This window comes from Salmo trutta, chromosome 12 (assembly GCF_901001165.1).
Source record: "Salmo trutta chromosome 12, fSalTru1.1, whole genome shotgun sequence".
Taxonomy (NCBI): Eukaryota; Metazoa; Chordata; class Actinopteri; order Salmoniformes; family Salmonidae; genus Salmo; species Salmo trutta.
The window spans coordinates 51,649,216-51,793,394 of NC_042968.1; the positions used below are offsets into that span (position 1 = coordinate 51,649,216).

The following is a 144,179-nucleotide window of genomic DNA, read 5'->3' on the forward strand; positions in this document are numbered from 1 at the left end:
AGGTGCAACAGGTCAGCACCTCAAGAGTACATGTCAGTTGGCGGAGCAGCAGATGCTTCTGGGCTGAATCTTCTAATGGGTTTAGGGCAGCTATCTATATATTTCGTACACCTATCTGGTTCCTTGTTATCTGAAAAGAGGTGTAGGTTAACGGGTTTGAGACTGGGCTATTGTCCCCACTGTCAACTACCCACCCCCAGCTCCATTTTTTTTTTCTTGAAATATACAATCTCAGACCTCCCCCTTCCCTTGAAAGTATTTGATGTTGCCTAATGTGTTTTTATTAGCATTTATTTTTTACAGATAACATTGCTGCATTGTATGAATTGAGTCAAAAGTCCTGTTGGCCCCTCATTTCAATTGAAGCCCCATCTTCATACATTACTACGTGCCAATGCGCCTGCTTTAATTTCTAATCCCTCAAATTCCATTCGATGGTAGTAAATGGGACATGCTTTTCCAATAAAATTGAATTGTAGCCAACAATGTATTTGTATGAATACTCAATGTTCTGCAGCTTTGTGCACATTCAAGTCATTCATCTGCTCTGCTACTTTATAGGGTTATCATGATGTCTCGGATTGAATTCCTTTGATTGCACTGTCATAGAATTCCATGTTAACTATTGAATGGAGTTCAGTGGTGCGTTTGAGTGTTATCGTTCCAACTGGGTCGATATTGCAATTATGCTAAAAGCATGTCACCTGATAATATGGTCTTTCTCAGATGTAATCTATAGAAGAAAACTTATAATTTCCACCAAAGACAGCAATTGAAGTATCCTGTTGTTGATTTTTAAACCAGATCACAGTCGATGGGGATGGGGACTGAGTGGGTTATGATGCTTTTGTACATTCAAATAATTGTATTGATTATTGTTCCTATTTTTTTCTGCTCTGATTTGTTGTATTTTATTATTGTAGACTGCAACCCATATACCAATTGAAAATAAAAGGCCTTTCCTAACTTAATCTCTTCTTATGGTGGTTGATGCATTAGCCTAACTCCATTCAAGGGAGTAAACTCTAAACTTGCCTTGGCTTGAAGTCAGGGTTTGAGCCCTGCAGTGGTTGCACTGATTTCCATTTTGGTTGCATAATTTAGGGGTTCACAGCAAAGCTGAAACATTGTTATTCTCTCAATTGTTATTTTTTCCTTCACATGGTTAAATAACTCAAGCATAGATTGGCAACTTTCTAATTTGACACACTGAAACTAGAGCCCATAAGTAACTTTGTCAAAAAGGAATGGCAGATTCGCCTATAAGTGGCGCTGTTATAAGTGGTCTCACTTAAAAACCCTCATATCCGTCGCCCCGGTTTGACCTAGAGACTTGACACTTTGTATAGAGATTTCTTTCCTTATGGTGAACAAGGTCTGTCAGGATAGATTTTCCATCTTGTACATTTTGGAAAAACTTCTCATGAACCATAAATCCAAATGACACCATTCAGTATGTAAGCCCATGGTACATCTCTTAACTTAGTTTGTGAAAATCTAAGGGATCGGTTAAGAGCTGGCCCAGTTATTGATAAATCAGATTTTACATGTCTATTTAAATCCTTTGTAAATCGCCTCCACAATGGCCTACCCACTTGAAACTTAGGATCATCAAAGACATTACCATGATGAACCAGATTGTTTGGCATTGATATCTTTAAAAAAAAAATAAGTAAACTATTAACAATTCACTTGTTTGACTATGTAACACTAATGCTTAAAATAATTAGGACTAAAAGTCATTCATTCCAAATGTGGTCTTTGGATTCATCACAATAGTCCCTAAAGAGTTTGAGAAAATAACATTGATGCGTTCGAAGATTAACACGCATGACCAAAAGTAAGTGGGCACCTGCTTGTCGAACATCTCATTCCAAAATCATGGGCATTAATACGGAGTTGGTCCCCCCCTTTGCTGCTATAACAACCTCCACTCTTCTGGGAAGGCTTTCCACTAGATGTTGGAACATTGCTGCAGGGACTTGCTTCCATTCAGCCACGAGCATTAGTGAGGTCGGGCACTGATTAGGCCTGGCAGTTGGCGTTCCAGGAAAGGGCCTTCCCCAAACTGTTGCCACAAAGTATGAAGCACCGAATCGTATTGTATGCTGTAGAGTCAAGATTACCCTTCACTGGAATTAAGGGGCCTAGCCCAAACCATGAAAAATAGCCACAGACCATTATTCCTCTTTCACCAAACTTTATAGTTGACACTATGCATTCGGGCAAGTAGCGTTCTCCTGATATCCGCCAAACCCAGATTCGTCCGTCGGACTGCCAGATGGTGAAACGTGATTCATTTCTCCAGAGAATGTTTCCACTGCTCCAGAGTCAAATGGCGGCGAGCTTTACACCACTCTTGTTGGAAACGTGGCATCCTATGATGGTGCCACGTTGAAACTCATTGAGCTCATCAGTAAGGCCATTCTACTGCCAATGTTTGTCGATGGAGATTGCATGGCTGTGTGCTCGATTTTATACACCTTTTGGCAACGGGTGTGGCTGAAATAGCCAAATCCACTAATTTGAACGGGTGCTCACATACTTTTGTATACAGTACCAGTCAAAAGACACCTACTCATTCAAGGGTTTTTCTTTATTGTTACTATTTTCTACATTTAAGAATAATAGTGAAGACATCAAAACTATGAAATAACACATATGGAATCATGTAGTAGCCAAAAGAGTTTTAAACAAATCCAAATATATTTTAGATTTGAGATTCTTCAAAGTAGCCACCCTTTGAGTTGATGACAGCTTTGCACACTCTTGGCATTCTCTCAGCCAGCTTCATGAGGTAGTCACCTGGAATGCATTTCAATTAACAGGTGTGCCTTGTTAAAAGTTAATTTGTGGAATTTCTTTCCTTCTTAATGTGTTTGTGCCAATCAGTTGTGTTGTGACAAGGTAGAGGTGGTATACAGAAGATAGCCCTATTTGGTAAAAGACCAAGTCCATATTAGGGCAAGAACAGCTCAAATAAGCAAAGAGAAACAACAGTCCATCATTACTTTAAGACATGGTCAGTCAATGCGGAAAATGTGCAGTTGAATTTGCACAAAAACCATCAAGCGCTATGATGAAACTGCCTCTCATGCAGGAAAGGAAGACCCAGAGTTACCTCTGCTGCAGAGGATATGTACCAGCCTCAGAAAATGCAGTCCAAATAAATGCTTCACAGAGTTCAAGTAACAGACACATCTCAACATCAACTGTTCAGAGGAGACTGCGTGAATCAGGCCTTCATGATCGAGTTGCTGCAAAGAAAACACTACTAAAGTGCACCAAAAGAAAAAGTACACATAAGAAAAAGACACTTACTTGGGCCAAGAAACACGAGCAATTGACATTAGGCCGGTGGAAATCTGTCCTTTGGGCCAAATTAGAGATTTTTGGTTCCAACCGCCGTGTCTTTGTGAGATGCAGAGTAGGTGAACTGATGACCTCCGCATGTGTGGTTCCCACAGTGAAGCATGGAGGAGGAGGTGTGATGGTGTTGAGGTGCTTTGCTGGTGACACTGTCAGTGATTTATTTACAATTCAAGACACACTTAACCAGCATGGCTACCATAGCATTCTGCAGCGATATGCCATCCCATCTGGTTTGCGCTTCGTGGGAATATCATTTGTTTTTCAGCAGGACAATGACCCAACACACCTCCAGGCTGTGTAAGGGCTATTTGACCAAGAAGGAGAGTGATGGAGTGCTGTAATAGATGACCTGGCCTCCACAATCACCTGGCCTCAACCCAATTGAGATGGTTTGGGATGAGTTGGACCGCAGAGAGAAGAAAAAGCAGCCAACAAGTGCTCAGCATATGTCGGAACTCCTTCAAGACTGTTGGAAAAGCATTCCAGGTGAAGCTGGTTGAGAGAATGCCAAGAGTGTGCAAAGCTGTCATCAAGGCAAAGGGTGGCTACTTTGAATAATCTCAAATATATTTTGATTTGTTTAACACTTTTTTGGTTACTACATGATTCCATATGTGTTAATTCATAGTTTTGATGTCTTCATTATTATTCTACAATGTAGAAAATAGTCAAAATACAGAAAAACCCTTGAATGAGGTGTTCTAAAACTTTTGACTGGTATTGTGTATATATATTCTCCGGACTCTGCCATTGCTCGTCCTAATATTTATATATTTATATATTCCATTCTTTTACTTTTAGATTTGTGTGTATTGCTGTGAATTGTTATTACTGCACTGTTGGAGCTAGGAACACAAGCATTTGGCTACACCCGCAATAACATCTGCTAAATATGTGTATGTGACCAACACAATTTAATTTCATATAGTGTAACCTACCAATCAGTGCATATCAAGTGCTGTCGAGGGCACAATCTTATAATGTTTCAGTCCAGAAATTAAAGCTTTACCATCAATGCCCAAAGCCTGGGCTTCTGATGGATCCTGTATAGCTGTCATCAACGCATGCTTAATTATTCCCCCTCCGCACAAGGAGCATTTGTGTTCCCAGGCCTCATTGACATATGGAAAGGATCCCACCACGTTCACCAATGTAGCTGACCGATGTAGAGAGAGACAAGTGCCTTAACAGAATGCAATCTAAAGCTTGCGTGGTCCAGAGATGAGAACTCTACCATCTATGACAAAAACGTGGGCTCCCCACTGCATGTTACAATAGTAAAATACTCTGTCACCTGTTAAAGTGATTCTACATTGAATGTAGTCTTTGAGATTCTCAAACAAGCACGTGTATCTGTAGTTGGTGTTCTTCAAATCTAAATTACAGTAGACCGTGTAAGACAAAACCACAAAGAAAAGATAACTGGCAAATGCATATGCTGTCCCAATGTCTAAATAGTGATGGGAGGGCTAGTTCAAACTGCAGTAGGATGGTTCTTACAGGTGAGTGAATCAGTCCATGCTTGGTGAGTAGCACTTGGTTGATCTCTGGGAACAGGACACAGGTGAGCTGAATAGATCATGAGAGACAAGAATTAATAAAATAAATAATCACAGCAAAGGAATGTAGTTTGTAAACTAGAAAATGAACGTCCTGACAGTCTGAGGCAGGGTGCTCTGCAACCATCCTACTCCAACTATTGACAGGGATAATGTTGCTTTTCTTATTTGTCCGTATGAATGAAATTACTGGGTCCTGTCTTGATGATTGTATTAGTTTTATTTACACTACTTGTCCTATTGATTTTTGTAGTCTTAAGTTATTACTCTGAATAAACTGCTTGCTAAAATGATCCTTGTCCCCGAATGACATGCTAGCTAGTGATAAAGCTATCTGCTCCTGATGATTAACAACAGATCTACCTGTCGTAACTAGCTAGCTACATTACTAAGGTTGCTGTGTTCTAAGTTGGGAGTCATTTTACAGCGTGCATTGATGGTATCATGTTTCTATAACTAAAAAGTTAGATTACAAGTAAAAATACTTGACTTGATAGCAGTCTGTCAGACGGAGGTCTCTGTCGAGATGTCACCAGCTGTCTAATACCTTAGAAATGGATAACGTGATTGGCAGATGTGATCAGTAGAGATAGTACCATGGATAGTACACAAGTTTTGATTGGTTTACAGTTTAGTACTTGGCGGCTTTTGCCTGTCCAGCTAGCGAACATAAAAGTATTTACATGTGTAAAAATTGACATTGCCAAAAAACGGAAATGTGTTCAGAAGAAATAGATATCCACAATATGTTAAAACCAGCCCCTCCCTCGACAGATATCAATCATCTCGAAAACTAAAGCAGATAGCTTGCTACGGCCCACCACCTACATGGATGTCCTTAAGATGAACCACACTGAATTTGGTATTGATATCTCAAAAAACAAGGCAACTATTAATAACGAATTATTTTCATGTGTAACGCTAATGCTCAAAATCATCTGCAATCAAACCCCCACTGTCTTCCGTTCTACTAGCTAACGTGCAATCATTGGAAAATAAAATCGACGACCTACGAGGAAGATTAAACTACCGCGGGACATTAAAAACTGTAATATCTTATGCTTCACGAAGTCGTGGCTGAACGACAACATTATCAACATACAGCTAGCTGGTTATACGCTGTAACGGCAGGATAGAACAGCGGCGTCTGGTAAGACAAAGGGGGGCTGTCTACATACCACCACAGACCGATGCTGGCACTAAGACCGCATTCAATGAGCTGTATTCCGCCATAAGCAAACAAGAAAACGCTCATCCAGAGGCGGCACTCCTAGTGGACAGGGACATTTATGCAGGGAAACTTAAATCCGTTTTACCAAATTTCTATCAGCATGTTAAATGTGCAACCAGAGGGAAAAAACCCTAGACTGGCCTTTACTCCACACACAGAGAGGCGTACAAAGCTCTCCCTCGCCCTCCATTTGGCAAATCTGACCATAATTCTATCCTCCTGATTCCTGCTTACAAACAAAAATGAAAGCAGGAGGCGCTAGTGACTCGGTCAACAAAAAGTGGTCAGGTGAAGCAGATGCTAAGCTCCAGAACTGTTTTGCTAGCACAGACTGGAATATGTTCCGGGAAACTTTAGATGGCATTGAGGAGTACACCACATCAGTCATTTGCTTCATCAATAAGTGCATCGATGACATTGTCCCCACAGTGACTGTAAGTACATACCCCAACCAGAACCCATGGATTACAGGCAACATCCACACTGAGCTAAAGGCTAGAGCTCCTGCTTTCAAGGAGCGGGACTCTAACCCGAAGCTTATAAGAAATCCTGCTATGCCCTCCGACGAACCATTAAACAGGCAAAGCGTCAATACAGGACTGAGATCGAATCGTACTACACCGGCCCCAACGCTCATCAGATGTGGCAGGACTTGCAAACCATTACAGACTACAAAGGGAAGCACAGCCGAGAGCTGCCCAGTGTCACGAGCCTACCAGACGAGCTAAACTACTTATATGCTCACTTCAAGGAAAATAACACTGAAACATGCATGAGAGCACCAGCTGTTCCGGACGACTGTGTGATCACGCTCTCTGCAGCCGATGTGAGTAAGACCTTTAAACAGGTCAACAATCACAAATCCGCAGAGGCAGACAGATTACCTGGACGTGTACTCCGAGCATGCGCTGACAAACTGGCAAGTGTCTTCACTGACATTTCAACCTGTCCCTGTCCGAGTCTGTAATACCAACATGTTTTATTTATTTATTTTAACCCCTTTTTTCTCCCCAATTTCGTTGTATCCAATTGGTAGTTACAGTCTTGTCTCGTCGCTGCAACTCCTGTAGAGGCCAAGGTCGAGAGCCGCGCATCCTCCAAAACACAACCCAACCAAGCCGCACTGCTACTTGACACATTGCGCACTTAACCCGGAAGCCAGCCACACCAATGAGTTGGAAGAAACACCGTACACCTGGCGACCGTGTCAGCGTGCACTGCGCCCGGCCTGCCACAGGAGTTGCTAGTGCACGATGGGACAAGGACTTTGCTGCCAGGCAAACCCTCCCCTAAACCGGACGATGCTGGGCCAATTGTGTGCCGCCCCATGGGTCTCCCAGTCGCGGCTGGCTGCGACAGAGCCTGGAATCGAACCCAGAATCTCTAGTGGCACTGCACCACTCGGGAGGCCTATCCAAACATGTTCTCAGCAGACCACCATAGTCCCTGTGCCCAAGAACAGTAAGGTAACCTGCCGAAATGACTACCGATCCGTAGCACTCACGTCTGTAGCCATGAAGTGCTTTGAAAGGCTGGTCGTGGTTGACATCAACACCATTATCCCAGAAACCCTAGACCCACTCCAATTTGCACACAGCCCTAATAGACCCACAGAGGATGCAATCTCTATTGCACTCCACACTGCCCTTTCCCTGGACAAAATGAAAACTTATGGGATAAAGCTATTCATTGACTACAGCTCAGCATTCAACCCCATAGAGCCCTCAAAGCTCATCAATATGGAAAGGACCCTGGGACAAAACACCTCTCTCTGCAACTGGATCCTGGACTTCCTGACTGGCCGCCCCCAGTTGGTAAGGGTAGGTAACAACACATCCGCCGCTCTGATCCTCAACACAGGGGCCCCTCAGGGGTGCGTCCTCAGTCCCCTCCTGTACTCCCTGTTAATTCATGACTGCACAGCCAGGCACGACTCCAATACCATCATTAAGTTTGCCGATGACACAACGGTGGTAGGCCTGATCACAGACAATGACGAGACAGCCTGTAGGGAGGAGGTCAGAGACCTGGCCATGTGGTGCCAGGACAACAACCTCTCCCTCAACGTGATCAAGACAAAGGAGATGATTGTGGACTACAGGAAAAGGGGGACTGAGCACGCCCTCATTCTCATCGACGGGGCTGTAGTGGAGCAAGTTGAGAGCTTCAAGTTCCTTGGTGTCCACATCACCAACAAACTAACATGGTCCAAGCACACCAAGACAGTCGTGAAGAGGGCATGACAAAACCTATTCCCCCTCAGGAGACTGAAAAGATTTGGCATGTGTCCTCAGATCCTCAAAAGGTTCTACAGCTGCACCATCAAGAGTATCCTGACTGGTTGCATCACTGCCTGGTATGGCAACTGCTCAGCCTCCGACCGCAAAGCACTACATCAGGTAGTGCGTACAGCCCAGTATATCACAGGGGCCAAGCTTCCTGCCATCCCGGACCTCTATACCAGGTGGTGTCAGAGGAAGGCCCTAAAGTTTGCCAAAGACTCTAGCCACCCTAGTCATAGACTGTTCTCTCTGCTACCGCATGGCAAGCGGTACCAGAGCACCAAGTCTAGGTCCAAGAGGCTTCTAAACAGCTTCTACCGCCAGCCATAAGACTCCTGAACATCTAATCAAATGGCTACCCAGACAATTTGCATTGCCCCCTCCCCACACCCCCTATTTTTCACCTCTGCTACTCTCTGTTATTATCTATGCATAGTCACTTTAATAACTCTACCTAAATGTACATATTACCTCAATTACTTCAACTAACCGGTGCCCCCGCACATTGACTCTGTATCGGTACCTCCTGTATATAGTCTTGCTATTGTTATTTTACTGCTGCTCTTTAATTAGTTGTTCCTTTTATTTCTTATTGTTATTTGTATTTTTTTAAACTGCATTGGTGGTTAGAGGCTTGTAAGTAAGCATTTCACTGTAAGATCTACACCTGTTGTATTCGGTGCATGTGAGTAATAAAAAAGCACATGACAGATCACTTGGAGTTTGCCAAAAGGCACCTAAAGGACTCTCAGAATTTCTGGTCTGATGAAACAAAAATTGAACTCTTTGGCCTGAATGCCAACCGTCATGTCTGGAGAAAACCTGGTACCAATAATGCTGCCATTGTGGTGGCAGCATTATTCTGTGGGGATGTTTTTCACCTGCAGGGACTGGGAGTCTCGTCAGGTTCGAAGGAAAGATGAACGGAGCAAAGTACAGAGAGATCCTTGATGAAAACCTGCTCCAGAGCGCTCAGGACCTCAGACTTGGGCGAAGGTTCACCTTCCAACAGGACAATGACCCTAAGCACACAGCCAAGACAATGCAGGAGTGGCTTTGTGACAAGTCTCTGAATGTCCTTGAGTGGCCAAGCCAGAGCCCGGACTTGAACCCGATTGAACATCTCTGGAGAGACCTGTAAATTGCTGTGCAGTGACGCTCCCCATCTAACCTGACAGAGGTTGAGTGGATCTGCAGAGAATAATGTGAGAAACTCTCCAAATACAGTTGTGCCAAGCTTGTAGCGTCATACCCAAGAAGACTGGAGGCTGTAATCACTGCCAAAGGTGCTTCAACAAAGTACTGAGTAAAGGGTCTGAATACTTATGTGAATGTATATTTCACAATTTCTAAAAACCTGTTTTTGCTTTTTTAATAATGGGGTATTGTGAGTAGATTGATGAGGGAAAAAACTGTCAAGGGTTCTGAATACTTTCTGAATGCACTGTATAAACTCAATATATTAAGTAATGACATTAAGAATGATTACCTGCTGCATTCAAAGGTAACCAACCTACACTGCTAGACTAAACTTTACTTGCGTCATCAATAAACATGGTAATGCTTTCACTGATTGCATATGAAGGAGGATAGTTACTACATGATAGAATGCTCTCTTTGTTATCCAACTGATCTTGTGCACATTCTGTCATCCTTTGAACCCCGTTCATTGCTGCTCACAGCAATATTTTACTTTACTTTCATACTTACATGATTTAAAGCTTTCATCAAGTGTCAAAGAAATATACTTAAATTTTGGGTTATTATAAATTGAGGCAGTTTACAAATTAAAGTATCTAATGAAAGTATAAGTTAATTCTTCCATATCAAGTTTTTTATATTTATTGAAACGACAGAAAGTCTTACAGACTGTGCCTTTAACCAGTTTGCAAAGAGGACTGACTGAAAACGCGAACTTGATTGATCATAAATCCCCTAGTGCAGAACGTTAACGCTCTTTCTCTACTGGCCCATCCTCCTCTACCACAGCCAGAGCACACACCTTCATATACACATTGGCACGCGCATGCAACCACCCGCAGCTAGTTGAGACTGGCAACCGTTAGGTGCAACACTGGTCGGTTAACTGTGGAACAGCTGTACGTGACGGCGCAGCACTGCATTGGATGCTCTGATTTATAACGGTTTATACATTTAGCTACATACATTTTACACCTGGATACGGTTGACCAGAGGACGACTGATGGAGACAACAACAGTAGGAATGAGTCAGTTCGTTAACGTTAGCTAGGTAGTATATTTGGAGTAGTCAATAAATGGCTAGTTTAATTTTCTTTAGCTAGCTAACGTTACCGTTAGTTGCTACGTCTCCCACTGCCCAGCTGTTCTAGCAGCTAACGTTACTTAGCGGTAGTAGCCAGATTAAATTAGTTGCACATCATACTAGCTACAGTAGCTAGATATTGTCAGTTAGATACCTGATGTATCACAGAGTATCTAAACCTTTGCCTGAATCATGCTGCTTAAATTGATACACTGTTAATAGCTAGCTAGGTAACGTTACCTAGCTAAATGCATTGCTGCTAATTGATTGGATAGACAAGAGCAACAACGGTTTTGCATTGCCAAGCAGTGGCAAGGCTATTTTTGCATGAACGATTCAAAATCTAACGTTACAACGTTAACAACTAACGACGTTAGTTAGGCGAACTAGCTAGCTTGCTAGTTACTAAATGCGTTGTTGATTTGATGAGTCCAGACATTACCGTTTGCTGGCTAGCTATGTAAGTAGATATTTGCACAACGTTAAATCACCAACATAACATCGTTTACGCTGAATGTAACACTAGCTCATAGTTAGGTTAACGTTTTAGCGAGCTAGTTATGTAGTAGTGCAACTAGCTGTGCCTTGCTTGTGTCACTGCAAAGACTCGCGTGTGTCCCGTTACAAATTACTGCACTAATTGTCGTTTTTCTCAATACCCCTTCATTTTTGTCAAAACGATTTGTCTAATTTTAAGACATATAGGCAACTGCTTTCAAGTGGACTCGGACTTGACACAAGCCGGCCTGTTCTTTAAGGTGAGTAAATGTCATATTCTGTAACCTAGGTCGCTTTTGCTCTGGGGATTTGAGATGCTTTCTCACAACATCTTGAGTTGAAAGTGCTTTAAAAAATGTCCACTGAAAAGAAATGACAATGAAGCAAATTGTCCATTTTTTTTCTCGACTTCCAGCTCCAGTCTGGTGAGGGAGCTATTCATTTGAATGGAACCTAGTTGACTAGAAGGGATACACCCCCTTGCATAGTTGTCACATTTTGGTGTCCTGATTGCAATGTCAGTGCAGTCAACTTTCCCCTTGATCCTGACATGTCCTAATTCATTGCTGATGACAATCGAACCAAATACAGTTATTCACTTGGGATGGAAGAGGTGCAGGAGCTGTCTTTTTCCAAGTCGGTGCATGAGACTATGTTCACCGAAGTTCACAAATGACATTATGCTATAGAGACCTTTTGATTATTCACTGTAAATAAGTCTTATTCCATTGAGGTCTAGTAGCCTATCAGACAACAATAATATACACTTAAAATGTACTATACAATACTGACTTATTTATTTATTGGGCCAAGTTCAAGAGTTTGTTAATGTAATTCAATATTACATTTTTATAAGCTCTCAAATTCATCAACATATTAATAAACAAAACCCTTTGTACCAGGACTAAATAAAACACTGATAAACATATGGAATACCACCATGAAATGCCACTTAAGAATTGAGTTCTACAATTCTTAAAATGTAAAGTCATCAGTGCTATCAAGAAGATATACAGTATAGGATAAAATAATAGTTTTAACAATAGTACATCTGGTCTTCATAAGGAATGATTTTAAATGGAACAGTTGGTTCAAGAACAGATCAACACATTATAAGCAGAGGTAATGCATAAAGGCAGCATTCAAGTATACACACATCTTCACATAATCAAGCAATAAGGCCCAGGGGGGGTTAATATACCACGGCTAAGGGCTGTTCTCAAGCGCGACACAACGTGGAGTGCCTGGATACAGCCCTTAGACATGGTATATTGGCCATATACCACAAACCCCTGAGGTCCCTTATTGCTATTATTAAGGCTTTGTGACCTTTTTCGTAGGGTTACAAACACAAGCATATCAGTACCACTGTACACTAGCGCCTACAAACAAGTTTCATAAACAGATGAGGTCTAGTTAACAGAAGGACGCTGCGTGCCAGGACTGACATAACATTAATGATGTTAAACAAGTCACTGTCTAGGTGCTGAAGCTCCAAGCACTTTAACTGCTTCTGTGGAGGAGCTGGCCATGGTGCTGAAATGCAGTGAGGAGAGGGAGGACTGGTGTGTAAAGTAGGTTGAACAAACAGTTGTTTAAAATGTATGCCTATTAGCATATCATTTTCAAATCATTAAGATAAAAAAAAAAATCTGCACACTTTTGCCTTACCATATCAAAACAAGCTCCACATTGCTTTGTGTGTTCTTTGGCAAGGCAGTCGTTGTGTTGGCGTGTCTCCTTCCTTTACTCAGCCATGTCTTTACATATGGCAAGGGGTGGAACACTGAGCTGCTGAATGCACGCTCACATTCACTGGTGGATATGGCGATGGTTTCTACTGCTTTCATCAGAGGTGACAAGGAGACAACAAAGCCTCCTTCACACATGCCGCCTAACATACCCTCGTAAAACTGACTATCCTACCGTTCCTTGACTTCGGCGATGTCATTTATAAAATAGCCCTCAACACTACTCAGTAAATTGGATGCATTCTATCACAGTGCCATCCGTTTTATCACCAAAGCCCCATATACTACCCACCACTGCGACCTGTATGCTGTCGTTGGCTGGCCCTCACTACATATTCGTCGCCAAATCCACTGGCTTCAGGTCATCTATAAGTCTTTGCTAGGAATTATCTCAGCTCACTGGTCACCATAGCAGCACCCACCCGTAGCACACGCTCCAGCAGGTATATTGCACTGGTCATCCCCAAAGCCAACACTTACCTTGGCCGCCTTTCCTTCCAGTTCTCTGCTGCCAATGACTGGAACGAATTGCAAAAATCTCTGAAGCTGGAGTCTTGTATCTCCCACTCTAACTTTAAGCATCAGCTGTCTGAGCAGCTTACCGATCACTGTACCTGTACACAGCCAATCTGTAAATAGCACACCTGACTACCTTATCCCCATATTATTACTTACCCTCTTGCTCTTTTGCACCCCAGTATCTCTACTTGCACATCTATCACTCCAGTATTAATGCTAAATTGTAATTATTTTCGCCTCTAGGGCCTATTTATTGCCTATCTCCCTACTCTTCTACATTTGCACACACTGTACATAGATTTTTCTATTTTTCTTTTCTTTTGTGTTATTGACTGTACGTTTGTTTAGGTGTAACTCTGTTGTTGTTTTTGTCGCACCGCTTTGCTTTATCTTGGCCAGGTCGCAGTTGTAAATGAGAACTTGTTCTCAACTGGCCTAACTGGTTAAGTAAAGGTGAAATGAAAATAAAATAAAAAATATCTAGCTGGCAAACATCTAGTTGTTAATTCCATACTGTAATTGGATCACCTGGCGCATGCTGCCTAACAGTAGCGCCGGTCTCTCGTCGTTGTGTGCTTGTAAACAAACACCACGTGACTGAGGACTACCATAAGCTTCATAATAATGTGACGGGTGAAATAAGAATGCAATGTTCTTTCTTTATCTCTTAACATATTGCACAAGTTGACTGCAAGTATTTACTTAAAAAGTAGCTACAAATATAAAAATGTATTAAAAAACCATCCCTTGGATTTTTCCAAAAACCCTGGTGTAAGGAATACTGCCCAAGCATAAAGGACCTTCACATCTTCAATTATCTCTGTCTCTTTGCCTGCTCTCATTGTCCATTGCGCTGACATAGGAGGAGGTGGTTGGTATGAGCCTGCTCATGAAGAATTGGGATGCGTTTATCCTCATCACCCGTTTGTTCTCATGAAGCTCCACACCCTTGTAGGCGGTCCCCTCCATTACAGGTCCCCATGGGTCACCATTGACCCGAACACCTGTATTGCTCGATTTTGCTACTTGTCAGCTACAGGGAGAGTCGTCCTGCTGCTGGAACTGGCGGGAGAGGTCACTCGACTCCACCAAAGCATTGTACATCACTCCGAAGTTGTTTTCGAAGGTGAGGGATGTGAGGATGTCATTAAGGCCCTTGTACTTCGTCCTCTCCTTGCCATCCCTCTTGGCGTCGGTGGAGGCCTTACTGAAGTGCTCATGGAGTGCAGCGTAGTTTGCCCAGACAGCGGGTGGAGAGAGCATGCTGTAATGGAAATTCACCACCAGGGACTCCAAGTCAAACTTTTAAATTAATAATTATTTTAACTGGAGAAGTTCCAGCAAACTTAATGCACCATAGTACACGTCGGCCGGGAGCTCTCCTTGGGCAGTCCCGTTAGTTCTCTTATATACTGCTTACACAGACAAGAACTTCTCCAGCATTTTCATTTGATTTTCATTATTCATCATTAATTCATCATTAACATTTGGTTCCTGCATGAGACCTTGAAACTGAGATCTCTTTTGGTTCTAATGTACTTGTCCTCTTGCTCAGTTGTGCACCGGGGCCTCCCACTCTTTCTATTCTGATTAGAGCCAGTTTGCGCTGTTCTGTGAAAGGAGTAGTATACAGCGTTGTACGAGATCTTCAGTTTCTTGGCAATTTCACGAATGGAATAGCCTTCATTTCTCAGAACAAGAATAGACTGACGAGTTTCAGAAGAAAGTGGTTTGTTTCTGGACATTTTGAGCCTGTAATAGAACCCACAAGTGCTGATGCTCCAGATACTTAACTAGTCTAAAGAAGGCCAGTTTTATTGCTTTTTTAATCAGAACAACAGTTTTCAGCTGTGCTAACATAATTGCAAAAGGGTTTTCTAATGATCAGTTGGGCTTTTAAAATGATGAACTTGGATTAGCTAACACAATGTGCCATTGGAACACAAGAGTGATGGTTGCTGATAATGGGCCTCCGTACACCAATATAGATATTCCATAAAAAAATCTGTTTCCAGCTACAATAGTCATTTACAACATTAACATGTCTACACTGTATTTCTGATCAATTTGATGTTATTTTAATGGACAAGTTTTTTATTTTCTTTCAAAAACAAGGACATTTCTAAGTGACCAAAAACTTTTGAACGGTAGTGTATATGTATTTAGACCCTTTGCGATGAGACTCGAAATTGAGCTCAGATGTATCCTGTTTCCATTGATCATCCTTGAGATGATTCTACAACTTGATTATTTTCTAAATTCTTCAAGCTCTGTCAAATTGGTTGTTGATCATTGTTAGATGGCCATTTTCAAGTCTTGTCATAGATTTTCAAGTACAAAACTGTGACTCGGCCACTCAGGAGCATTCACTGTCTTCTTACAAGCAACTCAAGTGTAGATTTGGCCTTGTGTTTTAGGTTATTGTACTTCTAAAAGGTGAATTCATCTGGCAGTGTCTGGTGGAAAGCAAACTGAACCAGGTTTTCCTCTAGGAAATATTACTTGTACCCTTGATTAGCTCCATTCCGTGTATTTTCTATCCTGAAACACTCCCCAGTCTCTCCCCTGAAACACTCCCCACTCCCCAGTCCTTAACGATTACAAGCATACCCATAACATGATGCAGCCACCACTATGCTTGTAATGTGTTGTATTGGATTTGCCCCAAACATAACACTTTGTGTTCAGGACATAAAGTTAATTGCTTTGACGCACTTTCTTTTTGCAGTATTACTTTAGTGCCTTTTCAGTACAGGCTTCCTTCTTTTCAATGTCAATTATTGACAGTAAAAAAAGGAAGCCTGTACAGGATCAAAATATATATGCAGTTCTAGTAAGATATATATATAAGACGTGTTAGACAGGATTACCTACACATAGTAACCAGCTCAAATAGACAGAAGCGTTCTATATGGCAGACCAATCCGAACTCATCTCTCGGCATGTCCAGCCCACTCATTCTCAGTCAATCATGGCTAGCGGGAAGGTTGCTGGCATTTGCTGTGGCTAAACCCAGGGATGCAAAGTACTCACCTTTCGGCAAAATTTGCCGTTTTGAATCCAAAATAGGTGACCTACGTGATTTGTGTAGATCCGATGAGAAAAGTTTGGGCGAGGGGGCTTTGGCTCACTATTGGCTGTAAGCAGGGGGCTTTGGATCACTACTGGCTGTAAGCGGGGGGGGGGGGGGGGGGCTCACTACTGGCTGTAAGCAGAGGGCTTTGGATCACTACTGGCTACTGGCTGTAAGCGAACGAGTGATGCGCTTTTGGAGCAATACTGGGTGTATCCAAGGCTCAGCCAATCGTTCACATAACAACAGAATGCAGCACACAACTGAAGAGAGAAGAGACAACCAATGTGCTAGTTATAACATCAGCTCGCGCTCTGGAAAGCTGGATGGCACCATAGACGTGAAAGGAACACCACACACTTTCCCTCTCTCACTTTTTCAGTACAGTGGATAAAAAGGGGTATGTCAGGTGTACTCTCTGCCTGCAAGAGATCAATTATGCCAACAAAGGGTCTCATGCTCTGCTGGCACATTGTAGAACAGATGTCCACAGGCAGAAAGGGTACAAGTAATAATGTGTAGCCCAAAGATATTGCTTTGGTTGTGTTGAATTTGATAGTAATACTTGTGTGAGTGAGGGGGGATTATTACATTTTTTACTCAGTGAATGTTATTTTTGCACACGTAGTCTTGTGCACTTGATCAATGTCTACTTTAATAGAGCAAAAATAGAATGCATGTTTGTTTCGTTATATTTCTACTTAAATCTGTTTTTTTCCCCAAGTTCAATATTTAGATGTGTGTGGTCACAAGCGTTCTATTATAAAGGCTGTCATGGCTAACTGCAATATTAGCATATTGTTATTTTCTCAAGACTTGAGTGTCATTTGCTGTAAAGTCCAGGCAACAAATAACATTGGATTGCTTTCTTTAGGTTCACATGAACCACTTTTTATTTTACACACAGAGACTGACCATGTAGATCATATTATTTGTTGTTTAATTAGTTAACCTGCATTTCCCCCTAGCAGGGATTTTTTTGCATGTTTCAGTGCAAAAACGGTCACCTTTTTGTGCAAAGCTGTCATCAAGGCAAAGGGTGGCTACTTTGAAGAATTTCAAATCTCAAATAGACCTTAGCGTGAAATGCTTAAGAAAATATTTACCTTATAAACTAAAGTAAAAAAATACCATTTTAAAAAAGTAACACAAATAACAATAACGAGGCTATATACAGGGGGTACCGGGATCGAGTCAATGTGCGGGGGTACAAGTTAGTTGAGATAATTTGTACATGTAGGTAGGGGTAAAGTGACTATGCATAGATAATAAACAGCGAGTGGCAGCAGTGTAAAAACAAAAGGGGGGGTCAATGTAAATAGTCCGGGTGGCCATTTGATTAATTGTTCAGCAGTCTTATGGCTTGGGAGTAGAAGCTGTAGAGGAGTCCCGGTACCGCTTGCCATGCGGTAGCAGAGAGAACAGTCTGACCTAAATAATTCATTTCTGTTCCTTCTTAGGCTAGCTGGCTTGCTCCTGACTTGTTTAGAGTTAGTATGTTGTTTAATAGCCTGTTGCAATGTTGAACGTCAGTTGATAGTGACAGAATCACACATTACTTTCCAAGCAAAGTCAATTTCTTTATCTCCTCCGCTATAGAAGATTGTAGCGCAGCCTCTGACTGTCATAGATTCCAGCCAAAGATGTCCCATATGCGTCGGAGTCACGTCTTTACCCGGCATTTTACAGCTTGTTTCTAGCACAAAGCATTGCGGACTAAAGATGGATCGCTTTGTATAATAAGGTAGTAGGTGCCAGGCGCACTGGGTTGAGTGTGTCAAGAACTGCAACGCTGCTGGGTTTTTCATGCTCAACAGTTTACCGTGTGTATCAAGAATGTTCCACCACCCAACTTGACACAACTGTGGGAAGCATTGGAGTCAACATGGGCCAGCATCCCTGTGGAACGCTTTCGACACCTTGTAGTCCATGCCCCGACGAATTGAGGATGTTCTGAGGGCAAACGGGGGTGCAACTCAAATATTAAAAGGTGTTCTTAATGTTTTGTACTCTGTGTAGGCTCCCACACAAAGTCCTTTTGTTAGTAGCATAAAGTGAAGACTTTTTAAAATTAATTAGGCCTTGTCGAATTGGCTTACTTTCAGCACCAATTCACTGTTAATCTTCTTGGCTACTGCTTCATAGTAATGTAAGTTATGTGAATTACTCTAAATGTGGCTTTTTGTGAGTGTAACGGCCGTCGTTGAAGAGAGTAGACCAAGGCGCAGCGTGATTAGTGCTCATCATGAATTTATTAAAGATAGAACACTTTAAACAAAAAAACGACAGCCAAACAGTTCTGTCAGGTGCAAAACACTAAACAGAAATGAACTACCCACAAACCCAAAAGGAAAACAGGCTGCCTAAGTATGACTCCCAATCAGTGACAACGGTGTACAGCTGTCCCTGATTGAGAGCCATACCAGGCCAAAACAAAGAAATACAAAGCATAGAAAAACGGACATAGAATGCCCACCCAAATCACACCCTGACCAAACCTAAATAGAGACATAAAAAAGGCTCTCTCAGGTCAGGGCGTGACAGTGAGGTCAATTACTCTGATAAATAGCTTCATTATGGGCAAAGAAACATTTGTTTTTATTAAATCAATTATAGCAGTAGCAAGCTTACCGCTGTCTCTCTCAAACTGAACAGAACATCAGTAGGCCTAGTCCATGCTCACAGATATTGCATTTTCTGGACAAATGAATAACTATTTTCGGAAGAAGCCTTTGACTCGTTTCCTGAAGTGCCACTGTACACAGCACAGCCATTAGTTAGGCAGCACAAAATGGTTTACATCATCAAGAGCAGTCTAGGGCTCATGATTGGGAGAGCATATCCATTGCAGTGTGTAATGCAGAGTTTTATATACACCATCCCAGCAGCTCAAAACCTCGAAGGAAGTACATTTTCTTAGAAATCTAGCTTTGCCCTGTGCTTCTCCAAGCATGCTCTTCGTATAGCCTAGGCCTATAGCATAGGCTATGGATCATGTGATTGAGACCACATCGGACACACATCGGTATATAATAAGCAACTATTTCGCAAACATTGAGCAATATGACATTTAATCGATTACAAATGACATGACCATCTCCTGGAGTAAAATACTAAACCCATCCCCTGACTGAAATTGAAAAAGCATGACCATCCCCCATTTTCCTCCGGGTAACAATTGTGTACATTTTGATCTCTCCCTAAGGTCGAAGTCTTTCTGCTTGGCTCTGATGTGATTTGACAACTTGGAACAGTGCATCCTGCACATTCTCAATCTTGGAACAGTCTACTGGCACACATACGCCAGATTCACAGAGTAGTGGCAAAAATAACCGGTATGCAGTTCCCCAACAATTAGAGGTGCCGGTTGTGAGAGCAAAATTGCTAGATTATGTTGAAATACTTTTATTGCATCAAATGGTTGTTTTATGCAACAGAATAGAGGGTTCTTTTAACTCTATTGTGTCTGTGTGAACTGAAAGTGGGCCTCTGTGAAAACACTGACAGGAGATTTACGATGTCTTTTGGGTTATAAAACCTAAAGAGACCGCATTCCATAGCATGAGTTAATGTTTCTGTTCTCTATGGTACCAGGGAGAGATGACCCCAGGGCCAGACCCTGATAACACAAAGATAACTGTTTTTACAGCAGATACTGTCTGCTGTGAATAATAAGTATCTTTCATACAAATCCTAACCTTGTGACCCATTCCATCCATCTGTTGTTCATCATGTAGAATGAAAGGGGTGTATCTTGGCTATAAAAGACCTTTGCACTTTTGTCTGGGGGCTCTCTCATGCTTATAGCCAGAGCCTGCTCACCAGAGCTTGACAGTGAATTGTTGGACAGTGTAGAGCACTTTGGTTGTTTGATGATGCAGAAAAGACACAACTTTTTTGTAGTCTTTTGTTATCTTCCAAACAATATGTATTCCAGAGACATGGTGTTTGCAGTCTTCAATTGAAAAAACTCATTTTTGAGCATACATCCATTATTGTCAGATGCATATTATCTACAAAAAATAATAATAAATGACAAAATGCCCTTTTAGTTTTAATGTTTGTATTATATGGCCTCTGTCAAGTCAAAGATAGCTTTAAGCACCAGCTGTCAGAGCAGCTCACAGATCACTGCACCTGTACATAGCCCATCTATAATTTAGCCCAAGCTACTACCTCTTCCCCTACTGTATTTATTTATTTTATTTATTTTGCTCCTTTGCACCATATTATTTATATTTAACTTTGAACTTTCTTCAAACTACAAATCTACCATTCCAGTGTTTTTCCTGCTATACTTTATTTACTTTGCCACCATGGCATTTTTTCTGCCTTTACCTCCCTTATCTCACATCATTTGCTCACATTGTATATAGTCTTATTTCTTTCTACTACATCATTGATTGTATGTTGTTTTACTCCATCTGTAACTCTGTGTTGTTGTATGTTGTCGAACTGCTTTGCTTTATCTTGGCCAGGTCGCAATTGTAAATGAGAACTTGTTCTCAACTTGCCTACCTGGTTAAATAAAGGTGAAATAAAATAAAATAAAAAATATGCTCTCTTGTTTTTCAGGGGTAAGAGTCAGGTGCCATGACTGGGGCTGAGGATGACATCCCATTGGGTGAAAGGAAGACAGTCACAGACTTCTGCTACCTACTGGACAAATCCAAACAACTCTTCAATGGCCTAAGGTCTGTCTGTCTGTCTGTCTGTCTGTCTGTCTGTCTGTCTGTCTGTCTGTCTGTCTGTCTGTCGAGGCCTCTGTATTGGTGTTTTTGACTGTTGATAAGTCGTTTCGAATTGTTTAATTGGCCTACTTTTAAATTATCTGACATTCATTGCAGTAAGCTATAAAAAAGGAACTTCACACTTAGTTATTTAATAAATGGCTCGTAGACCTAAATGATCAGTTAGTTATTTACCCTCTCTAGGGTAGGGGGCAGTATTTTCACATCCGGATAAAAAACGTACCCGATTTATTCTGGTTATTACTACTGCCCAGAAACTAGAATATGCATATACTTGTTTGATTTGGATAGAAAACACCCTAAAGTTTCTAAAACTGTTTGAATGGTGTCTGTGAGTATAACAGAACTCATATGGCAGGCAAAAACCTGAGAAGATTCTGTACAGGAAGTGCCCTCTCTGACCATTTCTTGGCCTTCTACACTCTCTTTATTGAAAACAAAGGATCTCTGCTGTAACGTGACACTTCCTGAGGCTCCCATAGGCTCTCAGAAGGCGCCAGAACGTTGAATGATGACTTTGCAGCCCATGGCTGAAAAACAGTAGCGCATTTGGATAGTGGTCGATCTGAGAACAATGAGACAGGCGTGCGCGTGTACGAGAAGAGTCCATTTTAGATTTTGAGTCTTTGAACGAAAACAGGGTTTCCCGGTCGGAATATTATCGCTTTTTTTACGAGAAAAATCGCATAAAAATTGATTTTAAACAGCGTTTGACATGCTTCGAAGTACGGTAATGGAATATTTAGAAATGTTTTGTCATGATACGCGTCCGCGCGTCACCGTTCGGATAGTGTCTTGAACGCAAGAACAAAACAGAGGATATTTGGGTGGGTGTCAAAATAGCTAGCCCGTGATGGCGAGCTATCTACTCAGAATATTGCAAAATGTGCTTTTGCCGAAAAGCTATTTTAAAATCGGACACCGCGATTGCATAAAGGAGTTCTGTATCTAAAATTCTTAAAATAATTGTTATGTTTTTTGTGAACGTTTATCGTGAGTAATTTAGTAAATTCACCGGAAGTTTGCGGTGGGTATGCTAGTTCTGAACGTCACATGCTAATGTAAAAAGCTGTTTTTTGATAGAAATATGAACTTGATTGAACAAAACATGCATGTATTGTATAACATAATGTCCTAGGAGTGTCATCTGATGAAGATCATCAAAGGTTAGTGCTGCATTTAGCTGTGGTTTTGGTTTTTGTGACATTATATGCTAGCTTGAAAAATGGGTGTCTGATTATTTCTGGCTGGGTACTCTCCTGACATAATCTAATGTTTTGCTTTCGTTGTAAAGCCTTTTTGAAATTGGACAGTGTGGTTAGATTAACGAGAGTATTGTCTTTAAAATGGTGTAAAATAGTCATATGTTTGAGAAATTGAAGTAATAGCATTTCTAAGGTATTTGAATATCGCGCCACGGGATTCCACTGGCTGTTGAGTAGGTGGGACGATTTCGTCCCACATACCCTAGAGAGGTTAATAAATGGCTCGTAAACCTAAATGATCAGTTAGTTATTTAATAAATGGCTCGTAGACCTAAATGATCAGTTAGTTATTTAATAAATGGCTCGTAAACCTAAATGATCAGTTAGTTTTTTAATAAATGGCTCGTAAACCTAAATGATCAGTTAGTTATTTAATAAATGGCTCGTAGACCTAAATGATCAGTTAGTTATTTAATAAATGGCTCGTAAACCTAAATGATCAGTTAGTTTTTTAATAAATGGCTCGTAAACCTAAATGATCAGTTAGTTATTTAATAAATGGCTCGTAGACCTAAATGATCAGTTAGTTATTTAATAAATGGCTCGTAAACCTAAATGATCAGTTAGTTATTTAATAAATGGCTCGTAGACCTAAATGATCAACGGTAAAAAGAAGGTCCACACTCTCAGAATTAAGATGAATGAAAATATACCATTTCTGTAATACCACATTTCTTAGTATCAACCCCAATTTGAAGAGTACAACCTTTTCAGTTTGACATGGCACTTTGTCTTATTTGTCAACCTTTAAGGGCCATCCACACCAAGGACAATAACTATAATGATAAATTATACATAACTAAAGGTTGGCGAGCATCCACACCAGCGGACCATTTATCGTTCTGCAGTACACCTGTCAATCTTACTGCACTCTGTAGTTCTATTAATAAGGTGGTAACACAAGACCATTCAGTGCTTCAGGGTGTTTTCATTGTCATAGTGACGACTGCAAATAATACTTAATGACAAATAATATAGAAAATCATATTTAAATGTTGCATTTCAACAACAAATGCTGTTTAGATTGAGCATCTTTTATGTCATGCCATTCATTGCTTGCCTTGATGCTCAAGTGGTTTGGAAGTTTCCATTTTACTAATGATTGTTCATTCATTCATTCATCTTTTTCGCTGTGCGACAGTTCATTTGGCCTAGGCCTATTTTACGTTTAGCAATTAGCAAGAGCTAGTCTGCTTTTCTCCACGGAAAGGCTATTAGGCCTAGTATAAAAAATTCTACAAGTTAAAATATTTTTTAGGCTTGGTATGTCAGTAGCTGCAGGCTGTATCTTCTCCCTTGTTCGCTTGCACTCTCACTCCCCCTCTGTCCCTTACGAGTGTGTACAGTAGTAACAACACGTGCCTTTGAATTGGTTGCTTCATTACTTCTCTTAGTAATGAACCCCCATTCTGCTCATCCCTGTGATGTATGGATAGAAACTGGAGCGGCGTCCCAATCTGAAACAAGAAGAGACAGGAAACACTATGAGCTCACTGCAACAGTGTTGTCAGACACAAGTTGTAATTAAGCCTCCTCCGTTTTTAGAGAATTTGAATTTGAGAACTTTTTTTTAATACCAGCCACTTACTAGCCAATATCATTTTTTGGGCCATAATTACCCAAAGAATGACAAAAGAAATGACGAGCATGCTTAGTAGTGTTTTATTTATTCCCCTCTCCCCCACTCTCTCTTTTCTCCCCAATTTCAATCGGGCTCGGAAGAGGTGAAGGTGGAGTCATGCGTACTCCGAAACGACATGACCCGCCTAACCGCTCTCCTTAACACCTGCCAGCTTAACCCGGAAGCAAGCCAATGTGTTGAACGAAACACAGTTCAACTGACGACCAGGTCAGCCTGCAGGCACCCGGCCCGCCACAAGGAGTCGCTAGAGTGTGATGAGTCAAGTAAAACCCCTCTGGCTAAACCCTCTCCCTAACCCAGACGATGCTGGGCCAATTGTGCGCCGTCCTATGGGACTCCCTGCCATGACCGGTTGTGGCGCAGCCCAGGAATGAACCCGGGTCTATAGTAACACCTCTAGCACTGCAATGCAGTGCCTTAGACCGCTGCGCCACTCTGGAGCCCCAGAAACGTTTCTAAAACAAGAAATGTATTACTAGGAAGAAGTAATGTGATATATTGCTCTATTTAATTTTATATTCTGTGACCAGAGTATTTTAACAAAAATCTAGACTCTGTTCCACATGGAGTATGATGCCCGTAGGCCTATACCTGGAACCTTGTTGTAATTGGTAGGATTCTTATCATCCTGAGCGGTCCAAGCAGCGTAGCTTTTTTGGACAAGGTCTGCTTGTAAAATTGCAAGAGCTCTAGTGGACATTCCTGCAGTCAGCATGCCAATTGCACACTCTCTCAAAACTTGAGACATCTGTAGCATTGTGTTGTGTGACCAAAAGTGCACATTTTAGAGTGGCCTTTGATTGCCCCCAGCACAAGATGCACCTGTGTAATGATCATGCGGTTTAATCAGCTTCTTGATATGCCACACCTGTCAGGTGGATGGATTATCTTGGCAAAGGTGAAATGCTCACTAACAGGGATGTAAACAAATTTGTGCACAACATTTTTGAGAAAAGCTTTTTTGTGCGTATGAAAAATTGTTGGGATTTTGTATTTCAGCTCATGAAACATGAGAACAACACTTTACATGTTGCGTTTATATTTTTGTTCAGTGTAACTACATGATATTGGACCAGCTAATGTCAAATGAGGGAGAAAATGTGTGGATGATTAAATAACTAACATTTATGCATATTAAGTGTCATATACTAACTGAGAGACCGCTTGTATGATGCAGTCCGACCGGTAACAACAGAGCAGGAATTTCCTTATCTAGCCCTCTCTTCCCTCTGTTTGGTAATATGTCTTGTGGGTGTTAATCTTGTTCATAGGGATACAAAATTAATGGCGCATGGAATTTGGCTAAATTGAATTCTGCTTGATTATCTGACCCATCATCCTGATATGACAGTCAAGACATCGTTTGCCACAGCCAGCAAGGTCATTAGGGTAAGAAACAAATCACTAAGCCTTAGCGTTACCAATGTATGGGAGCACACGTTTTTTGTGTAATATTTACAAGTTAATCTTCTTCCCATTCTTCATCCTTTCATTATCTGAGTAAGGCAGTCTGTTCAATCTTTTGACATTGGGCCCAGCACCCTGCAGTTTCACAAAGAAGTGCACCTCAAGTCTCTCCTTAATTTAAGTGAGTGGTGTATTTACATCAACCAAGGGCTTTGTAGGTTTGTGTATTTGTGTAAAAAGACTAGAGATTGATATTTGTCTGTCTGTCGTGTGTGTGTGTGTACTGTATTTGTTCCATATTCTGTATGCTAGTGTGGCACACATAAAAGTACCTAATTGACAAACTTGAGTAAAAGTAAAGATACCTTAATAGAAAAAGACTCAAGTAAAAGTCACCCAGTAAAATATTACTTGATTGAAAGTCTAAAAGTATTTGGCTTTAAATATACTTAAGTATCAAAAGTGAAAGTATAAATCATTTTATATTCCTTATTAAGCAAACCAGATGGCACCATTTTCAGATGTACATTTTTATTAATGGATAGCCAGGGGCACACTCCAACACTCCGGCATCATTTACAAATTAAGCATGTCTTTAGCAGTGATGCCAACTTAGCAATTTTGTTGATAGATTTAGCAACTTTTCAGACTACCCTGGAAACGTTTTGTTCAAACAGCACCTAGCAACAAATTTAGCTACTTTAAAAAAATGTATTTGGAACTTTTAGCAACTTTTGAAAAGTGACTCAAACGCTAAAATGCACGCATTTTCCCTCTAAATGACACAAAAACGATTTTCTCACACTCAGTCACAACACACATGCCTGGCTGCAAAAGTTGTGAGTGACATCAGCAGCAGGCTCGTGCACAGGCAGCAGCAGGCCAGCAGCAATTTCAGTAAATTGCAAATCATTGTTGGCTGACTCCAGCAGCAGTAGTACGGGTTCGACAAGCCAAAACCAATGAATATAGTTGGTCACGAATGTTTGATCTTGAACAGAACTTACAACATCAATCAACATGTCTCAAACAAAATTGTACAGCCAGAAGTACAGAAAAGAGTGGGAGTCTGTACCTGAACAAATGTCAAATAATATTTTTTGCCGAGATGGCCAGTCAATTGTGAGTACGTTATTGTGTATTCTACGTAATGATGCAGTTTTACGTTATCACGCAATGACATCACAACGTCATTTAGCAACTTTTAGCAACAAATCAACCTGCCTCTAGCAACTTACCCTGAAAATTAGTTGGCAATACTGGTCTTTCGTGAGTCTGCCAGATCAGAGGCAGTAGGGATGACCAGGGATATTCTCTTGATAAGTACGTGAATTGGATCATTTTCCTGTCCTGCTAAGCATTCTAAATATAACAAGTACTTTTGGGTGTCTGAGAAAATGTATGGAGTAAAAAGTACATTATTTTCTTAAAGTAAAAGTTGTCAAAAATATAAATAGTTGTCACGCCCTGACCTTGGAGATCCTTTATTCTCTATTTTGGTTAGGTCGGGGTGTAACTAGGGTGGGCATTCTAGTTTCTTTATTTCTAGGTTGGCTTGGTATGGTTTCCAATCAGAGGCAGCTGTCTATCGTTGTCTCTGATTGGGGATCATATTTGGGCAGCTTTTTCCCACCTGTTGGTTGTGGGATCTTGTTTGTGTATTGTTGCCTTGAGCACTGCATAGCTTCACGTTCATTTTGTTCTTTATTGTTTTTTTTTGCCGGTTCACGTAATAAAGATGATGAACAGAAACCACGCTGCATCTTGGTCCGACCATTCTTACAACGACGGCCGTGAAAGAAGATCCCACCAGCCACGGACCAAGCAGCGTGCCCAGGAGGAGCAGGGATCCTGGGCCTGGGAGGAAAGCCAGGAGTGGAAGACATCCTGGACTTGGGCCGAAATAATGGCAGGAGACAAAGTCTGCCATGGAAGCAGGCAGAAGCAGCGAAGGAGGAGAAGCGACAACATCGCGGCTCGCGGCCACGACGTAGGCCCAAGAAGCAACCTCAAACATTTTTTTGGGGGGGTGGGGGGTGGGCACACGGGGTGGTCGGCGACGCTGAGGGGTGAGTTAGAGACCATGGAGGAAGCGTTGGATAGATTGAGAGAGAGTGAACGGAGGGGTGAGATAGATACCTTCGAGGAGTGGTTGGCGAAATGTGAAGAGAGTGAAGCGGAAGAGCTGTTTGGCTGGGGAGGCAAGACATTCGCCCTGAGGAGCGTGTTAGCCGTCCGATGCCACCTGTGCCAGCTCTCCGCATTCGCTTTGAGGAGCGTGTCATCGTTCCGGTACAATGTGTGCCAGTTCTACGCACCTTGTCTCCAGTGCGCCTCCACAGCCCGGTGCGTCCTGTGCCAGCTCCCAGCTCTTGCCGTGCGAAGGTTGTCATCTGTCCAGGACACATTATGCCAACTCTACGCTCCAGACCACCAGTGCGCCTCCACGGCCCAGTACGTCCTGTTCCGGTTCTACGCACCTTGTCTCCAGTGCGCCTCCACAGCCTGGTACGTCCTGTGCCAGCTCCACGCACCAGGCCTCCTGCGGCGGTCTGCAGTCCAGAGCCTCCAGCGACGGTCTGCAGTCCGGAGCCTCCAGCGACGGGACCCAGTCCAGAGCCTCCTGCGAGGGTTCCTAGTCCGGAGCCTCCTGCGAGGGTTCCCAGTCCGGAGCCTCCTGCGACGGTTCCCAGTCCTGAGCATCCGGCGACGGGACCCAGTCCAGAGCCTCCTGCGAGGGTTCCCAGTCCGGAGCCTCCTGCGACGGTTCCCAGTCCAGAGCTTCCGGCGACGGCCCCCAGTCCAGAGCTTCCGGCGACGGCCCCCAGTCCAGAGCTTCCGGCGACGGTTCACAGTCCGGAACCTCCTGCGACGGTCCACAGTCCGGAACCTCCTGCGATGCATAGCATGCATAGCCTAAAAACACAACACTATACTGATAAACATAACACTCAAAATCCTTCTGTGCAATGTCATGTTTGGCACTACTTTGCAGTGGTGAAAAGTACTAAAGTAAAAACACTTTAAAATAATACTTAAGTTGTTTTTGGGGGTATCTGTACTTTACTAAGTGCTGCTGCACTTTTGCTACTACAGCCACCGTTGCCTGCTCCTCTCCTCTAGTCTCCAGATATGTTGTCATGGCAATGCTTGAATGATAAAGGCCCGGCGCTTCAGCGTATACTGTAAATCGGAGGGGGGATTACAGGCAAAGTGGCCGACTTGCACTCCAGCTGACAGGCAGACCTCATCAGATTCAATCACATCACCACCCCTCCGACTCACCACTTCACGCATCCTAGCCCTCCCAACTCCTGTCTTCGAGTACCCCCAACAGCACACATTTTATTGTAGCCCGGACAAGCACACTTGATTAAATTTGGTGCTTGATGACTGGAGTTGGGAAACACTGCTCTCCATCACACATGTGCGCACACTACTCTTCAGGCACAATGTTGACTAATAGGAAAGCAAAATATAGCCCTCATGTCCAGAGAATGACTTTGAGGTAGACCATCAAAGGGTCTCCACATAGCCTTTCTGATCTGCTGTTGTGTGAATGAGTTGATATGACAGCTCAGAGGTGACCTGGATGTATGTTTTACAAATGTATACTTTGCTATTATGTAATACTGTTACTAAACAGTTACTTAAGATATATATTCCCTAGACAGCACTGATGTTTCCTCTGTTGCATAGCCAGCTCATATTTTAGTGCTCCCAAATCCCTCTTTGCTTCCCCTATTTTGTTGTACTTTTTTAAACTTATTTTTTATTCAGTTGCATCCTAATATACCCTGGGATAGCGCTGTCTGGGACACAACTCAGTGTGTGCTATATCGTCACTTCCTGTTGTACGAGGAAGAGCTCGGTTTGGTTTTTTTGGAAAGTTTGTTGTTTAAAAGTATATTTGAAAGTTCTTGGTAGCTACCTAGCTTCTTATGTTGGATCCCACGACGCAGTTGGCATTAGTTGCTGGGACTGCTTGTATCTTTCCAGTGATCCTGCCGACCAAGGCCGGGTCTGAGGAGCTATTTAGCGTCGCAGTTAGCCTAGCTGCTAGCTAGCTGGACATCAAGCTAGCGAGGTGTTCTTGAACGCAGCCCGCGACACGGTTAGCCGTTGTGGCTGTCTAGATCCCTGCTGTTTGTTGTTTTCAATTTTCCCTGTGACCTGCCCTGTCTGGAAATGCAAGAAGTAACAGCCTAACATACATTGCTAGCTACCATGACAAAGACCAAAGTCGGCGGGAGTATCATTGAGGACAGTGCCAGTGGTGTCTATCACATGTGAAGGACCTTTTAAACAAACAAAAAGAGACCTATAAGCAGTTGTTACAACAACAAGAAAATCATTTCAAGTGTTTTGTCCAAATACTCGTGGATTCTACTAATAAAAGAATGGACGACCTGACCAGAGAGGTCCAGGACCTGAAGAACAGTTGGCAGTTTTCCCAGGTTCTGCTTGACGAGTTGAACAGAAGAAAGGCAAGATGACAGCAATCTGTAAGCCATTAAGAGAGGACATCAGTTCTGTGTGTGAATCCATGATAACAATGACAGATAAATCAGACTATCTCGGGGGACAATCAAGGCGAAACAACATGGTTGTAGACGGAATTGCAGAATCTCCACATGAGACCTGGATGGAGTCTGAGGACAAAGTGAGGGAAATGATCTCCGAGAAATTGAAGATGGACCACAGGAAGATTGAGGTGGAGCGCGCCCACAGGACTGGAAAACCCACCACCGGCCCAGGTGATAGGCCCGATAGTGGTCAAGTTCCTGAGGTTCAAGGACAAGGTAGCTGTTCTGGAAAGAGCCAAAAACTTGAGAGGAACGTATATCATCCTCAACAAGGACTATCCTAAAGCTGTGCGCCAGAAGAGGAACGAACTGATTCCAGCCATGAAAGCTGCCAGAGTGCATGGGGACCTTGCGTACATCTGCTACGACAGGCTCATTGTTCACCCTCCCTTCCAGAAGCCTGGAAGGGATGAGAGAGCCAAGCCTATGGGTTCATAGTCTCAACCCCGCAGCACACACACACACACACACCAATTGATTAATGGACAGCTGAATGTATTTTTTTTCTCTTGCTTTGTCTGCTCTTTTCAATATGATGTCTGTCCCTGAAAAGCTACCCAGGAAAGGGCTGAAAATAGCCCATATTAATATACAGTTGAAATCGGAAGTTTACATACACTTAGATTGGAGTCATTAAAACTCGTTGTTCAACCACTCCACAAATTTCTTGTTAACAAACTATAGTTTTGGCATGTCTGTTAGGACATCTTCACCCTGTGAAGATGCTGGAGGAAACAAGTACAAAAGTATCTATATCCACAGTAAAACGAGTCCTATATTGACATAACCTTAAAGGCCGCTCAGCAAGGTAGAAGCCACTGCTCCAAAACCGCCATAAAAAACCCAGACTATGGTTTGCAACTGCACATGATGACAAAGATCGTACTTTTTGGAGAAATGTCCTCTGGTTTGATGAAACAAAAATAGAACTGTTTGGCCATAATGACCATCGTTATGTTTCGAGGAAAAAGGGGGAGGCTTGCAAGCTGAAGAACACCATCCCAACCATGAAGCACGGGGGTGGCAGCATCATGTTTTGAGGGTGCTTTGCTGCAGGAGGGACTGGTGCAATTCACAAAATAGATGGCATCATGAGGATGGAAAATTAATTGGATATATTGAAGCAACATCTCAAGACATCAGTCAGGAAGTTAAAGCTTGGTCGCAAATGGGTCTTCCAAATGGACAATTACCCCAAGCATACTTCCAAAGTTGTGGCAAAATGGCTTAAGGACAACAAAGTCAGGGTATTTGAGTGGCCATCACAAAGCCCTGACCTCAATCCTATAGAACATTTGTGAGCAGAACTGAACGAGCGTGTGCGAGCAAGGAGGCCTAAAAACCTGACTCAGTTACACCAGCTCTGTCAGGAGGAATGGGCCAAAATTCACCCAACGTGTTGTGGGAAGCTTGTGGAAGGCAACCCAAAACATTTGACCCAAGTTAAACAATTTAAGGGCAATGCTACCAAATACTAATTGAGTGTATGTAAACTTCTGACCCACTGGGAATGTGATGAAAGAAATAAAAGCTGAAATAAATCATTCTCTCTACTATTATTCTGACATTTCACATTCTTAAAATAAAGTGGTGATCCTAACTGACCTAAGACAGCGAATTTTTACTAGGATTAAATGTCAGGAAATGTGAAAAACTGAGTTTTTAAATGTATTTGGCTAAGGTGTATGTAAACTTCCGACTTTAACTGTATGTAGCCTTAGAAATAAGGTTCATGAAATCATAACATCAGATAACATTCATATATTAGCCATTTCTGAGACTCCCTTAGATAATTCATTTGATGATACTTCAGTAGCAAAAAAAGGATATAACATTTATAGAGACAGAAATGCTTATGGGGGAGGAGTTGCTGTATATATTCAGAGCAATATCCCTGTAATGCTTAGAGAAGATCTTATGTCAAGTGTTATTGAAGGGTTGTGGTTGCAGGTTCACTTGGCACATCTAAAGCCTTTTATTTTGGGGTGTTGCTATAGGCCACCAAGTGCTAACAGTCAGTATCTAAATAATAGGTGTGAAATGCTTGATAGTGTATGTCATGTAAACAGAGAGGTCTACTTTCTTGAGCATCTGAATATTGACTGGTTTTCATCAAGCTGTCCGCTCAAGAGGAAGCTACATACTGTAACCAGTGCCTGTCATCTGGTCCAGGTTATTAATCAACCTACCAGGGTGTTTACAAACACTACAGGAACAAGATCATCCACATGTATTGATCACATTTTTACGAATGCTGTTGAAATTTGCTCTAAAGCTATATCTGTACCCATTGGATGCAGTGATCACAATATAGTGGCTATATCCAGGAAAGCCAAAGTTCCAACAGCTGGGCCTAAAATAGTGTATCATACAAAAGATTTTGCTGTGACTCTTGTGTGGATGATGTTACAAATATTTTGGTCTGATGTGATTAATGAGTAGCATCCAGACGCTGCACTTGATGAATTTATGAAATTGCTTCTTCCAATTATTGATAAACATGCACCTGATAGGAAACAGACTGTTAGAACTGTTAAGGCTCCATGGATTAATGAGGAATTGAAAAACTGTATGGTTGAAAGAGATGGGGCAAAAGGAGTGGCTAATAAGTCTGGCTGTACATCTGACTGGCTTGCTTACTGCAAATTGAGAAATTATGTGACTGAACTCAACAAAAAGAAGAAGAAACTTTATTATGAAGCCAAGATCAATGATATGAAGAATGATGGAAAAAAACTTTGGAGTACTTTAAATTAAATTATTGGTAGAAAGACATTCCACTCCATCTTTCATCGAATCAGATGGCTTATTCATCACAAAACCATTTGATGTTGCTAATTATTTTAATGATTATTTCATTGGCAAAGTGGGCAAACTTCGGCAGGAAATGCCCATTACAAAGAGTGAGCAATTATATTCATGCATAAAAAAAAACAAATAATGAAAGAAAAGCAGTGCAAGTTTGAATTTTGTTAAGTTAGTGTGGGAGAGGTGGAAAAATTATTGTTAACGATCAATAATGACAAACCTCCTGGCATTGACAACTTAGATGGAAAGCTACTGAGGATGGTAGCTGACTCCATAGCCACTCCTATCTGTCATATTTTTAATCTGAGCCTTTAGGAAAGTCTTTGTCCTCAGGCCTGGAGGGAAGCCAAAGTAATTCCGCTACCCAAGAGTGGTAAAGCAGCCTTTACTGGTTCTAACAGCAGATCTATAAGCTTGTTGCCAGCTCTTAGCAAACTGTTGGAACAAATTGTGTTTGACCAAATACAATGCTATTTCTCTGTAAACAAATTAACAACAGACTTTCAGCATGCTTATAGAGAAGGGTACTCAACATGTACTGCACTGACACAAATGACTGATGATCCGTTGAAAGAAATTGATAATAAGAAGATTGTGGGAGCTGTACTGTTAGATTTAAGTGCAGCCTTTTGATATTATTGATCATAACCTGTTGTTGAAAAAACTTAAGTGCTATGGCTTTTTAACCTCTGCCAGCTTCCCTGTGGCTCAGTTGGTAGAGCATGGTGTTTGCAACGCCAGCATGGTGTGTGCAACGCCAGGGTTGTGGGTTCGATTCCCACGGGGGGCCAGTACAAACAAAATTAAATAAAATAAAAAGCTGTTTGAAATGTATGCATTCACTACTGTAAGTCGCTCTGGATAAGAGCATCTGCTAAATGTAAAATGTAAATATCGTGGATTCAGAGCTATCTATCTAATAAAACTCAAAGGGTTTTCTTTAATGGAAGCATCTCTAATGTCAAACATGTAAAGTGTAGTGTACCGCAGGGCAGCTCTCTAGGCCCTCTACTCTTTTATATTTTTACCAATGACCTGCCACTGGCATTAAATAAAGAATGTGTGTCTATGTATGCTGATGATTCAACCATATACGCATCAGCAACCACAGCCAATGAAGTCACTGAAACCATTAACATAGAATTGCGGTCTGTTTTGGAATGGTTGGCCAGAAATAAACTGGTCCTGAACATCTCTAAAACTAAGAGCATTGTAATTGGTACAAATCATTCCTTAAGTGGTAGACCTCAGCTGAATCTGGTAATGAATGGTGTGGCTGTTGAACAAGTTGAGGAGACTAAATTACTTGGTGTTACCTTAGATTGTAAACTGTCATGGTCAAAACATTCAATGGATTCAATGATTGCAAAGATAGGGAGAGGTCTAGCCGTAATAAAGAGATGCTCTGCTTTTTTGACACCACACTCCAAAAAGCAAGTTCTGCAGGCTCTAGTTTTGTCTAATCTTGATTATTGTCCAGCCGTGTGGTCCAGTGCTGCAAGGAAAGACCTAGTTAAGCTGCAGCTGGCCCAGAACAGAGTGGCACGTTTTGCTCTTAATTGTAATCAGAGGGCTAATATTAATACTATGCATGCCAGTCTCTCTTGGCTAAGAGTTGAGGAGAGAATGACTGTATCACTTCTTATTTTTATAAGAAACATTAATTTGTTGAAAATCCCAAGTTGTTTGCATAGTCAACTTACACACAGCTCTGACACACACACTTATCCCACCAGACATGCCACCAGCGGTCTTTTTATATTCCCCAAAATCAGAACAAATTCAAGAAAACGTACAGTATTATATAGAGCCCTTATTGCATGGAACTTCCTCCCATCTCATATTGCTCAAACAAACAGCAAACCTGGTTTAGAAAAACAAACTTAACACCTTGCGGCACAACGCCTCTCCCCTATTTGACCTAGATAGTTTGTGTGTATGCATTGTAGGTAGCCTAGTAGTTAGAGCTTTAGACTAGTAACCGAAAGGTTGCAAGATTGAATCCCCGAGCTGACAAGTTTAAAATCTGTCGTCCTGCCACAGAACAAGGCAGTTAACCCACTGTTCCTAGGCCGTCATCGAAAATAAGAATTTGTTCTTAACTGACTTGCCTAGTTAAATAAAGGTAAAATAAACATTTATATGTAGGCTACGTGTGCCTTTTTAAAAATGTTTGTAGTTCTGTCCTTGAGCTGTTCTTGTTTAATGATGTTCTGTATTATGTTTTGTGTGGACACCAGGAAGAGTAGCTGCTGCTTTTGCAACAGCTAATGGGGGTCCTAATAAAATACCAAAAATTCATAGGTAGCAACAAAAATGTTGAATAGAATTCACAAAAATAATAAACTGTTTTAAAGGTGATACATGTAGTATTTACACCTGCAAATAGAGTTAAATGTCAATTATATATTTGTAGCAGTAAAGGCCTCCCCTAATCCTGCCAAGACAAGGCACTAAGCTCTAATGAAGAGGTGTCATCACATTACGATGTCTTCATTTGTTATGGTGTTGGAAGGCTCGAAGGTTGCCCTTTCTCGCATCCGGAGAGAAAGTTTTAGACTGTGCTACTTAGCTGCATTTTCCTTCCTCTCACCCCCTCTTAACCCCTTCCCCTCTTGTCTCTCGCAGAGATCTTCCTCAGTACAGGCACAAGCAGTGGCAGTCCTACTTCGGGCGCACCTTTGACGTCTACACCAAGCTGTGGAAGTTTCAGCAGCAGCACAGGTCAGCTGACCACTGACAGCTCCTTTCTCTCACACACATTTCCCCAAATGGATAGATCAAGAACGTTTGAGCCTAGATGATGAGATGTAGAGATGCAGTGCTCAGAGATATTCAATCCCTGCTCACAGAGAATATATTTAAGCAATAAGGCGAGAGGGGGTGTGGTATATGGCCAGTATACCACGACTTAGGGCTGTTATTAAACTCGACGCAATGCAGAGTGCCTGGACACAGCCCTTAGCCGTGGTATATTAGCCATATATCACAAACCCCCGAGGTGCCTTATTGCTATTATGAACTGGATACCAACGAAGTTAGAGCAGTACAAATAAATGTTTTTGTCGTACCCGTGGTATACGGTCTGATTTGCCATGGCTGTCGGCCAATCACCACCCAGTTTATAATTTAGTCTTTAATAGCTCAAAAAGGACAGAGTTCAGTTGACTCTCAGGAAGGAGGAAAAACAGTTATTGGTATCTCCTAAAATGTCAGCATTTAAAATATGGGCAGAGTCTGTTTGTGTGAAGTATACTAGCCTCTATCTTTGGATTGTTATGTTTGACAGTTTAAAGGCCTATACATCTTCAATGTGTTGGCCTAAATGTTCGTTTTAAACACGGCATTGCTTATTTTTTTCTATTTTTGCTTGTGAGCAGGCAGGTCCTGGAAAATCGGCATGGCCTGAAGAGATGGCAGATAGGGGAGGTGGCATCCAAAATAGGCCAGCTCTACTATCACTACTAGTAAGTGTCCTCCAACTGCACCACATCACCACACACGCGCACACCACCTCCATTTTAGGATGTTGTGTCCAGGGGTTGGAATCAAAATTATTTTCCAATTGTTTTGTTTTGAACAGTACCATTATTATATTTTTGATATTCCGACCAGCAAAATAAAGTTCTGAACCGGTTCGAACCACAAAAAAGTAATAGTTTATATCATTCCTTTTTAAACCTCAATCTGTTTTTATTTTACATTTATCTCGACATTAAATGACTTCACCAATTGATAGAGCAGCTTGCTATGGAGAGGGCAAGCTACATACATGCATTGGACAGACAAGTGTGGTGTAGGATGCGACTGAAATTTTGCAGGTGAGGAGAGAGCTGTGCATGAAGCGCTGGGCATCTTGTTGTTGACATGACATGCATTATCTGAATTAGGCCCACAGAATTATACCTATGGAGGAGTGGCTTCTATGAAGTCTTGTGTGTGCAGAGTGGCACCAGAATTAAAATCAAAACACATCCTACCTTTTTGTAGTTAATACATCCAACGTGATAACTACAGTATTCTCAACTAGCATTGAAAAAGTTAATCCATTGTTCTCTAATTAAAAAATATCTCTCCTGAATCACGCCTGTAATGTCAGTAGCTACAAAAGACGATGCATGCTTCAGAGGGAGGGAGAGGGGCAGATAGCCTACACACACACACACACACACACACACACACACACACACACACACACACACACACACACACACACACACAGGCAAATATTTTCAGCTGGCAGGGAGACACTGGAATAAGTTTGAGTGACAGTGGTGGCTTTGCATAGGTGCTTTGTTGCATTTGTTTGTGGGTCAAAAAAAAATGCCTGGAATTTAAAATAACGTTATTAACCGGTTCCCATGCTTCTAAAATAACGTTTGCGTTCTGGTTCTGTTCCTCAGTGTTTATTTTCCAGTTTACAGTTTACAGTTCCCTGAACTGGTTCCAACCCTTGGTTGTGTCACATATCTGTCCCATTCATATCCTGGAACATATTGTAGGTCTGATCCATGCTGTAACTTGTGTGATAATGAATCCTGGTTCATACAAATTCTGGTACTTGATAGGGAGGTTGGTCTAGGATCTAGGACCTAGGGGTAGGCCAGAATCTGAATTCGTTATTCGGATGTGCACAAATGGTGAAATTGAAAAAGTACAGTAAAAAAAAATCTGAATATTAACTGCAATTTGTGTAGCCCTGTTTGCATGCACCTGTGAATTAAGCAATACAAATATACAATGGCTAAAAATAAGAAAACAATATTGTCAACTAAAATGACTTACTTTTTCGGCATTCAAATTAATATGAATAACATAATAATATGCATACCTGAATTATGAAAGACTGAGACACAATCAAAAATTGGTGGCAAAATAAACACTCTCTGGGACCTGAGTCCCATGTCCAATTTTTACAGTATAAAAACAAGCTACCAAGCTGACATGCAGAATTTGTATTTTAAAAAGCGTTCGCTAAAGATTTGTAGTTTTAAGTTGATGAAATCTGTTTCGTTCATACACTTATTCGGGAACTACCTGGTACTAGTGTCACAGTCAATACAGAGGTCTTAGCACACATTTTCTCTTTTTGTGTCGTAGCCTTCGTACCTCAGAAACAAGTTACCTGAATGAGGCGTTCTCGTTCTACTCGGCCATACGCCAGCGGTCCTACTACTATCAGGTCAACAAAGAGGATAGGTGAGTGCCAACTCATGGCATTTTATTGATTAAGAAATGTGTTATAGCACTCTGAACATGCCCGATTGGCATCCATTCAGTGTTGGTCTCAGGAGGTTCATGTTAGCCAGAGGCTGTTGTAATGTAACATAACAAAACAACTGAACTAAGCACTTAATAGCGGCCTGGGTCAATTGATACAGACAAGGTAGGGATAAAAACACATACATTTGTAGTTTGAGGGAAGTATCCCTGAAAGTCGGACAACTCAACAACAATGCAACATGCAATAATAGATTATATGACTAGCAGGGATAATTGATATACTCACAACAATTTCAGTGATGAAATAACATTTTAGTATTAACCTCTTTTTAACCCGTAGAACTTACATTTTAGCTAGCTTGCTAATGTTGGAAATGTGGTCAAACTAGCTACATTGTCCACATTATTAGGGCTGTAAATGGCTCTGATCCATCATCTTTTGGTTGAAAAGGTGAAAGGTCAGTGATGAAACTTGTCAACTCGTAGACTCGGGTATCAAATTCTGAGTTTCCACCTTGAATCTCCGACAGCATTTGAATGCCCCAATTTACTGGTTCAGCAGTAATTGTCTGTTTACTGATGAACCCGGTGAACGCAGTGATGGATTAGCTGGCTTGCTAACAACATCATGGTAGCAACACAACATGACAGAATTGTTTTCAGGACCCAGCTAAACCACTGAGATGTGAAAGGTGGTGACAATCACATTTAAACAGTGCCTTCAGAAAGTATACCCCTTGACTTATTCCACATTTTGTTGTTAGAGCCTGAATTGAAAATGGATTAAACATTGAAGTGAAAACATGTTTTTGCTAATTTATTGAAAATTATGCTAATTTATTGAAAATTATGCTAATTTATTGAAAATTAAATACAATAATATTTCAGAAGTATTCACACCCCTGAGTCAAAACATTAGAACCACCGTTGGCAGTGATTACAGCTGTGAGTCTTTCTGGGTAAGAGTAAGTGCTTTGCACACCAGGATTGTACTATATTTGCCCATTTTATTATTTTCAAAATTCTTCAAGCTCTCAAATTGATTGTTGATCATTGCTGGACAGCCAATTTCAAGTCTTGCCATAGATTTTCAAGCAGATTTAATTAAAAACTGTAACTCGGCCACTCAGGAACATTCACTGTCTTCTTGTTAAGCAACTACAGTGTAGGTGTGGCCTTGTGTTTTAGGCTATTGTCCTGCTGAAAGGTGAATTCATCTCGCAGTGTCTGGTGCAAAGCAACCAGATTTTCCTCAAGGATTTTGCCTGTATTTACCTCCATTCCATAAATGTTCTTATCCTGAAAAACTCCACAGTCCTTAATGATTACAAGCACACCCATAACATGATGCTGCTACCACTATGCTTGAAAATATGGAAAGTGGTACTCAGTTATGTTTGGGTCAAATCCAATACAACACACACCACTTTGTATTCAGGACAAAAAGTTAATTGCTGTGCCACATTTCTTGCAGTTTTACTTTAGTTCCTTTTTGCAAACAGGATGCATGTTTTTGAATATTTTTATTCTGTACAGACTTCCTTCTTTTCACTCTGTCAATTAGGTTAGTATTATGGAGTAACTACAATGTTGTTGATCCATCCTCAATTTTTTCTTATCACAGCCATTCAACTCTGTAACATTTTAAAGTCACCACTGGCCTCATGATGAAATCCCTGAGCGGTTTCCTTCCTCTCCGGCAAACGAGATAGGAAGGAAGCTCATCTTTGTATTGGCTGGGTATATTGATACCAGAGTATGTGAGCGGAGCTGGAGCAGAGCGTGACCAATTTGACTGGAGCGTGTAGCGAGATTCCCAAATGCTGGAGCATCCAGCCTTCTTGCCCGCTCCAATTTTGCTCTAGTAGCGTTCACTTCATGAGGTCTGGGCATGCCCGGCCCAGCATGCATTTGTAGTCAACTTGTGTCCTGCTAAAGCCCCTTGCTTTAGCTACTGTCATGGAGTTCGCTAAATATTTTCATAAAGAAACTGATAGAACACACAGGTGCTAAATTAAGGTGACGTACAAAGATGAGTAGGAAGAAAAACATCAGATATCTTAAACGTTTCATTCATTTTTGTTCTATTACCTATACAATAGGTCATAATTAATTTTGGCCCAATAGGCCTGGCATATTCCCATGTTCAAGGAGCTTTCCGTTTTGATTGGGTTATTTTGCCTAAAAACCTTTAGGCCTACCTATAGAAAAACTTAAAACAGCCTGGCAAGAGTGGGCAAAAAGGTGTTTAGCATCCCCAGTGGCTTTGCAAGTGGGTAGAGATTATTCACTGCTGCTGGCCTGTTCTCTAGGCACCATCGCATGAGCCAAAAGCCCCGGACTGTCCAAACTCGTGTATCTAAAAATGAAATCAAAAAATGAATTCCAAGGCACTAAGTCATTTTTCATTTAATTTGTATTTAATTCTAAGTCACAGCCTATATGCACAATTGATAGACTATAATAATTTAATACAATGCTTCAACTGTTCTGCCTGCGGCTATGGAACCCTGACCTGTTCACTGGACGTGCTACCTTGTCCTTGGACCTGCTCTCTCTACCGCACCTGCTGTCTCTAACTGAATAATCGGCTATGAAAAGCCAACTGACATTTACTCCTGAGGTGCTGTTGCACCCTCTACAACCACTGTGATTATTATTATCTGACCCTGCTGGTCATCTATGAACGTTTGAACATCTTGGCCATGTTCTGTTATAATCTCCACCCGGCACAGCCAGAAGAGGACTGGCCACCCCTCCGAGCCTGGTTCCTCTCTAGGTCTCTTCCTAGGTTCTGGCCTTTCTAGGGAGTTTTTCCTAGCCACCGTGCTTCTACATTTGCATTGCTTGCTGTTTGGGGTTTTAGGCTGGGTTTCTGTACAGCACTTTGTGACATCGGCTGATTTAGAAAGGGCTTTATAAATACATTTGATTGAATGATGTCCTACCAGCCTATTGTGTCCCACTCACAAATGCTTCACAATGTATTTCTTTGTAGCCTTGAAATAATTGAAATAATATATTATAATAATAATAATAATAAAGAATTCATTTTCATTCCTCCTTAGGCTCCCTGTCTGGCTCCTGACCTATTTAGAGTGTCTATATGCTGTTTAATATGACATGTAGCCTATTCGAAATGATGTGCACTTCTTACATTCACCTTTTCATGTTTATTCAAGTACCTTTCATTCAAATCTATGGTTTGGTTTCAATACTTCAAAACCAAATGGTAGGTCCAGGTAGTCACAAAAATAGATGGGTGTTGGTTAAATTGGGATTTTTAATGAATGGAGAAAATTTGGAGCTGCAGTTTTTTTCCTTTTGAGCGCTGAGCGCCTTTTAGCGGAGCGGTTGGAATGGACATGGAGCAGTGCGCGGGATTTCCAACCGCTCAACTCCGCTCACGTGCTCTGATACACCATCCAAAGTGTAATTAATAACTTCACCATGCTCGAAGGGATATTCAATGTCTGCCTTTTTTTCCCCCATCTACCAATTGGTGCCTTTCTTTGCGAGGCATTGGAAAACCTTCAGGGTCTGTGTGGATGAATCTGTGTTTGAAATTCACTGCTGGTCTGAAGGACCTGACAGATAATTGTGTGGGGTACAGAAATGAGCTAGTCATTCAAAAATCATGTTGAACACTATTTTTGCACACAGTGAGTCCATGCAACTTATTATGTGACTTGTTAAGCACAGTTTTACTCCTGAACATATTTATTTTTTTATTTATTTTTATTTATTTCACCTTTATTTAACCAGGTCGGCAAGTTGGGAACAAGTTCTCATTTACAATTGCGACCTGGCCAAGATAAAGCAAAGCAGTTCGACAACATACAAAAACACAGAGTTACACATGGAGTAAAACAACATACAATCAATGATGCAGTAGAAAAAAGACTATATACAATGTGAGCAAATGATGTGAGATAAGGGAGGTAAAGGCAAAAAAAGGCCATGGTGGCAAAGTAAATAAAGTATAGCAAGTAAAACACTGGAATGGTAGATTTGTAGTTTGAAGAAAGTTCAAAGTTAAAATATAAAAAATATGGTGCAAAGGAGCAAAATAAATAAATACAGTAGGGGAAGAGGTAGTAGTTTGGGCTAAATAATAGATGGGCTATGTACAGGTGCAGTGATCTGGGAGCTGCTCTGATAGCTGGTGCTTAAAGCTAGTGAGGGAGATAAGTGTTTCCAGTTTCAGAGATTTTTGTAGTTCGTTCCAGTCATTGGCAGCAGAGAACTGGAAGGAGAGACGACCAAAGGAGGAGTTGGCTTTAGGGGTGACCAGAGAGGTATACCTGCTGGAGCGCGTGCTACAGGTGGGTGCTGCTATGGTGACCAGTGAGCGGAGATAAGGGGGGACTTTACCTAGCAGGGTCTTGTAGATGACCTGGAGCCAATGTGTTTGGCGACGATTATGAAGCGAGGGCCAGCCAACGAGAGCGTACAGGTCGCAGTGGTGGGTAGTATATGGGGCTTTGGTGACAAACGGATGGCACTGTGATAGACTGCATCCAGCTTGTTGAGTAGGGTATTGAAGGCTATTTTGTAAATGACATCGCCGAAATCAAGGATTGGTAGGATGGTCAGTTTTACGAGGGTATGTTTGGCAGCATGAGTGAAGGATGCTTTGTTGCGAAATAGGAAGCCAATTCTAGATTTAACTTTGGATTGGAGATGATTGATGTGAGTCTGGAAGGACAGTATACAGTCTAACCAGACACCTAGGTATTTGTAGTTGTCCACAAATTCTACGTTAGAACCGTCCAGAGAAGTGATGCTGGACAGGCGGGCAGGTGCAGGCAGCGATCGGTTGAAGAGCATGCATTTAGTTTTACTTGTGTTTAGGAGCAGTTGGAGACCACGGAAGGAGAGTTGAATGGCATTGAAGCTCGTCTGGAGGGTTGTTAACACAGTGTCCAAAGAAGGGCCAGAAGTATACAGAATGGTGTCGTCTGCGTAGAGGTGGATCAGAGATTCACCAGCAGCAAGAGCGACATCATTGATGTATACAGAGAAAAGAGTTGGCCCAAGAATTGAACCCTGTGGTACCCCCATAGAGATGCTTATGCTTATGATGTTATGCTTCCCATAACAAAGGGGTTGAATACTTATTGACTCAAGACATTTCAGCTTTTCATTTTCTATTTGTAAAAATTTTGAAAAACATAATTCCACTTTGACATTATGGGGTATTGTGTGTGTGTGTGTAGGCAAGTGACAAACAAAAATCCCAATTTCATCTATTTTAAATTCAGGCTGTAACACAACAAAATATGTAAATGATCAAGGGGTGTGAATACCTTCTGAAGGCACTGTATATATTCTGTTGAATGAGCTTTCTAAAAGTAATGGAATCAATAGAAAGATAGTGTATTTGGAAGTATTCAGACCCCTTCCCCTTTTCCACATTTTGTTAAGTTACAGCCTTATTCTAAAATTGATTATAAACTCAGCAAAAAAAGAAATGTCCTCTCACTGTCAACTGCCTTTATTTTCAGCAAACTTAACATGTGTAAATATTTGCATGAACATAACAAGATTCAACAACTGAGACATAAACTGAACAAGTTCCACAGACATGTGACTAACAGAAATGGAATAATGTGTCCCTGAACAAAGGGGGGTCAAAATCAAAAGTAACAGTCAGTATCTGGTGTGGCCACCAGCTGCATTAAGTACTGCAGTGCATCTCCTCCTCATGGACTGCACCAGATTTGCCAGTTCTTGTTGTGAGAATCTGACCATCACCCCTGGTGAGACAAAACCGCGACTCGTCAGTGAAGAGCACTTTTTGCCAGTCCTGTCTGGTCCAGCGACGATGGGTTTGTGCCCATAGGCGACGTTGTTGCCGGTGATGTCTGGTGAGGACTTGCCTTATAACAGGCCTACAAGCCCTTAGTTTAGCTTCTCTCAGCCGATTGCAGACAGTCTGAGCACTGATGGAGAGATTGTGCGTTCCTGGTGTAACTTGGGCAGTTGTTGTTGCCATCCTGTACCTGTCCCGCAGGTGTGATATTCGGATGTACCGATCCTGTGCAAGTGTTGTTACACGTGGTCTGCCACTGCGAGGATGATCAGTTGTCCGTCCTGTCTCCCTGTAGCGCTGTCTTAGGCGTCTCACAGTACGGACATGGCAATTTATTGCCCTGGCCACATCTGCAGTCCTCATGCCTCCTTGCAGCATGCCTAAGGCACGTTCACGCAGATGAGCAGGGACCCTGGGCATCTTTCTTTTGGTGTTTTTCAGAGTCAGTAGAAAGGCCTCTTTAGTGACCTAAGTTTTCATAACTGTAACCTTAATTGCCTACCGTCTGTAAGCTGTTAGTGTCTTAACAACCATTCCACAGGTGCATGTTCATTAATTGTTTATGGTTCATTGAACAAGCATGGGAAACAGTGTTTAAACCCTTTACAATGAAGATCTGTGAAGTTATTTGGATTTTTTACGAATTATTTTTGAAAGACAGGGTCCTGAAAAAGGGACGTTGTCACGGCTGTTCGAAGGAGCGGACCAAAATGCAGCGTGTTCGTAGTTCCACATATTTATTAGACGTGAAACTGAATGCAATACATAAATAACTTGAAAACACAAAAACAACAAACTGTGACGCAGAGAGGAAAACACACTACTCAAAAGATAATAACCCACAAACAACAATGAGAAAAACCCCTACTTAAAAATGATCTCTAATCAGAGGCAATGAGGATCAGCTGCCTCCAATTAGAGATCAACTCCAAACAATCCCAACATAGAAATAGACAAACTAGAACCTAAACATAGAAATAGAAAACATAGATTAACCAAAAACACCCCCTGTCACGCCCTGCCCTACACTACTATAGAAAATGACATCTTTCTAGGGTCAGGACGGGACAGGCATTTCTTTTTTTTGCTGAGTTTTTAATTTTTTTCCCTCAATCTACACACATTATCCCATAATGACAAAGCAAAAACAGGTTTTTAGAAATGTTTGCAAATTTATTAAAACAAAAAAACAGATACCTTATGTAAATAAGTATTCAGACCCTTTGCTATGAGACTCGAAATTGAGCTCAGGTTCATCCTGTTTCCATTGATCATCCTTGATGTTTCTACAACTTGATTGGAGTCCACCTGTGGTAAATTCAATTGATTGGACATGATTTGGAAAGGCACACATCTGTCTATATAAGGTCCCATAGTTGATAGTGCATGTCAGAGCAAAAACTAAGCCATGAGGTCGAAGGAATTATCTGTAGAGCTCCGAGACAGGATTGTGTCGAGGCAGAGATTTGGGGAAGGGTACCAAAACATTTCTGCAGCATTGAAGGTCCCCAAGGCCAGAGTGGCCTCCTCCATTCCTAAATGGAAGACGTTTGAAACCACCAAGAGTCTTCCAAGTTCTGGCCGCCCAGCCAAACTGAGCAATCGGGGGAGAAAGGGCTTGGTCAGGAAGGTGACCAAGAACCCGATGGTCACTGACAGAGCTCTAGAATTCCTCTGTGGAGATGGGAGAACCTTCCAGAAGGAAAACCATTTTTAAAAATATTTTTATTTAACCTTTATTTAACTAGCCAAGTCAGTTAATAACAAAATCTTATTTACAATGACGGCCTACCAAAAGGCAAAAAGCCTCCTGCGGGGACACATCAGGAAAAGAGAGACAACACTACATAAAGAGAGATCTTAGACAACAACACAGCATGGCAGCAACACATGACATCATAGCATGGCAGCAACACAACATGACAAAAACATGGTAGCAAGACAACATGGTAGCAGCAGAACATGGTAGCAGCATATCACAGGTTAGAAACATTTTTGGGCACAGACAACAGCACGAAGGGCAAGAAGGTAGAGACAACAATACATCACGCGAAGCAGCCACAACTGTCAGTAAGAGTGTCCATGATTGAGTCTTTGAATGAAGAGATTGAGATAAAAATGTCCAGTTTGAGTGTTTGTTGCAGCTCGTTCCAGTCGCTAGCTGCAGCGAACTGAAAAGACGAGCGGCCCAGGGATGTGTGTGCTTTGGGGACCTTTAACAGAATGTGACTGGCAGAACGGGTGTTGTATGTGGAGGATGAGGGCTGCAGTAGATATTTCAGATAGGGGGGAGTGAGGCCTAAGAGTGTTATATAAATAAGACTCAACCAGTGTGTCTTGCGACGGGTATACAGAGATGACCAGTTTACAGAGGAGTATAGAGTGCAGTGATGTGTCCTATAAGGAGCATTGGTGGCAAATCTGATGGCCAAATGGTAAAGAACATCTAGCCGCTCGAGAGCACCCTTGCCTGCCGATCTATAAAATATGTCTCTGTAATCTAGCATGGGTAGGAGGGTCATCTGAATCAGGGTTAGTTTGGCAGCTGAGGTGAAAGAGGAGCGATTACAATAGAGGAAACCAAGTCTAGTTTTAACTTTAGCCTGCAGCTTTGATATGTGCTGAGAGAAGGACAGTGTACCGTCTAGCCATACTCCCAAGTACTTGTATGAGGTAATCACACCTGTGGGGAGAGGGCCACATGACCTTTGTTTTGGAGGTGTTCAGAACAAGGTAAAGGGCAGAGAAAGCTTGTTGGACACTAAGAAAGCTTTATTGTAGAGTGTTTAACCCAAAATCCGGGAGGGGCCAGCTGAGTATGAGATGGTATCATCTGCATATAAATTGATGAGAGAGCTTCCTACTGCCTGAGCTTTGTTGATGTAAATTGAGAAGACCGTGGGGCCTAGGATCAAGCCTTAGGCTACACCCTTGGTGACAGGCAGTGGCTGAGACAGCAGATGTTCTGACTTTATCAGGGATGCAAACTAGTCACTTTTCTGCGAAATTCACATTTTGAATCCAAAATCGTTCAGATGAGAAAGTTTTAGGGGGGGAGGGGGGTGATGCGTGTTTGCAGCAATACTGGCTGTATCCAAGGCTCAGCCAATCGTTAACAAATTACAAAATGTAGCATGCGACTGAAGAGCGAAGAGACGACCAACTTACTAGTTACAGCATCAGAGCACGCTCTGGAAAGACCCCGGAGAGTGGAAAAGCAGTTTGCCAGTTACAGCAGAAGCGAGGACGAAGAGGTTGTTGAGAAGCCTGCCGGCGGAGGTGAGAAGGTGATAAAGTGTACTTAATGAGCTGATAAAATAATTGAGTTTATGGTGTGAAAATTAGCTGGCTAACAAAGTCAGACAGCTAGCTTTAGCTAGCTAGCTAGCTAAAGTTACAACATCAGATGAGCTAACATTAGCTATAGTATTAACTGGTATACAACTCCTTAACGTTCCTCAAGCTATAACGTTGTTAGTTGCTCACTGGACCCTGATGGAAATCTGTGAGAAATGTTAACTAGATAGTTAGTACTTAGTTCATAGATAGCTAACGACTTAATGTTTTCCCTCAGTGGTTAATTTTCAGAATGAGAGAGTTAGGTGAAGATGAGGCGTTGTTTGTTAAACAAGTGGATTCAGGGATTAAGTGTAGCTGGAGCTGGGCCTGGTTTAAACTGGGTGTCACTATAGAGGTGAAAAGAACTTTCCCTCTTTCTCACTTTTTCAATACAGTGGATAAAAAGGGGTATGCCAGGTGTACTCTGCCTGAAAGAGTGAAATTATGCCAACATTGTAGAACAGATGTACACAGGCAGAAAGTGTACAATGTAATAACAACGTGCAGTGTAGGAGACCAGGGAGACACCACCAGCACCATTCCACCGGGGGCCAGAGAAGATTAGGGATCAACAGGCTCAGCTTCCCGTTCCCCCTATGGACCGCATAGCAAATGCAGTGGTAGGTGTGTTAGGTCAGCAGCATCACTATTTGTGAAGTCAGCATAGCACATGTCAGGCAAACTGTTAGTATAGGTGAAATAAGCACTGTTGAGCAATTTACACAAGATAAAACGGTATGTAGTGTGCCTACTTTTAGTTAATTTCATAGTTTGTGTCTTCTAGGCTATGGTCCTTGGTGTCCTAGCAGAGCATTCCCTCTCCTTCACTATTGCTCCAGTAATTGTTGAGCTAGCGCAAAATCTTGCCATTGACAAGGTGGCTTTGGAGAGGATGAAGCTCTCAACAACAGTGGCATCGTACAAGATGGTCCATGGCCTAGTGCGGACCTTCTCCAAAAGGACCTTCTCAAACCTGAGCTGGTTTCCCTTTTTTTTTTACTTGGATGAGAGCACATCTAACAGCAACAAGAAGGTTGTTCTCATATTTAATTATTGCTTTCTTATATCTATTTGCCATTCTATAGTCTCTACTCTATTTGCACTACTTTTATCTTGTTTTAATCTTCTCTTATCTTATCTTACATTGTTGGAGAGCTCAAGGAACAAGCATTTCATTGTCCAGTCAACATATGTTTACTGTGCATTTGACAAATAAATCCTGATTTTTATTTGGTTTGAAGGTCCTCTCCATGCTGGTAAGCTACTACCATGATGACATGAGGAAGGTGGTAGTGGAGCACTTGGGGTCCCTGGAGGTCATCAAGGTGAATGCCGTCAGCTTGGAGAGGGCACTCTGCAACTTCTTCAACGATAACATCCCATGGAAAATTCTGGTGAGCATGATGATGGATTCTTGTAGGGTCTTGAGAGGTAGCAAGACCGGCATCGAGACAAGGATCCGTCAGATGCAATGTCCAACCCTGCTCGACGTTAATGGAGACTCCTGTCATCACATCCACAATGCGGCAAAGAAGTTTGCAGTGCCCTTGAGCAGCTCTTCAATGATCTGCACACTGATCATCAGTGGTCTCCAGATCAAGTAAAAAGTATATTTGAATGTTTGGTATTTACTTATCACTCAATGCATGTAATGAATTAAGTCTTTATTCATTTGATTCATTAATTCATCTGAATACTGAATTTATTCCAAATCTATCTTATTTCTGTGCAATCCTACCTTAAAGGGGCAGTATATGGAAATAAATTATTTCATAGTCTCTTTTTGTCAGGTGATGTACCTCAAGGAGATATGCCAGTACCTGAACATCCCTGCCTCCAATCCTCAGAGGTTTGTGTCCCATCGCTGGTTGTCTACATATGTCAGCATTTGACACACAGAATGCTGCCGGCTTACAAGGCCCTGTACTACGGGTTCCTGAGCAACGAAGACCAGGAGCTGTACAAGGACCCACTGGAACACATTTATAAAGAACACCACGTGAGCGAGAAGGCACAAGCGCGGATCAAGTCTTTGCACGAGGACCTCAACAGAAAAGGTGAAGGTCATCACTAGTTCTATGTTAAGCTTAGTATTGAGTTTGTGTACATCATGGTTACCAGTGATGAGCAAAATGTACCTTATTGAAAATTAACTTACTGATTCTGTTTTCACAGGCATGAAAGTAAAAGTAAAAAAAAAAAGTAAAAGACCGATGGAAGAGGGTGACCAGGAAGGTGTGGCATGAGGGCACTACAAGTGACCTACAACTCAGCATTTACGTGGGTGTACTGGCTATCCTGAAGGAGGACAAAATGTTTTTTCAGGTGGGTATTTTCTATCTGCGACTGTTGGCTATACTTGTATATACAATATTGTATTTCACAACAGTTGTTTTACATTCACAGGGTAGCCAGACGTTGGTACATAAGCTCCACGACAAACAGCTTGACACTTTTCAGCTTTTTTCTTGCTTCGTCAAAGCTGAATACATAACTAAAGTGTCACCCAAGACTATGGGAGTGATGGTACTTCAGGAGAAGATGCTGCTGTCTGCCAGGGAGATGTATGTGGTGTGGGAAGCAGATGGATTCAGAACCAGGAATCCTAATCATGCTGTTAGTACCCTGCAATTTAAATTACATTAAATATGTTGATATCTTTTTTGTCATTGTTTCAAAACGTGTAGTAATTGTCAGTTTTGTGGTGTTCCATATTTCAGCTGCTGAAGTCTTTCATGGAACAGGTCACCAAAGCCTACACCACCTCTGCACTTTACATGCAGAAGAAGTTGCCCTTGTAAAGTCACACACTGACGTCACCTTCTACTCTGGACACGATTTTGAGAGGCCACTCGCAGGCAGCGATCCAGTTGAAGAAGCTGAGCGCAATGTTGGGCCACCTCTCACCAGCCAGCAGTGATCTCCATCAGGAGATCATGTGATACAACATTGATCCATGCCTGGCCAGCTTCACGGAGGAAGATGACATGGTGGAGTGGTGGGCTCATGTCTTGGCCCAGACACTGAAGTATCCAGCCCTGGGTAATGTGGTGAAAGGTGCCCTTTCCGTCTTTCATGGTACCAGGGTTGAGTCTTTGTTTAGCTGGATGAACGACATCATTGACACACGAAGCCCCAACATGAACATCTCAACGTTCAATGCAATGCAGACTTTGAAGTACCCCCTGCAGTCCAGACAGAAGACCACAGTGGCGATGTTTAAACAGGAGGATGCAAGGTTTGGGGAGGTGGACCAAAGGCTCTGCAGAAACATCAGGTCAGCAGGAACAGTAGACAAGACACAGTGGCAGCAGAGTCTGCTGGAAGACCGAAGACGACATCTCGAGTATGGCTGTCAGCCATCTGGAAGTGCTCAGGAGAGCAAGAGGGCGGCAGCTGAAAGGAGAAGAGGGCTAGGCTCAAGCATGCTGCAAAACAGCACAAGTGGCCACTTGAAATACTTGTCCAGGCTAAGACAAAGAAGTAGGGGAAAACCCTCTACCCAGCCCTATCCTTCCCTCCAGTACTCTCCCTTTGTCAAATAAATCCCAGATTGTTCCGGGCCTAGGAAGCGGCATCTGAGGCCTGTTTTCTGCCACCATTTACCTTAATTTTATGGACTATGTTTTTATGTTAGCAATTCATATATTTTTTAAAAGAAAGTGTTGTGAAAATGTATGTGGGTATTGGAAAGGAGAGTTCTATTTGGGTTTTGTTTAACTTCCCCTCTGAAATGTATAACCTATGGATTTTCTGTTCTGTTGGGCAGTACAGCATCAGAGGGACTGTTCCTGAAAGCTGGATCAATGAGTTAGCTAGCTAACTTTCCAGAATATCTGGAAATAACTCCATCCTTTGAGAAATATTGACCTAAAATGTATGTGGCATTATATTGACTCGACTACATAAACTTCTACCGACTAGCAGCACTGTAGAAACTATTACATTACAACGGAACGACTTGACTACATAAACTTCTACCGACTAGCAGCACTGTAGAAACTATTACATTACAACGGAACGACTTGATTAGTGTTAGTGTTAGTTAGCTAGCTACATAGTTGTCTTTGCTGTCTTTGTATCTAAGATAATTGTGTAGTTTAGAGTAATTATCGAGGTTAGCTAGCCAGCCGCGACGCGACGCCGTTGTCCAGACTCCAGACTTAGTCAACACACCTAGTCATCATCAAACCCACTGCTAGCTAGCCAACCGTTAACGACTAGCAGCGCTGTAGATACTAATACATTACAACGGAACGATTTGACTAGTGCAGTGTTAGCTAGCTAGCTACATAGTTGTCTTTGTCATAGCTTGATAATTGTGTAGTTTAGTAATTATCGAGGTTAGCTAGCCAGCTATTTCCGTCCCCCGCGACGCCATTTTTCCAAACCTAGCCAACTATTACCGACGAGCAGCATTGTAGAAACTAAATACATTACAAAGGAACGTCTTGATTAGTGTTATGTTAGCTAGCTACAAAGTTGCTTTTGTATCATGACAAGGTGTAGTACTGAAACTATCGAGGTTACCTAACCAGCTACACGTTCAAACAAAGTCAACAACGCAGCCACTGCTAGCTAGCCTACTCCACCAGCCAGCAGTACTGTATCATTTTCGTCATTTTAGTCAATAAGATTTTTGCAACGTAAGCTTAACTTTCTGAACATTCGAGACGTGTAGTCCACTTGTCATTCCAATCTCCTTTGCATTAGCGTAGCCTCTTCTGTAGCTTGTCAACTATGTGTCTGTCTATCCCTGTTCTCTCCCCTCTGCACAGGCCATACAAACGCTTCACACCGCGTGGCCGCTGCCACTCTAACCTGGTGGTCCCAGCGCGCACGACCCACGTGGAGTTCCAGGTCTCCGGCAGCCTCTGGAACTGCCGGTCTGCGGCCAACAAGGCTGAGTTCATCTCTGAGTTCATCTCAGCCTAGTTCATCTCAGTCCCTAGACTTCCTGGCGCTGACGGAAACATGGATTACCACAGATAACACTGCTACTCCTACTGCTCTCTCCTCGTCTGCCCACGTGTTCTCGCATACCCCTAGAGCATCGAGCCAGCGGGGTGGTGGCACTGGAATCTTCATCTCTCCCAAGTGGACATTCTCTCTTTCTCCCCTGACCCATCTGTCTATCTCCTCATTTGAATTCCATGCTGTCACAGTTACCAGCCCTTTCAAGCTTAACATCCTTATCATTTATCGCCCTCCAGGTTCCCTTGGAGAGTTCATCAATGAGCTTGACGCCTTGATAAGTTCCTTTCCTGAGGATGGCTCACCTCTCACAGTTCTGGGTGACTTTAACCTCCCCACGTCTACCTTTGACTCATTCCTCTCTGCCTCCTTCTTTCCACTCCTCTCCTCTTTTGACCTCACCCTCTCACCTTCCCCCCTACTCACAAGGCAGGCAATACGCTTGACCTCATCTTTACTAGATGCTGTTCTTCCACTAATCTCATTGCAAATCCCCTCCAAGTCTCCGACCACTACCTTGTATCCTTTTCCCTCTCGCTCTCATCCAACACTTCTCACTCTGCCCCTACTCGGATGGTATTGCGCCGTCCCAACCTTCGCTCTCTCTCTCCCGCTACTCTCTCCTCTTCCATCCTATCATCTCTTCCCTCTGCTCAACCCTTCTCCAACCAATCTCCTGATTCTGCCTCCTCAACCCTCCTCTCCTCCCTTTCTGCATCCTTTGATTTTCTCTGTCCCCTATCCTCCAGGCCGGCTCGGTCCTCCCCTCCTGCTCCGTGGCTCGACGACTCACTGCGAGCTCACAGAACAGGGCTCCGGGCAGCCGAGCGGAAATGGAGGAAAACTCGCCTCCCTGCGGACCTGGCATCCTTTCAATCCCTCCTCTCTACATTTTCCTCTTCTGTCTCTGCTGCTAAAGCCACTTTCTACCACTCTAAATTCCAAGCATCTGCCTCTAACCCTAGGAAGCTCTTTGCTACCTTCTCCTCCCTCCTGAATCCTCCTCCCCCCCTCCTCCCTCTCTGCGGATGACTTCGTCAACCATTTTGAAAAGAAGGTTGACGACATCCGATCCTCGTTTGCTAAGTCAAACGACACCGCTGGTCCTGCTCACACTGCCCTACCCTGTGCTTTGACCTCTTTCTCCCCTCTCTCTCCAGATGAAATCTCGCGTCTTGTGACGGCTGGCCGCCCAACAACCTGCCCACTTGACCCTATCCCCTCCTCTCTTCTCCAGACCATTTCCGGAGACCTTCTCCCCTACCTCACCTCACTCATCAACTCATCCTTGACCGCTGGCTACGTCCCTTCCGTCTTCAAGAGAGCGAGTGTTGCACCTCTTCTGAAAAAACCTACACTCGATCCCTCCGATGTCAACAACTACAGACCAGTATCCCTTCTTTCTTTTCTCTCCAAAACTCTTGAACGTGCCGTCCTTGGCCAGCTCTCCTGCTATCTCTCTCAGAATGACCTTCTTGATCCTAATCAGTCAGGTTTCAAGACTGGGCATTCAACTGAGACTGCTCTCATCCTTCTAGACCTATCTGCTGCCTTTGATACTGTGAACCATCAGATCCTCCTCTCCACCCTCTCCGAGCTGGGCATCTCCGGCGCGGCCCACGCTTGGATTGCGTCCTACCTGACAGGTCGCTCCTACCAGGTGGCGTGGCGAGAATCTGTCTCCGCACCACGTGCTCTCACCACTGGTGTCCCCCAGGGCTCTGTTCTAGGTCCTCTCCTATTCTCGCTATACACCAAGTCACTTGGCTCTGTCATACCCTCACATGGTCTCTCCTATCATTGCTATGCAGACGACACACAATTAATCTTCTCCTTTCCCCCTTCTGATAACCAGGTGGCGAATCGCATCTCTGCATGTCTGGCAGACATATCAGTGTGGATGACGGATCACCACCTCAAGCTGAACCTCGGCAAGACGGAGCTGCTCTTCCTCCCGGGGAAGGACTGCCCGTTCCATGATCTCGCCATCACGGTTGACAACTCCCTTGTGTCCTCCTCCCAGAGTGCTAAGAACCTTGGCATGACCCTGGACAACACCCTGTCGTTCTCCACTAACATCAAGGCGGTGACCCGATCCAGCTCGCATCCGCTACAAGACCATGGTGCTTGCCTACGGAGCTGTGAGGGGAACGGCACCTCCGTACCTTCAGGCTCTGATCAGGCCCTACACCCAAACAAGGGCACTGCGTTCATCCACCTCTGGCCTGCTCGCCTCCCTACCTCTGAGGAAGCACAGTTCCCGCTCAGCCCAGTCAAAACTGTTCGCTGCTCTGGCACCCCAATGGTGGAACAAGCTCCGTCACGACGCCAGGACAGCGGAGTCAATCACCACCTTCCGGAGAAACCTGAAACCCCACCTCTTTAAGGAATACCTGGGATAGGATAAAGTAATCCTTCTAACCCCCCCCCACCCCCACCCCTTAAAAGATTTAGATGCACTATTGTAAAGTGGTTGTTCCCCTGGATATCATAAGGTGAATGCACCAATTTGTAAGTCGCTCTGGATAAGAGCGTCTGCTAAATGACTTAAATGTAAATGTAAATGTATAAACCAGTATAAAATATTAATGTATTGTTTATTCTGTGGACTTGAGTGTCATTTGCAGTAAAGTCTAGGCAACAAATAGAACATGATAGAATGGCGCCGGAGAGGATGGCTGATGTTTTACGTGCTCCTAACCAACTGTGTTATTTTGTTCGTTTTTTTGCATTGTTTGTAACTTTTTTTTAAACGTATTTTGTACATAATGTTGCTGCTACCATCTCTTATGACCAAAAATAACTTCTGGACATCAGAACAGCTATTACTCACTACGAACTGGTAGAAGCTTTTTCCTTTAACGAGTCTGACGAGTCCGATGTGAAGGATATACTGCTTTCCCGGGAACAGGCCCAAATCCCCGTCATTTGCGTGAAGAGAAGACAACGGAGAAAAAGGGGAGGATGTTGGGCTGCCTTCTGAGAATTCATAGGCGAGTGAGTAAACCTCCACTGCCATGACGTTCTATTGGCAAACATGCAATCATTGGAAAATAAAATTGATGACTTACGAGCAAGATAAAACTACCAACGGGACATTAACTGTAATATCTTATGTTTCACTGAGTTGTCGCTGAACGATGACATGAACAACATACAGCTGGCGGGTTTTACACCATATCGGCAGGATAGAACAGCAGCCTCTGGTAAGAAAAGGGGTTGGGTCTATGTATATTTGTAAACAACAGCTGGTGCACGATATCTAAGGAAGTCTTGAGGTTTTGATCGCCTGAGGTAGACTCATGATAAGCTGTAGACCACACTATCTACCTAGAGTTTTTATCCGTTTTTTTCGTAGCTGTCTACATACCACCACAGACCGATGCTTGCACTAAGACCACACTTATTGAGCTGTATACCGTCATAAGCAAACAGGAAAACGCTCCTAGTGGCTGGGGACTTTAATGCAGGGAAACTTTAAATCCTTTTACCAAATTTCCACCAGCATGTTAACTTCTCTGGGCTAGGTGGGACGTGAGCATCCCACTCTATTCAACAGCCAGTGGTAGAGCGTGGCGTGAAATTCAAAACCTCAAAAATGCTATAATTTCAATATTTCAAACATACGACTATTTTACACCATTTGAAAGATAAGACTCTCGTTAATCTAACCACATTGTCCGATTTCAAAAAGGCTTTACAGTGAAAGCAAAACATTAGATTATGTTAGGAGAGTACATAGCCAGAAATAACCACACAGCCATTTTTCAAGCAAGCATATATGTCACAAAAACCCAAAACACAGCTAAATGCAGCACTAACCTTTGATGATCTTCATCAGATGACACTCCTAGGAAATTATGTTATACAATACATGCATGTTTTGTTCAATCAAGTTCATATTTATATTAAAAAACAGCTTTTTACATTAGCATGTGATGTTTAGAACTAGCATACCCACCGAAAACTTCCGGTGAATTTACTAAATTACTCAGCATAAACGTTCACAAAATACATAACAATTATTTTAAGAATTATAGATAGAGAACTCCTTTATGCAATCGCGGTGTCAGATTTTAAAATAGCTTTTCGGCGAAAGCACATTTTGCAATATTCTGAGTACATAGCTCGGCCATCAAGGCTAGCTATTCAGACACCCGCCAATGTCGGGGCTCACTAAACTCAGAATTACTATTAGAAAAATTGGATTACCTTCGTCAGAATGCACTCCCAGGACTGCTGCTTCCACAACAAATGTTGTTTTTGTTCCAAATAATCCATAGTTATGTGCAAATATCTCAGTTTTGTTTGTGCGTTCAGGTCACTATCCAAAGGGTAACGCGCGAGCGCATATTGACACAAAAAAATTCAAAATGTTCCATTACCGTACTTAGAAGCATGTCAAACGCTGTTTAAAATCAATTTTTATGCTATTTTTCTCGTAAAATAGCAATAATATTCCAACCGGACAATGTTGTATTCATTCAAAGAGGGAAAGAAAAAATGGCGAGGTCTCGTGAATGCGCATTTCCATTCCCTTTGTCCTCAGGCAGACTACTGACAAACTGAGTTACTATACTTTGCCCAGAGACAGGTGACGCCCCAATCCACTTTCTGGCGGCTTTAGAGAGCCAATGGAATCCTTAGAAAGTGCAATATACCCCACGGATACTGTAGTTTCGATAAACAAGCAAAATCAGAACTACAAAATCGCAGACAGGGCACTTCCTGCTTGGAATCTTCTCAGGTTTTTGCCTGCCATATGAGTTCTGTTATACTCACAGACACCATTCAAACAGTTTTAGAAACTTTAGAGTGTTTTCTATCCAAATCTACTAATACTATGCATATTCTCGTTTCTGGGCAAGAGTAGTAACCAGTTTAAATCGGGTACGTTTTTTATCTGGCCGTGAAAATACTGCCCCCTAGCCCAGAAAGTTTAAATGTGCAACCAGAGGGAAAAAAACTCTAGACCACCTTTACTCCACACACAGAGACGGACAAAGCTCTCCCTTGCCCTCCATTTGGCAAATCTGACCATAATTATATCCTCCTGATTCCTCATTACAAGCAAAAATTAAAGGAGGAAGCACCAGTGACTCAGTCAATAAAAAAGCGGTCAGATGAAGCAGATGCTAAGCTACAGGACTGTTTTGCTAGCACAGACTGGAATATGTTCTGGGATTCTTCCGATGGCATTAAGGAGTACACCACGTCAGTCACTGGCTTCATCTATAGCCCACAGTGACTGTACGTACATCCCCAACCAGAAGCAATGGATTACAGGCAACATCCGCACTGAGCTAAAGGGTAGAGCTGCCGCTTTCAAGGAGCGGGACTCCAACCCGGAAGCTTATAATAAATCCCACTATGCCCTCCGACGAACCATCAAACAGGCAAAGCATCAATACAGGGCTAAGATCGAATCCTACTACACTGGCTCCGACGCTTGTTGGATGTGGCAGGGCTTGCAAACTATTTCAGATTACAAAGGGAAGCACAGCAGAGAGCTGCCCAGTGACACGAGCCTACCAGATGAGCTAAATTACTTCTATGCTCGCTTCGAGGCAAATAACACTGAAACATGCATGAGAGCATCAGCTGTTCCGGACGACTGTGTGATCACGCTATCCGCAGCTGATGTGAGTAAGACCTTTAATAGGTCAACATTCACAAGGCCGCAGGGCCAGACGGATTACCGGGACGTGCACTCCGAGCATGTGCTGACCTAGCAAGAATCTTCACTGACATTTTCCTCCTCTCCCTGTCTGAGTCTAATAGTCCTAACGGCCCAGTACATCACTGGGGCCAAGCTTCCTGCCATCCAGGACCTATTTACCAGGCGGTGTCAGAGGAACGCCCTAAACATGGTCAGACTCCAGCCACGCTAGTCATAGACTGTTCTCTCTGCTACCGCATGGCAAGCGGTACCGGAGCGCCAAGTCTAGGTCCATCAGGCTTCTAAACAGCTTCTACCCTCAAGCCATAAGACTCCTGAACATCTAATCAGATGACTAACCAGAATATTTGCATTTCCCCCACCCCCTTTACACTGCTGCTACACTCTTATTATCTATGCATAGTCACTTTAGTAACTCTACCTACATATTACCTCAATTACCTTGACTAACTGGTGCCCCCACATTGACTCTGTACCGGTACCCCCGTAATATAGCCTAGCCTCGCTATTGTTATTTTACTGATGCTCTTTAATTATTTGTTACTTTTATTTCATATTGTTATTATTATTTATTTTTAAATTGCATTGTTGGTTAGGGCTTGTAAGTAAGCATTTCACTGTAAGATCTACACCTGTTGTATTCGGCGCATGTGACAAATAAAATTTGGTTTGATTTGAAATAACATTGGATTGTTTTCCTTAAAATGTTTAGCTATGAGTTAGGTTCACATTAACCACTTTTTATTTGACAAACAGAGACTGATCATGTAGATCATATTCTTTGTTGTTTAATTAGTACACAGTTAACCTGCATTTCAAGAAGGGATTCAGCCTAAAAGTCACTAGAAATCTGAATTTTAAAGCTGATTTAAAATAAAAATCCCCTTAGCAGGGATGTTTTGTGTGTTTCAGTGCAAAGAAAATGTGTCACCTTTTTGGGCCCTCACCAGTTTGCATCCCTGCTTTATACACTGCACTCTTTGAGAGAGGTAGTTAGCAAACCAGGCCAAAGACCCCTCAGAGACACCAATACTCCTTAGCCGGCCAACAAGAATGGAATGGTCTACTGTATCAAAAAGCTTTGGCCAAGTCAATAAAAATAGCAGCACAACATTGCTTAGAATCAAGGGCAATGGTGACATCATTGAGGACCTTTAAGGTTGCAGTGACACATCCATAACCTGAGCGGAAACCAGATTGCATACCAGAGACAATACTATAGACATCAAGTAAGCCAGTCAGTTGATTATTGACAAGTTCTTTCCAACACTTTTGATAAACAGGGCAAAATAGAAATAGGCATATAACAGTTAGGATCAGCTTGATCTCCCCCTTTTAAATAATGGATGAACTGTGGCTGCCTTCCAAGCAATGGGAGGCTGTCTCTCCCCAGAGAGGAGAGACGAGTTAAAAAGGTCAGAGATAACCTTGGCGATGATAGGGGCAGCAACCTTTAAAGAATAAAGGGTCTAAACCATCTGACCCAGATGTCGTTTTGGAGTCAAGTTTAAGAAGCTCCTTTAGCACCTTGGACTCAGTGACCTCCTGCAGGGAGAACCTATGTAGCGGGGCAGGGGAAAAAGAGGGAGGAGCATCAGGGCTAGTCAGTAAACAAGAACGTTCATAGTCAACAAAGCATGCAGGTGTCATGAGGCAAATAGCAAAATGCACAAGAAATGCAATATAATGACTTGGGGCTAGCCATTGTAAGTTCAGAATCACTCACCCCACCTGTGCGTGTGTGCTGGAGGAGAGCGAGAGGAGAGGGGGGAGTGTGGTGGGAGTACATGTACCAGACGGGGAGACAAGCCAGGGCAGACAACGAACAGATTGCCAGGTGGAATCCAAGCTGCAGTGCAGCAGGCAATGGGAGTTGGTGTCACACCCACTTGGGAGAAGCTTTTATTTCTGGAGGCAGATTTCTTGTAGAAAATGCCAGTGGATGGTCTCTGAACAGCGGGAGGAGGCTTCAAGGCCTCCGGATTTGGGTTGGGTAGCCTGCCATTTGTTGGGCTCAAAGGCACCTCTCACTTCACACCTCAGTGCTAATTGAAGTTGTATTTGGTCTGTCTGGTCTGTCTTAGTTCCAGGTTGGATGGTGTAATTGATAGTATTAATCCTTCCAGGTAATTTTGTCCAAAATTAGGTTGTATGTTTGGAGTTTTGATCTGGAGTGAAGGTTATGCTGTGGAGGGTAGCATCCTGTATATGTCCCTTCCAAAAAAATTCAAGTTTATCTAACTCCAAATATATATTTTTGTAAAAAACATGTTGGAAATGTGAGAGCTTACATGCAGCTGTATCTCTCTCTCTCTCTTCCCTGAACTCGATCTCTGTAGCACTCCACCAATCAGGCCTTTATGGTAGAGTGGCCAGGTGGAAGCCACTCCTCAGTAAAAGGCATGTGACAGCCCACTTAGAGTTTGCCAAAGGGCCCTTAAAGGACTCTGACCATGAGAAACAAGATTCTCTGGTCTGTTGAAACTAAGATTGAACACTTTGCCACTGAATGCCAAGCGTCACGTCTGGAGGAAACCTGGCACCATCCCCACGGTGAAGCATGGTGGCAGCATCATGCTGTGGGGATGTTTTTCAGCTGAAGGGATTGGGAGACTAGCCAGGATCGAGGCAAAGATGAACTGTGCAAAGTATAGAGATCCTTGATGAAAGCCTGCTCCAGAGCGCTCAGGATCTCCAACTGTGGCGAAGTTTCACCTTCAACAGGACATCAACCCTAAGCACACAGCCAAGTCAACGCAGGAGTGGCTTCGGGACAAGTCTCTGAATGGCCTTGAGTGGCCAAGCCAAAGACCGGACTTGAACCCGATCGAACATCTCTGGAGAGACCTGAAAATACCTGTGCAGCAACGCTTTCCATTCAACATGACAGAGCTTGAGAGGATAGGATCTGCCGAGAAGAATTGGACACACTCTCCAAATACAGGTGTGCTAAGTTTGTAGCGTCATACCCAAGAAGACTCAAGGCTGTAATCGCTGCCAAAGGTGCTTCAACAAAGTACTGAGTAAAGGGTCTGAATACTTATGTAAGTGTGAGATGTCCTTTAAAAAAAATATTAGCGAGAATTTCTAAAAACCTGTTTTTACTTTGTCATTATGGGATATTGTGTGTGTGTGTGTGTAGATTGATGAGGGGGGAAATTATATATTTTTAAGAATAAGGCTGTAACAAAATGTGTAAAAAGTGAAGGGATTTGAATACTTTCCAAATGCACTGTAAGTGTAGAATACCTGCAGTGACAAAATTGTTGATGACAGCGTGAATGTTCCAAAATGTAGATAAATTTAGTCCTGGTGCAAAACATTTTACTTGTGTGTTTTTGTGCTTACCTGGGATGACTCACTGTATTTTGCTTAGATTGTAACACAACTCTCCTTCTATTGTCTCCGCCCCTCATGTTAGGCCTGAGTTGGTAGTGAAGAAACTTCGGTATTATGCCCGCTACATTGTAGTTTGTTTACTTCTGAACAAGATGGACCTAGTGAAAGTGCTGGTCAAGGTAAGAAACCTGAGAAAAACAAACAAGAACCAGAGGAAGTTCTGAATCCCTTCAATCTTATTTGTATTTATTTAGGCCTTTTTTTTGTATTTTATTATATTGGGGTTTTGTATGAAGTGGGGTGCAGAAAACACAGGAACAAAGAACTCAAGTTTCAGCCTGAAATGTTTATTCTAGTAAACCTCTGACTGTAATTGAAATATATTTCCTTTAAGATCCTACAAGCAGCAATAGTTTTTAAACTGTACAGGCATTAGTGTGTTTGTGTACATAATATCTGTCTCCCTTCCTGTAGGAGCTGTCAGAGGAAATTGAGGACTATACGCAGCGATTCAACACAGAAGATCAGTTAGAATGGAATCTGGTCTTACAGGAAGTGGCAGCTTTTGTGGAGGTCAGATCCCAAAGAATAACCGACTGAATCACCTGATGCCTTTTACCTTCTGTTTCTACTGCCTATTGCCTACTATGAAAGGGGAAATGTCATCATAACTTATGAATGAAGGATATAGCAGCACTTAAAGGAGGCCTCCACAGGTCAGCAAACATTTGAAAAGAAGGATGTTGCCCAACGACCATTACTAAAGTACATACACCAGTGACTAACCTATTCAACATGAAGTACTGTATTTCATTCTGGATTTTGGGGGGAAATTATGATTGTACATTTCTGTAAATCTTTAATTTGAGTGAAAGATTGTGTACCACACACGTGCTACTGGAATGGTGTGCACAATGGAGTACAAGGGAAGCTGCGCATGATACAATTGTAAAGTGTGTGTTTGTTTCTGTGAGCAGGCAGACCCAGTTGTGGTGCTGAACAATGAAAATACTGTGGTCGTCATATCCAATCGGCTACAGGAGAGGGGCATGCCTCTGTTGGAACAGGGCATGGTGGTTGGTCAGCTCACCCTGGCAGATGCACTAATCATTGGCAACTGCAACAACCAGGTGTTTGAACGCATACATTCTAGTCTAAAGCCCAGCCCTAAAACAACCCCTAGACCAGTCTGTAGACCCACATTCTAAACTATATTATTTTGTGTTTGTTAGGTGAAGTTCAGTGAGCTAACCATCGATATGTTCCGCATTCTCCAAACTTTGGAGCGGGAACCAGTCAACCTGGCAACAACGACATCTAAACATGGAACATTGGTGAGGGGGAATACTGAAAATGCTTATTACATGAATGTCTTTTGAACAACGACACATCCAGAATATTGCAAATGTAAAAGTCTCATGCGATTTCGGGCGAAAGGCAGTGCTGGCAACCCTGCATGAAACCTGTCCTTTAAACAGCTGCTTACTCACGTTCTTCCTTCACAGGCCCTTACCCCATGTCTTCCTTCACAGGAACCCAGCGAGAAGCCAGCCAAGAGGGAGAACCCTCACAAGTACCTGCTGTACAAGCCAACGTTCAGCCAGCTCTACACCTTTTTGTCTGCCTCCTTTAAGGTTAGTCTCCATCTGACTCCCCCCGTCCAATCTGCTCTGCCTTCATGTTCCTATTGTCGGCTTAGCCATGCTTGGCTGAGCTGAAGAAAGTTATTGCTACTTTTAATATATTTTTCATCACCCTCACCTGTATCTGCCTTTTTTAAGCTCCGGTGGTTTTTGGAAATTGCCAGTAGCTTTTATGTAGTCCATTTAGTGGTACTGTCCTCTGCAAAAAATGATCAGTCTAGCTTACCTCTGAGATAATTTTACATCAAATCAAGTCTTACCCAATGGAAATGTAACCGCTGAACAGAAGAAACAACATATCCTGTTTTAGAGTACATCCTAATGGAATCCTATCAGAATTGAACAAAATGTAAATTGAAGGAAAGGTTCTATCAATTCCCTGGGTCATTTCATGTTTTCATGTGTATCTGAGTTATTGGTGTTCAAGCAGGCAGAAATCCATCCGGTATGACGTAGCATTGTGATAAATTTGCTCTCACTACACTGGAAATTAATAGGGATATGAATTTTAGATCACTAAAATGTCTATCATACATGTCAGATTTCAATACTGACCGATGTCATAACTCGGGAAGATGTATTCTCTAAAATATGAGCAATGGCTCATTCGAGTGATATTCCTACCTCGAGAAATGTGTAATTTAACAGAGGGTCTAGCACTTTTTTCCTATTTGTTTACCTCTTTAGTCCAGGGTGCATTGCATGGTGTCGTTGCCAGAGATATTATAGAAAGGAGATAGGAATCCAATGAATGAAGGAAGTTAAACGCCCCACTCAGCAGACTGTTGACCAATCGCGTTCACTTTGTCACGCGGTTATTAAGCTAATCGCCATGCATTCCCTTCTCAAAGTCAAGTGCTTATTGTTGGTACTTTTAATCGAGGAACGTGCCTATTTTCCTTAAAGTACGTAATGTCACGATTTCAAAGCTATACTGTATTACAGATAGCAACTTAATTATCTCACATCTCTGAAAAGATTTGTAATGTTGTACTTGTTGTTGACGAAATGTGTGCTAATATTGGGTTTTGAGCGCCTTGAAGAAGAGTGGTACTTGTCCCAGAATCGCCCAGAATGCACCGCACAGCCCATTGACGTAGCAATGGCAACGTTTCCCATCTCCTCAAAAGTATATCTGCCATTGCTAATGTCATTCTCCACTCTGTGAGGCACATTGATCTGCAGGTTGAACATGGTGAGATTGTAGACTCTTAAATTGATAGCTCTAAAATCACCTAAACAAACTGCACTAACTAGCTACATTACATACTAATATTGTCTTTGGTATTGTAATGAAACAGCAGGGAGCAGGTCTCGAACCCTCGACCTTCAAGCCCGAAGTCCGGCGCGCTATCGACTGTGCCGCAAAAGCATGCTCGAGCGGCAGAGTCGATTTCCGCGCTTATAAACCCAGGGTCGTTACACTATTATTATGTGTAGCTACGTTTGCTAGCTAGCTAGCCAGCCCATAGAGTGCATTGCATTGTGGATTTTTTAGTCAACAGATTTCCACAACTATTTTCCATGTTGCAAACCAACCTTATTATAAAGCCAAAATGAAAAAAGAATTCTCCTAAAATATTGTTCTCACATATTAGTGTTTATTTAACACTGTAAATAGATTTTTTTCTTTAAATGTATATTTTGAGTACATTAATGTAGGTTTGACCAAGCTCAAAACATTTAGGATGGTATTGGCTGTTTTTTTTGTAGGAGTTGCCAGTGAACAGTGTGCTGCTCGTCTATCTTTCAGCTACTGGAGTCTTCCCTACTGGATGCTTGGATTATGAGGGTACACCAGCATTTTGTAAACACACACACACTCAATGGTCAGCTTCTTGAAGCAGGAGCTGAAATTAATCTGATAATTTCTTCCCAAAAATGTATTTAACTTTGTCTTTCTATCAGGACCATATGACTTTGGAGGAGTCCTCACCAACACGAACCGTGATGTGGTAAACGGGGAGACGGTGCAGAAAAGGAACCAAGCCCAAAAAGAGATGCACTGGTAAAGATCAGGCGCTGACTGTCCTCAATGTTTTCTAACGTTTGGCAGACATGAGATGCATGTACAGTATTGGCCTTTAAAAAGGTACATTGAACTTTTCGCACAGCCCATGTTATTTATAAACACACTCTACGATATTTACCAGAAATTGTTGTTCCCCTTGCTCTGCAAGGGCCGCGGCTTTTGTGGCGCAATGGGTAACGATGCTTCGAGGGTGGCTGTTGTCTATGTGTGCAGAGGGTCCCTTGTTCGAGCCCAGGTAGGGGCGAGGAGAGGGACGGAAGCTATACTGTTACATTTGTACTATTTAAAAAAAAAAATGTATTTCACCTATATTTAACCAGGTAGGCAAGTTGAGAACAAGTTCTCATTTACAATTGCGACCTGGCCAAGATAAAGCATGTGTGTGTGTGTGTACATGCAATGACTGTTGACTCCTGTATGCCTTAGCCTTTTACCCTGGAGACTTGTTCCCTTTCACCCGGAAGCCTCTCTTTGTCATTGTAGACTCCTCCAACAGCACAGCCTATAAGGTTGGTGAGAATTACATTCATCACAATTGAAAACAAATGTGTTAAGATGATGGTAAATGGTAATTTTGGGGCGCTTTTCAGACATTGCCAAAACACTCAACAAATTGTTTTCATTAAGATTTTCATCAGCATACTTAAATTGGTTGATGGTAGTTCACTGGATTTTCATCTTTTTATTATTAGTTGTTGTATAAAAACAAAATAATCAAGGTGCCAAAACACAACGCTGGGGGAGCACCAGTATTCAAGATATGGAGTAAAGATGGAGAACAAGGCATGTAGAGCTTACTTAGGGGATCACCTTTTGTTAACAACTTGTTTGACTCATTTTACGATGCATTTATGGAAAAGTGGGCTATTCCTTTTGGGAATTCACTCTGGTGTGATCCTTACTAATGCTGATATTTAATGCTTTTTTGTATCTCCATGTAGAATTTCACCAATCTCTTTGGTCAGCCGCTGGTGTGTCTTCTATCTCCCACAGTCTATCCAAAGAGCATGCAAGGTTTGTTTGTCACTATTATTTTAGCTTTGTACTCAAATCAAATAAGTTTATTGGTCGAATACACAAATTTGCAGATGTTGTCTCACATGCAGCAAAATGCTTGTGTTTCTAGCTCCAGCAGTGCAGCAATACCTATCAATAAATAAAGACACAATATACACATAATCCAGAAAAATAAAGTAACTAAGAAATATCAGAACGAGCAATGTCAGACACTGGAATATAAATATACAATGTCTTCAGAAACTATTCACATCCCTTGACTTTTCCATATTTTTGGGGGGGTCACTGACCTACACAGAATACCGCATAATATCAAAGTGGAATTATATTGTTCAAATGTTTTACTTATTAATTAAAAATGATACAACAACAGACCTGGGAGGTTTTTCAATGGTAAATAACTGCTTTTTTTTTGTAAAGCAGACATCGAATATCCCTTCGAGCCTAGTAAAGTTATTAATTACACTTTGGATGGTGTATCAGTACGCCCAGTCACTACAAAGATATAAGCAACCTTCCTAACTCCTTTGCCGGAGAGGAAGGAAACCACTCAGCGATTTCAGCATGAGGCCAGTGGTGACTCTAAAACAGTTACAGAGTTGAATGGCAGTGATAGGAAAAAACTGAGGATGGATCAACAACATTGTAGTTACTCCATAATATTAACCTAATTGACAGAGTGAAAAGGAAGCCTGTACAGAATACAAATATTCAAAAACATGCATCCTGTTTGCTACAAGGCACTAAAGTAATACTGCAAAAAAATGTGTCAAAGCAATTTACTTTTTGTCCTGAATACAAAGTGTTATGTTTGGGGAAAATCCAATACAACACATTACTGAGTACCACTCTCCACAATTTCAAGATTAGTAGCAGCTGCATCATGTTATGGGTGTGCTTATAATCATTAACTTGTTATGGATAGGGGGCAGTATTTTCACGTCCGGATAAAAAACGTACCCGATTTAATCTGATTATTACTCCTGCCCAGAAACTAGAATATGCATATAATTATTAGCTTTGGATAGAAAACACTCCAAAGTTTCTAAAACTGTTTGAATGGTGTCTGTGAGTATAAACAGAACTCATTTGGCAGGCCAAAACCTGAGAAGATTCCAAACAGGAAGCGCCCTCTCTGACTATTTCTTGGCCTTCTTGATCATCTCTATCCAAAACAGGGGATCTCTGCTGTAACGTGACATTTTCTAACGCTCCCATAGGCTCTCAGAAGGCGCCAGAACGTTGAATGATGACTTTGCAGGCCATGGCTGAAAAACAGTAGCGCATTTGGTAAGTGGTCAATCTGAGAACAATGAGACTGGCGCACGCGTGCACAAGACGACTCCATGTTTTTATTTTCAGTCTTTGAACGAAAACAGGGTTTCCTGGTCGGAATATTATCGCTTTTTTACGAGAAAAATCGCATAAAAATGTATTTTAAACAGCGTTTGACATGCTTCGAAGTACGGTAATGGAATATTTTGAAATTTTTTGTCAAGAAACGCGCCGGGCGCGTCACCCTTCTTTACCCTTCGGATAGTGTCTTGAATGCACAACAAAACGTCGCTATTTGGATATAACTATGGATTATTTGGAACCAAACCAACATTTGTTATTGAAGTAGAAGTCCTGGGAGTGCATTCTGACGAAGAACAGCAAAGGTAATCCAATTTTTCTTATAGTAAATCGGAGTTTGGTGAGTACCAAACTTGGTGGGTGTCAAAATAGCTAGCCATGATGGCCGGGCTATCTACTCAGAATATTGCAAAATGTGCTTTCACCGAAAAGCTATTTTAAAATCGGACATCGCGATTGCATAAAGGAGTTCTGTATCTATAATTCTTAAAATAATTGTTATGTTTTTTGTGAACGTTTATCGTGAGTAATTTAGTAAATTCACCGGAAGTGTCCGGTGGGAATGCTAGTTCTGAACGTCACATGCTAATGTAAAAAGCTGGTTTTTGATATAAATATGAACTTGATTGAACAAAACATGCATGTATTGTATAACATAATGTCCTAGGAGTGTCATCTGATGAAGATCATCAAAGGTTAGTGCTGCATTTAGCTGTGGTTTTGTTTTTTGTGACATTATATGCTAGCTTGAAAAATGGGTGTCTGATTATTTCTGGCTGGGTACTCTGCTGACATAATCTAATGTTTTGCTTTCGCTGTAAAGCCTTTTTGAAATCGGACAGTGTGGTTAGATAAAGGAGAGTCTTGTCTTTAAAATGGTGTAAAATAGTCATATGTTTGAAAAATTGAAGTTTTTGGATTTTCGAGGAATTTGTATTTCGCGCCACGCCCATCATTGGATATTGGAGCAGGTGTTCCGCTAGCGGAACGTCTAGATGTAAGAGTTAAGGACTGAGTAGTTTTTCCGGATAAAAAATACACAGAATGGAGCAAATCACAGGCAAAATGCTAAAGGGTAATCTGGTTCAGTCTGCTTTCCACCAGATACTGGGAGAGGAATTCACCTTTCAGGTGGACAATAACCTAGAACACAAGGGCAAACCTACACTGGAGTTGCCTACCAAGAATACCGTGAATGTTCCTGAGTGGTGGAGTTTTGAATTAAATCTGCTTGAAAATCTATGCAAGACTTGAAAATGGTTGTCTGGCAATGATCGACTTCATATTCGATTCCAGGCTGTATCACAACCGGCCGTGATTGGGAGTCCCATAGAGCGGCGCACAATTGGCCCAGCGTCGTTAGGATTTGGCCGGGGTAGGCTGTCATTGTAAATGAGAATTGGTTCTTTACTGACTTGCCTAGTTAAATAAAGGTTAAATAAAAATAAATAAATATTTGACAGAGCTTGAATATTGTACAATCCAGGTGTCCAAAGCACCTAGATTTACCCAGAAAGACTCACAGCTGTAATCGCTGCCAAAGGTGATTCTAATATGTATTGGCTCAGGGGTGTGAATACTTCTGAGATATTTTTGTATTTCATTTCCAATAAATTGGCAAAAATGTCTGAAAACATGTTTTCACTTTGTCATTATGGGGTATTGTGTGTGTGTGTGTAGATGGGTGAGAACATTTTTTATATTTAATCAATTTTGAATTCTGGCTGTAACACAACAAAATGTGGAATAAGTCAAGTGGTATGAATACTTTCTGAAGGCACTGTATATACATACTGTATAATGGTGTGTAAAGACAGTTTGGACAGTATATGAATAGAAAAGGTGTGTACAGCAGTAGTTGTATAAGATGAGCCATGACTAGAATATATTCTATACACATAAAGTTGGTAAAATAATAAGTAAACATTTATTAAAGTGACCAATGTTCAATGACTATGTACATAGGTGCATGGTAGAATGCCGGGTGGTAGCCGGCTAGAACAGTGACAAGAACTCCTCTTAATTAGCATGATACAGGCAACAGTCAGTTACTTTCATTGTTGAAGTCTGCAATTAAAGTGTGTAAACTATCCTAGAAAATGGCTCTCAGAGCTCGTCAGTTGATTCTCCTATGTGTTGGCCTATTAAAACCAGCCATTGTCCTCGTTTAGGCCTACTTATTTAAAAAATATATGAATACATTTTATTGATTGGTTTAGAAATGTGTCGTCAGAATAAGCCATGTGAGATGAGACATTGTTTTTGTAGGTGTTCTGAGAAAGACTGTTGTATAAATGCCTCATCTCTGTCACCCTCCGTCTCCTTCTTCTCGCAGACCAGTCCCAGCGTGGCAGCCTCTTCACACTCTTCCTGTACTGCCCCCTTCTGGCTTTCCTGTCCGTGTGTGGCCTGAGCAGCCTTAACCAAGGATTGTGGGAGAAGGCTGAGGAGTTTCTATGCAAGGTGTTCCGTGACATTGGCCAGATGATTACACGCTCACGAGCTATAGGTACTTATTCTTTTGTTAATTCTGTGATACGTTTTGTCATTTTAAGTGCAAATATCACAACCATAACGGTGGAATTTCTCCTTCACAGACCAAGCATTTCTACAGTTCTACGGTGACGAGTTCCTTCGATTGGTACTCATCCGCTTTGTGTTCTGCTCGGCTACACTGAGAATGCACAAGCTCTTCCAGGTAAATCGTTTTTACTGTGCCCTTGGTACTTAGTTACATCTCCCATAGTTATTCACATCTCCCATAGTTATTCACAGAAGTTATGATCATTTGGGGGTAAATGTAATATCCGTCTCTCTTTGTCTGCCTTTTGCAGGACTCCAGGAGCTTCCCGGAATCGGTCCCTCAGCTACCTAAACAGGACACGGTGGAGAGCAGCTTCCTGCGGAAGCTCGTTCTGGAGCTGGCTGCCATGTTGGATGTGCAGCACCTCTTTTGGGACGGAGCGCTGGACGTGAACTACTGACTTTTAGCTGACCAGCTAGTCACCACAACTTTACAAACACAGACCAACTATAGACACACAGACCACCACTATACACACTCGCACAGGGGAGAGTCCTCATCATCTTTCAGAGGTAATCAAGTTACTTGTTGAACACACTGCAATAGTGTCTGTTTCTTTGGAACCCAAGACCCCCTATTTCCCCCACCTAATGTACAGTGAGGGAAAAAAGTATTTGATCCCTTGCTGATTTTGTACATTTGCCCACTGACAAAGAAATGATCAGTCTATAATTTCAATGGTAGGTTTATTTGAACAGTGAGAGACAGAATAACAACAACAAAAATCCAGAAAAACGCATGTCAAAAATGTTGTAAATTGATTTGCATTTTAATGAGGGAAATAAGTATTTGACCCCCTCTCAATCAAAAAGATTTCTGGCTCCCAGGTGTCTTTTATACAGGTAACGAGCTGAGATTAGGAGCACACTCTTAAAGGGAGTGCTCCTAATCTCAGTTTGTTACCTGTATAAAAGATACCTGTCCACAGAAGCAATCAATCAATCAGATTCCAAACTCTCCACCATGGCCAAGACCAAAGAGCTCTCCAAGGATGTCAGGGACAAGATTGTAGACCTACACAAGGCTGGAATGGGCTACAAGACCATCACCAAGCAGCTTGGTGAGAAGGTGACAACAGTTGGTGCAATTATTTGCAAATGGAAGAAACACAAAAGAACTGTCAATCTCCCTCGGCCTGGGTCTCCATGCAAGATCTCACCTCGTGGAGTTGCAATGATCATGAGAACGGTGAGGAATCAGCCCAGAACTACACGGGAGGATCTTGTCAATGATCTCAAGGCAGCTGGGACCATAGTCACCAAGAAAACAATTGGTAACACACTACGCCGTGAAGGATTGAAATCCTGCAGCGCCCGCAAGGTTCCCCTGCTCAAGAAAGCACATATACGTGCCCGTCTGAAGTTTGCCAATGAACATCTGAATGATTCAGAGGACAACTGGGTGAAGGTGTTGTGGTCAGATAAGACCAAAATGGAGCTCTTTGGCATCAACTCAACTCGCCGTGTTTGGAGGAGGAGGAATGCTGCCTATGACCCCAAGAACACCATCCCCACCGTCAAACATGGAGGTGGAAACATTATGCTTTGGGGGTGTTTTTCTGCTAAGGGAACAGGACAACTTCACCGCATCAAAGGGATGATGGACGGGGCCATGTACGGTCAAATGGGTCGTTGATGGGTATTCCAGCATGACAATGACCCAAAACACACAGCCAAGGCAACAAAGGAGTGGCTCAAGAATAAGCACATTAAGGTCCTGGAGTGGCCTAGCCAGTCTCCAGACCTTAACCCCATAGAAAATCTGTGGAGGGAGCTGAAGGTTCGAGCTGCCAAACGTCAGCCTCGAAACCTTAATGACTTGGAGAAGATCTGCAAAGAGGAGTGGGACAAAATCCCTCCTGAGATGTGTGCAAACATGGTGGCCAACTACAAGAAACGTCTGACCTCTGTGATTGCCAACAAGGGTTTTGCCACCAAGTACTAAGTCATGTTTTGCAGAGGGGTCAAATACTTATTTCCCTCATTAAAATGCAAATTAATTTATAACATTTTTACATGTGTTTTTCTGGATTTTTTGGTTGTTATTCTGTCTCTCACTGTTCAAATAAACCAATCATTAAAATTATAGACTGATCATTTCTTTGTCAGTGGGCAAACGTACAAAATCAGCAGGGGATCAAATACTTTTTTCCCTCACTGTAAAACAATTTTTTTAGCATATCAGCTATATTTCTTTTGAATATTCATACAGCTACTTGTGGAAGTCAACAGTGCACCACCATGCACAATAAAAACATTAACAAGTCACCCATCTACTTAAATACACATGAGATGAGCATGTACGTCCGTGTTACTCATAAAAACAAACTAAACTCAAATGAACACATGGTGTAGCTATTTTAGTCTGAGGGCAGCAGGAGGACACATGAAGATATCAAGGGATTTTAAACTTAAAAAGACGGAAAATAAATGAACATAGTTTTACGACAGCACTGTCTGCAATTGGTTCACTGCAAATTGACTTCAATGCAAGCTGTAGGGAAGTCTCCTCTTCTATGTGTGGTTAGATGTGTTGGCCAAGATCACTGGCTGTAGGGTTTAGAGAGACCACTGGCATGTTTATCTTTACCTGACTAGATTTGCTGGTTTTAACACATCTAATTCAAACGTAAATGCATGTAAGTTGCTTTTTTGGTTTTGTTTCAGTAGTCCGTTCTGTAAAACTGAGGCCTGGAGGGGTCAACTTACAGATGTCTATGCAGACCCCGATGAACAGTTTAGCCCTTTCCAGAAACTGCCTCTACTACGTAGGCACTAGCTCCTACCCTCTAGGTACTCACATAGGGTGGTGGTGTAGTCAGCGGCTCTGGGTCTGAAAACATGTCAGCTCCTGTAGTGCAGTGACTGGGCAAGCGGGTGGTCACTAATCTATTTTCACTGTCTGTTACTCGTTGTATCAGAGGTTTAACATGGGTATGTTGAGTTTTCGGACTGGGTTTAACATCGGTATAGGTTTAAGCACCTCGCAGGTACACAGCTACCCACCGTCACACAGGCTAAATAGCAAAACCTTGCCCAATCATCTGCTTTTTCAAAGAATTCACTTGAGGAACCAGGGTGGCTCTTTTCAAAGATTTTTCTTTGGCCTTGATTGGATTTCATAAGACGTTGGCAGCATATCTTGTGAGACTCAAGCATTGTAGGGTTGGAAGCGGCCTCTTTCTCTTTGCTGTAGACTATATGTTTTGGGTAATGCATCTCAATAGTCATACGTATTCTTTCCTTTACCTGCACTCTCCTGACCAGTTCTTTCAGACCAGTGGGAATGAAGTAAAGGGGGGATATTCTATTGAGATTCACCACTCCTGATTCAAAATCTGTTGGCTTCTGGGAAATGTATGACTTTTAGAGGCCCTGTGTCATTCTTCATTCCTAAGCCTCCATAATGACATTCCTACCTGTTGGGGCTAGGGGGCAGTATTTTCACGGCCGGATAAAAAACGTACCCGATTTAAACTGGTTAATACTCTTGCCCAGAAACGAGAATATGCATATTATTAGTAGATTTGGATAGAAAACACTCTAAAGTTTCTAAAACTGTTTGAATGGTGTCTGTGGGTATAACAGAACTCATATGGCAGCCAAAAACCTGAGAGGATTACAAGCAGGAAGTGGCCTGTCTGACAATTTGTGGTCCTTCTGTTGCATCTCTATCGAAATTACAGTATCTTTGGGGTTACGTGACACTTTGTAAGGCTTCCATTGGCTCTCTAAAGGCGCCAGAAAGTGGATTGGGGCGTCTGCTGTCTCTGGGCAAAGTACAGGAGCTCTGTTTGTTAGTGGCCTGCCTGGGGTCAGAGACTGAAGATGCGCATTCACGAGACTTGGCCATTTTTTTTCTTTCCCTATTTGAATGAATACAACGTTGTCCGGTTGGAATATTATCGCTATTTTACGAGAAAAATAGCATAAAAATTGATTTTAAACAGCGTTTGACATGCTTCTAAGTACGGTAAAGGAACATTTTGAATTTTTTTGTCACGAAATGCGCCAGCGCGTTACCCTTTGGATAGTGACCTGAACGCACGAACAAAACGGAGCTATTTGGACATATCTATGGATTATTTGGAACCAAAACAACATTTGTTGTTGAAGTAGAAGTCCTGGAAGTGCATTCTGATGAAGAACAGCAAAGGTAATCCAATTTTTCTAATAGTAATTCTGAGTTTACTGAGCCCCGACGTTGGCGGGTGTCTGAATAGCTAGCCGTGATGGCCGAGCTATGTACTCAGAATATTACAAAATGTGCTTTTGCCGAAAAGCTATTTTAAAATCTGACACCGCGATTGCATAAAGGAGTTCTGTATCTATAAATCTTAAAATAATTTATGTATTTTGTCAACGTTTATCATGAGTAATTTAGTAAATTCACCGGAAGTTGTCGGTGTGTATGCTAGTTCTGAACATCACATGCTAATGTAAAAAGCTGTTTTTTGATATAAATATGAACTTGATTGAACAAAACATGCATGTATTGTATAACATAATGTCCTAGGAGTGTCATCTGATGAAGATCATCAAAGGTTAGTGCTGCATTTAGCTGTGGTTTGGGTTTTTGTGACATTTATGCTTGCTTTGAAAATGGCTGTGTGATTATTTCTGGCTGGGTACTCTCCTGACAATCTAATGTTTTGCTTTCGCTGTAAAGCCTTTTTGAAATCGGACAATGTGGTTGGATTAACGAGAGTCTTTCTTTCAAATGGTGTAAAATAGTCATATGTTTGAGAAATTGAAGTTATAGCATTTTTAAGGTTTTTGTATTTCGCGCCACGGTCTTCCACTGGCTGTTGAATCGAGTGGGACGCTCACATCCCACGTTTCCCATAGAAGTTAAGTGGATTTCTGAGGCATGATGGTTTACTGGAGAGAGTTCATGCTGCTCATTTTTTCCCCTCTCTTTCTTTGCATGGCTTATCAGTATTATTGTCCATAGAGTTTACTCAGTCGAGTTCATGTTAGCCTGATGGCAGATGAGTTCCAGCATTAGCCGTGTAGTCTGTGCCCTGCATGGCATCAAGCACAGTCTTGTTTCCTTATATTGATGGGGGCTTGAAGCAATGGAAACGGCTAGTGCTGAAACAGACCCCAGGCAATCAGTTTTAAGTACGTGTGTGTCTGGTGATGAACAAAGATGGCCAAACAGATTCTGTTTTCGTATTTACTGAGAATTTTTATTTTTTTATGTGTATACTTATGTATAATTGAAAATAACAGTATGTAATAGAGAGGTGTTTGTCTTTTGTACATATGTCATATAGTTTATTGTATTAACTGTGAAAAAGATATCCTGTTAGCATAGCAATTTAATGAATGAACTGCACATTCTCTAATCCGGGCCCCCCATTAGTTGTTTTGGTCAAGTTCAGCCAGCATACATTCCAAGGACATGGGGAGAGCCAGGGGAAAACCAACATTTCTTCCAATGGTGCATTGACAGCAGAAGCGGATCATATCAACATGGGAAACACTACTCCCCATGGGAATTATATTTTTCTTCATTTATTATGATATCAATTGTATCCTTGCACTTTACTGTATTGAATTATGATCTAATCTTATTTGTTGTGCTGTCGGTAAAAAGGCATGTCAGACCGTCCATTCCATTGTTCCCTATGCCAGGGGTTCCCAAACTTTTTTGGTCCGGGACTACTTGTGATAGCAAATTCATCAGGGAACCCTTCAAAATCAGAACATAACTCTGACTTTAGACTGCGTTTAAAAATGGCATACAAGGAGTTTTACTATGACTTCTGCAGCAGATGGCAGGACTAACCAAGTCTCGGGCCCTGGGAAATTACATTTGAGTCCACATTTTGACCTTTTAAATCTAAATGACAGTGCATATGTAAAAAAAAAAATGTCAAAGCATAGAGTTGAAAACTAGATCATTAATGGAGTACTGTGGATCCCTGTGAGCTTCCCAGGCCCTGTTGTGCATTTAAGGACTGGATTCAATCCATATTGCAGAAGATCCGCGTTAAAAATGGTGCCGACAGAGAGGGCTGCCTCGCTTCTAGTCCTTAGGAAACTTTGCAGTATTTAGTTTTTTTTGTATTATTTATTACATTGTTAGCTCAGAAAATATTAAGTGTCATTACACACAGCCGGGAAGAACTATTAGATATCAGAGCGCTGTTAACTTACCAGCACTACGACCAGGAATACGACTTTCCCAAAGCGGATCCTTTGTCCGAACTACCCAGGGCATTTGAACTGATTCCAAAGGCAGACCTAAAACAGCGCCGCCGAAGAAGAGGGTGTCGGAGTGGTCTAGTCAGACTTAGGCTCACACACCACCCACCGCTTCAGAGTATATTACTCGCTAATGTCCAGTCTCTAGATAACAAGTGTAGCAGGCTCATGGGGGTGGGGTTTCCACGTCACCAAGTTCAATAACCAAACACGCACACGAAGCACAACTACAAATGAGGAATTTTATTAGGGAGATTAGCACACTGTGGGAAAGGGGGGAATTCAGCAACCAGTTCACAGTCCACAATCTGTTCTCGTTGTCCGTTCCTTTCTCCAGGGGTAATCCAACAAAATAGGAAAACACCAAGGGGGATGAATACTTTTGCAAGGCACTGTATTAACTGTAGTACTCGCGCTGGCAAAACTCTGGATCACTGCTACTCTAACTTCTGCGAGGCATACAAGGCCCTCCGCCGCCCTCCTTTTGGCAAATCTCACCATGACTCCATTTTGCTCCTCCCTTCCTATTGGCAGAAACTCAAACGGGATGTAACCGTGCAAAGAACTATTCAACGCTGGTCTGACCAATCGGAATCCACGCTTCAGGATTGTTTTGATCACGCGGACTGGGACATGTTCCGGGTAGCCTCAGAGAATAATATCAACTTATACGCTGATTCGGTGAGTGAGTTTATAAGGAAGTGCATAGGAGTTGTACCTACTGAGACTATTAAAACCTACCCTAACCAGAAACCGTGGATAGATGGCGGCATTCGCGCTAAACTGAAAGCGCAAACCACCGCATTTAACTATGAAAAGGTGACTAGGAATATAGCCAAATACAAACAGTGTAATTATTCCCTCTGCAAGGCAATCAAACAAGTGAAATGTCAGTATAGAGACAAAGTGGAGTCACAATTCAACAGCTCAGACACAAGATGTATGTGGCAGGGTCTACAGAATATCACGGACTACAAAAAGAAAACCAGCCACGTCACGGACACCGATGACTTGCTTCCAGACAAACTAAACACCTTCTTTGCTCGCTTTGAGGATAATACAGTGCCCCCGGCCCAGACGGCATCCCTAGCAGGACACGGCTAGGAGCATGCACAGACCAGCTGGCTGGTGTGTTTACGGACATATTCAATCTCTCCCTATCCCAGTCTGCTGTCCCCACATGCTTCAAGATGGCCACCATTGTTCCTGTACCCAAGAAGGCAAAGGTAACTGAATTAAATGACTATCGCCCCATAGCACTCACTTCTGTCATCATGAAGTGCTTTGAGAGGATAGTCAAGGATCATATCACCTCCACCTTACCCGTCACCCTAGACCCACTTCAATTTGCTTACCGCCCCAGTAGGTCCCACTTTCATAGAAATATATACAGTTGAAGTCAGAAGTTTACATACACTTTAGCCAAATACATTTAAACTCAGTTTTTCACAATTCCTGACATTTAATCCTAGTAAAAATTCCCTGTCTTAGGTCAGTTAGGATCACCACTTTATTTTAAGAATGTGAAATGTCAATAATAGAGAGAATGATTTATTTCAGCTTTTATTTCTTTCATCACATTCCCAGCGGGTCAGAAGTTTGCATACACTCAATTAGTATTTGGTAGCATTGCCTTTAAATTGTTTAACTTGGGTCAAACGTTTCGGGTAGCCTTCCACAAGCATCCCACAATAAGTTGGGTGAATTTTGGCCCATTCCTCCTGACAGAGCTGCTGTAACTGAGTCAGGTTTGTAGGCCTCCATGCTCGCACACACTTTTTCAGTTCTGCCCACAAATTATCTATGGGATTGAGGTCAGGGTTTTGTGATGGCCACTCCAATACCTTGACTTTGTTGTCCTTAAGCCATTTTGCCACAACTTTGGACGTATGCTTGGGGTCAATGTCCATTTGGAAGACCCATTTGCGACCAAGCTTTAACTTCCTGACTGATGTCTTCAGATGTTGCTTCAATATATCCAATTAATTTTCCATCCTCATGATGCCATCTATTTTGTGAAGTGCACCAGTCCCTCCTGCAGCAAAGCACCCCCACACCATGATGCTACCACCCCCGTGCTTCACGGTTGGGATGGTGTTCTTCGGCTTGCAAGCCTCCCCCTTTTCCCCCAAACATAACAATGGTCATTATGGCCAAACAGTTCTATTTTTGTTTCATCAGACCAAAGGACATTTCTCCAAAAAGTACGATCTTTGTCCCCATGTGCAGTTGCAAACCGTAGTCTGGCTTATTTATGGCGGTTTTGGAGCAGTGGCTTCTGCCTTGCTGAGCGGCCTTTCAGGTTATGTCGATATAGGACTCGTTTTACTGTGGATATAGATACTTTTGGACCTGTTTCCTCCAGCATCTTCACGAGGTCCTTTGCTGTTGTTCTGGGATTGATTTGCACTTTTCGCACCGAAGTACGTTCATCTCTAGGAGACAGAACGCTTCTCCTTCCTGAGCGGTATGACGGCTGCGTGGTCCCATGGTGTTTATACTTGCGTACTATTGTTTGTACAGATGAACGTGGTACCTTCAGGCGTTTGGAAATTGCTCCCAAGAATGAACCAGACTTGTGGAGGTCTACAATTTTTTTATCTGAGGTCTTGGCGGATTTCTTTAGATTGTCCCATGATGTCAAGCAAAGTTTGAAGCAAGGAGGCACTGAGTTTGTCTCAAATGATGTCAATTAGCCCATCAGAAGCTTCTAAATCCATGACATCATTTTCTGGAATTTTCCAAGCTGTTTAAAGGCACAGTCAACTTAGTGTATGTAAACTTCTGACCCGCTTTAATTGTGATACAGTGAATTATAAGTGAAATAATCTGTCTGTAAACAATTGTTGGAAAAATTACTTGTGTCATGCACAAAGTAGATGTCCTAACCGACTTGCCAAAACGATAGTTTGTTAACAAGAAATTTGTGGAGTGGTTGAAAAACGAAAAATTCATGCTTTTTTTTCTTCCTTAAGCACATCATGGACCGCGTCATAACAATCAAATTCCCATAAGAGTTATCACTGCCAAAACAAGTTGACTGATAAGCTGCTAAGGGAAGACCATGAAGAATTACTGTCCTGTTGAGAATATTACCCATGTCTTCTTGGAGTATGCCTGAATCATGAATTTACAAACATGACGAAATCCTCATGGGAAGAGAAATATTAAACATCCCTACTTAACTAAACCTGATGCAAAGAGGATTAGAGTTGATGCATTGTGACTGTGTCATCTCATAACACTGTGAATTGTATGCAGTATAACCATTTCAGGACAAACTGCTTTGTCTTAGGGCCTGTTTCCACCCAGTTTTAATCTTGTGGTGACTTTCCTCTCCTCCATGTAGTGTGTAATTCTGCATTGTAGTTAGGAACGAGGAGTAAGAGAGGAACAAAAAGCCTACACACTCATATTCTTATAAAAAAAGTGTCAAAAGCTTCATGTGCAAACTTGAAGTGAAGCAACCCCTTCACCGTGTATTCCCATCCCAAAATAGGTCTTACTAGTGATGATAGTACATGTAAATTACATATGATATTTATGCATAATGATGAAGCCCTTGACACCATTTATGTTATAATACCGGTAAACTTGTAAATCGTGTGATGTGGCTGTCCTCTTTCCCCTGTTGGCATGTAGTTGAAGCCCTAATAAGGTGGAACGTTGGGAAGCCAAAAGGAATGTCCATTCTATAAGTTGATTATTATTTGAAAGCGTCACATCAGTTCTGTGCAATACATTTCTATCTGCAATGCGCTGAACGAGTAACAATGATATGGAACAAAAATATATTGAAGAATTAACCTGAATTAATTTGTTGGGCCTAATCTAAAGTGTTACTTTAAGTGTTCTTTCTAATAGTTCCTACTGTTGTGGGAGGGAAAGATTTCAAAGTGATATACAGTGCATTTGGAAAGCATTCAAACCCCTTGACTTTTTCCACATTTTGTTACGTTACAGCCTTTTTTTTTATTCTCATCAATCTACACACAATACCCCATAATGAGAAAGTGAAAACAGGTTTTTAGAAATGTTTGCTAATGTATTAAACAAATACCTTATTTACATAAGTATTCAGACCCTTGAAATTGAGCTCAGGTGCATCCTGTTTCCATTGGTCATCCTTGATGTTTCTACAACTTGATTGTAGTCCAGCTGTGGTAAATACAATTTATTGGTCATGATTTGGAAAGGCACACACCTGTCAATATTTATTTATTTTATTTATTTCACCTTTTATTTAACCAGGTAGGCAAGTTGAGAACAAGTTCTCATTTACAATTGCGACCTGGCCAAGATAAAGCAAAGCAGTTTGACACATACAACAACACAGAGTTACACATGGAGTAAAACAAACATACAGTCAATAATACAGTAGAAAAATAAGTCTATATACAATGTGAGCAAATGAGGTGAGATAAGGGAGGTAAAGGCAAAAAAAGGCCATGGTGGTGATGTACATACAATATAGCAAGTAAAACACTGGAATGGTAGATTTGCAGTGGAAGAAAGTGCAAAGTGGAAATAGAAATAATGGGGTGCAAAGGAGCAAAATAAATAAATACAGTAGGGGAAGGGGTAGTTGTTTGGGCTAAATTATAGATGGGCTATGTACAGGTGCAGTGATCTGTGAGCTGCTCTGACAGCTGGTGCTTAAAGCTAGTGAGGGAGATGTGTTTCCAGTTTGAGATTTTTGTAGTTTGTTCCAGTCATTGGCAGCAGAGAACTGGAAGGAGAGACGGCCAAAGGAGGACTTGGCTTTGGGGGTGACCAGTGAGATATACCTGCTGGAGCACGTGCTACAGGTGGGTGCTGCTATGGTGACCAGCGAGCTGAGATAAGGGGGGACTTTACCTAGCAGGGTCTTGTAGATGACCTGGAGCCAGTGGGTTTGGCGACGAGTATGAAGCGAGGGCCAGCCAACGAGAGCATACAGGTCGCAGTGGTGGGTAGTATATGGGGCTTTGGTGACAAAACGGATGGCACTGTGATAGACTGCATCCAATTTATTGAGTAGGGTATTGGAGGCTATTTTGTAAATGACATCGCCGAAGTCGAGGATCGATAGGATGGTCAGTTTTACGAGGGTATGTTTGGCAGCATGAGTGAAGGATGCTTTGTTGCGAAATAGGAAGCCAATTCTAGATTTAACTTTGTATTGGAGATGTTTGATGTGAGTCTGGAAGGAGAGTTTACAGTCTAACCAGACACCTAGGTATTTGTAGTTGTCCACATATTCTAAGTCAGAACCGTCCAGAGTAGTGATGCTGGATGGGCGGGCAGGTGCAGGCAGCGATCGGTTGAATAGCATGCATTTAGTTTTACTTGTATTTAAGAGCAGTTGGAGGCCACGGAAGGAGAGTTGTATGGCATTGAAGCTCGTCTGGAGGGTTGTATATAAGGTCCCATAGTTGACTGTGCATGTCAGAGCAAAAACCAAGCCATGAGGTCGAATGAATTGTCCCTAGAGCTCCGAGACAGGATTGTGTCGAGGCACAGATCTGGGGGAAGAATACCAAAAAATGTCTGCAGCATTGAAGGTCCCTAAGAACACAGTGGCCTCCATCATTCTTAAATGGAAGAAGTTTGTAACCACCAAGACTCTTCCTAGAGCTGGCTGCCCGGTCAAACTGAGCAATCACGGGAGAAGGGCATTGGTCAGGGAGGTGACCAAGAACCCGATGGTCACGCTGACAAAGCTCTAGAAGTTCCTCTGTGACCATGGGAGAACTTTCCAGAAGGACAACCATCTCTGCAGCACTCCATCAATGAGGCCTTTATGGTAGATTGGCCAGACGGAAGCCACTCCTCAGTAAAAGGCACATGACAGCCTGCTTAGTTTGCCAAAAGGCACTTAAAGGACTCTCAGACCATGACAAACAAGATTCTCTGGTCTGAGGAAACCAAGATTGAACACTTTTGCATGAATGCCAAGCTTCACGTCTGGAGGAAACCTGGCACTATCCCTACGGTGAAGCATGGTGATGGCAGTATCATGCTGTGGGGATGTTTTTCAGCAGCAGGGACTGACTAGTCAGGATCGAGACAAAGATGAACAGAGCAAAGTACAGAGATATCCTTGATGAAAACCTGCTCCAGAGCGCTCAGGACCTCAGACTGGGGTGAAGGTTCACCTTCCAACAGGACAATGACCCAAAGCACACAGCCAAGACAATGCAGGAGTGGCTTTGGGACAAGTCTCTGAATGTCCTTGAGTGGCCCAGCCAGAGCCCGGACTTGAGCCCGATCAAACATCTCTGGAGAGACCTGAGAATAGCTGTGCAGCGACACTCCCAATCCAACCTGACAGAGCTTGAGAGGACTTTCAGAGAAGAATGCGAGAAACTCCCCAAATACAGGTGTGCCAAGTTTGTAGCGTTATACCCAAGAAGACTCAAGGCTGAGTCTCAGCCAAAGGTGCTTCAACAAAGTACTGAGCAAAGGGTCTAAATACTTATGGAAATTATATATTTCTGGGTTTTTTATTTTTAGATATTTGCAAACATTTATATAAACCTGTTTTTGCTTTGTCATTATAGGGTATTGTGTGTAGATTGAGGGGGGATTTTTTTTTAAATACATTTTAGAATAAGGCTGTAACGTAACAAAATTTGGAAAAATCCAAGGGATGCTTGTTAAAACATTGTTTGACATTCTGTATTTATCCTTTTAAATGGTTCTGTCCTATTTGTTGCCAATTATATTTGATGTCATTAAGTATGAAGGAAAAATTAGTTATGTGACTAAAATACCAAAACATGCAAGCTTTTTTGAATGCTCTTTAAAACGTCTTCAGGATTGGTGGGTCCCCTGCGGGACAGTTGAGCTAACGTAGGCTAATGCAATTAGCATGAGGTTGTAAGTAACAACAAAATATCCCAGGACATAGACATATCTGATATTGGCAGAAAGATTAACAAGAATTTAAGCTAACTACACTGTCCAATTTACAGTAGCTATTACAGTGAAATAATACTATTGTTTGAGGAGAGTGCACAGTTTTGAACATGAAACGTTATTAATAAACAAATTACGCACATTTGGGCAGTCTTGATACATTTTGAACAGAAATAAAATGGTTCATTGGATCAGTCTAAAACATTGCGCATACACTGCGGCCAAAATCTAAATTGCACCTGGGCTGGAATAATACATGAAGGCCTTTCTCTTGCATTTCAAAGATGATTGTACCAAAAAATACAAAAGAACAATTGTTTTTTTTCTTTGTATTATCTTTCACCAGATCTATTGTGTTATATTCTCCTACATTCCATTCAAATTTCCACTAACTTCCAAGTGTTTCTTTTCAAATGGTACCAAGAATATGCTTATCCTTGCTACAGATTTGGGTATGTTATTTTAGGCAAAAATTTAAAAAAAGGGGCCAATCCTTAAGAAAATGTAAAGCTTGACTTTTGTTTAGTTTGTGTTAAATGTATTGTCTTTAATCTCCCGACAGATTAAATAAATGTTATTGCTTTGACTCCTCTCTTCTAAAAATGAGACATGTCCCAAAGCAGCAATGAAACATTTTATTTAATACATAAAATCAACAATACAGTAGGCATAGGCAAGATATCAAGAGATACTTTTGGACTGAAATATTAAATGTTTCGGATAATGAATTCATTTACAATCACCACACCAATTTTAACTGATTTTAATTTGCAATGTGTTCCAGGACCCGGGAGTGTAAAAGTTAAAGGGATAGTTTTCTAACCAAAACCAATGTAAGAACTTTATTTGATCTGTATCACTGAAGCGTTAGAGATTGCACAATAGCAATGTACAGGTCATTTTTGATTGAGACGACATACTGTATGCAGTGTTTACCGTGAATGCGCTCTCCGCTAACGTAGATTGACTTAGGGCTCCATTTAAGCCGTATCGCGTAAATTCAGCGCTACAGCCTGATTTAAAGGCAATGTCCCCCACCTAGCATGCTATTTCGTGCTAAACTGCTACATGGTAAACCCTGTCTTGTTCCATAGCATTTATTATTATATGCCACCAGTCAACGATGGGCACAGAGATGATTTGTACAAGTTTCTTCTTGCTCTCAAAAGAAAAACTAAATATAAAAGTCCTCAGTTGTTGCTGACAGCATAATTCAGTTTAGCTGATATATTTCTCAAAGGGGTTTATGCACAGACATGTGTCAATGATGGTTATGTCTATATGTCTGTTAGAATTAGACACCCCTGGGTGGCTGTAAGGTGTAGCTGTTTAAAATCCTGTGTGAAGAGGTAATTTGGAGCTTGACGTTTCTGCTTAAGCATAGGAGGCAGCTTTCATTAATTTGATTAGTTTACTGCCGCCAACACAACTTCACACATTTAATAAATGTAACCTTTTACACCAAATTTGCCTCCTGATGTCCTGCCCTGAAATTGACAGTTCACAAATATACATAATTTTGCACTTAAGGGCTATTGTCACACAAACATCCAACACCAAATTGACCCCTATGCACTTGTTACCATCTAGCTCCACTTCATCCTCCGGTAGACTAAATGGGATTTTCACCATATTGTAATCCTCACAGCTCTCCACAAGTGCATAGGGCAGCCTGGGTTACTGAAAACACTGCTTTGTGCTTGCTCATAGAATACGCAAACTAAAAATAACTTGTACTATTTGGATGACTGATTTTGCTCTGGAACTAAAGTTTGTCGATTCACAAGAATATTAGCCCCTAGTGTGGAAAGAGCAGTTGGTCACACATGCCATGGTTGTGTTCAATCTGAACAGGAATGCAGGTTCCACAGCCAAATTCACTACCACAATTCTGAATATACAAAGCAGGGTTTACAGCCAGCCCAACTGATATTTTTTTCCCCAATAATCAGCTCTGAAAATATCCGATGTGATTGGTCAAAATAACAGAATTTGGCTCCCATAGAGAGGGCAAATGACAAGGACACTTGTTTCCAGTTTTATTGCAGCAGGCACTTCACAACAAAATCCCCCATTGTTCAATATACCCCACCCTGCATACCAATTAATTGAATCTCAATCTCTTTATATTAAAATGTACTTCTGTCTGTACAAAAATGACAATGAGAAAAAAAAGAAATATTACACAAACATATCAGACACACTCGCAAGCACACTGAATTTGTCACACACACACTGGTATAAAGGTATAATACCACTTAATGCACACCCTTCCTTTGACCTGCCATGTTCATGTTTCTTTTCCTTCCTTTCCCCACCCTCAAAGAAACATGCTGATGCTTCTCAATAGTATTAGAACAGAAATGCAATAAAGAACGAGCAAATAACTCGTGATTGGGTAAAAATGATAATCCTATACATGAACACGTATCATCCTTTCCTAAATTACAGCTATCCCATACATTTTGAAACTAAAAATAAATGTTCCCTTTGTGTTTTGTCTAACTTATGTAGTGTAAGGGTTTTTTCAGTAAGAAATTGTGATAATCTACTTTCCCTTCCTCCTGCCAGTGGTCATCCGAGACGCTCCACGTGATAAAGCCCGTCCCCTCAAACGGTCTTTCGGGCCGTCAGAACTCGTACGATTGACCCCAAGCCCCCAACTGCAAAAGCCTGAGTGAAGAAAGAGGGGAAGAGACAAATGATCAAACACAGGTGGTCGGTGGCACCTTAATTGGGGAGGACAGGCTCATAGTCATGGTTGAACACGGTTTTGTGTTCGATACCATTATGAGCCAAACTCCCCTCAGTAGCCTCCTGTGCATCATATTTCCATGAACATTAGGTGGACTAGAGTTTAAAGATTGAACAAGTTCAGATATAGGTTTCACACCTTTTCGTGCCACTGTAGGAGAATGGCACTGCTATTGTCGGAGGGCTTCTCGAAGCCTCTATATATGTACTTCATAAGCAGGTCCACCCCGCTTCTGTCAAGAGACTTGACGGCTGGCTCAATATCACTTGACTTAAATGATGTCAACACTCGCAGCACTATTGCCAGAGCCCTTTCCTGAAAGACAGAACAAGACAGCGAGAGAGAGTGTTTACAAAAGTTATTTACACCAGTGCAGATTCCCAAGAGAGGCAACATGTTTGGGATGCTTGCTAAGCCTCTCCTGCAATGAGCAGCATTCTAAACCAATGTTAATATTGACTCCAAGCACACTACATGACCAAAAGTATGTGGACACTTGCTCGTCAAACATCTCATTCCAAACCCCCCCTTGCTGCTATAACAGCCTCCACTCTTCTGGGAAGGCTTTCCACTAGATGTTGGAACATTGCTGCAGGGACTTGCTTCCATTCAGCCACAAGCATTAATGTGATTGGGCTCGCAGTTACAATCCCAAAGGTGTTCAACGGGGTTGAGGTCAGGGCTCTGTGCAGGCCAGTCAAGTTCTTCCACACCAAACTCAACAAACCATTTCTGTATGGACCTACGCGTGTGCACTAGGGCATTGTTATGATGAAACAGGTAAGGACCTTACCCAAACTGTTGCCACAAAGTTGGAAGCACAGAATCGTCTAAAATGCCATTGTATTCTGTAGCGTTAAGATTAGCCTTCACTGGAACGAAGGGGCCTAGCACAAACCATGAAAAACAGCCACAGACCATTATGCCTCCTCCACCAAACTTTACAGTTGGCACTATGCATTTGGACAGGTAGCATTCTCCTGGCATCCACCAAAACCAGATTTGTCCGTCGGACTGCCAGATGGTGAAGCGTGATTCATCACTCAAAGCGTTTTCACTGCTCCAGAGTCCAATGGCAACGAGCTTTACACCTCTCCAGCTGACGCTTGGCGATCTTAGCTGCTCGGCCATGGAAACCCATTTCAAGAAGCTCCAGACAAACAATTATTGTGCTGACGTTGCTTCCAGAGGCACCATCGAGAGCATCCTGACTGGTTGCATCACTGCCTGGTATGGCAACTGCGCGGCCTCAAGGCACTACAGAAGGTTGTGCGAATGGCCCAGTACATCACTGGGGCCAAGCTTCCTACCATTCAGGACCTCTATACCAGGCTGTGTCAGAGGAAGGCCCTAAAAATTGTCAGACACAAGCCACCCTAGTCATAGACTGTTCTCTCTGCTACCAGAGCGCCAAGTGTAGGTCCAAGAGGCTTCTAAACAGCTTCTACCCCCAAGTCATAAGACTCCTGAACATCTAATCAAATGGCTACCCAGACTATGTGCCTCCCCACCACCACCCCTCTTTACACCACCACTACTCTGTTGTCATTATGCGTAGTCACTTCAATAGCTCTACCTACATGTACATACTACTTCAACTAACCGGTGCCCCCGCACATTGACTCTGTACCGGTACCCCCCTGTATATTGTCTCGCTATTGTTGTTTTACTGCTGCTCTTTAATTACTTTTCTCTTACTCATGTCCATATTTATTGAAACTGCATTGTTGTTTGATTTGAGTTTGGAACTCTGTAGTGAGTGTTGCAACTGAGGTCAACTGATTTTTACGCGGTACAGCACTCGGCGGTTCCGTTCTGTGACCTTGTGTGGCCTACCACTTCGCGGCTGAGCCTTTGTTGCTCCTAGACGTTTCCACTTCACAATAACAGCACTTACAGTTGACCGGGGCAGCTCTAGCAGGGCAGAAGTTTGACGAACTGACTTGTTGGAATGGTGGCATCCTATGACGGTGCCACATTGAAAGTTAATGAGCTCTTCAGTAAGGCTTTTCCACTGCCAATGTTTTCTATGGCGATTGCATGGCTGTGTGCTTAATTTCATACACCTGTGAGCAACGGGTGTGGCTGAAATAGCCAAATAAACTAATTTTAAGGGATGTCCACATACTTTTGTATATATCGTGTACCTTCCCACAAAGTTACATGATGCAAGAATTTCAGATGAAAGTCTTGGCCCCTTACCTTTATTGCTGGATTTTTAGTGTTGAGAGGAGGGTTCCGCAGAGCAAGGTGAAAAGCTGTCATCGTGTCTCCTGTGCATTAGTCGGTTAAGGAATTTAACACTGTCTATTGCCATATCCTAAATAGGTTTGAAGGACAGGAACATTGTACATCTCCACATTTTTTCCCCACCACCAGAGGCAAAAGAAACACACACCTGTTTAGGCGAGGTGCTGGCTAACGGAGTAAGAAATGGAGAGCTTCACTAGGAGTTCAGATGCAATCATTTTATAACCAATGTTTTGACAGACAAGCAGTCTTCATCAGGGTATAATGACAACCTCTGAGGGTCACTAATTGACATACTTTTAAAAGAGAAACAGGTGCCTGCAATCATAGCCGGGTGTGGCTTGATTTCATTAGTTGATTTACAGAAATGGAAAGAAAAAAAGCTCCAACATCCAGCCATATAATCATAGAAACAAACATTTACAATGGATAGCAAAAATACAAAACACAGAAGAATGGCTTCAGATCAAAGTCTACGTTGAGACTAAAGGGAGCAAGGGTCTTTAAATGAAAGATCCAGGTGGCCTCTCATTTTAATAAATCATCAAGGTCACCCCCTCTCCTAGAGACGGTTATGTGTTCGATGCCGATATACCGAGGGGACGAAATGGAGTGGTTTGCTTCCTAAAGGTGGGCTGCAACTGGGTACGTCGAGTTTTTGCACCTAATGGTGCTACGATGCGCAGATTCTTTCCACCAAATCAAATTGTATTAGTCAAACACATTTAGTAGATTTAGCAGTTATTGCGGCTGTAGCGAAATGGTTGTGTTCCTAGCTCCAACAGTGCAGTAGTATCTAACAATTCACAAATCTAAAAGGGAATAAAGAAATAAATATTGGGACGAGCAATGTCAGTGGCATTGACTAAAATACAGTAGAATAGAGTATGTAAACAGTGGCCAGTGATTCCATGTCTACGTACATAGGGCAGCAGCCTCTAAAGGTGCAGGGTTGAGTAGCCAGGTGGTAGCCGGCTAGTGAGAAACAGACCAATATCACAAAGGGTATTGATGCCATTGCCAGTATCTAATGTGAGATCCATTTCAAGAGCTCACAGAGGTGTCTGATCATACACAGCCAGTTCCAGCTCACCAGACCAGAGTGGCACCTCTCAAATGGAGAAAGATGACACACAGAGGATGAAACGCAGAGAGATAGCTATAGTTCCTCACAATGTGGAAAAACATTTTATTTTCCTGCCTCAAGCAAATCCTCTACTGGTGTCATTGCCCTGAATGTGGCTCACTCGAAATAAACATCCCTCATAAGAGGGCCATGAAGAACCCTGCAACTCCTGTCTCACTCAAATCAAACGGCATAGTGATTCCCTTATTAACACTGCAGCAACTGCTGGTGCTTTGCATGCTAGTTATAAACAACTATGTTTAGACATAACTAAGTTACCTAGCTAACAAGTAGCTAGAGTCTCGGGTTCTGGTAGCTCTGGAGGGCGCCCTGGTCTGGACCAGCGCTAGGATAGTTCAGCCAGGGATATCCTCCAGGCATTGACTAACTAGCAACCTAAACCGACATATTTGCACAACATCAGCTAACTACCTAGCAAGATACATGTCAGTACGAGCTGAAATTAAATGAGCATTTTGATTTGAGTTGAAAACAAAATCCATTATCAAATCACATCGGCTGTTAGCCAGCTAGCTAACACATTTAGCTAACGAACATGGGGGCATGAACGTAAAGGATATATCCTGATGAGGTTGTCTATCTCCGTGCCGTCCGGTCCCTGTTTATCGACAGCCTCATCGTGATCATCAACGAATTTGTTCTCATCAAATTCATCTATGTCGAGTTTCCTGAATCGCGACGAAAGAGTATTTTTCGCCATCAGAGCAACTTCGCTGGAAGAAATAGTAGCTAGCAAGCTAAAGCTAGTCCTACACACAGCGCTGTTGCTTTAATGCGAGCCAAGTACAGGGTACTTGCTCTGTGTCGGCTCTCCTGCTATCTAGCAACCACCGTCTTCGCTAACGGTGTTTTGATTGTAATTTGTCTAGATAATATTATCCGCCAGTGTTACACACATTATTTTACACCCATGTACCTAGCTAACTCGTTTGACACGCAATTGTGTTGCCTGAATTATCTTAACTCACGTGAAGCCAGCGGCACTAATCGTCACTTCCCGAGTCAAATATATATTTTTAATCCTTCACAATAAGAGTACTGCTGCCATGATTGGGGCGTAACAGGAACTGATTACATTTAATAAGTTACATGCAAACTGATTACAAAAAAACGAATTGTAATCAGATTAGATACTTTTTTTTAAACTAGATTTCTTCTTGGATTACTTTTAAATTCAGAAAGGATGTTTGCGAGAAGAAAAGAAATGACACCACTCTGTTTTCTCAACGACATTCAATTCAGCATTGAAAAAAGGTTCAAGTTTAAGTTCGTTGCACCTGAGCAAGTCTGACTACAAGTCAGAGACCACTATGATGATACAAGCGTTTGATGGATCCTTTTTGTAGTCTTCTAATGCCTCAAGGGGAAAATAATCCAAAAGTAATGGAAAATAATCAGATAACGTTACTGAGGTTGTAATCCCAAAGTTACGCTACTGATTACAATTTTGGACAGGTAACTAGTAACTTTAGCAGATTACATTTAGAAAGTACCATACCCAACCCTGGATAGTGCAGTATACAGTAGTACACCATTGTCATTATAAATTATTCTAGTTGTCAAACTAAATACATTTAGATTTTTGAGGCCAACTAATGGAATGAAAGGCACAACCCTGGGGCGTGTTCAGTACGACAGAACGGTGTGCAAAGTTGAATTTAACAGAAACAGTGGTGGCCCAGAGGGAGAAAGTGTTTGGGGTACTGCACGAGTTTTGCGATTTCAAATCGTCACATCCAAATTGATCAGGTCACACCTCGCCACACCCACCAAATGGGAGAAAATGTACCCCAAAAGGTGTTGTTGAACGACGCACAACGTTTTGGGGAAACACGTAATTCAGTACAAACTGTCACGCAACGTAGCAAACGTTGAACTGAACACACCCTTGATTTTGTGTTTGTCTATAGGCCTTCGCTATTCCTCCCTAGTTCAATTGATGCTTTTCCTCTGGTTGGCTGTGAAGTTGAGTAATGGGGCTGTTGGGAAAATGTAGCATAAGTTACCACTCAAATTAATATATTGCGTTTTGAGATCAACTCCATTTCAGTCTGACTGCAGAATTACTGATCTACAAATCATCTTGCAATCCAAACGGATTCTCTTAAATGCACTCATTGACCGAGCTATATGCCTATGGATGCAAGGACCCAGACCGACAGTCGAAAGATTAAAGTGACAACCAAAGCATGAAGTGGAGTAAAACAACCGTAGCCTATATTTTTAGTTGTTGTTACTAATAGGATGAACATTTTAAAGATTTCTTCAAGAACCAATATTAAGGGAGCCAAATGTACCCTCATGTTCGAGGGGATACACCTGAGCAAAGTGCTAATGTTCACATAATGAGTTTGGGTACAAAGATGATTTACATATATCCGTGATTTGGCACAGCACCGTGCTCAGGCCAATTTCATCAAACATGCTGTGTATGTTTTTCCACATTTTGTTAGGTTATTCTAAAATGTATTCAATATTTTTTTCTAAATCTACACACAATACCCCATAATGATAAAGCAAAAACTGTTTTGACATTTTTGCAAATGTGTTAAACATAAAAAACATAACTTATTTACATAAGTATTCAGACACTTTGCTATGAGACTCGAAATTGAGCTCCGGTGCATCCTGTTTCCATTGATCATCCTTGAGATGTTTCAACTTGATTGGAGTCCCCCTCTGGTAAATTCAATTGATTGGACATGATTTGGAAAGGCACACAGCTGTCTATTTAAGGTTGCACAGTCTAGATTTGATTGTTGCTGGGTGTTGTCGGCCGTCGTCAGCACCGGCCTGTACCCAAAATGCCCTAAATGCCCTAAGCGCTCTCCTGGCCCCTTACACTGATAGGTGACCTAAACTGGGACATACTCAAGGCGCCTGACCAAGTCCTAAAGCAATGGGACTCCCTAAATCTTTCTCAGATTATTACCAATCCCACAAGGTATGACTCTAAACACTCATAAAAGGCTACTCTCCTTGATGTTATCCTTACAAATAATCCTGATAGGTATCAGTTTGGTGTTTTCTGTAACGAGCATAGTGGTCACTGTTTTACAGCCTGTGTTCGTAATGGCTGCTCAGTGAAACGACCTGGCCTCTGTAAAATGTTATAGAATCAGCTTGATCCCCTCTGTCGAAGACACTTGGACCTTCTTTTTTGATATTTTCAGTGGCATCGTTAACAAATAAGAGCCCATAAAGAAAATGAGAATTAAAAACAGGTTCAGCCCCTGGTTCGACCGTGATCTGGCAGAGATAATCCATCTGAAAAATTCCATTTGGTAAATTGCTCGGCACACACATAATCAGGCTGACTGGCTCTCGTTCAGGCAAATGAGAAATAAGTGTACTCAGGCTATCTGGAAGGCCAAAGTTAGTTACTTTAAGGAGCAGTTCTCTCTCTGTGGGACTAACACTAAGAAGTTCTGGAAAACAGTTAAAGACCTGGAGAATAAACCCTCATCCTCACAGCTGCCCATGTCCCTTAATGTTGATGATGTGGTTGTTACTGACAAGAAGCGCATGGCTGAGCTCTTTAATCACCACTTCATTTAAGTCAGGATTCCTATTTGACTCTGCCATGCCTCCTTGCCCTTCCAACATTTCCTCATCTCCCACCCCTTCTAATAGGCTGACCACACCGCTCGCGTCGCGTGCACGAGCGTTGCAAAATACATTTAGAAATCTATGTTATTCAATTATTGCACCCACACTGCTCGCACATGTCAACGAGCGTCTGCGTTGCCAAGGGCTAAAATAGAACTCCTTTCTATTTCTGACGCAGATCACGCTGCAAGTCCTGCCTCTCCGATCTCCTCATTGGTTTATAGAAGCAGGTACCCACGTGCCATCTCCTCATTGGTTATACCCACGTGGGTGATTGAAAGACGAACTGTGTTGCCGGTCGGTGTAGTAATACTATGAAAGTTTAGATGCCAATCACCATATAAGTTCAAAGATGAAAAAGCCTGGGAGGAGGAAAGATGACTAGAAACGATTCAGTTGACCGTTTTATGTGTGGATTAATTGTCGGAGTAGAGGACTTTGTGCATTTCAGGTAAAATAACAACTCAATGTTTATATCCCAGGACAAATTAGCTAGCAACAGCAAGCTAGCTAAATAGGACAAATTAGCTAGCAAGTGCAAGCTAACTAGCTAAATTGCCATAAATGTTTAATGCTTTTCGACCTGTTTCCAAATTAATTGAATTGGTTCAGAGTTTGTTTTGATATTTTAACCTGCGTGTTGTGATCGCGTTTGGTGTAGGGGGACAAAATAAATGTATGTACGATGGCGCATTATGGCGCACTCGCGCAGCCGCTTTGGGTTCCATGTAATGCAACTATCCCCGATACTCCTTCCTCTTTTTCCCCTGCCCCGCTACATAGGTTCTCCCTGCAGGTGGTCACTGAGTCCGAGGTGCTAAAGGAGCTCCTTAAACTTGACCCCAAAATTACATCTGGGTCAGATGGTTTAGACCTGCCCCTATCATCGCCAAGGTTATCTCTGACCTTTTTAACCTGTCTGTCCTCTCTGGAGAGGTTCCAATTGCTTGGAAGGCAGCCACGGTGGATCCTTTATTTAAAGGGGAAGATCCTTGATTCTAAGCAATGTTGTGCTGCTATTTTTATTGACTTGGCCAAAGCTTTTGATACGGTAGACCATTCCATTCTTGTTGGCCGGCTAAGGATTATTGGTGTCTCTAAGGGGTCTTTGGCCTGGTTTGCTAAATACCTCTCTCAAAGAGTGCAGTGTATTAAGTCAGAACATCAGCTGCCTGTCACAAAGGGGGTACCCCAAGGCTCGATCCAAGGTCCCACGCTCTTCTCAATTTACATCAACATAGCTCGAGCAGTAGGAAGCTCTCTCATCCATTTATATGCAGATGATACAGTCTTATACTCAGCTGGCCCCTCCCCGGATTTTGTGTTAAACGCTCTCCAACAAAGCTTTCTTAGTCTCCAACAAGCTTTCTCTGCCCTTAACCTTGTTCTGAACACCTCCAAAACAAAGGTCATGTGGTTCGATAAGAAGAATGCCCCTCTCCCGCCCGGTGTGATTACTACCTCTGAGGGTTTAGAGCTTGAGTTAGTCACCTCATTCAATTCCTCAGGAGTATGGCTAGATGGTATATTTTCCTTCTGTCAGCACATATAAAGCTGCAGGCTAAGGTTACATCTAGACTTGGTTTCCTCTATCGTAATCGCTCCTCTTTCACCCCAGCTGCCAAACTAATCCTGATTCAGATGACCTTCCTACCCATGCCAGACTAATTTATAGATCGGCAGGTAAGGGTGCTCTCGAGGGGCTAGATGTTCTTTACCATTCGGCCATCAGATTTGCCACCAATGCACCTTATAGGACACATCACTGCACTCTATACTACTCTGTAAACTGGTCATCTCTGTATACCCCCGGTTGATGCTTATTTATAAAACCCTCTTAGGCCTCACTCCCCCTATCTGAGATACCTACTGCAGCCCTCATCCTCCACATACAACACCCGTTCTGCCAGTCACATTCTGTTACAGGTCCCCAAAGCATACACATCTCTGGGTCGCTCGTCTTTTCAGTTCGCTGCAGCTAGCAACTGGAACGAGCTGCAAAACCACTCAAACTGGACAGTTTTATCTCCATCTCTTCATTAAAATGCTCAATCATGGACACTTACTGACAGTTGTGGCTGCTTTGCATGATGTATTGTTGTCTCTACCTTCTTGCCCTTTTTTGTCTGTGCCCAATAATGTTTTGTACCATGCTTTGGCCTGCTACAATGTTGTTTTGCTGCCATATTGTGTTGCTACCATGCTGTGTTTTCATGTGTTGCTGCCATGTTTGTTGTCATTGTCTTATGTCTCTCTTTATGTTGTGTTGTCTCTCTTGTTGTTATGTGTGTTTTGTAATATATTTTTATTTAATTTTGTATTTTTAATCCCAGCCCCCGTCCCCGCAGGAGGCCTTTTGCCTTTTTGTAGGCAGTAATTGTAAATTAGACTTTGTTGTTAACCGATTTGACTAGTTAAATAACGTTAAAAAACATAATAATAAAGAGTGCAAGTCAGAGCAAAAACCAAGCCATGATGCCAAAGGAATTGTGTGTAGAGACAGGATTGTGTCGAGGCACAGATCTGGGGAAGGGTACCACAACATTTCTGCAGCATTGAAGGTCCCCAAAAACATAATTCTTAAATGAAGGAGGTTGGAATCACCAAGACTCTTCCAAGGCCATCCAACCAAACTGAGAAATCGGGGGAGAAGGGCCTTGGTCAGGGAGTGGAGAAGGGCCTTGGTCAGGGAGGGACCAAAAACCCGATCTGATGCAACCAATTACCTTCAGAAGTCACATAATTAGTTAAATAAAGTCCACCTGTGTGCAATTTAAGTGTCACATGATCTGTCACATGATCTCAGTATATATACACCTGTTATGAAAGGCCCCAGAGTCTACAAAGCAAGGGGCACCACCAAGCAAGCGGCACCCTGAAGACCAAGGAGCTCTCCAAACAGGTCAGCGACAAAGCTGTGGAGAAATACAGATCAGGGTTGGGTTATAAAACAATATCTGAAACTTTGAGCATCCCACGAAGCACCATTAAATCCATTATTAAAAATTGGAAAGAATATGCCACCACAACAAACCTGCCAAGAGAGGGCCGCCCACCAAAACTCACGGACCAGGAAAGGAGAGCATTAATCAGAGAGGCAACAAAGAGACCAAAGATAACACTGAAGGAGCTTCAAAGCTCCACAGCGGAGATAGGACCACTTTAAGCCGTACACTCCACGGAAGAGTGGCCAGAAAAAAAGCCATTGCTTAAAGAAAAAATAAGCAAACATGTTTGGTGTTCGCCAAAAGGCATGTGGGAGACTCCCCAAACATATGGAAGAAGGTACTCTGGTCAGATGAAACTATAATTGAGCTTTTTGGCAATCAAGCAAAATGCTATGTCTGGCGCAAACCCAACACCTCTCATTACCTCGAGAACAACAATCCCAACAGGGTTGCCTGGTGGTGGCAGCATCATTCTGTGGGGCTGTTTTTCATCGACAGGGACTGAGAAACTGGTCACAATTGAAGGAATGATGGATGGCGCTAAATACAAAGAAATTCTTGAGGGAAACCTGTTTGTCTTTCAGAGATATGAGACTGGGACGGAGGTTCACCTTCCAGCAGGACAATTACCATACGCATACTGCTAAAGCAACACTCGAGTGGTTTAAGGGGAAACATTTAAATGTCTTGGAATGGCCTAGTCAAAGCCCAGACCTCAATCCAATTGAGAATATGTGGTATGACTTAAAGATTGCTGTACACCAGTGGAACCCATCCAACCTGAAGGAGCTGGAGCAGTTTTTCCTTGAAGAATGGGCAAAAATCCCAGGGGCTAGATGTGCCAAGCTTATAGAGACATACCCCAAGAGACTTGCAGCTGTAATTGCTGCAAAAGGTGGCTCTGCAAAATATTGACATTTTAATTCCAGGTTGTAAGGCAACATAATAGGAAAAATGCCAAGGGGGGTGAATACTTTCGCAAGCCACTATAGCCCATGTGCCTCACCCTAATAATTTGGTCTCTTTCCCCTCATAACTTAGCCTACTGTTCTGAATTGGTGGTGCACATGTAGCCTATAGCCTGTTTTAAAGAAATGTCATGATCGAATATTGTAAGAGCTTGCATTGTTTGCTTATATGGCCCCTGTATTTATCCTATGGTTCTGACTTAGTGTACAGGGAGAATACTTTTAGAACAACCCGTGTTCTGAATTCTGTCACTGTACATTTAAAAAGTGCTGAACAAGAAGTTGACTACGTCTTAGCTCGCTCATTGTCACAATTGTCGTTGTGTTGAAGGGAGGACCAATACGCAGCGGGAATGTCGATGCTCATCTTTATATTTATTAAATAAAGAGACCACGAAAAACAACAAAACGGTTAGAACGACGAAGGACAGTTTCACAGGCTAAATGAATACTAGCAGTGCAAAATACAACTACCCACAAAACCCAAACCAAACACACACCTAATTATAGGACTCTCAATCAGAGGCAACTAGAAACACCTGCCTCCAATTGAGAGTCCAACACCCAAACCTAAACATAGAAAAACTAAACTAGACAGAACGTAGAAATAGATACAAAAACACAATCCTCTACCACGTCCTGACCAAAACTTATACAATTACTCCCTCTACTGGTCAGGATGTGACAGTACCCCCCCCTAAAGGTGCAGACCCCGACTGCACCTAAAAGAAAAGACAAAAACCCCCCAAACAACAAAAAATATCCCCCTAAACTAAAGAGAGGGAAGGGAGGGTGGCTGCCGTCAACGACGGCACTGTGCTACACCCCCCCTCCCCAACCCACCTATATAGGAGGTGGCTCAGGTGCGGGACGTGGACCTCGCCCCACCTTCGGCGTCGCCCACTTAGGCTGCGCCCGGCTGGCGGGCGGCGATGGCTGTGCCGGGCAGACGGGCCACTCTGGCTGACCCGGGCAGGCGGGCCACTCTGGCTGGGCCGGAGGACAGGCGGGCCACTCTGGCTGGGCCGGAGGACAGGCGGGCCACTCTGGCTGGGCCGGAGGACAGGCGGGCCACTCTGGCTGGGCCGGAGGACAGGCGGGCCACTCTGGCTGGGCCGGAGGACAGGCGGGCCACTCTGGCTGGGCCGGAGGACAGGCGGGCCACTCTGGCTGGGCCGGAGGACAGGCGGGCCACTCTGGCTGGGCCGGAGGACAGGCGGGCCACTCTGGCAGCTCCGGGCAGACGGGCCACTCTGGCAGCTCCGGGCTGGCGGGCCACTCTGGCAGCTCCGGGCTGGCGGGCCACTCTGGCAGCTCCGGGCTGGCGGGCCACTCTGGCAGCTCCGGGCTGGCGGGCCACTCTGGCAGCTCCGGGCTGGCGGGTCACTCTGGCAGCTCCGGGCTGGCGGGCCACTCTGGCAGCTCCTGACTGGCGGGCAGCTCTGGCGGCTCCAGACTGGCGAGGCTGGGCTGACGCACTAGATGCCTGATGCGTGGGGCTGGTACAGAACGTGCCAGCCTAGAGACACGCACCTCAAGGCTAGTGCGTGTACCGGGAAACACTGGACCGTAGAGACGCACTGGCGGTCTCGAGCGCAGGGTTGGCATCACCCCTTCAGGCTGGATGCCCACTCTCCCCTGGCACATGCAGGGCGCTGGTACTGCGCATACCGGCCTGAAAATACCAGGCCTCACCACAGCACCTACCCCAAAGCACGGGACCTGTCCAGTCTGTTTCTGTCCAAAAAGGGTACGGGGAGCTGGCCTGGGTCTCCAATCTCGCCCCGCCAAACAGCCCTTGTGCCCCCCCCAAAAAAATTATTGGGGCTGCCTCTCGGGCTCCCTTACCCGCCGTGTTCCCCAGTCCTCGCCAGAATTCCTCCGCTGCTTGGTCCTGGTATGGTGGGTAGTTCTGTCACAATTGTCGTTGTGTTGAAGGGAGGACCAATACGCAGCGGGAATGTCGATGCTCATCTTTATATTTATTAAATAAAGAGACCACGAAAAACAACAAAACAGTTAGAATGACGAAGGATAGTTTCACAGGCTAAATGAATACTAGCAGTGCAAAATACAACTACCCACAAAACCCAAACCAAACACACAACTAATTATAGGACTCTCAATCAGAGGCAACTAGAAACACCTGCCTCCAATTGAGAGTCCAACACCCAAACCTAAACATAGAAAAACAAAACTAGACAGAACGTAGAAATACATACAAAAACACAAACCCTCTGCCACGTCCTGACCAAAACTAATACAATTACTCCCTCTGCTGGTCAGGACGTGACACTCATTAATGTCTTAATCGAAATTACGGATTGCTCATCCGCTCATCGTTCCCTTATACCATAGTTTGTACATCTCAATTATCAGTAGAAACCACATTTGTTTAAGCAAGTCAGCCATATCAGCTATGTTTTTTAAAAGTCAGTAAATGAGGCTGAATTAACTTTTTCGCTGCCAGACAATGCTCCTCTGATAGCCAGGTGTAGCGGTGGTAAGGATACACTCCATGGTGCTGAAAATAAACCTCTGCTGTTGGGACAGCTTTATGTTCGCCCTAACAGTTTGTGGGCACCGTTTGTCACTGTTTATAGTGCAATTAATGTATTGTTTAGTGTTGTGTAGTTGCTTTTCTGGCATGCATCCCCAAACATGTTTGGGTAGTTAGCACCACAAATTTTTACATGCTAAAATCACCACTGGATACACAATATGTGGTCTCGTACTACAACACTGCCAAAATCATTCTGGGCTAAATCCCTGAAAGCCAGGTCCTGGTGATGTCCCTGATACAGAATATCATATCATTGCAATCAGTAGAGTTAATAGAACACCAATATGACAGTGTTGTGTCTAAATGTAAAATACTGAAAATGAGAATGAAAGCATATTCAAGAATCGGTAATTTGGGTTGATTTTTCACCACTTTACTACTAACATTTTGAAGGATACAGATATATGGCAGATTTTGGCAATTGTATTGCTCTCCATCATTGGGCTGTATGTAGGCTACTTTTTTTAATGGAGATATGGCCATGCGACTTCTGACCAATATGGCCCCATGGAGCTGATTGATATTGCCGCCAAGGGGGTAATGGCCAAAATCTGCAAAGACACTATAGCCAAAAATACTTAGACATGCCCTAGCTGTATGTGAAATGTGTTGCCTCTATCACTAAAGCCCCCCAACAAAAATCGCTTAGCCGCTGGCTGGACTATCAAGGCTTTGGTGACTAGTATAATAAAGTGTGCCAATTTAGGGCTCGGTTACAACAAAGACGTGAAATATCTAGTGATCCCCGATAAGAGTTGGGGAAACCCTACTCTAGACCACTCTGTAAAAAAAACACAAAGTGTAAACTGTTTAGGTTTGCAACAAATGAGTAACCTCTACAAATACAAATCTAAAAAAGTATCTCTTAATAGGGCTCTCCGCATTGGTTGGATTACTTGTCAATTATATTACCCAAAACATGGTGCAACCGATAGTAGAATTGGAGCTGGTAACCGTGGTAGGTGTCGAGAGAGCTCGAGGTGCACAAGCTAGCATTAGTGCTGAATGTACAGGTGCTCTGATCTCAATCGCTGTTTAATTGGAATTAAGTCGGACTTTCACATGGGGAGGTGGAAGAACAGGATGAAGTGTGAAGGCAGAACTATGTTAACATCAACGTTGCTGGAATTACTTTTGTTTTCATTGACAGCTGGGTTATGTCGTGCTGCACCGCGCGCCTACTACAACAATGAACTGTCTGACTCAAGGCAGCCTATCTCGTCCGAAATCACAGTCCGAAATCACACTCGGGCAGTTCAGCACTACAATGCGCAACTATTCACTTGAGGACAAGGTGAGGTTGTCCACAATTTTTGCGCTCACCCCAGTTTCTACCACAACAGCGAACAGAATTAATGGTAAAACCACTCAATCTTTCCAAACAAACAAATTGACCTGAGCAGCAAAGACCACCATAAATGAGACCCTGTCCAAGGAACCCTCAGTAAAAAGCAATGACTGTACAGCCGACATAACGCCAACAATGTATACTGGAATAATTTGAGCTACAACACCAACTGTTCTGACCATTTCTACATCGATGGCTTTCGAAACAAAGACAAATTCTAAGCCTACCTGTCAGCCCCCACCTGTCCTCACCACTGACAGGCAACAAAGTAAGTCTCTCTTTACTCTGATTAATCAAGCTGTAATACACAATTAATTGGTATATGGGGGGTATTGAACAAAAGAAATGCCCATGTTGAAGAGGTCTATATTGGTCCGCTAATACAGAACTAGTAAAGGCCCAGTGCACTACTTTTTTCCTAGTGCACTGTTATCCAGAACAATTTACAGTAGTGCGTGCATACATTTTCCCCATGGGAATCGAACCCACAGCTCCAGCATTGCAAGCGTTATGCTCTCCCAACTAAGCCACATCATCACAAACCATTTGATGTTTCAATGTAGTCAATTACTGTATTGTGCATTGTTTGTCTTCATGGTGATGGAAAGTCTACAGGTATAAACCTAGATGACCAGCCTATGTAAAATACAGTAATATACATTTACATTATGTGGTTTATAAGGATGGTAAATGAATACTGCACAAAAAGTGGTTGTTTTCCATGTTATTTGATCAAGAAAAATATTGAACCCTTTGACACCTTCCAACAAATGGGTGTGATCATTCTACAGTAGTCCCTGCAGCGTACGCTCAAACCAGTGTGATTAGAAATTAGAACACTTATTTAGAACATCCAGTTCAGATTGACGCAAAAGTCAGCGTTTGAGCTGGCCACACTGTTTTTTCACAGAAACATTTTGCACAAACACAGTCCTTACAAAATTATGTCCTGAATGTGACCAGTTTATTTTTGGATGCAATGTTGAGACATTCACAGAAGTAGCGACAGCATAACACAATCATCCAAACCGGAAAATGTAGGCTACATTTCTTTTCCCGAGCCAACCAAAGATGAGAATAGGAGACAAGATGATTTTGGTCCTTTTGCTGTATGCATGTTGAAGGGGGTGTGTTGTCTACGCTCGTTCACTTCCCTTCATTCACTTCTGGAAGTTTACATTGAAAGATGAGTGAACCATCCCTTCACCTCATTTTGTTATAACATTTTTGGTCTGACAGACGTTTGTGACACCCAGAATGCGTTGTATAATATCAACAAACATGGCGCCACACATAGCTGGCAAATAGCTTAGCATTAGCGCATCATAATCAGTACATCCTTCAAAAAAGTATTTTACACACATCATTACAATCTATGCATTAATCGGAATGCATGTTTTGTCACCAGGACTTGAAAACATGAATTCAACTGTAAATACATTATGCTCCATACATACATACATACATACATACATGCATGCATGCATGCATGCATACATACATACATACATACATAAATACTGTGTGCTACAGTAAAAACAACAACACGATATACAGAAAATAAGGCACTTACTTTCATAGGAACGCACACATGTCCACAGTTGTTATTTGTAAGGAAAACAACAATGAAGGCAATGCGAGCACCAGCCAGAAAATGTGCCGGGGGAAAAGTTTGTTCAAGACTGTGCAAATGTCTGCATACTTGATCTGCGGAAACACTGGGGAAGTGCTTTGGCTCTCCTCGAAGAGAGAAGTGTCTGGCTCAGTAAAGCCTCAAACATAAATTGTCCGCAACAGGGGAAGGGGCTACTTCTATGTGAATTAATGAGGAGGCGGAACGAACCTCAATTCAAACTGTTAAAACCTACAACTTGTTCGAAAATAATTTGAAATTGACAGGTTTAAATATAGCCTATAGACAATTAGCAGGCAGCATGTTTTGGTTTGAGGGCACTGTGGGTTAACTGTCCTGTGGTGTAATAATCACATTTTGGAACAGTGAGTGCATTCTGACATCACGGCATAAAAAAAAACCTCACGCTGGGGTGACCGTTAGAGATATTTGAAACTCACACGTAGGGTTGGACATTTTGGTTAATATTCAGGAGGTGGAAACTTTCCGTGGGAATATATGGGAATGAACGGAAATGTATGCAAATGAATATGAATAACATTTAAATGTAGATGTTTTTTGCATTGGATATATATATATATATATATATATATATATATATATATATATGTATGTATGTATGTATGTATGTATGTATGTATGTATGTATGTATGTATGTATGTATGTATGTATGTATGTATGTATGTATGTATGTATGTGTGTGTGTGTGTGTATATATATACACACACACGTGTGTGTGTGTGTGTATGTGTGTATGTATATATATATACACTGCTCAAAAAAATAAAGGGAACACTTAAACAACACAATGTAACTCCAAGTCAATCACACTTCTGTGAAATCAAACTGTCCACTTAGGAAGCAACACTGATTGACAATACATTTCACATGCTGTTGTGCAAATGGAATAGACAACAGGTGGAAATTATAGGCAATTAGCAAGACACCCCCAATAAAGGAGTGGTTCTGCAGGTGGGGACCACAGACCACTTCTCAGTTCCTATGCTTCCTGGCTGATGTTTTGGTCACTTTTGAATGCTGGCGGTGCTTTCACTCTAGTGGTAGCATGAGACGGAGTCTACAACCCACACAAGTGGCTCAGGTAGTGCAGCTCATCCAGGATGGCACATGAATGCGAGCTGTGGCAAGAAGGTTTGCTGTGTCTGTCAGCGTAGTGTCCAGAGCATGGCGGCGCTACCAGGAGACAGGCCAGTACATCAGGAGACGTGGAGGAGGTCGTAGGAGGGCAACAACCCAGCAGCAGGACCGCTACCTCCGCCTTTGTGCAAGGAGGAGCAGGAGGAGCACTGCCAGAGCCCTGCAAAATGACCTCCAGCAGGCCACAAATGTGCATGTGTCTGCTCAAACGGTCAGAAAAAGACTCCATGAGGGTGGTATGAGAGCCCAACGTCCACAGGTGGGGGTTGTGCTTACAGCCCAACACCGTGCAGGACGTTTGGCATTTGCCAGAGAACACCAAGATTGGCAAATTCGCCACTGGCGCCCTGTGCTCTTCACAGATGAAAGCAGGTTCACACTGAGCACGTGACAGACGTGACAGAGTCTGGAGACGCCATTCTGCTGCCTGCAACATCCTCCAGCATGACTGGTTTGGCGGTGGGTCAGTCATGGTGTGGGGTGGCATTGCTTTGGGGGGCCGCACAGCCCTTCATGTTCTCGCCAGAGGTAACCTGACTGCCATTAGGTACCGAGATGAGATCCTCAGACCCCTTGTGAGACCATATGCTGGTGCGGTTGGCCTTGGGTTCCTCCTAATGCAAGACAATGCTAGACCTCATGTGGCTGGAGTGTGTCAGCAGTTCCTGCAAGAGGAAGGCATTGATGCTATGGACTGGCCCGCCCGTTCCCCAGACCTGAATCCAATTGAGCACATCTGGGACATCATGTCTCGCTCCATCCACCAACGCCACGTTGCACCACAGACTGTCCAGAAGTTGGCGGATGCTTTAGTCCAGGTCTGGGAGGAGATCCCTCAGGAGACCATCCGCCACCTCATCAGGAGCATGCCCAGGCGTTATAGGGAGGTCATACAGGCACGTGGAGGCCACACACACTACTGAGCCTCATTTTGACTTGTTTTAAGGACATTACATCAAAGTTGGATCAGCTTGTAGTGTGGTTTTCCACTTTAATTTTGAGTGTGACTCCAAATCCAGACCTCCATGGGTTGATAAATTGGATTTCCATTGATTATTTTTGTGTGAATTTGTTGTCAGCACATTCAACTATGTAAACAAAAAAGTATTTAATAAGATTATTTCTTTCATTCAGATCTAAGTGTTCCCTTTATTTTTTTGAGCAGTATATATATATACACACGTGTGTGTGTATGTATGTATGTATGTATGTATGTATGTATGTATGTATGTATGTATGTATGTATGTATGTATGTATGTATGTATGTATGTATGTATGTATGTATGTATGTATGTATGTATATACACACGTGTGTGTGTGTGTATGAGGCAACATGGGAAAGAGCCTCAGGTCCACAAGGTCCCTTCCACCAGGTGGCTGATGAGATATGTTGGCAAGACTGCCATATTGCATCTCCATCCCAAAGCCCTTGCTTGGAAGTGTACTTCGCCAGACTACCAAGAACCTTGTAGGACTTCTTAAATCCTAAAAAAAACATGTCAAATGATCAAAGCCAAGGTGGCGAGACACGATAGTGATGACAGCATAGGCCTTGTTGATCTCTGCACCAGACAGGATGCTCTTGCCAGGGTACTTGGGGTCCAACATGTACGCTGCGGCATGTATGGGCTTCAGGCAGAAGTCTTCACGCTTTTTGTTGTATTTCAGAACTGCGGTTTCCTCTGGGCCAACAGTGAAGTGAGCAGGGCAGTACGGATTTCTTCTCTTACATCTGCAAGTATTCTGAACATCAGACAGGATGGCATTGTCTCCCTCAATCTGTGCAATGGCTACTGCTATAGGTTTCAGGCTGCTTACCACTCTCTCCCAAAATACATCATCCAGGAGGATGCTCTTGATGGGGCTGTCCATATCGGCAGACTGATATGGCCATTTCTTGGAGAGACTCCTTCCCCTTCAGGAGACTGTCAAAAATGTTGATAACACCACTCCAACGTTTGTTGCTGGGCAGCTTCAATGTGGTGCTCTTATTCTTCTCACTTTGCTTGGTGAGGTAGATTGCTGCTATAACTTGATGACCCTTCACATACCTAACCATTTCCTTGGCTCTCTTGTAGAGTGTATCCATTGTTTTCAGTGCCATGATGTCCTTGAGGAGCAGATTCAATGCATGAGCAGCACAGCCTATGGGTGTGATGTGAGGGTAGGACTCCTCCACTTTAGACCAAGCAGCCTTCATGTTCGCAGCATTGTCTGTCACCAGTGCAAATACCTTCTGTAGTCCAAGGTCATTGATGACTGCCTTCAGCTCATCTGCAATGTAGAGACCAGTGTCTTTTGTCCCTTGTGTCTATGCTCTTGTAGAATACTGGTTGAGGGGTGGAGATGATGTAGTTAATTATTCCTTGCCCACGAACATTCGACCACCCATCAGAGATGATTGCAATACAGTCTGCTTTCTCTATGATTTGCTTGACCTTCACTTGAACTCGGTTGGAGGGGTGTATGCTGGGTGAAGAACATTCAGAAATATATTTCAATACACATTGCCTGTGAGCATCAGAGGTGAACCAGTTGCGTACACAGCTCGAGCAAGACATTCATCAGAATTTCTCTGACTACGTTCCTCCATTGAGTCAAAAAAACTTCTGATTCGAGGAGGACCCTGAGCTGTTGCTATCGATAAGGTGTCTGATTCATAATTTTCACCTCGAATAGAAGTAGAGGGACTTTTTTCAGAGGTTGCTTGTTGTAAGCGCTGAGGGAACTTTATGCACTTGGCCAGATGATTCTGCATCTTTGTTGCATTCTTCACGTATGATTTGGCACAATATTTGCAAATGTACACAGATTTTCCTTCTATATTAGCTGCAGTGAAATGTCTTCACACATCAGATAGTGCCTGTGGCATTTTCCTGTAAAGATCAGAAAAAATGTTGTCAAAAAACTCCAAATACAATTCTATGTGCAGATAAATAGTTAACTTCTTTGGGGTAGTGGGCGGTATTTTGACGTCTGGATGAAAAGCATGCCCAAAGTAAACTGCCTGCTACTCAGGCCCAGAAGCTAGGATATGCATACAATTAGATTTGGATAGAAAGCACTCTAAAGTTTCTAAAACTGTTAAAATAATGTCTGTGAGTATAACAGAACTGAAATGGCAGGCGAAACCGCAAGGACAAATTCCGGAAATTTCCCGGTAAGTTTCTGACCCTTTGCAACCCTACTCACTTGTGAAAAGATGTGGCTGTTTTTTGTCTTTGCCCATAACTTTGCAGCTTTTGGTGTAAATGTTTGAGGACAGGGTTTTGTTCTTTGTCATTCTAATGGAATCCAGAATCGCAGAGAATTGGACAGGGAAAGAACTTTTACAATTCCAACTCTTGAATCCTGCAAGATACTGTTCTTAATTATACATCTACCTTTTTTTGCCAAAGCAGAGATGCTGAATAAATGTTTTTGCCTGCGCTACAGATGTCTGTATCGGTCCGCTAATACTAGTGCACTACTTTTGTGATATCAAATATATACACTACCGTTAAAAAGTTTGGGGTCACTTAGAAATTCCTTGTTTTTTAAAGAAAAGCTATTTTTTGTCCATTACAATAACATCAAATTGATCAGAAATACAGTGTGGACATTGTTAATGTTGTAAATGACTATCAGATTTTTTTAAATGGAATATCTACATAGGTGTACAGAGGCCCGTTTATCAGCAACCATCATTCCTGTGTTCCAATTGCACGTTGTTAGCTAATCCATGTTAAAAAATTTAAACGGCTAATTGATCATTAGAAAACCTTTTTGTAATTATGTTAGCACAGCTGAAAACAGTTCTGATTAAAGAAGCAATAAAACTTGCCGCCTTTAGACTAGTTGAGTATCCGGAGCATCAGCATTTGTGGGTTCGATTGCAGGCTCAAAATGGTCAGAAACAAAGAACTTTCTTCTGAAACTCATCAGTCTATTCTTGTTCTGAAAAATGAAGGCTATTCCATGCGAGAAATTGCCAAGAAACTGAAGATCTGGTGCAACGCTGTGTACAACTCCCTTCACAGAACAACGCAAACTGGCTCTAACCAGAATAGAAAGATGAGTGGGAGGCCCCAGTGCACAAGCAAGAGGACAAGTGCATTGGAGTGTCTAGTTTGAGAAACCGATGGCTCACAAGTCCTCAACTGGCAGCTTCATTAAATAGTACCCGCAAAACAGTGAAGAGGCGACGCCGGGATGCTGGCCTTTTAGGCAGAGTTGCAAAGAAAAAGCCATATCTCAGACTGGCCAATAAAAAGAAAAGATTAATATGGGCAAAATAATACAGACACTGGACAGAGGAACTAGGGGGCGGTATTTTCACGTCCGGATGAAAACTGTGTCCAAAGTAAACTGCCTGTTACTCTGGCCCAGAAGCTAGGATATGCATATAATTGGTAGATTTGGATCAAATCTGTTAAAATCTGTTAAAATAGATCTGTTAAAATAATGTCTGTGAGTATAACAGAACTTATTTGGCAGGCGAAACCCCGAGGACAAACCATCCAGGATTTTGTTTTTGTTGAAGTGACAGTGTTTTCAATGGGGTTTGTATCTAGATCTAGATTTCTAGATCTAGACACTAGACACTTGCTTGCAGTTCCTATTGCTTCCACTGGATGTCAACAGTCTTTAGAAATTGGTTGATGTTTTTCTTTTGAGTAATGAAGAAGTATTGCTGTTCAGAATGAGGGTCGAGTCTAGTGTACTGTTGTGGTTGGGGAGCGCGACCTGAAAGCTCCCTCCACATTGTTTTCGTCCTGTATTGAACACAGTTTATAACGTCTTAAATTTTATTGATTATTTACGTTAAAAAATACCTAAAGTTGTATTGGGGAACTGCAAGCAAGTGCCTTAGAAATCTAGATCCACATAGAAAACCCATTGAAAACACTGTCACCTCAACAAACAAAAAGATACTGGATGGTCAAGAGCTCTGTTTTGGTGGAAATTTTGTAGCAGAGCTCATGTATGAAAAATAATGCAGTGAGTTTCAAATTAAAACTTAACTTACAGATTTTAAGTGATTTTAAGCCTCTGAATCCATGAGGCAAGAGAACTTTCCACTAATGAAGATGCTAGTTTTGTCTTTGTCTCAGATGTGGGCCGAAAGAAAATAGGGATAAACAGAAAAGACAACATTAATCAAAGGTACAATGTTTACAAAATAATCACAGTCACAATTCCCATCACTAGGACCATTTAATGATGTAACTGCTGTAGAACACGTTTCTCTAAACCGCTCGATGAGGAGTGAAATCAACACCCGGACCATGGACTGTCTGCTTGATTGAGACTCATTGGTGCCAGGTAACCTAGCAGGTGAACGCGTAGGGCCTGTAACCGAAAAGTCGCTGGTTCGAATACCCGAACCGACTAGGTGAAAAATCTGTTGACGTGCCCTTGAGCAGGGCACTTAACCCTAATTGCGCTTGTAAGTTACTCTGGATAAGATTGTCTGCTAAATGACTAAAATGTAATGCATAGCCCTCTATTGAGGCGGTTCTCCAGTGTTGTTGTCTATGTTCAAAACAGTTCCATTTGAGTGTTACACATGATCTGCAACTAATAAGAGAACTTACAAATGATGCCACAACAGTCTGGTGTTTGTCTCTGGTGTTGGTCCAAAGGTGCTGCTAGTATATGATGCAGTGCCTTAAAGAAGATTAGAAAAAAGTAAACAGTCACTGCTTCATATAGTCAAACTACATGATAGATAATGCAGCCACCCTGAAAGCAGCCACCCTGAAAGCATGAGGAAGTAATTGGAAGCTACGTTGAGATGGTGTACTGCACTTAGATGTGTGAAGAGATCTTTACAATTATCATCAACTTTTTTCCCTTAAAATAAACCCCATCCTTCTCTACCATGCATTTACTGAGCACTTACAGCTATCAGATCTTTGTGATGCAGGGCTCTACAGTGCGACCATTTTACTCGTATATGCGCCTAAAAATAGATGTGTACAAACTGGAAAAATTCAAGTATGAGCACATGCAAGTTGTGATTTATAGCAAAAAATTGTTGCCGTAGTATTTCCTTTTCTAAAGTTTTGTTTCATAGAGGTAGCTAATTACACGTCTATGAATCCCATATAGCCCACCTCGAGCAACAACAGAGCCTGGGGGGCTGTGTGCACTGTGTGTAGTGCTGAAAGATTCATTTTTAGAAGCACACAGGCATAGAAGTTAGTCTAATTTAACCGAAAGTCTAGTAAAGTGTGACTGTCCTTGTGTTCTTGGCTATTTACATTGTTTTGTTCACACGCTAGTTAGTTTTTCGATGTTGGTTTGAGCTTGCTTAACTGCTAGCGAAGAGACACGTCAGAGAATCTCCCCTCTGACAGACATGTGAGTGCGAGTTTCACAAAAGTATTTGAGGAAGAGTGTGTTTATGATAAGAAATGACTAACCGTTGATGAATAAAATAATTTATTCAACAACTGTTAGTCACTTCATGTGATAAAAACACTCTTCCTCAAATATATTCACTGTGTTCTTCAAATCTTTGTATGCTCCTTGTAAAAAATGTCAGCGTAGAGCCCTGTGATGCAATTCAAATTTTAAGTCTGAAAAATAGAAGCATGTGAGTTAGGCCTATTTTGGGAAAGCGGATCCTCCTCACAATGATTAAGTTACCTTCAAACTTTTTAAATATTCTCCAGATTCTAAAAAGCTTTTCTTTCACAAAGCTGCCTGAAGATCTCTAAAGAAACAAGATCAACAATATTGCCACCAACTGATTACTTTCTCTCTCTCTCACTAACACACACACACACACACACACACACACAGTATGATTTGTGCCCTTTGTCTTTGCTACTAAAGAATGCATAGGCTATTAATAATGTTTGCTTCCAGATCTCTCTCTCTCTCACACACACACACACACACACACACACACACACACACACACACACACACACACACACACACACACACACACACACACACACACACACACACACACACACACACACACACACACACACACACACACACACACACCATGGAAGTATTCTGTCTTGTCTGCCAGTGGGGCTGGGCAGACAAGTAATGTTTTTGTCATACGTGTGGTATATGGTCTGATATACCACGGCTTTCAGCCAATCAGCATTCAGGGCTCAAACCCAGGTTTATAATTGTAAATAAGTCTCCTTTGTGCATGTGCATAACCATAGATATATCCGACAGCAGAGTTTGAGTGATGAAAGTTGAACAGGGGATCTCAATCTCTGAGCAAGAAACACTTGGCTGAACAAAACAAAAGCGAATGTTAGGCTATTTTCTAGCAATTGTGCTGTTATTATGTGCCAGATGTTAAGACTACAAACCTTTAAAAATGGCCCATTTGCGAGATTGGCTTGTCATTTCAATAGACATAGGCTACAGACTCAAATCTGGGTCTATGATTCTAATAACATTTGGCCATAGTTTGCTTGGATAAAGGCAGGAAGCCTATAGGCCCTGACAGGCCTACATCTCATGTCAGATAGTCTACAGTAGTTTAGACAATTATGTAAGCAAGATGTAAACTGAATTATTTAGCAGCTTGCTTAGTTCAAAATAACAGACTAATTTATTCAACATGAATAGCAAGGCGATTTTGCAATAAGAAGTGCTTGTTTCCCCAATAGCCTGCTGGTCATAATTTCAATCACTTTATTACATATTCATAATATGTATATGAACTGAAAGTTTGTCAACAACAGCCAATGTTTCTTTTTTCGAATTTGTTTTACCTGTAGCCTAATCTGACTACTGTCATGTCAATATAATGCGTTCATAATAACACAAGGCTACAACAACAATAAACTGAAGTTATAGGCTATTTATTAAATTGTTTTGCCTGCGCCAGGTAGGCTACACAAGTCACACAAATTGATTTGCAATGACTCCAGTGATATCGTAATTTCAACATGTTTATTGTATCAAATGATAGCCTACAATGGTATATACATGAATAGGCTACTTAAGGCCAACAGAGACGATTGTATAATTTTCCACATTTAGCCTAATGTCAGTTTCATTGAGGACTTTTCCCCATAAAAATAACCACGCGAGGGAGTTCCATAAATTCCATTTCATATTTCTACTCGGGCAGCCCCCGAGACCCAATAACTGAGCATGCATAAAGCACTTCGCTTGATACCGTTTTCTTTAAACAGTCAACATTAGAATTTAGTTTAAACCACCTCCGAGCGGATTTATATAATGCGCTCTAGTGCGCCCAAAGTCGTTGTCCAGTGCGTTGTCTCCATTATTTATTGATGTGCATTAATATGTTTTATGGAAAACGGTTTGGAAATAGGTGTCTCCATAATGACAATCTAAATAGCCTACCTACAACTGGTAAATAGTTGTCACTGTGTGTGCGCTTGCTGCGCTCTCTCTCGCTCAAGTGACTCAGCCAATAACTGTAGTGCTGTCTCAACACACACACACAGGGCCGGCCTTCCCATTAGGCAAGATTAGGCCTCCGCCTAGGCGGCAATTGAATTTGGTTCGGCATTTTGACAATTGGCTGCCGCTCTCCGGCACCCCAGATCGGCTACTACACCGCCCGGGTCACATCAGCCACCCGCGTACATGGGATTATCCAATTGTGAAACAATAAAAATTAAGCTACCAAATAAATGATAGAATTTTTAAAAAGCTTGTTCGTGATGAAGACGATTAAGGCAGTAGCCTAACCTAGCCTGTTGACGTTAGCTAGCTACTACTAGTGGATATAATTTTAGCTAAAAGTAATCTATATAGATTTTAAACGATTTGCTACCATGTCTAAGAGACAAAAACTATCCGGAAGCGAATATAAAAAAATAAAAAAACTAGGAGAAAAGACCCACAATCTCTAAACCAAAGAAATTCGCTGGTGAAATGTATCAGTGTGCAGCAGTGTCCATCAGCCGGTGTGGAGAATGACAAGCCTACGAGGACAGGCCATTCATTCGCCGAGAACGACCAGCCCCCGTTCGCTGATTCTAGCAGCGAAGAGGGCAAACCGAAGGAGTCCGAGCCATGCACTTCCACTGATGACAGCTCTCTGGCTGGACAAGAACAGGTGGTCGCACCAGGCCTAGCCACACCTCCAAACAATGCCGGCGAAGACCCTACTATCTTGGACCCAGACTCAGATTCGTCGCTCCCCGTCCCTGATGGCAGCGGTGGTGATGCTGCTAAATCCGACTCCCAGACAAAAAACATAAAAGATCCCGGTGAGTGGCCAAAATAAAGAAATGGATATTTAAGGGATATGTTAGTGCAGGCTGGGCCACATCAAGATAAAGAGGGGAATTTCCCAAGAGATGAGGGGCAAAGAACGTTTTCGGTGTCCCACTACAATAGGAGGATGGCGAACGGGGAGAGAGTGGATAGACCAAGGCTTGTCTATTCCAAGCAAAACGATGCAGCCTTCTGTTTTTGCTGCAAACTTTTTTCACACGAGTGAAAATCTGAGCTGGTCAGGGATGGAACCAGGGACTGGAAGAATCAGTGCCACCTCTTCAGCTCGCATGAGAAGTCGCATGACCACCTAGATAGTTTCCAGAGGTGGAAGGAGCTGGAGATCAGGCTGGTGTCCAAGCATACTCAGATTATTTGATTTCAGTACCATGGACAGCTACCGAGAGAACATCGCTGACTGCAATGCAGCAGCAGAGGAAAGAGGCCACTCTTGGTGGAGACGAAATAAATGAATGCTGATGTTGGACAATCAAATTCGATATGTAAATAAACAAAATTTGTTAAGGCTGGGTCATTGACATAAAGCTTATTTTACACTGCTCCAGCGAAACGAGGCCCGCCATGCATTTATGAAAGCAGTTGTTTCCAAAACTCAAATGATCTTACTCTGTTCTACAGAAATATAAACATCATATTTTTATTGTAATTGTAAGAATTATGGGGTCGTACCATGTGTGATAACAGGTGGGATATTATTAATAAGAAACTCGTTTTCCTACTGTAGGTGTCACGAATGTCGTCGGTGAAGGAGGACCAATACGCAGCAGGTACGTGTATGCTCATTTTGACTTTTATTAACTACAAAAAATGAACACTCCAAAACAAACAAACCACGAAAACGAACGAACAACAAAACAGTCTGGCAAAGCCTAGGGCTGAACACAGAACAATCACCCACAACATCAAACACAAACACACCCTCATATATGGGACTCTCAATCAAAGGCAGATAGACAACACCTGCCTTCAACTGAGAGTCCCAACCCCAATTAACCAACATAGAAACACACTCACCAGACTAGACATAGAAATACATAAACAGACTATAAACCAAAACCCCGGAAATACTAAATCAAACACCCTTAATCAAACACACCACCCTGAACCACATAAAACAAATACCCTCTGTCACGCCCTGACCAAACTACAAAACAATTAACCTTATATACTGGCCAGGACGTGACAGTAGGTTGTAGGTTGCATAGTGATAGCAACATTGTAACTCTGATGCAGGCGTATAAATATAATTGGAGCTTATTTCTTCCTCTTCCAAAAAAACAAGTGGTAAGCCTACCTGTTTGACAGACACAATTATCCTATCCAGAGATGTTGGAATAGCCAAATACTCCAATACTGTCGCATGCACTGATTAAATACCTCCGTGTCTGGGAAGGGCTTGGTGTGTTTGGCTCTGATTAAAAACCTCCGTGTCTGGGAAGGGCTTGGTGTGTTTGGCTCTGATTAAATACCTCCGTGTCTGGGAAGGGCTTGGTGTGTTTGGCTCTGATTAAATACCTCCGTGTCTGAGAAGGGCTTGGTGTGTTTGGCTCTGATTAAAAACCTCCGTGTCTGGGAAGGGCTTGTTGTGTTTGGCTCTGATTAAATACCTCCGTGTCTGGGAAGGGCTTGGTGTGTTTGGCTCTGATTAAATACCTCCGTGTCTGGGAAGGGCTTGGTGTGTTTGGCTCTGATTAAAAACCTCCGTGTCTGGGAAGGGCTTGGTGTGTTTGGCTCTGATTAAATACCTCCGTGTCTGGGAAGGGCTTGGTGTGTTTGGCTCTGATTAAATACCTCCGTGTCTGAGAAGGGCTTGGTGTGTTTGGCTCTGATTAAAAACCTCCGTGTCTGAGAAGGGCTTGGTGTGTTTGGCTCTGATTAAAAACCTCCGTGTCTGAGAAGGGCTTGTTGTGTTTGGCTCTGATTAAATACCTCCGTGTCTGGGAAGGGCTTGGTGTGTTTGGCTCTGATTAAATACCTCCGTGTCTGGGAAGGGCTTGGTGTGTTTGGCTCTGATTAAATACCTCCGTGTCTGGGAAGGGCTTGGTGTGTTTGGCTCTGATTAAATACCTCCGTGTCTGAGAAGGGCTTGGTGTGTTTGGCTCTGATTAAATACCTCCGTGTCTGGGAAGGGCTTGGTGTGTTTGGCTCCGATTAAATACCTCCGTGTCTGAGAAGGGCTTGGTGTGTTTGGCTCTGATTAAATACCTCCGTGTCTGGGAAGGGCTTGGTGTGTTTGACTAGAACCAGGGCTCCAATTGAGTGAGGGTATCACATACCCCTTGTTAAAGAAAATGGGAAAAAGGATATCTATTGTTTGCTTTATATTTTGAAATAAATACATAAAACGTATCCAGATTATATCAAACGTTCTATAACAATGCTTAACTCAGTGATGCCTTATGGTAGAAACAAGCTCTAAAATGCCCGCGAAAGACGTGACTCGGATCCATGTTTGCGTCAACCTATGTATGTGAACAGACATTTTCAGTGATGAAATATAACAAGTCAAGGCACAGATCATCTCTTACTGACTCTCCCCTCTCAGCAATCCTGAGCATAGCGACGTCAGAAACGATACCTGACTTCACTGCTCTAGTCAATGCCCATTAACCTCCGTGTAGTTCATTGCATGTTTAATAATGAAAATACCTACCAAAAGGAGAACATGGATGTGATTTATTTCTGTGCATGTTAATAAAGTAAAATAAGGAGCATATCTGGACGTGATTTACAGTAGATATATCTGTCAACACAGTCATACACATGATGTATAATCCTGTAATATGATTCTGGCCCTATTGTGGACCTCCATGGAAAATAATTGTCCAGGCCTGGGCTAGATGATATATTGTATGTTATGTACATTTCTTAACATGCCTGCCATTGGTTGATCTACACCATACACTTGAATACAGGGTGTCAGGTCAGGCCCAAGCCTAGTAAATTAGCTGGTTAGTTCCAGGGCTTTTAATGCTGTACTTTTTCTTATGATGACACTCTTCCTTAAAGGGTGTATACTGTCTGTTGCTGTGTTTGGCTGAACTGACCCAATAATAATAATTATTATTATTATTCTTTTGAATGATGATGTTGGAGGTCCTTTAGAGTGCAGGAATTACTGTTGGAATTACCTGGATTTCTGCATAAACAAACACAGTCTGCTTAAACTAATAACACAAACACGAACACATCGTGTAAACATTCACAGTGCAGGGTGTAAAAAGTATGTGAACCCTTGGTTTTAATAACTGGTTGACCCTCCTTTGCCAGCAATAACCTCAACCTAAAGTTTTCTTTAGTTGCGGATCAAACCTGCACAACGGTCAGGAGGAATTTTGGATCATTCCTCTTTACAAACCTGTTTCAGTTCAGCAATATTCTTGGGATGTCTGGTGTGAACCGCTCTCTTGAGGTCATGCCACAGTATCTCAATTGGGTTGAGGTCAGGACTCTGACTGGGCCACTCCAGAAGGCGTATTTTCTTCTGTTAAAGCTGTTCTGTGTTTTGGGTTGTTGTCCTGTTGCATCACCCAACTTCTGTTGAGCTTCAATTCGCGGACAGATAACCAAGACATTTTACAGGAGAATGTTAGGCTAACTTGGTGCTCCCTCCACCATACTTTACAATTTGGATGAGGTTTTGATGTTGGTGTGCTGAGCCTTTTTTTCTCCACACATAGTGTTGTGTGTTCCTTCCAAACAACTCAACTTTAGTTTCATCTGTCCACAGAATATTTTTCCAGTAGCGCTGTGGAACAACCAGGTGCTCTTTTGCGAAATTCAGACATGCAGCAGTGTTTTTTTTGAACAGCAGTGGCTTCTTCTCTGGTGTCCTCCCATGAACACCATTCTTGTTCAGTGTTTTACGTATCATAGACTCGTCAACAGAGATGTTAACATGTTCCAGAGATTTTTGTAAGTCTTTAGCTGACACTCTAGGATTATTCTTAACCTCATTGAGCATTCTGTGCTGTGCTTTTGCAGTCATCTTTGCAGGACGGCCACTCCTAGGGAGAGTACTGAACTTTCTCCATTTATAAACAATTTGTCTTACCGTTGACTGATGAATATCAAGGCTTTGGGAGATACCTTTCCAACTTTATGCAAGTCAACAATTTTTATACTTAGGTCTTCTGAGATCTCTTTTGTTCGAGGCACGTTTCACATCAGGCAATGGTTTTTGTGAAAAGCAAACTCAAATTTTGTGATTTAAAAAAAATGTATAGAGCAGGGCAGCTCTAACCAACATCTCCAATCTTGTCTCATTGATTGGACTCCAGTTTAGCTGACTCCTGACTCCAATTACATACTTTTCCCAACCCACACTGTGAATGTTTAAATTATGTATTCAATATAGACAAGAAAAATAAAATTTTCTGTGTGTTATTAGTTTAAGCACACTGTGTTTGTCTATTGTTGTGATTTAGATGAAGATCAGATCACATTTTATGACCAATTTATGCAGAAATCCAGGTAATTCCAAAAGGTTCACATACGTTTTCTTGCCACTGTATCTCCTTAATGCTGTGGTGGCTCCAAGCAGAGACGTATCGGCCAAACATTCCGGGTAGTTTCTGAGAATAATATTGACGAATATACTGATAGAGTGACTGAGTTTATCAGGAAGTGTATAGGAGATTGGAGTACCCACTGTAACTATTAAAACCCACTCTAACCAGAAACCGTGGCTCGATGCCAGCATTCGCGCAAAACTGAAAGCGTGAACCACCGCATTTAAACCATGACAAGGTGACTGGGAATATGGCAGAATACAAACAGTTTAGTTATTCCTTCCGCAAGGCAATCAAACAGGCAAAATGTCAGAATAGAGACAAAGTGGAGTCGCAATTCAACGGCTCAGACACGAGTCGTATGTGGCAGGGTCTACAGTCAATCACGGATTACAAAAGGAAAACCAGACACGTCACGGACACCGATGTCTTGCTTCCGGACAAGCTAAACACCTTCGCCCGCTTTGAGGATAACACAGTGCCACCGACGCGCCCCGCTACCAAGGACTGTGGGCTCTCCTTCTCCGTGGCCGACGTAAGACATTTAGGCGTGTTAACCCTCGCAAGGCTGCCGGCCCAGACGACATCCCTAGCCGTATTCTCAGAGCATGCACAGACCAGCTGGCTGGTGTGTTTACGGACATATTCAATCTCTTCCTATCCCAATCAGCTGTCCCCACATGCTTCAAGGTGGCCACCATTTTTCCTGTATCCAAGAAAGCAAAGGTAACTGAACTAAATGACTATCGTCCCGTAGCACTCACTTCTGTCATCATGAAGTACTTTGAGAGACTAGTCAAGGATCCTATCACCTCTATCTTACCTGTCACCCAAGACCCACTTCAATTTGCTTACCACCCCAATAGATCCACAGATGATGCAATCGCCATCACACTGCACAATGCCCTATCCCATCTCGACAAGAGGAATACCTATGCAAGAATGCTGTTCATTGACTTTAGCTCAGCATTCAACACCATAGTACCCTCCAAGCTCATCATTAAGCTCAAGGCCCTGGGTCTGAACCCCGCCCTGTGCAACTGGGTCCTGGACTTCCTGACGGGCCGTCCCCAGGTGGTAAAGGCAGGAAACAACACCTCCACTTCGCTGATCCTCAACACTGGGGCCCCACAATGGTGCGTGCTCAGCCCCCTCCTGTACTCCCTGTTCACCCATGACTGTGTGGCCAAGCACACCGCAGACGACACAACAGCAGTAGGCTTGATTACCAACAATGACAAGACAGCCTACAGGGAGGAGGTGAGGGCTCTGGGAGTGTGGTGCCAGGAAAATAACCTCTCACTCAACGTCAACAAAACAAAGGAGATGATCGTGGACTTCAGGAAACAGCAGAGGGAGCACCCCCCATCTACATCAACAGGACCGCAGTGGAGAAGGTGGAAAGCTTCACGTTTCTCAGCGTACACATCACTGACAAACTGAAATGGTCCACCCACACAGACAGTGTGGTGAGCCTCTTTAACCTCAGGAGGCTGAAGAAGTGTGGCTTGGCATCTAACACTCACAAACTTTTACAGATGCACAATTGAGAGCCTCCTGTCGGACTGCCTGGTACTTCAACTGCACCTCCCGCAACCGTAGGGCTCTCCAGAGGGTGGTGATGCTCTTCCGAACATATCAACTACCAGTGAAAGAGCACATCATTTTACAAAAATTCTCATCATAAACGTTGATAAACTTTACAACAGTTATTGAAAGAATTATAGATATACTACTCCTTAATGCAACCGCTGTGTCAGATTTTAAAATAGCTTTCGGCGAAAGCACATTTTTCAATATTCTGAATACAGAGCTCAGCCATCAAAGCAAGCTATACAGTTACCCGCCAAGTTCTGGAGTCAACTAAACTCAGAATTAGTATTATAAATCTTCCCTTACCTTTGCTGATCTTCGTCGGAATGCACTCCCAGGACTCCCACTTCCACAAGAAATGTTATTTTTGTTCGAAATACTCCATATTTATGTCCAAATACCTCAGTTTTGTTCGTGTGTTCAGGTCACTAATCCAAAGGCATAACGCGAGAGCGCAGAACCAGAGACGAAAAGTCAAATAGTTCCATTACCGTTCATAGAAACATGTCAAACGATGTTTACAATCAATCCTTAGGGTATTTTTTAACAGAAAATGTCGATAATATTCCAACCGGACAATAGCGTATTCATTACAGAGGAAAAAGGAGAGGCGCGCCAACGTGCCCGCGCAGTAAACATCTCACGGTTCCCAGGCAGTCCACTGATTGACTGAGCTCCTATTCTCTGCCCAGTAACAGTAGACGGATTAAACAAGTTTCTAAAGGCTGTTAACAGCCAATGGAAGCCTTAGGAAGTGCAACAAGACCTCACAGACACTGTAGTTTGAATAGGGATTAGATAGAAGAACTACAAGTCACTTCCTGGTTGGATTTTTTCTCAGGTTTTTGCCTGCCATATGAGTTCTGTTATACTCACAGACATCATTCAAACAGTTTTAGAAACTTCAGAGTGTTTTCTATTCAAATCCACTAATAATATGCATATCCAACGTTCTGAGCCCGAGTAGTAGGCAGTTTAATTTGAGCACGTCATTCAGCCAAATTTCCGAATACTGCCCCCTGTCCAAGAGCATAGTGGTCTCCATCATTGGGAAATTTAAAAAATATGGAACTACCCAGACTCTGCCTAGAGCTGGCAGTCTAACCAAATGGAGCAACCAGGCAAGAAGGACCTTGGTCAGGGAGGTGACCAAAAACCCAATGACCACTCTGACAGAACTATAGAGTTCCTTGGCTGAGATGGAAGAACCTGCCAGAAGGACAACAGTCTCTACAGCACTTCACCAATCTGGGATTTATGGGAGAGTGGCCAGACATAAGCCACTCCTGAGGGAAAGGCACATGATAGCACACCTGGCGTTTGCAAAAAGGCACGTGAAAGACAGATCATAAGGCAAAAGATTCTGTGGTCTGATGAGACACAAATTTAACTCTTTGGCCTGAATGCAAAGCACTATATCTGGAGAAAACCAAGCACAGCTCATCACCCTTCTAACACCATCCCTACCCTGAAGCATGGTGGTGGCAGCATCATGCTATGGAGGATGCTTTTATAGCGGCAGGGACTAGGAGACTGGTAAGGATAGGGGGAACAATGAATGGAACCAAATACCGGCAAATCCTTGATGAGAACCTGCTACAGAGTACAAACAATCTTAGACTGGGGTGAAGATTTACGTTCCAACAGGACAATGACCCCAAACATACAACCAAAGCGACGCTGGAATGGCTTCAGAACAATAGTGTGAAAGTCTGAGTGGCTCAGCCGAAGCCCAAACTGGAATCACATTGAAAATCTGTGGAAAGACTTCAAGATTGCTGTTCACCGCCATTCCCCTTCGAACTTAACAGCTTGAAAAATATCTGCAAGGGAAAATGGGAGAAAATATCCAAATTCAGATGTGCAAAGCTGATACAGACATACCCAAGATGATTCAAAGCTGTAATCGCTGCCAAATAAAATTTGATTTGATTCTACAATGTATTCACTCAAGGGTGTGAATACTTATGCAAATGACTTATTTCTGTATTTTATTTTCAATAAATTTGCTAGACTTTCTAAAAACATTTTTTCAATTTGTCATTATGGGTTATTGTGTGTAGATGGATGAGAAAAAAAAAATATTTAATTCATTTTGAATTCAGGCTGTAACACAGAAAAATATGAAATAAGGAATACTTTCTGAAGGCAATGCATAAATGCCTTGATTGCCATAGCAATATCAGGGAAACTGGGAAGAAAGGAGTGGCGCTTCAAATACACCAGTTCTGCAACATTGTTTATTCAGCCCGTGAAATTCTCCTTAATTGCCGGCCTCAGCACGTGATGGAACGAGTTTAACTGCATAGAGGCAGATGCAAACAGATTATCATCTTCAGCGGGCAACAGTTCTTCCCACTAGGCACAGATGTCAGTTCAATGTCTAGTTTTGATTTACAAAACAAAAAATGTAATGTCATTAAATTTAGGGTAAAAGTTAGGTGGAAAAAAGACTAAATGCCATTATGTTGATGACTTTTTGCAAATCCAATCTGTTTTCCACGTTGATTCGATGTCATTACATTGATTTTTTTGTTGTTGAAATGCCGTGGAAACAACATTGAAACAAAAATTGTTGCTATATCTTGGCATGCATCATTCAAGACAAAACTGTGTGCAGTGCAATGGACATATAATGCACAATGTCTCAGGAAAGACTGACTGGGTTGTCAATACTCAGTATAGAAAACAGTCGGGCCCACAACCTGGTCCTACAGACAGTGGTGAAAACCTTTGCACATAAAAATACAAGGTGACGCAGTTGCATACTGTAGCTACTATAGGCCTCAACGTAGAAGAAAATAGAGAAGCACAGACAGACTTTTTCAAAGAGAAAAAGAGACAGAAAGAAGCAGCAAGGAGGACTTCATTAGACCAATAGAGTCTCTCAAATTGGATTTAATTTAATTTACCTTAATTGCAGCCCATTTGTGTAGGCTATTAACCAGACAAAACCTGCTGAGTTGTATCCAAAATGTTTCCTCAAGCTGACAACTTTTTCCTCATTGTTAGGCTATTTGATGTGATTTTTATAAAAGTTTATAAATAGCAGCTGAATATTGGTATATACAGTTTATTCAGAAAGTATTCAGACCCCTTGACTTTTTCCACATTTTGTTCTAAAATGTTAGTTATTCTTTTTTTTGTACATTTGTAAAAATGTTTAAAAAAACAGTGTTTGCTTTGTCATTATGGGGTATTGTGTGTAGATTGATGGGGGGGAAAAAAATCAAGTTTAGAATAAGGCTGTAACGTAACAAAATGTGGAAAAAGTCAAGGGGTCTGAATGCTTTCCGAATGCACTGTAGCTGTAGATAGTAGGCTACACTGCATAATTAAACAATCCGTAGGAAGCTAGTGTTTTTGAGGGTGGACTGACTATTATTTGGCATCAATAGCCTGGTTTTACACACAAATTTCTGTCCAAACTGGGAGAGAGCGCAAGGACGACTCATGTCATGCAGATTCAGGTAGGCTATACAGAACAGTTGTATATTAAAACAAATCATAATTGGTTGCAATGTTTGAATTTTCAACTTTAATTACTGAACAAGCAATTACATTATTGCTGCCAGCCAGCAGTCTAAATGGCAGCCTTGCGACACCGTGTACACCGTGTATTTCATAGCTAATTTAAAATATAAATATTGATACATTACTAGCTCTAACGATCTGCAAAAAAGTCAGCTCGGACAGGCCCAACTCATGAGCTCCATCAGCAGCAGATTTGATTTTAGAATGGAAAATGAATGTGTTTATGCAACAAATGTTAGTGCACCGTATTGCATCGAAACGAATTGCATTCCTCTAATCAAACCAAATCGCACAGAATTGTTTCAAACCGAAATGTATCGTTCCTGTATCGTATCGCAGCCCATATATCTAATTGTCTTGAAGTGGCAAGATGCACATCCCAATAAGTAACAGTACTTTTAAGTACAGATTTTAGGACTCTACCTACCTCTGGTATTTACACAGAATGAATAATTCCATCATACTGACTGGCTATTGCAATACATTCTGCAGACGAGGAACATTGTTAGGACAAGGCGGTGACTAACCATACAGCTATACCAAATAGAAGAGCACACTCTACAATCAGATCATGCCTTGTGTATATTCAGAGAAGAGAAGATGTGTGGCCGGTTCGAACAACTATTAACATCTCCCAAGGGTGGCGTTCCAGGCTATCTCAGTTGAGCTGCACGCATCAACCAATGCTTGCGTGCCATGTCATCGACTTCACAGTCAGGCGTCATATTGCTATATTAGATGATGTGGTTAGCTATCCATGTATTGTTTGATCTGGCAGGCAACTGCAATGTCGTCTGCCTGGGACATGGCCCATGTCTCTGCCCTAGGCCTTTGTTTGATCATGCGTACTGCAGGTAAATTCTGTTGGGATGGAGGAGTGCACTCAAGACAGAACCTCTCTTCAGGTCCCCCTTTCACTGTCTGTTTTGTTAGCTAAGGAGCAGAGACATGGAAGGCCCTTGAAAGCTAAAGTTCTAGTTATTGGGCCTTGACATGACTTTGATTGCACAACCACTTACCCTTTTTTGGTCATCTTGCTTTATGATGATCTGTTTAATGTCATTATTTGCACATGTATGCAATAGTATGATTCACTCCTATATTTCTATAGTACCAGTCATAGATCCTCAATTCCAGCACATCTGGAGTTTTCCTTTCACCTCAAGCAGATTGAGAAAGGCTATTGTACTTCATTGTACTCATTGTACTTCCGGATGCTGGAGTGAGTAGTCGTGCTGTTCTTCGCTCCACGGGTAATATTACATTTCCTTACATTCCTTACATTACAACGGAACGATTTGATTAGTGTAATGTTAGCTAGTTAGCTACATAGTTGTCTTTGCATCAAGGATAAAGGTGTAGCTAAAGGTGTAGGTGTAGCTTTGAGAAACTAACTTTGAGAAACTAACAAGGTTAGCTAGCCAGCTAGCCAGCTGTATTTGTTCGTTCGCACCGTTTTCCAAACGGCGTCAACAACACCACAGCCACTGCTAGCTAGCCAACTTTACCAACTAGCGGTACTGTAGAAACGAAATACATTACAACGGAACGATTTGATTAGTGTAACGTTAGCTAGCTACATAGTTGTCTTTGTATCAAAGATAAAGGTAAACGCAGCCACTGCTAGCTAGCCAACTCTACCAGCTACCAGCTAGCAGTACTGTATCATTTTTAGTCAATAAGATTTTTGCAACGTAAGCTTTCGAGTTGTGTAGTCCACTTGTGTAGCTAGCAGGACTGACTTTGTGTTAGCTAGCCAACATTTAATTACTTCTGTGTTATGAAAGGAACTAGACACGGACACGAATGATCCATTGGTAGTTTGTTGTAACCAAGTATTGGTGCTAACCGTGTGTTACTGGATGCTAGCATGCTAGTTAGCTACGGTGTCATAAGACACGGTGCACTGGGTGGGTTTCACGGAAGAATACTGTATATTTGCCATGCAATGCAGCTGAAGTAACATAGCTAGCTAACTATTTATTTGCTTATTGTGTAGTGGAGGATAAAAATAACTGTGTAGCTAGCTACAGTATGTAGCCGATCTGGGTATGGACCCTAAAACGATTCTTATAAATATTAGTTCAGGACCTATGAACCTCAGCTATCATAGTTGTATCAACTTCAAGTCTGAATGGCATTAATGAAGCCTATGGATTGAGTAGAATATAATAGCTTTATTGTGCCAAGGATGCAAGTCCTATATACATGTACTGTAGTTATTACCACGCATGAGATCCCCTCATTGTAGCCTGTACATTGAATATATGCTGTGTCTGCATATATGTATTAGAATTATACACTTCAACAGTGTTTACCACTCCTGCTCCTGGGACATCAATGATTACACATTGTAACTATGCAATAGACTGGAAACATGATTTAAGTAAAGGCTGATTTGTAATTCATATATACAAGGAAAAAAACAATACACTACACTTCCTATGCATATCTAACTTAATCTGCATTAATCTGAGGACACAGGATAGGTGTAGAATTTCAATGAGATACTTAATTTCAACCAGTGGAGAATGTGAAACGCATTACTGAAAATGCATTATCCAGGTGTTATAAATACATAATACATGCATTATAAATGTTATAATTGTAATATTATAAATACAAGTTCAATCTGTACATCAATGCTCTTATGGTGTGCATTATAAAAAAAGAGGAACAAAGAGGAGGTGGGGAGAGAGTAGAAGACAAAGGAAAGAGGTAAAACAGAGGATCAGGGAACACAGCATATGATTAATTAATTACAGTGCTACCCTAATATTCTCTCAGTTCATCACAATTACATACTGTCTCTAGCAGTGTCTCCTAACCAGCCTTGGGCTCCCAGTTGGCCCCCCGAAGGTTATCTTAAGAGTGGGTGAGGTGGCGATGATGGGACTGGCTTCCTCTCACATCAAAACATACCTGCAGACAAGAGACAGATGGCTAGAGAGAGAGAGCATGATTAAGCTTTGTTTTTTATTCTAACACGGTCAGTCATCATAATCATCAGGAGGTGAAATGCTAAACTGACCTTGGATCATTAACTCTGCTACATCTCTGTCTGTATTTCAATGTAAAGCATCTCCTTAATAATACTTCCTGTTGACCCGACCACGTGACCTCTCACCTATGATCATGCTGTGCCCTCTGTCAGCCAGTTCAGATGCGGGAGGGGTTCACCAACACAGCTGATATAACTGTGTGTGTAGTCTCACCTGGTGTCCACACTAAAGTGGCTACAGTGTACTTAATGCTTAAAAACAGACACGAGGACAAACAATAGAAGATAATGTCATTATTAGACTTTTACATTACCAGCTCACAAATGAATACATAAATACCACTTGAAGCTTGATGTTGACTTGATCATTTGAATCAGTTGTGTAGTGCTAAAGCAACAGCTGGTGAGGTGTCAGGTTCGCCTCTGTACTTAAAGGGTGATTATTCCAACTCTCTGTGAAATGCTGCAGACCTGCCCGCAGATGAAGTAGCAACACATATCCCACACAGAAGAGGTAGATAGAATTCGACAGGTCAAGGTAGCCTTCTTCCTCCAAACTGTGCAGCAAGTTGTAATACTGACATGTCACAGCACTCCAAACGTCTCTCCATAAGCTTTCCACTCTAACAGAGAGAAAGAAAATGTTTTGTGGGGGGGGGTGGAACCTAATATCTGTGGTCCTGTGGTCTTCCTCCATGAATAGTGAACACTGAGGTGGGTCCGAGGTTATAGAAATGCAGGTTGTGTGTGCCTCTGTGAGTGGTTACTGACTGTATGTGACGCAGACACCTGTCTGAGTGTACCTGAAACATATAAATATAGAGAGCTATGTGTCTCACCACTTGGTTATTGCAAGGCTAACCCCAGGGAAATCATGACTTGGCAGCAACAGGGGCTTGATAGTCCAGTGACAATGGCTGTGTGTTCATGTGGTGTAAATCTGAAAATTAGCAGCTGACATATTAATTTTTTAAAATTAATGCACGTGAGACAGGCTCCATGTACAACAAGACAGGCAGAGATGGAGAGAGAAAAAGAACACAGAACAGTTTACTTACCTCTGGTTGTGGACACTTGCCAGCAATAAAGCTTCCACGGCCTGTTCCTCGGACAGTGAACATCTGGAAATATCTACATTTTCAACCCCTTGATCAGCTCGCTCTCTGAAAGTAAAGACAATAGTTATTGTTTTCATATCTACAAAAAATAAGCTGAGATATGACCGTTCAATATAAAGCAGCAGATACATCAACACAGCACAGAAAGCTTAACACCAGCCTGGTATTGTGGTTGTTCATTCGGTGGTGGGAAAAATGCAATATGCATACCAAATAATATACTTACCTTCCTTGAAAATCCATCTATACCGCTAAAGATGACAATGTTGTATCTTGAAAAAAAGCATTGGAATTATAAGTGAAATGTTTAACCTATTAACCTGCTTCATTATTTATGTATTACCAGTTGATGAAGAACAATTCCAATTTAATACATAATTGAAAATGTGTCTACGAATAAGTAATGATACCTACACCATCTACACGCTGCAAAGACTCCCTAACTCGCAATGGCCCATTGCTCTGAGACTTCCTTTGACCATTCTAAAGCCCGCATGGGGCATCCTTGCCTTAATGGCACTGACTTTCTGGTCTAACTCTTCATCTGACATATCAGAATAGCATTCCCTGACAGACAGTGTTCTTTTATCCTTCTGTAAATAAAGCTAACCGTTACACTGTCATGAAATATGATTATATATCGACTATGAAACAAATACGACATGGCCTGCTTATGAGTTGCCATGAAAGAAAGAAAGATGAATTCAACTGAAAATGGCGAGAACAGGCATTCGTAGCTAAAGGTTTTTGCTTTGCTTGAGAATAATAATTGCATGATTTATCATTCTACGGTATGTATGTATGTATCTATGTAATATGGTAGAATGTTATGAACCGACACTAAATCGTAGGAGCTATGTAGAAGTTGGATGGAAGAACGCCCAGTGCTGCTTACCTGAGATGCCATCATCACACCGTCCTTCTTCGTTGGTGTCCGCTATGACTTCCTTTGTGTCTGAAAGAAAGGCTGAACAGTATTGGTTGTAGCCAAACTGACACTCAAAAAATGGCCAAAATGGAGGGTGGTTGATAGCAAAATATTTTGTTTTGTTTTCAAATACATTTTTTGTTCTCAATATATTTTTGGGAAATACAATGCATTAAGTTTTGCGCTCTATTACAAAATATTTGATTGCAAATGTTTTTGTTGCTTTGAAGCCTCGTTTTTTTCTTTCAGACCAATTATTTTTGATTGAAAAGAAAAAGGTTTTGGTCTCGACAAAAAGACACAACTGTACCTCCGAAGCATATAACAATTTGCCTGTGAATAACCACACCTTCATACGAACTTGTTATGCAGAATTCTTGACGCACAACCGAAGATGCTGCCATATCCTGCCAGCACGCCCACAAGCGAGCCACTCAGGTGGGGAATGACGTGTGGAAAAGGGCGAGGAACGAGATGGGAGTAACAACAATTTGTTGCAAGTTGGGGAGCGGCTAATAGCTGAACATTAGATTATTCAACCTTTACTAAAGAATATCACAGATCCGAGATTTTCTCTGACGACCAAGGGGGATGTTTGAGCACTGATTATGCTTTTGGGTCACAATGCACTGCTGTGTCTTTAACTGACAATGAATGGGCAATGTAAACCTTGACTACCTCATGAAGCTGGATGCCAAGAGTGCACAAAGCTGTCATCAAGGCAAAAGATGGCAACTTTTAAGATTCTAAAATATGTATTTTGATGTGTTTAAAACTTTTTTGATTACTATATGATTCCATGTGTTATTTAATAGTTTTGATGTCTTCACTATTATTCAACAATGTAGAAAGAAAGATCCTGGAATGAGTAGGTGTGCTTTTTACTTTTTACTGGTACTGTCTATACGACTTGCATCCTTGGCACAATAAAGTCCTAGTATTCTATGCTTCATTAATGCCATTCAGACTGTGTTGAAGTCAATACAACCAGCTATGATAGCGGAGGTTTATAGCTAGGTTCTGAACCAATATTTCTACCAAACGAGAGAGAGGGACACGAGAGAGAGGGAGGGGGACACGAGAGAGAGAGGGACACGAGAGAGAGAGAGGGGGGGACACGAGAGAGAGGGAGGGGGACACGAGAGAGAGGGAGGGGGACACGAGAGAGAGAGAGAGAGAGAGAGAGAGAGAGAGAGAGAGAGGGATACGAGAGAGAGAGAGGGATACGAGAGAGAGAGAGAGAGAGAGAGAGAGAGAGAGAGAGAGAGAGGGGGATACGAGAGAGAGAGGGACGAGAGAGAGGGACACGAGGGAGAGGGACACGTGAGAGGGAGGGGGACGAGAGAGAGAGGGACAAGAGAGAGAGAGGGGGATACGAGAGAGAGGGACGAGAGAGAGAGGGACGAGAGAGAGAGACACGAGAGAGGGACATGAGAGAGACACACACGAGAGAGAGAGAGACACGAGAGCGAGAAAGGGACGAGAGAGAGAGAGAGAGAGAGACGAGAGAGAGCAAGAAAGAGGGACACGAGAGGGACACGAGAGAGAATCACGAGAGAGAGAGACGAGAGTGAGAGGGACGAGAGACAAGAGACACGAGAGAGAGAGACACGAGAGGGACATGAGAGAGAGAGGGACACGAGAGAGAGAGAGGGATGAGAGAGAGGGACACGAGAGAGGGACATGAGAGAGACACACGAGAGAGAGAGAGACACACGAGAGCGAGAAAGGGACGAGAGAGAGAGAGAGAGAGACGAGAGAGAGCAAGAAAGAGGGACATGAGAGGGACACGAGAGAGAGTCACGAGAGGGAGAGACGAGAGTGAGAGGGACGAGAGACACAAGAGACACGAGAGAGAAAGAGACACGAGAGGGACAAGAGAGAGAGAGGGACACGAGAGAGAGAGAGGGACACGAGAGAGAGAGGGATGAGAGAGAGAGGGACGAGAGAGAGAGAGGGACACGAGAGAGAGCAAGAAAGAGGGACACGAGAGAGAGTCACGAGAGAGAGAGAGACGAGAGAGAGAGGGATACGAGAGACACACGAGAGAGAAATGAGAGACGAGAGAGAGGGACACGAGAGAGAGAGGGACACGAGAGAGAGAGAGGGACACGAGAGAGAGAGAGGGACAAGAGACACAAGAGACACGAGAGAGAGACACACGAGAGAGACACGAGAGAGACACGAGAGAGAGACACACGAGAGAGACACGAGAGAGGGACACGAGAGAGAGAGAGGGACGAGAGAGAGAGAGGGACAAGAGACACGAGAGAGAGAGACACGAGAAAGAGAGACACAAGAGCGAGAGAGGGACACGAGAGAGAGAGAGAGAGAGGGACGAGAGAGAGAGAGACAAGAGAGAGAGCAAGAAAGAGGGACACGAGAGAGAGTCACGAGAGAGAGAGAGACGAGAGAGAGAGGGACACGAGAGACACACGAGAGAGAGAGAAATGAGAGATGAGAGATAGGGACACGAGAGAGAGAGAGGGACACGAGAGAGAGGGACGAGAGAGAGAGAGAGGGACACGAGAGAGAGGGACGAGAGAGAGAGAGACATGAGAGCGAGAGAGGGACACGAGAGAGACACACACGAGAGAGACACGAGAGTGAGAGAGGGACACGAGAGAGAGAGGGACACAAGAGAGACACACGAGAGAGAGAGACACACGAGAGAGAGAGACACTATAGAGAGAGAGACACTATAGAGAGAGGGACAAGAGAGAGAGCGAGAGACATGAGAGAGTGAGACACGAGAGAGACACGAGCGAGAGAGAGGGACACGAGAGAGTGAGACACGAGAGAGAGAGACACGAGCGAGAGAGAGGGACACGAGAGAGAGAGAGAGAGAGAGAGAGACATGAGAGAGAGATAAGCACACGAGTGAAACGTTCTAAATAAATATGATTCCTTTTTTGATGGTCATTACGCTAAATTGGTAAATTGGTTTAGCTCAGTGTGTTCCTACAGAGAGGCAATCCTCGTGAGTGAAGGACCTTTGATCTGCTTGTTTTACATTCTGTTGGCAGTCCAATGCAGAAAGGAAAGTGAGAGAAGGTACAGAGAGAAGTCCTAGTGCTTACCGGGTCATTGCTTTCTGAGTCTGAGTGGATTGAATGTATTTATCGCCAAGCCTTTGCACCAGAGCAAATTTTGCTAATTTTCTTGTCTGTTCCTCAGCATTGAACAAACATGAGGTAAAGTGAACTCAAATAGTAAAAGAAAGAGCTTTTGCATTCTTCAAATCTCTCCCGTTGTCATAAAAAGAAGAACAAGTGATTGATGTATGAATTCTTGATATGACAATACATTTGGTGTCAGTACTCTTAGTTCTGGTAAGTCAGGCATTACTAACTTGCAATGAAAGCTAGTAAACTACTGTACGTACATACCTATAACCTCGTCCCCAGTGGGTGGAAGTGGCTTAGATATTATGGGTCATGACACATCCATTTTCCGCTGTTTAAATTCAGGGCTTAAAAAACTAATATGATACACTGTGAGGAAATCTTATGGTTTGCTTTCATGGTTAGTTTGAACAACGGCTCGCCCCCAGCTGATAACTGCGACTTTTTCATTCGATTTTGAGAGAAGATAGCACTGAAACAAAGGAAAGATGAGGAACCAACCACACAGATTATTGAGCTCAGATGTAGAACAGAAATGTAACACTCAAATGTAGGGCTTCAGTTTAATAGTGCAAGACAAGCTGGTCATGTAATTCCACCATTTAGGAGGTGCATCAATGAGATAATTTCTTAAGCCTTTGTAATATTTTGTGTTATGAACTGTTGGGCCCTGTCTACTTCTGGTAATAAAATGTGTCTGGTGATATAGGATTGTGGCCAAATAGAGTGTGAAGAATGTGCAGTGGCATGGCCAACTATAATCTGAAACAGAGTGTGGTAGGATCTGCATTGAAAGCAGGGATGAAAGTAAGGGGGTCCGGTACGGTGTCCCAGCAAAATAAATAGTGGGTGTACGCCGTACTGGTAAAACATGAGCCTATCACAATAATTTAAAGAAAATGTTAAGGAAACTGGTGGCCATTACACCACTTTTTATCATTACCGCATGTCAGAGGAAAAAAATGAAAAAAATGAGTGAATGGACTTGAAAATTGGTGGTGTATAGCCTATGCTCCAAAATCCGATGTGGTTCGATCAGAACACTGAAATTTTGCCAAGGCAGAGATGGGTGCGGACAGCAGAGAAGCATACATTCTAGCCTAATGACAATTGCCAAATGTCATTACACTTTTTGTTGTTTTGTGTAACAGATGTCTCTTTCCATTCACGACTGTTTAGAGCAGTGCTTCACTTGGACTGTAATTGGATGCCGGTACTGTTTATATTTAGGTACAGGAGCTTCCACAATATTTGTTGAGATAATATTCTTTAAGAGCAACAGGTGCTCAAGCAGTACATAATTTGAGGTTCGGTACTCTACTCCGGTGAACTCCAGCCCAAGTCGAGCACTGGTTTGGAGGCTGGAAACACACTATATGACCAAAAGTATAAGGACACCTGCTCGTTGAAAACCTCATTCCAAAATCATGGGCATTAATATGGAGTTGTTCCCCCCTTTGCTACTACAACAGCCTCCACTCTTCTGGGAAGGCTTCCCACTAGACGTTGGAACATTGTTGCGGGGACTTGCTTCCATTCAGCCATAAGAGCATAAGTGAGGTCGGGCACTGATGTTGGGCGATTAGGCATGGCTCTCAGTCGGCGTTCCAATTCAATCCAAAGGTGTTCGATGGGGTTGAGGTCAAGGCTCTGTGTAGGCCAGTCAACTTCTTTCACGCCAATCTCGACAAACCTTTTTGTATGGACCTCGATTTGTTCACGGGGGCATTGTTGTGCTGAAACAGGAAAGGGCATTCCCCAAGCTGTTGCCACAAAGTTGGAAGCACAGAATCGTCTAGAATGTCATTGTATGCTGTAGCGTTAAGATTTCCCTTTACAGGAACTAAGGGGCCTAGCCCAAACCATGAAAACAGCCCCAGACCATTATTCCTACTCCACCAAACTTTACAGTTGGCATTTTGCAGTAGGGCAGGTAGCGTTCTCCTGCCAGATGGGGAAGCATGATTCATCACTCCAGAGAGTCCAATGGCGGCAAGCTTTGCACCACTCCAGCCGACGCTTGGCATTGCGCATGGTGATCTTAGGCTTGTGTGCAGCTGCTTGGCCATGGAAACCCATTTCATGAAGCTCCCGATGAACAGTTATTGCACTGACTTGCTTCCAGAGGCAGTTTGAAACTTGGTAGTGAGTATTGCAACCGAGGACAGACAATTTTTACACACTAAATGTATCAGCACTTGGCTGTGAGTTTGTGTAGCGTACCTCTTCCCCCAACAAATTTGTGAACGCTTTACATGTCAAGTTGTTCACAGTTATATGCATCCTGTGAAATGTTGTTTTGTGCAGAAATTCTATCTTGAAAACATAGGGGAGGATTGGAAACAGAAACGGTTGGAAACGGTCTACTCCTTCTCACAATAAAATGTCAATGTGGATTATTAGTTTTAGTTTTATTCAGTGTTGTATTGCTTCTCATGCAAACACCCTACAGTGCGCTACATTCAATCTCTACAAACTCATGTTTATCATACAGTACGCTACCACCACCTAGTGGCAGAAGGTCTTCTTGATGCCCCATACTGAAACCCTGCTGTGACATTTCCAACTTCATCCCAGACCCTAGTGGACAATCCATGTGTGACCAGTGCAAGCCAGAGTACCAGGGACCCCACTGTGACCAGTACAGGGATGGATTCTACAACGCTGACAGCATCTGCCTGCCCTGCAACTGCAGCGGAAACGCCGACCCCGGGACCTCACCCCCGCATCTGTAACTCCGAGACGGGCCACTGCCTGAGCTGCGTCTACAGCACCAGTCTACAGCACCACAGGGAAACACTGTGAGCGCTGCGCTGAGGGCTACGTGGGTAGTGCCATCATCCAGAGTTGCGAAGGTCAGAATCATTTTATAAAAATTATCATCTTCGTCTTTGTTCAAAGCACCTTTTCATGAGGCAAACCAGAGCGCTTCAAAGCAATTAACTGTCAGTTACATTTAACTCTCTTACTATCTGTGTTAAATTAAAGGGACATTTCACCGCTGCTCTATTTCACTATACATTTCCCTGAATATGTTATTAACATATCATATATGTAGTACACATTGTGGATTTCCTCACTACACACAAGTCGAACGCTTCTGCATCTCCCCGCTAGGGCTATCTACATTTCCTTGTTGTAAGCAAACCACAATATCCAGAATTCCTAGCGATTTCAGGACGTAGAACCGCCCCGGTGGATACAGTTGATTTGGAGAAATATCTATTTGTATCCAGCCCTTTCAGCCAGATGATTTTGAAATGGAGCTGAAGTCTCAACTTATGGGGAGCCCAAGTTGTTGAACATTGAAAAGTGATGCTATTCCATCGATTTTCCTCTTCACCTTCAAAGAGGAAGATATTCGATCAGCCAACATCAGCATAGCAGGAACAAGTTGAGCTGAGGTATAAAAACTAAAGTCTAGCTAGCTAGCTCTCACATTCCAAAGCAAATCAATGTAATTAGCCAGATGCTATCTGGCGATGTGATTTGTGACTTTGCAAGCTAATGTTAGTTTGGTCATGTTATGTTAGCTACAGACTATCATAGAGGCTAATGTGACTGTGTGTTCTATTTAGAGTCCAATCCCATCAACATCAAGCTCAGCACCAGGAACAAGTGTAAGTCACCTTTGCTAAATCTTTCCATGACTCCAGAATGAGCAAATACATATACTGGAGCTAGGCATAAACAAGGTCCGTGTCTTGTTGTCAGAGTTGGTCTGTTTATAAGTAGGCTACAGTAATTTTCTTGGTTTTATGGAGGCCTGGTTGATTGTTCATGCAGAAAAGGAGGTATTAGTAAGGAGGGGATGGTGTGGGTGACTAACTGGTGTCTGTTGGGGCTTGGTATTGTGTGTGAAGGTTAGTATGCATGATCTATTGACACGAGGGGTGTGGGTGGATATAGTACCTTGTTTGAGTGTGTATTGATGGGGATTAAGTAGTAAAATGTTGGCTAATCACTGACTACTGTGTGTCCTACAGACTAATCCTGCTGCTGCTGATGACGGCCTTGACACCAGCTTTAGTAGTACAGAGCCTGTAGACCCATTGGATGAAAGCTTTCAGGTGGGAACAAGCTCAAACTCAACATCATTAGACTCGGAAACAAGCCAGGACAGCCAAAGGTTTTTATGAAAGCACAATACCCTCTTGAGAAAACAAAATCCCCAATACACTAAACTGTCTACAAGCCAAGTGCCCCTCAAACTTTTCACACCCTTGCAGTCAGTTATTTGTCATGGAGGAGAGGGGCTGTTAGTGTACTCTTCTAGCCTATGCACTTGATTGTTGGCAGTGCTTGTCTACTCAACAGCACAACCAAGGAGGGTTTACACAAGTCGAGCCCCCCACCCTCAAACCTTTTCACATTTTTGCTAATGTCCATTTGGAAGACCCATTTGTGACCAAGCTTTAACTTACTAACTGATGTCTTGAGATGTTGCTTCAATATATCCACATAATTTTCCATCCTCATGAAGACATCTATTTGTGAAGTGCAGCAGTCCCTCCTGCAGCAAAGCACCCCCACAACATGATGCTGCCACCCCCGTGCTTCACGGTTGGGATGGTGTTCTTCGGCTTGCAAGCCTCCCCTTTTTTCCTCCAAACATAACCATGGTCATTATGGCCAAACAGTTCTATTTTTGTTTCATCAGACCAGAGGACATTTCTCCAAAAAGTACGATCTTTGTCCCCATGTGCAGTTGCAAACCGTAGTCTGTCTTTTTTATGGCTGTTTTGGAGCAGTTGCTTCTTCCTTGCTGAATGGTCTTTCAGGTTATGTCGATATAGGATTTTTTAAATTTGGATATAGATACTTTTGTACCCGTTTCTTCCAGCGTCTTCACAAGGTCCTTTGCTGCTGTTCTGGGATTGATTTGCACTTTTCGCACCAAAGTATGTTCATCTCTAGGAGACAGAACACGTCTCCTTCCTGAGCGGTATGACGGCTGCGTGGTTCCATGGTGTTTATACTTGCGTACTACTGTTTGTACAGATGAACGTGGTACCTCCAGGCGTTTGGAAATTGCTCCCAAGGATGAACCAGACTTGTGGAGGTCTACAATTTATTTTCTGAGGTCTTGGCTGATTTCTTTTGATTTTCCCATAATGTCAAGCAAAGAGGCAGTGAGTTTGAAGGTAGGCCTTGAAATACATCCACATGTACACCTCCAGTTGACTCAAATGATGTCAATTAGCCTATCAGAAGCTTCTAAATCCATGACATCATCTTCTGGAATTTTCCAAGCTGTTTAAAGGCACAGTCAACTTAGTGTATGTAAACTTCTGACCCACTGGAATTGTGATACAGTGAATTATAAGTGAAATAATCTGTCTGTAAACAATTGTTGGAAAAATTACTTGTGTCACGCACAAAGTTGATGTCCTAACCGACTTGCCAAAACTATAGTTTGTTAACAAGAAATGTGTGGAGTGGTTGAAAAAAACTGTTTTAATGACTGAACTAAGTGTATGTAAATTTCCGATTTCAACTGTAGGTACAATTAGATAATTCAGTGTACACGTGTAACAACAATGAAAAGGTGCAATGAAATACAATGAGATTTTTGAATGTCTTTTAACTTCTGAGAGATGGCTTAACGTTAGACCTGAGCTACCTAGCTAGCTATCAAGCATGTGTGTGCAGAGCGGCAGCAGAGTTGAAATAAAAACCTTTTTTTGTTTTTTGTTGTTGTTAATAAATACAATGTGAAACGTGATAACTATTGTATCCTTAACTAGCATTGTCAAGTTGGGTATGGTTCACACTGCAGCTCTTTGCCCAAACTTGAAAAAGGCCTTTAAAACCTGTCTGGGCTAGGGGGCAGTATTGAGAATTTTGGAAAAAATATGTTCCCATTTTTAACTGCCTCCTACACCAACTCAGAAGCTAGAATATGCATATTATTGTTCAGGTTTGGATAGAAAACACTCTGAATTTTCTAAAACTGTTTGAATGGTGTCTGTGAGTATAACAGAACTCCTATGGCAGGCAAAAACTTGACAAGGTTTCAAGCAGGAAGTACCCTGTCTGACAAGGAGTCGTGCGTCTTGCATCTTTTTATTGAAAAGTAAGGATCTTAGCTGTAACGTGACAATTCCCAGGGCTCCAATAGGCTCTCAGAGCCCGCGAAAAACCTGAAGGTTTACGAGGGAGCCTCTGGTTGAAACAGATTATCGCCTTTTGTAAGTGGATGCTCAGAGGACCTTTGAATGAGGCGCGTGCATGAGTCGCTCCCGAGGAGAAATTTTATTCGGCTGTTTAGGCTCAATGCATACTCCCGGTCGGAATATTATCACTTCTCTACGACATAAATGGCATAAAAATTGGTTTTAAACAGCGGTTGACATGCTTCGAAGTACGGTAATGGAATATTTAGACATTTTTGACACGCCAATGCGCCATGCGCGGGACCGTGAAGAAGCATTCTAGAACTCACGAACAAAACGTCGCTGTTTGGATATAACGATGGATTATTTGGGACCAAACCAACATTTGTTATTGAAGTAGAAGTCTTGGCAGTGTATTCTGATGAAGAACAAGCAAGGTAAGAACATTTTTCTTATAGGAAATGTGATTTTGGTGGAGGCTGACCTGGGTGGGTATCTAAATAGCTAGCCCTGTAATGCCGGGCTATGTACTTAGATTATTGCAAAATGTGCTTCATCCGAAAAGCTATTTTAAAATCGGACATATCGAGTGCATAGAGGAGTAATGTATCTATAATTCTTAAAATAATTGTTATGCTTTTTGTGAACGTTTATCGTGAGTAATTTAGCAAACTGTTAGTAAATTCAACGGAAGTTTGCCGGGGGTTATGCGTTTTCTGAACGTCACATGCTAATGCAAAAAGCTGTTTTTTGATATAAATATGAACTTGATTGAACAGACATGCATGTATTGTATAACACAATGTCCTAGGTGTGTCATCTGATGAAGATCATCAAAGGTTAGTGCTGCATTTAGCTGTGGTTTGGGTTTGTGTGACATTATATGCTAGCTTGAAAAATGGCTGTCTGATTTTTTCTGGCTGGGCACTCTGCTGACATAATCTAATGTTTTGCTTTCGTTGTAAAGCCTTTTTGAAATCGGACAGTGGGGTTAGATTAACGAGATTCTTGTCTTTAAATAGCTGTAAAATAGTCATATGTTTGAGAAATTGAAGTAATAGTATTTCTAACGATTCAAAAATCGCGCCACTGGAATTTCAGTAGCTGTTACGTAGGTGGGACGAAATCGTCCCACATACCCCAGAGAGGTTAAGGACTGAAGGACGCAAGGGACAACTCAATTTTCTTCTGACTTCTTTTATTTCTTTAGTCAGTTAATTAGTTCTTTAGTTAGCTAGTTAGTTAGTTAATTAGTTAGGTTGATAACCTTTAAAGGCAAAACACAAAAATAAATATACATTACTTCAAGTAAGGTCATTTCAAATTAACTAATTAATTAATTAGGCACTTTGTTTAGCAGTTTTTGTGGGACTGGAAAAGAAATCCCCGGAACGTAAAATAACATTATTAACCAGTTTCCATGCTTTTAAAATAACGTTATTAACCAGTTTCCATGCTTTTAAAATAACGTTATTAACCAGTTTCCATGCTTTTAAAATAACGGTTCCGTTTCTGAACAGTATAGATCACCTACGTTCCCGGTTCTGATTCTGTTACTCAAATTATTATTTTTTTCCTGAACCGGTTCCAACCCCTGATCAGTAGTGGGTGTTTGAATTTGTGTGTGTACTGACGTGTGCACACTGGCATACCGGATACCCCCGCACGGGGGGGGGGGGGGGGTATACAAACTCTGGGGGCCCATGCACCTGTCATCGATGTCAATTCTTTTAATAGAATAACTCATTTTGACAGTAACCCTCCAAAAAGTCATTCTTTCATAAGCCTTTTTTTTAATGTTTCTTTCATATGTACTAGGATGAACCTATGTGCTATTTTTCTTGGGCTTCTGGAATGTGACTGAAAAAGTGCATCAGGCCATGTTTTTTTACTGATTGAAAGTAAGGCGATATCGCTGAACAAATGCCATGGTCAAGGTTATGACAGCGGCAGTGCAATGAGTGGAGCTTACTCAGGTGTTCAGAACCGCATATCAGACCGAAAGCCTAATGCTTCTTAAGTAGTTCTTTGTGGGTTTTAGTTTAGAAAACTATCTATCCGCAGAAGCGACAGTTACAGGGATGGTAAAAACAGCTTGATTGCCGTAGCAACATCAGGGAACCTGGGAAGAAGGCAGTGGTGCTTCAGTTACAGCAGTTCTGCAACATATTTAACTGGGCCTCTCATTCTCCTTAATTTCCCCTTTATAAAAATAGCACCTAAATAGCAGCTACAGTAAATACGGTAGGCTATATAGCTATAGATAGTAGGCTACACTGCATAATGAAACAATCCCTAGTAAGCTAGTGTTTTTAGGGTGGACTGATTGTATTATTTGGCATTAATCGACTGGTTTCACACTCAACAACTTTCTATGAAAGTTGGGAAAGAGGGCGAGGACGGCTCATGTCATGCAGGTTCAGGTAGGCTATACAGCACAGTTGTATATTCAAACAAATCTAATGGTAGCTGATTAGTATGCTGTTGCATCAACAATTTATTTTATAATCTGCAATGTTTGAATTTCCAACTTTAATTATTGATTAAGTAAATTACATTATTGCCGCTAGCCAGCAGTCTAAATAAATGGCAGCATTGCGACACCATGTACAGCTTTGTGAAATGTTTGTAACGTCTGCTTCCAACTCACACCCTCAAACACGTAGATCCCATGAATGCAGCTCACTTTCCAGACCCATTTCCAGCTCACACTCTCAAACACATAGGTCCCCTGAACGCAGCTCACTCTCCAGATCCCAGTCACCTGAATTCTGATCACTATGTCATTATCACACACTATTTAGTTAAGTACTTTGCACCCCATCACTGTGAGGTATTGTTTGTTTTGTTCTGTGATTTACTCCTCCCATGTTTGAGTTTTTGCCTGCCTCACTAACGACGCCTTTTTCCTATTCCCTGCCTGTACTTTAGCCTATCAGATTTCCTGTTATCATCCTATTGCCTGATCTCCTGGACAGCGAGACACATCCCTGACAAGTTCTGCCAAAATCTTTTCTCTGCATCACAACAGACAAGTAATAGCCCTTATGCACATTCCATGATCTGCCAAAATCTTTCCTCTGCATCACAACAGACAAGTAATAGCCCTTATGTACATTCCATGATCGAACGTTCTAAACACACTTCCTATCGGTGTGGCAATTTCCGGTCAGTCTAGTTGTTATCGACGATATAACGTTACTACCACTATGTCACAGTTTTTTACTAGGTGTCTTCAGGACTTGCCTCAAATTAATATTAATGATGTACATCGAATTGTTAAATCAGCCTCCGAGACTCCAGCTAGCAAGAATAAAAAGGGGTTCGAGATGTATATAGGAAGTTACATTGTAAGGGCTGTCGTCGTAATAAAACCAAGGTGCAGCGGAGGATGTGTGTTCATCTTGATATTTAATGAAAAAAGGAGAACACTATACAAAAATAAACCAAAGACAGCAAAACAGTCCTGTCAGGAAAAACTCTCAACAGAAAGCACTAGACAGAAACAATCACCCACAAAAACCCAAAGGAAAAACAGGCTACTTATGTGTGACTCCCAATCAGCAACAACGAACTACAGCTGTGCCTGATTGGGAGCCACACACGGCCCAAAACAAAGAAATACAAAAACATAGAAAAAATGAACATAGAACGCCCACCCAATGTAACACCCTGGCCTAACCAAAATAAAGAACAAAAACCCCTCTCTATGGCCAGGGCGTTACATACATAGACAACTATGAAGGTGAGTACCAAGTCAGTGACAGGTATAACATTAACTACCTACAATCATTAGCTAGCTAATTTAACTATTATTCATGTCTTCTACACAGTATCTAACAAAGAGACATTGACAGGGGAGATCACCGTGAGGGCTGCCTGTCACAGGTCCATGAGGAAGAGTGAAAAGCCACACAGCATGAGAGTAGGGAAAGGTTATAGATAGCTACTAGGGACCTTGTTAAACATCTCCTGTGAGACGCTGTCATTATGGTCAAAATGTGTTGGAGACAGTGTCAATGTTTAATCTTATCAGTAGATAGATATTAATGATGTGTCCCAATCCCAATTTAGAATTGCCCACTTTACCAAATAACCTGTTAAAATCTGTTGATGCAGTGTTTGGTAATTGTGTTACTGAGACACAATCTATTCCTGTATAGTTAAATGAGCCCCTAGTTAATAAGACTAGACACTACTGTTTATTGTTATTTATGGGCCGCATCATTCTTGTTTCTCACTTCAGTCACTTCACTTATCTTCACAGATGGTGTTAAAGCACTCCGAACCAGTGATAGTGGTCCAAAGCCACTGCTCCTGTGTTGCAGGAAGTGCTCTGTTCAATCATCTGGTGGCCCTTCTTTACCAGACAGCACACTACTCTCAGCTAAACATTCCTGCTGCACCACCAGTTCACAGCTGCACAGACACAGAACAGAGTTGGCACAAGCCAAGAACACTTGTGAGTCTATCAATATCCATTAAAAAATGCACCTGAAAAGTATTCAGCCTATGTAACAGTAAATCCTTGTTAATTAGGGTGTGAAACCAGGTCCGGTTGATGGGATAGAGTTCCGTAAACCTACTAACTCGTGTGCTGATGGAATAAGGTAAGCCGGAGGTTCCTAGAATGGAAACATTTTAGAAAACATTTTCTTGTGATTGTCTCCAGATGATAATGACAAATGTTTGGGACAAAGCCTGGGGGTAAATATATAATCTATAAATCTGTATATTTTAATTCATTTTATTTGAACTTTCGGGCTTGTGCTGTTTCTGGAAAAGTTACATGAGTCTTTGTCATAGTAATCTCTCCAACCTGATGTTAAGGTTTTAAAATGTTTTGCAGAAGTTCTCTCTACAAAGCACTCAATGGATACATGCCTGACATGGACCTTCTCCGCCTCCCAGAAACGTATGCCAACTTTTCTCCACTTACTGCCCCGCTTGTGACAACAATGGAAATGTCAGCTGACGTGCCCCTGGTTGAGTCTGCCTTTGGGCCAGTGCAAGCTGGCAGTGTTCTGTCCTATCAGCTTCCACAGCCAAAGACCCGTGAAATTGTGAAGATTGCCGATGCCACTTCTCCACCAATACTTCCATTAGATGGCTACAGGCTTCAGGCTTCCCAGTGTGCTTACGTCCTTAGCCATCAGGAGCAGTTCCACCTCAAGGCATTAGAGACAACCTACGAGATGTCACACAAAGTCCAGGTTGCTACAAGGGAGCAGAGCAGCATCCCGGAATGGCATCAGCTCAGGAAAATGAGAATTACATCCTCTCGTTTCTGAGAGGTTTGCCATGTCCGGGGAGAGACCTCAGCTGACCACCTAGCTGAGCGGATGTTCAAGGGATCTGGTATGCAGACCATGGAGATGAAGAGGGGGCTAGCCATGGAGCCAGTGGCTGTACAGGAGTACTGCACACTGAAGAATGTTAACTTCTTTCCGTGTGGCTTCGTAGTGCACCCAGATGCTCCGTGGTTAGGATCCTCTCCAGATGGAATCATATTTGATCCCAGTGTGAGACCACACTTTGGACTCTTAGAGGTCAAGTGCCCAAATGTACCAAGTTATGTTGACTGCCCTTATCTGAAGATACAGAATGGAGAGCTGAAGTTGAAGAGATCTCATGCGTACTACTGGCAGGTGCAAGGTCAAATCCTTCTCACAGGTTGTAGCTGGTGTGACTTTGTCATCTGTGCACAGGAGGACATCCTAGTTGAAAGGATATATACAGATCTACAGTTTTCAAAAACTATAAGAGAGAAGGTTGACCACTTTTATTTTTACCACTACTTGCAGAAGTGTCTATCTCGCACCTGAATGGATGCCCTGCATGGGTGCTAAGTTTAGTGGTTTTATGAAAAATAAGTATTGATGTTCTTGTGAAGAAATCTACAGTAGAATAGATTTGTTTAAAAAAAATGTATTTCAGCAAATGTTCAACAGTTCAGTTAATCAATTACACATCTCTAACATTGTATTCAATCTTGCATTCTGGCTATTCTGTGTTTACTTGATTTCTTTCCCCCACCCCTAAAGCCAATACAAGCTCCACACAAACTGATATTTACTACAACACAAATGATTGAGACATGTCGTAGATAAACAAATTATTATTTTGCTGCTAGCAAATAAACACATTTACACTGGCTTGGCCCATGCTCTGGACCTTACAATGCCTGTTTGGCCCTGTCCGGGGCTATCATCGGATGGGGCCACAGTGTCTTCTGATCCCTCCTGTCTCAGCCTCCAGTATTTATGCTGCAGTAGTTTATGTGTCGGGGGGCTAGGGTCAGTCTGTTACATCTGGAGTATTCTCTTGTCTTATCCGGTGTCCTGTGTGAATTTAAATATGCTCTCTCTAATTCTCTCTTTCTTTCTTTCTTTCTTTCTTTCTTTCTTTCTTTCTTTCTCTCGGAGGACCTGAGCCCTAGGACCATGCCTCAAGACTACCTGGCATATTGACTCCTTGCTGTCCCCAGTCCACCTGGCCATGCTGCTGCTCCAGTTTCAACTGTTCTGCCTGCGGCTACGGAACCCTGACCCGTTCACCGGACGTGCTTGTTGTACCCTCGACAACTACTATGATTATTATTATTTGACCATGCTGGTCATTTATGAACATTTTAACATCTTGACCATGTTCTGTTATAATATCCACCCGGCACAGCCAGAAGAGGACTGGCCACCCCTCATAGCCTGGTTCCTCTCTAGGTTTCTTCCTAGGTTTTTGGCCTTTCTAGGGAGTTTTTCCTAGGGAGTTTTTCCTAGCCACCGTGCTTCTTTCACATGCATTGCTTGCTGTTTGGGGTTTTAGGCTGGGTTTCTGTACAGCACTTTGAGATTTCAGCTGATGTACGAAGAGCTATATAAATACATTTGATTTGATTTGGACCGGATCAGAGACGGCACAGTCCACAGGCAGCGCACCTTGTTCTTCATCCCCCTCAGTCGGAGCAGGAGGTTTCAGTCATCTTCCCCAAACACCAGGTCTCTTTTGAATGTGCCAGTTCCACGCAAAGACAGTAGGAACAACACCTCTTTTTAGGTATTGTCGCCCCCCAATTTTTCCCTCAACAAAGTCACTTTCGACGAAATGTATACTACACACCTTTGTGTGTTTGGTGACAGCAAACTTGTCTCGACGTACTGCCACCAACCACCTTTTTCTGAGCTCTACATCGATCGGGAAACGATGGAAGCTCACAATACCATTACATTTGAAAGAAACTGAACACAGAGGCACTGAACAATGTTCATTAGCACCTCCTTCGCGGGGCTGTAATTTAAACGTAGTCATTGCGAACTATTTCAGTCAGAGATGCATTGACGATAGCTAGTAAGCTAATGATAAAAACAATAGCAGAACTCGCTCCGGAAGTCATCAACCCGATCGGAAGTAAATTAGAATGTTGGAGGCGGTATAATGCATAGAGCCTATTGCCCTGTCAAAACATCAAAACCTGCTGTTTCATGCACTGTAGT

At 42.4% G+C, this 144,179-nt stretch overlaps 4 protein-coding genes and 2 long non-coding RNA genes across 8 annotated transcripts in view; 4 read left to right on the top strand and 2 right to left on the bottom strand.

Annotated features, from left to right (window-relative positions):
- LOC115203765 (serine/threonine-protein phosphatase 6 catalytic subunit) overlaps positions 1–971 on the top strand; it is a 14,952-nt gene extending 13,981 nt beyond the window's left edge. The window contains exon 7 of the mRNA XM_029768740.1: positions 1–971. This exon is cut by the window's left edge and continues 867 nt beyond it. The gene's annotated coding sequence lies outside the window, so the exon portion shown is untranslated.
- Positions 972–10,314: 9,343 nt separating this feature from the next.
- Positions 10,315–70,612, top strand: LOC115203768 (protein SCAI-like). The gene is made up of 18 exons (XM_029768743.1): positions 10,315–10,662; positions 11,426–11,486; positions 21,145–21,263; positions 35,657–35,752; positions 36,409–36,495; positions 38,129–38,227; positions 61,481–61,577; positions 61,873–61,971; positions 62,376–62,528; positions 62,631–62,732; positions 62,931–63,032; positions 64,755–64,833; positions 64,950–65,049; positions 65,501–65,582; positions 66,015–66,087; positions 69,782–69,955; positions 70,044–70,144; positions 70,281–70,612. The coding sequence occupies exons 3-18, from the start codon at positions 21,163–21,165 to the stop codon at positions 70,428–70,430; spliced, it is 1,695 nt and encodes a 564-aa protein (XP_029624603.1). The 5' UTR covers positions 10,315–10,662; positions 11,426–11,486; positions 21,145–21,162; the 3' UTR covers positions 70,431–70,612.
- LOC115203766 (uncharacterized) lies at positions 48,192–51,367 on the top strand. 3 transcript variants are annotated; one of them, XM_029768742.1, is made up of 4 exons: positions 48,192–48,438; positions 48,647–48,799; positions 49,196–49,462; positions 49,581–49,595. In XM_029768742.1, the coding sequence occupies exons 1-3, from the start codon at positions 48,193–48,195 to the stop codon at positions 49,295–49,297; spliced, it is 501 nt and encodes a 166-aa protein (XP_029624602.1). In that variant the 5' UTR covers position 48,192; the 3' UTR covers positions 49,298–49,462; positions 49,581–49,595. The 3 variants fall into 3 exon arrangements, 2 of the variants coding, with proteins under 2 accessions (XP_029624602.1, XP_029624601.1); XR_003880247.1 differs by lacking the exons at positions 48,192–48,438; positions 48,647–48,799 and adding exons at positions 49,812–50,021; positions 50,126–51,367 and having other exon boundaries at positions 49,132–49,462; positions 49,581–49,730; XM_029768741.1 differs by lacking the exon at positions 49,581–49,595 and having other exon boundaries at positions 48,647–49,012; positions 49,182–49,463.
- Positions 70,613–83,889: 13,277 nt separating the features above from the next.
- On the bottom strand, positions 83,890–90,288 carry LOC115203769 (actin-related protein 2/3 complex subunit 5-like protein). The gene is made up of 4 exons (XM_029768744.1): positions 89,855–90,288; positions 88,100–88,172; positions 86,036–86,212; positions 83,890–85,815 (listed from the first exon to the last, which is right to left on the bottom strand). The coding sequence occupies exons 1-4, from the start codon at positions 89,992–89,994 to the stop codon at positions 85,753–85,755; spliced, it is 453 nt and encodes a 150-aa protein (XP_029624604.1). The 5' UTR covers positions 89,995–90,288; the 3' UTR covers positions 83,890–85,752.
- Positions 90,289–141,028: 50,740 nt separating this feature from the next.
- Positions 141,029–141,888, top strand: LOC115202726 (uncharacterized). The gene is made up of 3 exons (XR_003880030.1): positions 141,029–141,151; positions 141,229–141,299; positions 141,539–141,888. It is a non-coding gene; the product is annotated as an uncharacterized LOC115202726 (long non-coding RNA).
- Positions 141,889–142,601: 713 nt separating this feature from the next.
- LOC115202727 (uncharacterized) lies at positions 142,602–143,736 on the bottom strand. Its single transcript, XR_003880031.1, has 2 exons — positions 143,590–143,736; positions 142,602–142,863 (listed from the first exon to the last, which is right to left on the bottom strand). It is a non-coding gene; the product is annotated as an uncharacterized LOC115202727 (long non-coding RNA).
- Between the last annotated feature and the right edge of the window lie 443 nt (positions 143,737–144,179).

What these genes read in the sequence shown, in the direction of transcription:
- LOC115203768 (XM_029768743.1), top strand. Translation starts at nt 21,163, where the DNA reads ATGACTGGGGCTGAGGATGACATCCCATTGGGTGAAAGGAAGACAGTC. An exon ending in AAGTTTCAGCAGCAGCACAG is followed by an intron (nt 35,753 to 36,408) that starts GTCAGCTGACCA and finishes GCTTGTGAGCAG; the next exon opens with GCAGGTCCTGGAAAATCGGC. An exon ending in CATCTAAACATGGAACATTG is followed by an intron (nt 62,733 to 62,930) that starts GTGAGGGGGAAT and finishes CTTCCTTCACAG; the next exon opens with GAACCCAGCGAGAAGCCAGC.
- LOC115203766 (XM_029768741.1), top strand. Translation starts at nt 48,193, where the DNA reads ATGGTCCTTGGTGTCCTAGCAGAGCATTCCCTCTCCTTCACTATTGCT. An exon ending in CATCTAACAGCAACAAGAAG is followed by an intron (nt 48,439 to 48,646) that starts GTTGTTCTCATA and finishes TTTGGTTTGAAG; the next exon opens with GTCCTCTCCATGCTGGTAAG.
- LOC115203769 (XM_029768744.1), bottom strand. Translation starts at nt 89,994, where the DNA reads ATGGCGAAAAATACTCTTTCGTCGCGATTCAGGAAACTCGACATAGAT. An exon ending in ATAGACAACCTCATCAGGAT is followed by an intron (nt 88,173 to 89,854) that starts ATATCCTTTACG and finishes CGACTAATGCAC; the next exon opens with AGGAGACACGATGACAGCTT. An exon ending in TCCTACAGTGGCACGAAAAG is followed by an intron (nt 85,816 to 86,035) that starts GTGTGAAACCTA and finishes TTCTTCACTCAG; the next exon opens with GCTTTTGCAGTTGGGGGCTT.